Source organism: Haemorhous mexicanus, chromosome 15, assembly GCF_027477595.1.
Source record: "Haemorhous mexicanus isolate bHaeMex1 chromosome 15, bHaeMex1.pri, whole genome shotgun sequence".
NCBI classification, from domain to species: Eukaryota; Metazoa; Chordata; class Aves; order Passeriformes; family Fringillidae; genus Haemorhous; species Haemorhous mexicanus.
Window position 1 is genome coordinate 8,028,719 of NC_082355.1, and position 124,749 is coordinate 8,153,467.

General features: G+C 44.2%; 4 protein-coding genes across 10 annotated transcripts; 1 reads left to right on the forward strand and 3 right to left on the reverse strand.

Annotated features, from left to right (window-relative positions):
• Nucleotides 1-2,171: 2,171 nt before the first annotated feature.
• WNT8A (Wnt family member 8A) lies at nt 2,172-6,495 on the reverse strand. The gene is made up of 6 exons (XM_059860328.1): nt 6,283-6,495; nt 6,162-6,195; nt 5,767-5,905; nt 4,717-4,842; nt 4,473-4,615; nt 2,172-3,530 (listed from the first exon to the last, which is right to left on the reverse strand). Exons 1-6 carry the CDS (start codon nt 6,351-6,353, stop codon nt 2,970-2,972), a joined length of 1,074 nt encoding a protein of 357 aa, XP_059716311.1. The 5' UTR covers nt 6,354-6,495; the 3' UTR covers nt 2,172-2,969.
• An 11,541-nt stretch (nt 6,496-18,036) lies between these two features.
• On the reverse strand, nt 18,037-20,946 carry LOC132334257 (thymosin beta-4-like). Its single transcript, XM_059860183.1, has 3 exons — nt 20,789-20,946; nt 19,792-19,899; nt 18,037-18,371 (listed from the first exon to the last, which is right to left on the reverse strand). Exons 1-3 carry the CDS (start codon nt 20,904-20,906, stop codon nt 18,334-18,336), a joined length of 264 nt encoding a protein of 87 aa, XP_059716166.1. The 5' UTR covers nt 20,907-20,946; the 3' UTR covers nt 18,037-18,333.
• A 10,125-nt stretch (nt 20,947-31,071) lies between these two features.
• Nucleotides 31,072-76,208, forward strand: FAM13B (family with sequence similarity 13 member B). 5 transcript variants are annotated; one of them, XM_059860178.1, is made up of 25 exons: nt 31,073-31,305; nt 41,600-41,766; nt 42,719-42,909; nt 43,349-43,561; nt 45,629-45,806; nt 46,999-47,143; nt 49,200-49,357; nt 55,052-55,093; nt 56,146-56,301; nt 58,204-58,339; nt 58,562-58,585; nt 60,778-60,845; nt 61,397-61,451; nt 61,830-61,977; nt 64,447-64,512; nt 65,558-65,768; nt 67,294-67,423; nt 67,878-67,959; nt 68,209-68,438; nt 68,768-68,851; nt 69,649-69,744; nt 71,952-72,035; nt 72,129-72,301; nt 72,719-72,820; nt 73,870-76,208. In XM_059860178.1, exons 3-25 carry the CDS (start codon nt 42,753-42,755, stop codon nt 73,991-73,993), a joined length of 2,862 nt encoding a protein of 953 aa, XP_059716161.1. In that variant the 5' UTR covers nt 31,073-31,305; nt 41,600-41,766; nt 42,719-42,752; the 3' UTR covers nt 73,994-76,208. The 5 variants fall into 5 exon arrangements, with proteins under 5 accessions (XP_059716164.1, XP_059716165.1, XP_059716161.1 ...); XM_059860179.1 differs by lacking the exon at nt 31,073-31,305 and adding an exon at nt 34,321-34,476; XM_059860181.1 differs by lacking the exon at nt 69,649-69,744 and having other exon boundaries at nt 31,072-31,305.
• An 8,635-nt stretch (nt 76,209-84,843) lies between these two features.
• Nucleotides 84,844-97,310, reverse strand: MYOT (myotilin). 3 transcript variants are annotated; one of them, XM_059860173.1, is made up of 10 exons: nt 97,152-97,310; nt 94,826-95,428; nt 92,993-93,143; nt 91,027-91,128; nt 88,993-89,042; nt 88,281-88,413; nt 87,075-87,282; nt 86,408-86,573; nt 85,808-85,941; nt 84,844-85,438 (listed from the first exon to the last, which is right to left on the reverse strand). In XM_059860173.1, exons 2-10 carry the CDS (start codon nt 95,260-95,262, stop codon nt 85,266-85,268), a joined length of 1,554 nt encoding a protein of 517 aa, XP_059716156.1. In that variant the 5' UTR covers nt 95,263-95,428; nt 97,152-97,310; the 3' UTR covers nt 84,844-85,265. The 3 variants fall into 3 exon arrangements, with proteins under 3 accessions (XP_059716156.1, XP_059716157.1, XP_059716158.1); XM_059860174.1 differs by lacking the exon at nt 94,826-95,428 and having other exon boundaries at nt 97,152-97,293; XM_059860175.1 differs by lacking the exons at nt 94,826-95,428; nt 97,152-97,310 and adding an exon at nt 94,000-94,017.
• Between the last annotated feature and the right edge of the window lie 27,439 nt (nt 97,311-124,749).

A 124,749-nucleotide genomic window follows, 5' to 3' on the forward strand; every position in this document is an offset into this window, starting at 1 on the left:
CTTGTGTTTGCTTTGGAAGCTGCTCTGCAGGGGTCAAAAAGCTGCCCAGGTAAAATCACAGCTGAAAGGATGAGCTCAGTCCTGTGGCATCCTCAGTTTGTCACCCTGTGCCCCATGGCATTTGTGAGGGTTATTACAGAAACCACAGCAGCAGGCAGGGGTGTCAGGGCTTCCTGACAGTGCTGTGATGGATTAAGATGATCCTGAATTTCTATTGTTTTTTAGTGAATGTAGTGAGAATTGATGACTGTTGTATCCAAGCAACAAGGGGGAGGATAAGGAAGCTTCAGCTTCTCCAGGACTGCAGTATCTCTGGCAAGGTGCCACTCTAGGCCATAGAGCTGATTTTTGTATTTGTTCAGCCTTGGTATTTTCTCTGCAAGGTACAAAAAGAGAAAAGAAATCTGTGCCATGGGATGGTGTGTAACTTTCTCTTGAGTTTTCTTCAGTTTGCATTTGGTTTCTGGCTTTTGGGGTGATTTGTTCATTAGAGAGTCTGGGAACCAGAAATGTAGATGGCTTTGATGACAAATTTAGGGAAGGACAGTTCATCTCCAGCATTTAAATACAATGGGGTGGATATGAATGCTGGGTGGTGGGAATGGGAGGGCTCAGTGGGAAAGGATTGGTCTCAGCAGTGGTATCTCTACTTCCCTCTCCAGCCCCATCTGCCTGGGATGGAGCCTTTGTGGGACAGAGGTCTGGTCTGGTGCTGTTGCCACCTACAAACTTGTTCCTTCTTATTTTCTGTGTTAATGTCAGTTTGAAAAGGTGCTGCAGAGAAATGGGTAAGAGGACACACAGCATGTCCTGCTCATTCCTGCTCTCTGGGAGCCCTCATCTCCCAGGATTTACCTGTTTGCTTTATTAACCTGCTGCTGGTATACAGCAGGAAGGTTTTTGTGTGCTTGGGAGTTATCCTGGCAAAACAGTTTCCCTCCTCTGAGAGCACATCAACAGGGGCTGTCCTGTGCTCTGTATATCCTCATTTTGTGGGATTTTGGTGGTACCCTGTGCCTTCAGCTGCTGTGGCTCTAGAGCACAGTCCAAATCAATACAAAAAGAGAACCTGGGGGTAATATTTGTGCAGACAAGTCAACCAGTGCTTGAGATGCAGAAAAGCAGCTTTGCTTGTCTGTTTTTATCACTCCTAGTTCAGCCTAAATTTTTGGGGGTTGCAACTGCTGTTGTGGCAACCAACACTGTGCAAAAAAACCTTGGGGTATTTTGATTTGGTAGGGTAAATTACTAGAAATAGCCACCCTGAAGGCAGCATAGCCCCCCTAACTGATGGTGTCACCCTTCCAGCTTTAATAAAACCCACTTTCTAGAAAATAAATGCATGGAAGTCAGCCGTGCTTCCCAAATGTGTGCTTTGCAAGCTGAGCTCCCTGCTCTGGCTCTCGTGTGTGCCGAGGCTGTGTTTACACAGGGAGCCATAGGGAGACCTGGATAAAATAGCACTGGAGCATTTGCAGCGTGGGTGCAACGTGCTGGCAGAGCTGTAAGGTGATTTTTACACTTGTCTCTCCTCCTCCTCCCCTGGCTGGAGAGCAAACTTGGCCGAGCATCCTTGCCCTGCATGGTAGGTGTGGGTGATGGCACAGCCCTGGCTCCCTCTGGAGCAGCTCTGATCCAAGGAGCAGGAGTTGCCCTGGGACAGCAGCAGCCAGCACTGTCCCCTCCTGCCCTCCCCGGGCTGTTGGCACCCGGAGCAGCAGGGAACCAGCAGACACATTCACAACTGTCCCCAAGGTTTCTCCCCTGCTCCAGTTCAAAGGGCTCCTCTCGTGCCTCCAAGAAATCCCAGTGAGTGCCGCTGGTGACGCTTTCCACATCAAAGCGGGGCAGCCTCGCATTGTCTGGGGGATGTCGGGTCGAGGCAAATTAAAGAGACTTTGGAAGCTTCAGAATCGGCTTTAGCCGGGCTGTGTCTGCATACTCAGCACTTGGAAAGGGCAAGATTACGGCGATAGGTACTAAAGCCAACCCTCCGGGGACTGGAGGCTGGAGCCAGCTTACTGAGATCTAGCTACTGAACTCATTGCCCTCGGTGGATTAATGAGGAGGAAATTCGTGGAAGTGCTGGGTTATACACAGAAAGGGACAATTTTGCGCCTAAAATCATACTGCTAGGAAGCCAGAAAGGAAAAAGCCAATTATTTTCTTTGGGGTTTATTGCAAAATACAGTCCAAAACCTAATTCTTAAAGGATGCCTTCAAAATATATAGTGAAAACAGATTGTGCTAAGCAATAATACAATTTATTGATAAACAACATTAGGCATAAAGAATTCTGAATTCTTATCTGCTAATTTAAAAGAAAAGTACAGGAACTGTAAAATGCTTAATTTTATCCAGTATGAAATACATGAAGCTATTGTCTATTTGGGGCAAGGCTTCTTGTGCCAGAATACAAAATTCAAAAAGGAGGAGAAAAAAAAGCTGGGGAGGGAAATATGTAAACACTGACTGTAAACTTTTCAAAGCCCTCAAAAGGCTGCAGCTACGGTAATACACACCACGACACTGTCAAACCTCCTCTCACATCACAAAGTGCATAAGTTTTCCTCCAGAGATGCTGCAAGCAGCTGCTGTGCACCAACAGCGGGGACCAGAGGCTGCAGGGACGGGATCGCCCGGCTGGACCTGCCAGAGCACCTGTTCCCACCTCTGTGGCTGGGGGCTGGAGCCCCACTGCTGTCATTGGCAGACCCACTGGCAAGGGCACAAGGGGTTGAGCCCACATAAACCATGAAATTCCTCCCTCTGTCCAACACACAGATTAAGTGACTCACGAGAAGAAAGAAGCTACCGGTAAATGTTGAGGGAAAGACATGAAAGCAAGATCGACCGTGGTCCCTCAGCGCCCACGCCTTGTGCTTCCTACATCCACAGGAGACCCCAGCACCTCACAGAGTGCACACCCAACCTTCCATCCCCAGCGTGAGGACACCAAAAAGCCTCCCCTATCTCCTGTGGCCCCTGTTCCTCTGCCTGCTGTGGTTGGGTGCGGCGGAGTCGCGGCGGGTGCAGAAGTGCTTGGCCACCAGCGTCCGGCACTGCTCGCAGCGCACGGTGCAGCACCAGTGGAACTTGCAGTTGCAGCTGGCCACCACCTCGGTCCTGCGCTCCTCCACGCGCAGCCCGCACTCGGTGCACAGCCGCCGGCAGCTCCGCTTCTCCCACTGTGACAGGTTCCTGCCGCTCTGCAGGCACTCACGGCCCTCGGTGCCGTGGTGGCCCAGGCTGGCGTTCCTCGTGCAGTAGTCGGGGGAGTCCTCCAGGAAGACGAGCTCGGTGGCGTGGATGTGGTGGAAGGTCTCCGCCGTGGCCCCGCGGCTGTCGGCGCTGTTGCCGGCTCTCAGGCGCCTCTTGTCCATCTCCAGCTTCTGCGCTTGGTTGTATTTGATCTTCAGGTAGTTGCCGACCTCACGGAACTCGGCAAGCTGCAGCCAGCAGGTCTGGATGCTGCAGCTGCCCGACACCCCGTGGCACTTGCAGGCTCTCTTCATTGTGTCTTTCACAGCCTTGGTGGGATGAGGTGAAGAAATTAGGAAATCTCAAAATCAGGCTCTACAGCGCTTATAATGTGGGGACACCACATCTAAAGTGGTTTGTGCTTGGCTTGACTTCAGGTCCTTCCAAGAGCTAGCGCTCTTAGTTCCAGGAAAACATCTGTTCCAGGGCTAAGTGGGCACAAACTATTGTCCCCAGCCCTTCCAGGAGAATCCAGGTCAGGAAAAAAGTGCCTTTGTCAGATCACGCCCTTCTCAGGCCACTCACCAGCATCAACCCATGTTCCTTTCAGAGGTTTCATTCAAAATGTGTGAAACTGCTTTGGAATAATCATACCCAACCTCTCTGCATCTCCTCCAGGCCAAGCACTTCACAGACATTATCTGCCTATCTCCCTCTGGTATTTATAAGGTCCCAATCGCTGGTATCTACGTGAGATAAAGCCTTGACACACCCTATGAGATAGGTATGTTAAGTGTTGTCATCCTTGTTTTTACAGACAAGGAGGTTTGGCAAGATGCTGAGAGCTTCCATGGCCCAGGCAGGCATGGGGGCGAGTCTGGCTGGCTGGCTTGTGAGCAGGGCCAGCTCTTTGGCTTCCCAGCCAAAGAGCTTGGAAATGCATATTGCAAGAAAGTAAGGAAGGTGGTTCTGGCTTTGTTTTACAGAACAGACAAGCCTAGAGGTGAGCACAAATCCCATGCATTTCTGAATAAGTGGTGTGTGCCAGCAGTTAACTGCATTCCAGCTGCAGAAGCTGGAAGGGGGAACACCTCTTACTGTGATTCCCTGTGTTGAGGTTCAAGGCCAGATTCTGGCTGTGATTTTTCCCCCATGCAACCACTACCAGGCCTGGATTTTCACAGGGGCCTGAAAATGGGCACCTGGACCACCTAGATCTTGTTTTCAATATAGACATTATTACTATTATTATCACTATTTTTATTACTTACAAATCTCCCAACTTCATTGTTGTGCAGGTTAATCAGCGCGCGGGTGTCGTGTCCCGTTTCCAAGGCATCCACAAAGAGCTTGGAAACCTTCTCCCCAAACTTCACGTTGTCACTGCATCCTCCCCAGACCCAACCTCGGCCACCTGCAGGACAGACACGGGCTTAGGCACCGACCTGCCCTGCAGTCTGTGGGGCTGTGTGTGGGACAGAGGGACGGGTCAGTCTGTCCCAGGCGGTCACTCACCGACCCGGCCGTTCCTGGAGTCGTCACAGCCGCAGCTCTCGAAGTCTCCCAGGCTGCAGTTCCTGGTGAGGGTGTACATGACCCCAGCCGAGCTGATGGCGTGCACAAAGGAGGTTTCCCGGGTAGCTGGGGGAGAGGAGGGAAAAAAGCTGTCACATGCAAAAGCTGTCACATGCAAATATAGACATCAATCCCGGATTATCAGGAATGAAGATCTCCTGTGCTGCGAAGGTGCAAGGAGAAAATACCCACACGCTCTGTGCAGAAGGGAAGGTGCTACAGAAATGAAATGCTCACGAGTGGATCTTTTCAGGCTTCAGCATCACAGGGTACTGAAATTTGCTATTGTATTGTTCAGGTGTCCATACAGGGAATGGAACTTCTTGCCAGCTGTAGGATTTAAGGAAATGCCATGGTCCTGTTCTGGCCAAGGTGAGTTAATTCTCCTTTCACCTGGCATTCAGTTCATCTTTGTCCTTCCCTGCCTGGGGGTATGTTGTGCTTTTATCTTGTCTGCTAGAGAAAACAGTCATTGATCTTTTGAACCTGTGCTAACAGCTGTCTGCTCTCACACTCCTAGTGTAGTCCTTTTGGCTTTCTGAAGAGATTCACATAGAGATGCTGTTCTGGGTCAAAGGAGACTTCTGCCCATTGAAATGGATAATATTGAAATATATCCACAGCTTTCTTATGAAGGCAGTTTCTTAGTGCACATCTCTAATTTCTCTCTTTGCCTCTCCTGCACTTCTCCCCGCTGGAAGCTCGGGTGTCTCTATCACTGCACTCCCCGGAATGCTGCACACAAAGGGGTAGGAGCAGACCCATGGAGCAGCACCGCAGGAAATACTGAGCCTGGGATCCCTAGGAAAATGTTAGTGCTGTTAATGACACCAGTTAATACACATAAAGGAAAAAACAGCTGTGATTTTTGGGAGAGGAAGGCCCTTTTCCATCAGTTAATCAGCAACACCGGCTCTCTCTAGAGTAGGTCCCCGCTGGCCCCGGAGCATCCCGGGCAGGGAGCGGGGCCGCAGGTGGCGGCGCACTCACCGCTGCGGAGCCGGTTGTGTGTGGAGAGCTGCAGGGCGCTCTCGGGGCAGTTCCAGCGCTCCCAGCCGAACTGGAACTTGCACTCCTCCATCCCGCTGTGTGCCCCGGCCGCCACGCTGCTGGAGAATGTCAGGTAAGCCTGGCATGGGAAACAGCGGAGTTAAAATCCACCCTGTTTTAGCGTTTATCAGTCAAAAGAGACATAAGAAGGTTGTGAGTCCTTTCCCTCTGTACTTGGGAACTTATACTTATATACTTATTGCTTATACAACTTGTACTTGTACTTCTTCAGAGCCGACATGCTCTGGGAAGTCTGGTTCCTTAGGAAGCAGTATTTCCCATTTGCAATACAAAATCACTCCATTTAAATTCCTGACAGTCCATGTGTTAATTACCTTAGGTCCTGTCATCAGAAAGTTATTCACAGACCTGAAACAGAGAAAACAAAATAAATCACCTTCCCACAGGCTGAAGAGCATCTCTAAAAAATGCCCTTCCCACCGAGCTGGACCTTACCATGCTGCTGTGTGGAGAATGGCACTGTAGACCCCTGTGATGGAGAGGATGAGGAGGGTGCTTCTCTTCATGGCTGTCACAAGGAGTGGGGTTGGATCCCTTTGGCTGCTCTGTAGCTCTCCACACTGCAGGTCTCTGCACAAGCAGGGCCACCTCCCTCCACTCCTTCCCAAGGTGAGCTATGGGGATGGAGCAAAGCTGCAGGAACTTCCAACCCTGATATTTATAAGGTGAAGTTGTGAATAGTCAAAACCCCCCATTCATTTGCTACCCAATGACTTAATGTGATAAAAAAGCTCCCGCTCCAATGGGTGACAAGGATCCGCCTAAGGTTGCACTTCAAAAGGCGGCGGGTGTCCCTGGGAGAGGGATGGTCTGAAGGAGAGCAAACTTCCCTAACAATGGGACACTTTTAACTCTCTTCCTCGCCACCAGCCATCCCTTTCTGCTGGCCCCAAGTCCTCTTGCCTTCTCCTTTTCATCCACTGCTCGCCAGCAGAGGCTCCAACCCCACGTCCCTCTGAAATAACAAGCAGATGCATTTCTTTAGTTCCACTGCTATCTGCCTGCTCCCTCCTATGAGAATTGCCCGAGGAGTTTTAACAACCCTTCTGTAAAGATCTATAGGGATAGACCTCCCAGGCCTCCTTGGTTTGCAGAGATGCGTTTAAGGGCAGGAATTTTCCTTCTCTCCTCTTTATGATGAAAGTTTCTGCATCTCCATCCTGAGACCAGCAAGCGTGGCTCGGTAGCATTTGGAAATCTCTCTCATTTACAGGGCTGCAGCTTGGGAACACTGTGTGAATCATTTATGTGGTTTTCTCCATGATCCAATGCTGTAATTAGGGGAGCAGTTTTCTGGGGCTGGCAATTTCCTTTTGGTGTAGGCTGCTGCAGCCCAGGCACAGCTGCTGCTGCTCCAGGCAGGAGCTGCCCATAGCCTGAGTGGAACGAGGGGTCTCTGCTGCAGCTGAGCCATCATCTGGGCTTGGGAAATTAAAATCCTTATCAGAGGAAACTCAAAAAGCCTTTTGGCAGTTACAGCCAGTATCATTAAGGGTTGTGAGGAGCTGTGATGCAGCTGATGGAGGAATGGGGAGATGGTGGTATTTATGGAAACTCCTCAGTCTGTTTTGCTGTGGGTGAATGGCCCCAGTGGGGGCTGGCTCATCCTGGGCAGGGATCCTGGCTGCTCCAGGGGCAGTGTGGTACTTGGCCCCAAAGCAGTGCTGTGCTGTGCCGTGCCAGCAGTGACAAACAGACCCCTGGCTCTGCCTGTCACTGTCCCATGGCACACAGGCACAGCATCTGCCCATGATGACGCTCTGGCCCCATGGCAGGTGGAGGTGCTGCCTTTTTCCTCCTCCTCTCAGCTCCTTGACTGAGCCTGGGGTACACCCACCTCCCTGAGTTAATCACTGCTGCTGCAAGGACACTGATGAAAGGGCAGCAAAGTGAGGTTCAAGGGAATGGGCCTGCACTGGACATGGCACTTGGGGAGCTGACCCACAAGCAGAAGAGGACAAACAGGGACAAACCCCATCTACCCATGCATGTAAGTGGCCACAGCCAGCAGCACAACAGCCAGGCAGGGGGATGCACCTCCATACCTTTGAGAAGTAGTTTTCTGTCCTGCCATGAAATGCCCAAGAGCAGAGCCAGCAACCTGCCCTGTGGTTTGACACCTCACAGCTGCTGTCTGAAGCAGGTCTGTGGGCTCAGCTTCTGCTGCTGTAGAGCTGTCACTCCTCTCTCTCCTGCCTGGAGACAGACCAGCTCCTCTCTGCTCCTTGCTGTAGAAAGCACAGGAATTCTCCCTGCCCTGCTGCCCCTCAGCGAGAGAGGGGAGAGCCCTCTCCCTCCAGACTCTGCACAAGGGAAACCTGGAGTCAGCTGGGCAAAGCCACAAACAACCCGTTTGTAACCAGAGGATTAAAATTGCAGATTGGTTAAAAGCAGGGATGCAAAATACCTTCCAAGTGAGCACAAAGCTGGTGCAGTCCCACCAGCATGGAAAACCCTCTGTGAGTCAGCATTTTAATCATTACCATCCCAAACAGATCCTACTTGTTAGAGCTGTCAAAGGACAATTACTGGGAATGAAGTGTTTCCCATGTATCAGGGGAGCTCATTGATTAAAGCCCATGCATATTGCTTGGAAATCAGCGTGCATTTTCTGCATGCACACAGGTAATTTTGGGGGGTTGTGCCTGGCTGCCCCTGAGGCCATTTAGATGGGCTTTTTTCTTGTCTGAGACAGCTTGTGCAGCTAAAAAAATGTTGGCATGTCTGCTCTGTCAGTTCACACATGATCTTGCTATCACATGCCAGAGAAATAACAGCGTCCCTGGGCGTGAGCTGTGCCGCGAGCAGCCGCTGGCAGGACCACACAGCTCTTTGCCCAGGCTATTAGAAATGTCCTTTCTAATTAAAATCACAGCCATCTTAAAAGTCACTCATAACGTTGTCACTTGCACTAGTTGTCAGCAAACAAAGCAGCGTGCTGGGACAAGCCTCCCCACGCTGCTCCAGGTTTTTTCCACATTAACTGCTCAGGCCTGGCAGACAGGAGCCAGCACTTCTGCAGGGTACCCAGCAATGAGTGCACTGATCCCAATCCTATTTCTGCTTGACTCTTCCACCTTAGGCGAAAGCAGATTTGGGTCTTGCTGTGTTAATAAATTTGCACTCATGGACCACTTTGTGCAATGTCCCTGCAGTAGAAGAGATTAAATGTACACATCTCTGTTTGCAGTTGGGTAAACTGAGGCACAGGAAAGGGTGGTCTGGAGATCTTGGGGTGGATCAGTGGCAGAGCTGAACTGGGCAGAGCTGTTTAGAGCCTGATTTTGGTGCTTTGCTCTGTAAGTCACTGGGCACATGTGGGCCAAGTCCAGCTGGGCTCTGGAGGCTGCAGGGCTGGGTCATCACCCATGGGAAACAGCCCACTGCTCACCCCATGGTGACCCACCCCCATGGGTCATCTGAGAAATGCTGCTGAAGCTGGTTTCCCTTTGATTTTCCCACTGCCTAGACCTGCTTTTGGTTTGGTTTTGGATGGGGAAAAGAAAGTCTGGAAGGCAAATTCTGTTGAATTTACCTTGTTATGAGGAATGTGCACTGTCAGTGGTTCTGGGCAGCCTGGACCTCATGAGCCATCAGCTGCCCAGCATGGAGGCAGCACCAGAACCTGCACCAAGTGATGCTGAGGGACAGGCTGCTTGCAAAGCAGTGTCCTGAGTGTCAGCTGGACCCCCTCGACTTAACTGACAAAATATTGGTGCTTTGTTTCTTATTTTTGTGCTATGTAACCAAACAGGCAGCGGTTTTCATGGGATGGTCAAAATCCTAAAGCATTTTGGTATCTGCCCTAATTAAAGAGACAACAATAGCATATACAGCCCTACACACCCACAAAACCCTTTTCACACCACACTGTGGGTTTTCAGGGAAGGTAGACATTATGTAAATCAGTTTATCAGGGTGACAGGTCCCACAGGGTGGGGTCTTGGCTTGTGCTTCCCCGAGGCTGTGGACAACAGGAATATAAAGCACAGGCCACTTGCTAAATTGCCCCTGGCAGGTGACACATTCAGAGCCCTGGCGTCAAATCCTGCATTGCTGCCCTCCTCACAATAGAAACCCACCTGGGTAATTAGAAAGCCACCCCCTCACTGGTGAGGTGCAGGATGTTTTATGGTGCTCTCCCACACTGCTCACCCTGGGAAGCCCCCAAGTCCCTTGGTCTGTACACAGGCAAGGGGATGTGTCCCTGTGCTGCACAACCCCAGAGCACTGCAGCTGTGGGGCAGCCCTCCTGCACACTCAGCTCTTCTAGGAATTTTTATTTTTAGTCTTCTCAGACTTCCTGTATTGGGGAAAATATGTGCCCGTTGTTCTGCCTGCTGCACAGTCCCTGTGGGCTGCTGCAGTTCCCAGCAGGAGCAAACAGAGGCAGGACCCAAGCCCTGGACCTGGCAATGCTGGGGGGAGTTTTGCCTGTATAATGAATATGTTTTGCTTAATGAATAGTAATTGGGGATGGAGATGTAACTGGAATCAGGTATTGTGCCACACCTACCCCACAGGCTTGGTCCTCTTCATGCCTGTTTTGGCACACAGAAGCAGCCCATATTTACTGAAAACAAGATTAAACCACCCAATGGAACCAGCTTAGGGTGTGCTTTCCCAGGGAAAAAAAATATCCCCAGGAGCTGCTGTTTCTCAGCAGCACTTTGTGCCCTCAGCTGTACCAATGCACCCAGTTTTTCTGTCTTAATTTTGACCCTGATCCCCAGCACAGCCTCGTGCAGTGTGATGGGGTGAGCAGTGAACTTCATCAAGTCCAAGGTAAGAGCCTCTGCTACTGAAGGAAACATATCCTGGGATAGAAGCCAGCACCACAGGAAGCTCCAGGTTGCACCTTTTGGTTCTAGGAAGGAAAAAAAATTGAGGTTTGGAACCAAATTCTGATCTTTCTAGACACAAACTGGTCAGGGATATAGATCCTTCCCAGCAAGGGCTGTCAAAGTGATTTGGGAATGTCCAGATTTGGGTTGTAGAAAAGGCTTAGAGCATTGCAGAACTCTTGGATCTGTGTGCCTGGGATGATGTATTTAGGCTAGAAACTAGAAAATAGAGAAAACAGGGGTGGGGAAACTGTTATTCCATCAACAAGAGGCAGAGCAAGGGGCTCAAGATGTAGATTTAAGTTGCTGTGGGCTTGCCTTGTGTCAGGAAGGAGGCAGATGAGTATGGCCCCACTGCAGTGGGGAGGAAGGACTGGGAGATGGGTCAGGACCCCTCCAGCCCAGTTGCCTGGGGACAGTGGCTGGAGGGGGATTTCACCCTGCCAGCAGCAGTGCCCAGCTCTCTGGGGAAAGCTCTAGAGAGCACTTGGCTGCCCCATGACCTTATCAGCATCACCTCACCTGCCTCCTTTAGGTGTGTCCCCCAAAACCTACAGGGCTGTTTACACAACAGCCTTATAAAGCAGGCACAAGTGTTTTGTTTTTCTCTCCCTCTTTAAAGGAAGTGTCATGCAAACAGAATCAGCGCAGCTGATAGGTTACTGCCTGGGCATGCATGCAGGGAGCAGATCTCTGTCCTGGCAAGGTGTCACCTCCCAGGTGAAAGCCTGTCCAGGAAGAGATTGGGCACTTGATACAGAGGAAAATTATCACATCCTTCTTAATTATTCCTAGCCAAACTCAAGTTAAATTAACTGATTACAACCTGGCTCATGTGGAGCTCCCCATCCTTTCCCAGCATGGGTCCTTGTATTACCCCTTTGTGGCTGAGGCTCTGTCATCCCTCCTGTCCCCCATCCATTTCATGTCACAGATCAAGCCCAAAGATCTTAAATTCTGAGTTGGATGATATGGATGTTGCTGCTGGCTCTGTCTGGCACACTCAGTGTGGGAGGTTTTGAAACTCACAGAAGAAAATGGTGATTTGAGCCATGAATATTTTCTTTAAACTTGTCTTTGTTTCTTTGGACAGAGGTGATTCCAAGTGCAGAAAGCTATGGCTTCCTCTGGAGGAATCCGGGCTGAGAGCAACTTAAAAAATAGAGTTTTTCTGCTAAAAACAAAGTGAGGAGAAAAGTTGCTTCTGGCACCAGTTTTGCCCACGAAGGCAGTGGGGAGCCTGAGCTGTTGTGGGGTTTGTTCCCCCCGTGGTGCCCACCTGGGCTCTGGCACTTTGCTGTGGTTCCCCTAAGGAAACCCCTCTTGTTTTGCCTGTCTAGGAAATACAGAGCTGGGTTGAGCTCTGTATTTCCATTTCTCAGTGCAGCTGGGCACTGATGCCACATCCATACCCCGCTTCCATCAGTCTGGCAGTGCCATGCACTTCTCCATCTCTGAGGCAGGAGGAGACAGCTCCAGTGTTACCTGAGGTCAGAGAGGGATGTCAGCTCTTTGCAAGGTCTCTGGTTTTACTAAACCAGTTTTAGGCCTTTGCTGTTCAGTTTAAAGTTGATCCAATGGGAATGTGTAAGGTGGAGATCAGGCTCAAGGGATTCAGCCCATCAGCATCCTCCAGGCACAGAGAGCTGTTAGGATGCCCCATGGGGTCATTTTTTCCCAGTGACACCCTTTAGAGACAGATTTCCTTGATCATATTCACTTGGTGAATCCCAGACCGGCTCTGAACACCTGAACCGCGGTGGCTCTGGAGGGATCTCTGCCCGGCGCCGTCAGGATGAACGCGGTTCGCTCTGCATGGTTAACCTGGGGGGTGGAAACGGAGCCCAGCCCCAGCGCCGGGACCAAGCCCAGGGGCCGGCAGCGGAGGGGGCCTGGCGCTGGGGGATGTCCCCGCAATGTCCCGGCAGTGTCCCCGCAGGCTGGTGACAAGGCTCCCCCCTGTGGGACATCCCCGCACCGCACACCGTCCGCAGCCCGTCCCGCACGCACCGTGCCCGCTGGCAGTGCCCCGGGGCACACGGGGTGGCACAGCCTGCAGAGTGTCCCCAGCCGAGCACCCCAAGCTGTGCAGTAATCCCTCTGAAGCCCCTGCGGAGTTTGGAGTTTCCCGTGCTCATTGCTTGGGTTGGCTGGCCAAGCCCTGCGATTTTCAAGATGTATTGAGGAAAAAAAAAAAAAAGTTTGGACAGGACAGAAATAAAATGGTGACTCTGGGGGAGCAGTGAAGAGGCTGGAGCTATTATAAAGCCATTATGGAGCTATTGCAATACTACAAACGACTGTTATTCCTGCTCCCTGGAAAAGTGGGAATGATGCTGCTGCCCCAGGGCATCCCTGCTCCCTCCATCATGGCCCTTGGGCTCAGCCCCAAAGGCATACACCTTCAGCCAAGGCTCCTCATGCATGATTTGTTCATTGCTAAATGAAATGTGTGATTTTGGACCTGCACACGTGTTCCTTTAACACTTTGTGGTGGTGACTCCTCCCAGTGCTAGCAAGGATGGGGGAACCAGCTGTGGTCAGGCGTGACCCGAGGCAGCTCCTGTGATTAGACAGAAAAATAAAACCCCAATTCTTCTCTCTGAGGAGAAGAATTACTTCCAGCATCATAAGAAAACAAAGCAGACCAAGGAGGATTATTTTTCCCAAACAAGATGCTGTTTGAAAACACCCACTTGGAGTCACGCACAATTTTTTTCTTCCCTTGTCATTGCAACTTTGCCAAATCAAAATTTTTGATACTGAGTTGGCTTCTAAATTCAGGAGACCAGCTCAAAATTCCTGATTTTTTTATTTTTAATTCCCATTATTTTTGTTCAGTGCATACTGCTGGAGCCTTAAGAGTCCTCATTTTCACATATCCCTTTGACCAGAGCAGCTAGAACCCCCCTTTTGCTTCCTCTTCCTTCCTTCCCAATTCCCCATGGACTGCATGAATTCTGGCCCCGGGCCTTGAAGCAAACACAAAGCACTGGAAGATTTGCAGTTGATGGTAGGAGTCATCAAGAGCTGTTGTCAGCACAGCTTACAAGATGTGCACCAACCATCCCCAGCAACTGTTCCTTCCCAAGCCAGCTCTCCTGGCAAGGCACCGAGCTCACGGAGCCTCCTCTCCGGGCACAGGAGATGGAAGCAGAGCTTTCCCTGCTGTCAGTTTGAGCAGTGTTGGGCTGGAGCTGGAGAAACACCCCCAGCACACCTGCTCCCACACAGCCTGGCTCAGCCCCAGCCTGCCTCTCACGTTCCAGCCCTGCAGGCTGTACTGCTGGACACACCTCGGTGCCCTGGATGGGCTGGGACAGCCACGGCTCTGGGTGGGAACAGGTGGTGAGGCCAGGGCTGCTGCCCGTGCCAGGGCTCCAGGAGGACACAGAGCCTTTGTTTGCCCCTGCATAGTGTGGGAGGCTCCCCCAGCTTGGCACCAGAAGGTTAGTGCTTTTCAAAGGACTATTGTTTTCACCCTGTGTTTTTGGAAAAACAAGGGGTGAGCCAGGCAGAGGCATCAGAACCACCCTGGCTTCTTCTGCCCGGAGTTTCTGCTGCCATGGGCACCTCCCTGGCTGCACTCCCAGCCCTGACCTCCTTCCCACGTGGTGTGGTTCAGACTCCTGATCCCACAGAGCTTTTGCAGCTCTTCCTTTGTTCACATATCTCTCTGGTTTCTTTCCCTGATCCTCTCTCAGCAGGAGAGGTCTCTGCTGCATCAGGACCAGCTCTTAGGGCAGAACAATCACACAAAGACATTTTCCAAAGACTTCTTCAGCCTTGGCCTTGCACAGGCATTCCAGATTTTGTTGTGGTGGCCAAGCACTGGCCAAAACCCACTGCCCTCATCACTGTAGAGCTGTGGTATGTCTCAGCAGTCACAAGGCTAGTGACCCAAATAAGAGAGAACACCCAAATAATATATTTGAAAAAAACCCCACATGTGCTTTGAGACTCGGCCATGGTACCTGAGCTGGGGCTGGCAGAACCTGCAGGGCCTTCACCAGGTTCCAGCTGTGGTGGAAAACACAAATGCCCTTTGCCTAGGAGAACTAGGCTCAGGGCTTGTTCTGCCTGGCTTTCACTGCTATCAAATGCCTGCCTAATGAGATTTATTAAATCAAATCACTTTGGTATAACAATGACAGGAATGCAGATCTCCTCTGCCCAGCCAGGGCTTGCTGCAACTGTGCACAGCAATTAGAGGTGACTCACAGGGGCAGGTGGACTTGGCCAAGATCCTGAGAGGCCTGGCCCTATCCCTGGGATCCAGGGGGCAAAACTGGCTTCATGGGGATGCCAGGAAGGTGGGTGTTTATCTGCATATAATGATTTTTCTTTTTGCTGTAACTGCATTAGCATGGGAGGCGTTTTTCCTTTGGAGCAGTTGCAAGGTAATACCTTATTCATCTACCTTTACATTACAGCAAGGGGCTGCTGCTCCCACCTGGAGCTGGCTTTGTTTAATGATGAACTTGTCTCCAGCTCAGCTGCCCATCACCATGGAAGCTGGGAAAGGGTCTCAGTTCCAGGACTGGGTGACTGTTGAGGAGCCTTGGAGCTGGAAGATGCTCCTCCAGGGAGTGAAGGTCAGGTTAACACCCAGAAGGTGTTGCCTAGGTGTGGGTAAGGTGTTTGCTTTGGTTTAGCTTAGCTTGGCTCTGCTCATAGCTCCCTCTCAATGGCAGCAACAAATATTTCCTTGTGTAATGCCTGGAAGGATGAAAATTCCCTCTCTCAGCCTGAAGTAATGAGCAGTTTCCTGGTTGGTGTCCCCAGCTTGCCCCACAGATAAGGCCTTTAATGCTCTTAAGATAACAGGGAGCCAAACCTGTCCCTGCTCTTGAAAAATTTTAATCTCCTGATGCAGTTCTGGGGTTGAAATGGTCTCCCCCAGCAGCAGAGAGGGATGTTCCTCAAATCAGAGCACTCAACTATGTTTTTGTAACTTTGAGCCTCTCTGAACTGCTAATTGTGCAAGAAACACCCCCCCCCAAGCCCTGCCATAAAGCCATGCTCCACCTGGGGCAGGTGGGGGGAAGCTGGGAAATTTGGTCTTTAACCTTGAGGAGTTTTTCCAGGTGAGCAGGTGTTTGTAGCCTTTGTAATCAGATCCAGAGGTGGGGAATGTTACTAAAGTTCTTCTCAGCCTATCTAGTGGGTTGAGATGTGTGGATAAAAGCACTGGGATGTTGGTTTTATCGTTTCAGGCTTTAAATTCAAACAGCTAAACTGGGAGCAGGCTTCTTGGGGGGAGACTGAGCCCTGCAGCAGCACCAGGAGCAGCACCGAGCCAAGTGCTTGGGCGAACCTGAGCTGTGCTGCCAATCCTTTGTATCTTGCAAACACAAGAGGAAAATATCTCTGTTGTTTTCTTACTCTGGCAAGACCTCCCTTCTCTTCTGCCCAAGAAGTGCAGGCTGAGGACACAGCCCAGGCCTTTGATTTTTGGGAGAACTTGTGGGCACACAGACCAGCCCATTTCAGTGATTCCAAAGGAGATTTTGGTGATTTACATTGTATTTGCTGAGCGAGTTGGCAGATACTCTGAACTGGCAGAGGTGGGGGGAGATCATCACGTGGGACAAAACCAAGGAGAAAGTCTCATCTGTGGCCTTAGTGCTGAGTGCAATACAGAGCTCAAAATCCTTCCTGGGGAAAGGAACAGGCTGAATGAATCTGCTTGAACAGTAGGAACTCTACAGATTTCCACAGGTGGTGTTGCTCTAAGGGCTATCTCTAAATGCTTCCTCCATGAAGCAACCATCATCAAAACAAATATTTAAATAATGTCAGAGGCTCCTTGACCCTGAAGTGTGCAGGGATGAGGGGAGGCCATGAGTCACAAAGAAAAGAGCACTGTTTTCTTTGTTGCTCAATCTCTAGCATTCCTTACCTTTTATATAAAAATCGGTATTAGTAAATCCAGCTGACCTGGAAATAAATACCCCTTTGAGTCAGGTGCCAAGGAGTCCTCAAATGAGAATGTGAAAAAAACCCTTCATCATGAAAAGAAAACATCATCAGTGTTGAACTGATGAACGTGGATTGAAACAGCAGTCTGATCCCTTTGGACAGCACCACATTAGCAAAGCTCTGACAGAAATCATTGTTCCTCTTGCCCTGTGTTTTCCTTTGGTCTCCTGGTCACCTCTGGTTACCTTCTGTTGCCACCAAAGGTGACAGTCTTGTGGATCCACTGCTACTTTTAATTGCAGCTCTGACTATTCACATTCAGTGTCAAGTGTCAAACAGCCCTTAAGCAAACAAGAGCTTTCTGGACATCACCCCAATCATTCCCCTCTGTTTCCTGCAGCCTGTAGGCTGCTCTCTGCCTCACGTCATGGAGGTACAAGCCCAGACTAACCCTGCTGCTCTTACACAGAGCTGCTCTCACTTCACAGCACAAGTAGGATCAAACTAAAGCTCCAGGGACAGCAGTTTATCTGCCCACAGTAAGCATTTGTTTTTCTAATATGATTGCAAATTAATTCCAGAGATAATGTGATACCATGTAATTGGGAGTCCCCTGAGCTGCTACCAGAGTCTATTTTTGCCTAGTCCTCTGCAGACCAGTGAGGATGTTATTGCTCCACCAGTAATGAAGAGGTAGAGAGTCCTTTCTTGCTTTGAAGATTTGTGTCTCATACCCCTGTGCTGTTAAGATATTTCTCTCATCCCTAAAAATTAATGCAATACTTAATTTTCTTTCTTCCTTCCTTCTTCCCTCATTCTTTTATTGCTTGATATGAGATGGGCCAAAGGCTGTGTTTGTGCTGCAGTCATCACAAGGTTGACTGGATCTTTGCAAGTTAGAGAGATAAAAAAGCTGTGGAGAGGATGCTGCAGCCCTTTTCTTCATCTGGAATGTTAATTTGAGTATGTCCTCAGCCGAACCAATTCGGCATGGAATTTGTAAGTGGGTACTTGACTCTGGAACCTCTAATCTACTGCTGGGCAAGACTGAAGCGGGCCAGTGGCTTCCCCTCATGCTGCTGCCAGCCTGGGGGTTTCAAAACTCCTGGCACCCACAGTTTGTCCCTCAGGGCTCCCATGAAACACCTTGAGTGACACAAGGGATGGGGGTGAAGTCTCCAGGCTGCTGTGAGGGCACTCAGGGGTTCCTGTGGGTTGGTGCCATCAAGGGGCTCTGGGATTCTGCAGGATACAGGGGATGGAGAGGGGCTGTGCTCCAGCCAAGGGACCTGTGAGTGCCTGGGGTGACCCTTCCCAACCTGCCCAAAGCCCCGAGCTGCTGAGGAAATGCAAACAAAGGGGGAAGGATGTTAGTAAGAGTTGCAGTGTAAACTTGATTTCTGCAAGGCTCAAAGACAATTGGTCAGAAGAAACCTGTTTATTGTGAGGTTTAGGAAAACAATTCCTATGCAAATTGCTCTTTTTTTGCGAAGTAATGGGGTTGATACATAACTTGGAACTAAAATTTTAAGAATACAAATACATAGTATCTTCTTCAACAAACACAAAACAAACTTCTCCAGGGAACATTAAATGAAAAAATGTTTCCTAAAATAAATGGGAAACAAATATGGGGTGGGAGGGACCAAATAAAACAACAACCCAACTCAGAAGCCAAAACCCCACTGAAGAAGCAGCAGTCACATCTTCAATTTTGTGCTCAGGCTGTACTTTCACTTTGCTTTTCCTGTTCGATAGCTGGCAGAAAAACAGGAAACAAAACCACCATCAGTAAACTTTACTGTTTATGAGCAATAAACTTTGCCTTCCTATAGAGACAGACTGAGGGAGTTTTGGGGGTGTACAGCCTGAAGAAAAGAAGGCTCTGGGGAGATTTTAGAATCCCTTCTAGCACTTAAAGGAACTGCAAAAGAGCTGGAGGGGGACTTCGGACAAGGGCCTGGAGTGACAGAAAAGCAGGGAATGGCTTCACACTGCCAGAGGGCAGGGTTAGATTAGATGTGAGAAAGAAATTCTTCCCTGTGAGGGTGGTGAGGCCCTGGCACAGGTTACCCAGAGAAGCTGTGGCTGCCCCATCCCTGGAACACCCCTGTTCTAGGCCAGGTTGGAGGGCTTGGAGTAACCTGATCTAGTGGGAGGTGTCCTTGCCCATGGTATGGGGTTGTAACAAGATGATCTTTAAAGTCCTTTTAACCCAAACCATTCTGTGATTCAGAGTTAATGTTTCTGCAGGATACCAATTTCTAGGGTCATACTCAAAGCCAGAGAATTAAATCCATAATTGCTTGTTGTGATCACCCTGAAAATGACAACTCCTTCCCACATCTGCATAGCTAGAAGGGAGCAGGCCATGGTGTGCAAAGTTCCTCTTGTATTTACAGCTTTAGCATTGGCAAGGATAATAAAATGGGGGAAAAAACAGGGATCTAATGTTGAGACTGTGCGTGTGCCTGGCTATCAGCACACACATCCACAGTGATTAGCAATTCTCTTCTGAAGGAAACTGCTCACAAAACCTGCTCCAAATGCTCTTTTCATTTCTGAAGCTGAACACAAATCCCAGCCTCATCTGGCTGCCTGTGCACAGCATGTATGGGAGAAGACCCCACATGAGAACAGCTCAGGGGTGCTTTTCTGAGGGAGACTGCCTGTTAGATGAGGATGATGATGGGTTTGCCTGCTGCCTTATTCCCACAGAAGGTGCCTGCAGGTCTCCTGCCTGGGGCTGACAGCAGGTACCTGTGGGAGGCAGCAGCTCATCTGCCTGATAACACTAAATCCAGAGCCCAGCAGCCTCTGGGGATGCTGCCTGGCCTGCCAGGGATGGGCAAAGGGTCCCCTGTGCCTCCAGGGGGGCTGGTAACAAGGTAATTACAAACAGACTGATCCTGTTACCAGCACCACTGGGAACACTGGTCTTGCTTTTAGCAGAAGGAAGAGCAATACCATCAGAAAGGGTTTTTCAGACAAAATGCACTGCTGGTTATAATTACTGATATCCTTGGAAGCCCAGCATAGAGTCTTAGTATTATCCCCACTTAAAGTCAGGGATGAGTTTGAGCCTGTAATCCTGTGATTAGTATTCATTTTGCATATGAACTGCAATATGGATTATGTCCTTGCTACTCGTACTTCAAATAGCCTCATAAGCACTTACTTTCTTTAGTGGGCAGTGGGTTTTTCTCTCTGGTTTCTGTCTTCTTCAGCTTGGTCTTGTCAAACGTTTCAATTTCTGCAAAATCTGGTTTGTCGGACATGATGGGTCCTGACAAAGAAAGGGAAAACACACCCATGGCTTCATTAGCTGGTGCTGTGATACCAGCCATCTGCAAAGCATTTTCTCCTCAAGAAAAAAAATATTAAAATACCATAAAAATGTTTATTCAAAAACCTCCACAAACTTAACACTCAATCTGGGACCTTTCCCTGAGGCTTGGCTCTTTCAGAGCAAAAGAGGAAACACATAAATTGAATTTTCTGTAGATTTCTCAGATGCAATTTCTAAAAATCATATTTTGCACATGGCAACAAGAATAATCGGTAATAAAAGAGACAATTATTAATTGCCAGTAATCCACAGTGCCCCCTGACATAAACCTGTATTTTAAGAAATGCTGCTAACTGGAAAAATCTACAATAAACCCCAAATCCAACAGGAACAAAGAGCTTCAGTTATGATTTTCTTTTAATTAATAGGATTCGTCTTTCATTCTGAGCCCCCTGTACTGAGTACATCCATCCCCTGAACTGCTGTGGACACTTGAACATAACAATAGAGGACCGGTTCTCCCAGCCCTTTGTTTGCTCTTGCTCCATATCCCAGTCACAGCTCAATGGCTTGGATTATACTCTATTATAATAAAGAGAATTCCACAAAGCACACCAGCATTTCACCTGTCAAAACTTCCCTAATCCAATTCCTCTTTTTATTAAGAAATTCAAGTTAAAAATCCAGCCTGGGCATTATTCCCCTTATTTCAGTGGAGTTTCCCATCAAGGCAAGGCTTGGCCCGGAGATGGCTGATATAATTATATTTTTTCCTTCCTGCAGAAAATCAGATTTCATTGCTATCTGCACTGAGACAACAGAGTAAATATTCACATGGAAAAAAATTTAAAAAAAAAGAAAAGCTACTAAAACCACATGGCATTACCGTCTGGCTGCTCTCTCTTCAGCTGCTTGGTGGCCGTCTGAGGCAGTGTGAGTTGAAAAAGGTCACGGTAATCCCTCCTCTCCTCTCTCCTCCTCCCCCCTCCCAAACCCATCGCCATTAATATTGATTAGTTTAGTGCTGGGATTGCTCAGCGTTTAGGGAAAGGACAGATTGCTCCTGTAGAAAGTGCATGAGGGAGGGAAATGGGAAAACTGACATGGAAAACTGCCAAATTGCATCTTGATTTTTCTTTTTTTCTGTTCTCTTCATTTACCATGACAATCATATTGAAGTTTCCCTTCCCACCATTTCCCAGTGCTGAGGTTTGGAGAGAGGTTGAGGTTTGGAGGTTGCTGCTGCCAGATTGGTTTTTCAGGGGGGGAGGATTGTAGGTGCATTCAGCAACACGCCTGGGGATCATCCCTGCCTGCCCAGGCTGGCAGAAGCACAAGCCTGGGGCTCTGAGGCTTCTCAGCACATCCTTGGTGTGATTGCCATGACCAAGGGCCAAGTCTGATAATAGCACAGCCCAGGCACCACAGTGACATCCAGGAATGTGTTCTAAAGGGATGCACAGTGAATTCCTGCTTGTGCCTGTTTTGGTAGCTGTTAATTCACTTGCTGGTGCCTCCCTCAGCCCACAGCTCTGCAAACAGGGAGACAAGGGCTGTGTGCATCCTCCTGGATACTGGTGTGGGTTTTCTCTTGTGTACCTTTCAGTGTCTCCACCTGAAATTCCTGTCTAGACTCCATGACAGTCACAAGGGAGGCAATGAAGTTGGGATAAAATTGTTTGTGCCCTTGGAGTATCTGGTTTTCTCTACTGACTTTAAGGCAACTTGAGCAGCGAGTTCAGAGGGACAGAGATGTCTCAGCTGGCTGAGAGCCCCTGGAAAGTCTGTGGATCTTTCTGTTGGCACCACAGGCTTAGGCAGAGTGGGTTTGAGTCTGACACATGTGCATGGAGAAAATGGTTTTAATGTGCTTAAATGTGTCTTAAGGACCTCTTCTCACAATGCTTGTTTAAACTAAAACAATGAACAGGTTTGTGGTTGGACTTGATCTTAAAGGTTGTTCCCAGCCTAAGGGATTTGTGCAGGCTGGCTCAGTTATCTCTGCATCTGCACTGACCACACCAAATCACTGTGTGTGCACCATATTTAATGTCAGGACTCGGTTCCTTTGCTTCCATCCCACATATCCAACCAGTTGTCACAAACAGAAAGCTGTGCTCCTGACTGAATCCCCCATGGAGAAAGCAGGAAGGCAGGCACTGGGTGAATATTTGGTGTAAGCCATAGCTGAGATTTGGCACCGAAGAGTTTTTGTGTGTCTGTTTAAAGAAAGAGCATTAACCTCTTGTTTAGCTGGACACAAGATTTAGATCAGAAAAGATTTTAAAACCTAATCTGAGTGATTAATGAGTTTCAGTTTTAAATTAATATTTAATATTTGTCCATTAAAAAAAAAAGAATTATAATTCTGATTATGAAGAGAGACTAAAAGGACAAAACCTCTTAAACTTTTAAACTTCAAGAGTAGTACAAGTTCTCTCCAGCAAAGCAGAAGAACCTCACTTTTGGTTTTCTGTGTCCAGTCACAGGCTCTGCCCTCAGGATCCACAGCAGAGCTCAGGCTCTTCTAAACATGCTAAGACAGAGTGAGCATGCTTGTTTTCACCACCACTACCACTTTAATTGCCCAATTTATTGTCCAACCTAATACTTAAACAGTTCGGGATACATTGTTTGGGTTTTTAGGCTAAAGATGACCAAGTTTTTAATTGATACTGGGTTGGGTTTGTGAGGAAGGTGCAACAGTGTTGAGAGAAATAGCATAATGATGAGAACTTACCTGTTCTCACTCTGCTGAAATCAGGAGATACTCATCTCCACAACAAACATCTTGACCAGTGCATAAAGTGCCTGTCAAGTTTCTGCAGCTTGTAAATTCAGTGCTGGGGTAAAACACAGCTCGTGTGGGATTCAGACCTCATGTTTATATACTCTGCAGCACACACAGCTGGATGCAGTTTACATATGGAAAATTTGGAATTTGGCCTGAGGGCATTGCATGCTTTGAGGTAAAGATGGGTAGGTAATATCATACTCAGATGCCTTTTCCTTTCACTGGTAATGGAAATAATTTTGGTATATGAGCAGCAAAGCTGTTCTTTGTCAGGTTTTTAATTGCAGGATTTCAGAGTCACTGTCTTCAGTAAAGGGAGCATGGCATTTACTTGGCCTTGGGAAGACTGTGGTTGCAATGAGAATCTCAACTTTCTTCGTGTTGCAGAGAGGCAGAAGAATGAAGTGTATAGAAATGTGAAAAACCAGGAAGCCAGTGGAGCATGCAGACTATAGAATCTTTACAGATGTTCTACAAAAAGCATATAAAGCTACACTGGTATGGCTGTGCCTGAAAAGCTGCCTCATACAATGGAAACTCTATTTTATTTCAATTTGTTGCCAAAAGATGAAGGGCTGAGTCAAACCTGCCAGGACTGACACTTCTGATACCAGTGAGTCACCTGCAATTGACAGCATTAAACCATGCCTGGCAGCACAAGGCACCGAGTCTGTCAGACACCCACAGAGAAGCAGGAAAAACAAACACTTGCTCCCAGGATTCGGTAATAGGTGAGAGGAAATGTTTAGAGGGAGCTCAAGTGAAAGGTCTGAAAAGTGAAGCTGGGAGGTTTGGACCCTGCTGCCACTTGCCCTTTTCCCTTGGCTGCTGTCACTTGGAAGCAGCATGCCCAGCCCATGCATATACACACATATATAGATGTATATACACTCACACATATATGGGCTGTAGCCTTTAGTGGGCTGGGGGATGCTGTGCTCATGTTTGGCACAAGAGGTGCTCTGGAAATGCCAAGTTTCATAGAGATGAGGTGGGCAACTGCCAGAAGAAGGGGTTTCTTTCTCTTCAGTGCAGCAGTGGGAACCAAATGGTCTCTATTTCCACGGGGAGCTGAGGGGGGACAAAGCACCCTAAGGCAAGCAGCCGGGTAGAGGAACAGACGCTCCAGCAGATCAGTGTCTGTAGCTGAGCCAATAAGCTGACACAACTGATTTTATAATCACATTAGTGCTGTCTCGAAATAACACACCCACTCAAATATAACAGTGATTTCATTTTCAAAATGCTGTGGTATTTTTGGTGCTAAAGGTAGGGGATCAATTTGTCAAGGCTGAAAGCTGGGCTGGAATCTGCACAGACCCTAACTCCTGTAGGTCCCAGTGAGCACTGAGCACCTTCCAGGCAGATAGCAGGATTGGGTGTATTATGAGCTGTCCTTAGAAGGTTTCCTGTCCTCAGGGGAACAGGAAAAAAAAAGACTACAGCTTCACTGAAAGGGTTTTCTTAGTTCTCTTTGTGCCTTTTGTTCCATCTTGCTGCCAAAAAAAATATCCCTGTTTGGGAACGCAGACAGGTTCCCAGGCTAAGAGACAATGAATCCTGGGGGTGAAGGAAGGCACTGATCCCTTTTTGGCAGGCTCTCTGCTGTAATGCTGCACTGCCAGTCAGTAAATACTCCACACTTGTCTTACACTGGACATTTTAGCATTACCTAAGGTGTTTCATTTTCCTTATCAAGACCATTGAACCTTGAGGGTAGGTGCATGCAGAAGATAAGGGGTGAGGAGAGGCATTTGTAGATAGTCCTTCTCCTTGGGCTATTTTTTCCAACCCCATGTTTTCCAAATAGCTCAGGAGTTCAGACAAGTCTATACCAGAAGCCCTGTTGCAGCACAGAGCAAAAGGAGAAAACATAAGCCAGTGGGAGTAGAAATTTCCTCTCTCTCTCTAGTTTCTTTTTTTTTTTTTAATATATTATAAAACTTGATATGGGGGTGAATTTTTAAAAGTTTAACCAGATGGAGATTCTTGCAACAGAGCTTTCTCAAGAACTGACCCAAAAGTGTGTCTTCCAGCACAAAGTACTTGGCTCTGGCCTGGCCCCGTCTAGAAAAATGTGTTGACCCTTGCATGAATTATTAAAGGAAAAAGTAGAATTAATATAGAATGTCCATGCACAGGCTTCTCTCCCCAAAGCCAGGGTGGGGAACAAAGCATGTGATGTGTTAGTCACATTAGTTAGTGCTACAGAGCACATGACAGTTTGTGATGAATACTGGTCTAGAGACACAAGTTTAGCATGACTTTGAGTCTTTAACAGTCTTATTTTTTTTTTCCCCCCCTCCTTTCTGTCTCTGGACAGAAGCATCTCCTGCAAGCAGCAGTTTAGGGAAGAAGTAAGACAGGGAAATCTTGGATGAGCATTGGGAGTGTGCTCAAACATGGCTTTTCTCAGTGTAGCTGGCTGCTCTGAAATTAAACAATCCACTCTTGAGATTCTCCCTCTCTTTGCTTCAGGGAGGAAAAACTTTACCATTCAAATTGTGGCACCCACTGTACAGCAAACAGATAATCAACATAATCCAGGAGTAGATCAAAGATCATAAAATCCAGAGATCTACTAACTTTATGTTAACTTTAGATTTTCCTTTTGTCCAGAGGAAAAAGGACAATGGGTGGGTCTGTTGTTACAATCGTGCTGTGCTGGGGTAGCTACAGAGGTGAGGAATTCTTCATTCCACTGGGCTGTGGATGTAGTTTTGAGGGGCACCTCACCAGAACTTCCCTTGTGTTGCCAAATCATTCCACTCTCAATAGCCTGGGACCCCTGGTAGTTTGAGTGGTTTTATATTTGGGGAGAAGATAAACCCTGACATTTTTCAGCGGCTTAAGGAAACAAGGCTGCTGAAGCAGAGGAGCAGAAAAGGCAGCCAAGTTATCTTTTCTAGCTGATTACTCTGAGCAATTTACAGAATAAAAACTTGTATTTCTCCATCATCTTTTCCAAAAATAATTTTCCAATTTTATAAGCTCATTATACAGTGTAAGTCAAACACATAGGTATTACATGTTGTGTACAAGGTCAACAATTATGTAAGAAAATGGCAATAAGTGAGTTCCACATCTGTTAACTTCTGCCTTTTCCATGAAAGCTGCAAGTATTTTACATTAAACATGGTTTTCCTTTTTTAAAATGTGAAAAAGAGAATAAAGAAAGATGATACTGTTTACCTCTCCTGGCATCTGAAGTGAATATTTCTTTCTTCAGAAACTGAATGAACTAGAACATTTTTAATGAGTACTTTTATGAATTTTTTTTCTTGCAAATGTATGTAAAGTGCCAAAATCGGTTGGATTAAAGCTCTGTCTTCATCCCAGGGTTAACCTGAGCTCTGTCAAAGTGACTCCTCTGGAGTTAGTGTACCTTGAGTGTGAGTGACCACACCATGAAATAACATGGGAGCAGCAGAGAGTGATTGTGTTGGCAGCTGACAAATTGTGGTAACGGGAACTGTAGCCTTTGCTCAACCCAAGGTAAAAGCAGCACAGCAGCTTGAGCACAGATTCCACGTGAGTGCAAAGAATGGGAATTCAACAGCGATGGGGACACACAAGCTTTAATTTGAGTTAACTTTATCCTTGGGGCATGAGCGTGTATGTCCACAGCCCAAGCTGGTGAATGCAGAGAAAAGCAAATAGGAAGTAAAAAATGCAAGTGTGCAGTACTGCAATTTTCACTTGCCTGCTGCATACATTGAGTGATTTTCCCCTTTGGATGAATACTAGCTTGCACAAAATTCAAATAACTCAGCTGTCTACAGATGGGGGGTGGGGAGAAGTGTGGGAAGGGGAACAGACGGAAGGAAATGGAACTGAGAAGACTGAATTAACCTTTCAATGTCTTGAATTTCAAGGAGGGAAGAGCTATCTCTTCTTAAGTCTGCAACCACGCAATTAAAATATGAAGAAGCCTTAAAAGACACATTTGACCCATATTCCTAGATTTCTACTTTGAAGACAGATCTTCTAAAACCAAGATTCAGATCCAGAAATTGTTCAGAGGCAGGGAAAAAATCTCATGCTGTAAATGTTTATTTTAATCACAGAACTCTAGTATAAAAATGAGTAAAAATGTCTGACATTTACGCAGAACATGTGCCTTTGATACTGAATTCAGTTTTAAAAAAATCCTTACATATGTGTCTAGTAATGGCTGACAGTCTTTGAAATGATGAATGGTTTTCTCTCGGCTGGAGTTTGTGTTTCTATAAAACAGATCCTTTAACCTGTTCGCTTGAGCATTGTGAAGCCTCATTTTTTAATACAGGGCAAAGATTTGAAAATGAACTTTGCTTCTTAGGTGCCCTTTTGGACACCAAGAGTTAGAACAACCATATAGTTGCTGAAATGAGAGTTTCCGTGGAGAGTTATGGACGTTCAGCAAGGCCAAGTGTCATGTGCTGGGCATCCTTAAACAAAATGTTTGTTAGAAAATGCTATGATGCTGGAAAAGAACAAAGTAAAGACTCAGCATGGGGACATGTCTCTGTTTGTGGATGAAGTACACAGGAAAGGAAAGCTCTTTGAAGAGCATCCACCTGAAAAGGGTTTGCTAATTCTTCCTTGGTGTGGAAAGGACTTGTGCTTGTCAATATTTTTTGCAAGATTTCAATAGGGCCACTTAAAGGCAAAAAATTGAGCACTTCCAGGTTCAGAAGAATGTATCAAATAATTTTTAGGTGAACAATTAAAGCCAAAAGCAAACACCTTGTTGACATACAGATAATCTCCAGGAAAAACTGTTTGGCATATAATAAACAGGTATTACAACACAGTGTCTTGTTTTGCTACGTGTCAGATTCCCATTTCCTCCTAGTAAGATAATACCCTAATAGGAAGGTAAGGAATTGCATGGCAGGCTATCAACCTTCCAAGGATTCCATGGCTTTGCAAACCTGATTTCAGTTCTGGAGTATTTTAGCTCAGTTTGTACTAAGCCTTCTACAACAGTGAACACAGTTGGGATAAGGATATTTTTCTTTCAGTTTCTTCAGTTTGTGATGAGGTGTAATGCAGGGCTTTTGTTGGAAGTAGACTTAATTGGAAGCTAAATTCTTCAGAGAATATTTATTTTAAAGCCATATTAGGTTATGATGGGAACTGGGGATACATGAAGGAAACATGGCTCCAGTTCTTCTGTGACACATGCTGGCAAGAGTGATTTGTGCTTATAATTGGCTTTTCCTGAAAACAGGGGAATTACACCAGTAATTATTTCAGATCTACTGAGTTATTTTGTAAGCACTTCGCAGTCAATCTCTGCAAAACTTTTAAGGTGAGCAATTTAGCTGTAAGGACTTGTAGGAAAACACACTGAGCTGCAGAAATGGCTCCCCCTTCATGGTGTGGCTCTGGACATGGATTTACTGATGAGACAAGGATGCCGTGGCACTCTGGCTCTTCAGTCCTAGGAGCCAGATGCTGACCAGTCATATCTCCCAAGCTCCAGGAGCTGTGCAGCAGATGGGGAATGGGTCCTTTGCTCCTCAGCAGCCTCACACTGGGGCTGTGTCACTGTACAGGGCAGTGCAGTGTCACACCTCCTGACATGGGGTGACAGTGCTGTGTCACATGGTGGGACTGCAGCCGTGCCCTGCACACCCCCTGCTCTGAATGTGCCCCTGGGTTTGGAGTGGGAAATGAGGCTGTGGGAGCTCCACAGCCTGCACAGCACCAGAGGGGGAGGAATATGAAATGCTGCCTTCACACTTCAGGTGTGCCTGAGACAGTGGAAAATGCAGTGGGAACAGCTAATGGACATTGCTCTATTGTGATGTTTAGGAGTGATCTGAGAGGCCGATGCTTTCAACAGCTGAATTTTGGGCATGTAACCATGCAGCCACTCATTAAGCTGTTGCCGCTCTTCTCTCTCTGTTTACTATCTTAGAAAATGTGGCTAAAGCATCAGACAGAGACTAAGATGGTGAAAAGTCTCAAGGGAAATTCTTACAAAGAGCAGATTAGCTCACGGCATTTGTTCAGCTCAGAGATGAAGAGACAGAGGGGGGCTCTCATCACACCCTGCAGCTTCCCTTAAAGGCAAGGGGAGATGCTGATCTTCTCTTCGATGACCAGTCACAGAAAATGAGGAAATGGAATGAAGTTGGTCAGGGAAAATTCAGGCAGGACATAAGAAAAAGATTTTCACTGAGAGGGTGGTTGGCCACTAGAAAAGACTCCTCAGGGAATTGGTCACAGTGCCAAGTCTGCCAGAGTTCAAGGAGCATCTGGACACTACTCTTGATCACATGGTTTAGCTTTAGACAGTCCTGTGAGGAGCAAAGAGTTGGACTCTATCCTTATGGGCCCCTTCCAACTTGAGATATTCTATGACCCTCTGACTCCCGGGTTGTCCTCAACCTTTCAAATAGACAGCAAGAACACAAAGTGAGCAGAAAAGCCTAAAATGGCAGCCTGGGACTGCATATGTCTGCCCCCTGCAAGGAGCCTTGGAAGCCTTTGAAAGGAGGTAGGATAAGCTGGCATGAAATGGTGTATTCAGAGCCAGTTCAGAGGAGAGAAACCACTGCCTTGGACTGAAAACCAGCAGACAGGTGCTGTGCAGTGCCTGCCTGCCTACCTGCCTGCCTCTGCTGTCTGTTTCCTCTCACCGCATGTGCTTTCTGTGTCAGGTGTCTTGCAGTTTTATTCCTGTCAGCCGGCCAATGGATCTGCTGAAGAGCCAGCTGGAGTCCGCTGTCCCCCATGTTTCATCAACAAAATTGCCAGCTTGTTCTGATTCAGTATCTTTATTGTTGTTGATGAGACTAAATGAATCAGAAAGAACATGGCTATGTATACAAAATACAAATTCAGAAACCTCATCCTGATGCGAGGAAATTTTATTAGTGCTTCAAGTGGAGAAGTCTGCTGTGGAAACAGACAGAGAGCACACATAGACCATTTCCCCCAATTCTACATGTTTTATTGGGTTTGTGTGGTATCTCCTAATGACACCAAATCTTCCAGCAGGAAAACAGAGTTTTAGATCTGATTAAAGCCAGGTTAATTTACTGTGGGGTTGTGACTCTCCCTTCTTTGGATTCTAAATGCAAAACCCTTTAATGAATCTTCTAAATGTATCTCTAGATAAAATTCAGAATCCATGCTGAAAAACCTGAAAAAAAAAATCCTCCCAGCTATTGAAAATACAGAGGTTTCAATTAATCCCATCCTGCCTGTATAATTTTTCCCCCTTTCATACATTGTCAGTTTTTCACAGGAGGAAAAAAAAAAGCTTTTCCTGGGAGGATTTTTACTAACTAAATCCACGTTTCCTTAAATGCCTTATTAAACCCACCACCTATGGCTGCTGGCACTGCATGACAGAAAAAGCTGTTGTGGTTTCAGCGTGGCATGTGGGAACCACAGACTGCCAGGCATTGGTTTTAACACTTCGGGTGTAAGCTTGCATCTCCTCTCTAACTTATGCTAACTCACTTTAAGGGTGCTAAATTTTGTGTTTCAAAATGCTTAGCTCTTTGTCAAAGGGCACTTCATTACTTCTGGCACACTTGCATTTGGGAAATGTTTGGCAGTGATTGCTCTTGATGCTACAATTCAGAAAATTTACAGGAAATATTTTAATATGGTTATAAAAAAAGCAAAACTGGAATCTCAGAATCAATTTCGCCAAAAAAAGACTTCTGAGATCTCTGAGTCCAACCCATGTCAACTAGGCCATGGCACTGAGTGCCTTGTCCAGGTTTCTCTTAAAGAGCTCCAGGAATGGTGACACCACCATCACTGTACCAATGTCTGATCACCCTTACTGTGAAGAAATTTCTCCTCATGTCCAACCAAAGCCAGCAGGGTACGAGCCTGCATGTTGCCACTGCTGGCCATGGTCACTCTCTAGGCACCCCAGGATGAGAGGACAGCCTTAAACTGCACCAGAAGAGGTTTAGATTGGACAGGAGGAGGAATTTCTTCACGAAAAGGGTGATCAGACATTGAAAGGGGCTGTCCAGAGAGGTGTTTGAGGAAACACCGGACGGGGCACTCAGTATCCGGGTCTGGTGGACACGGTGATGCTCGGTCCAAGGTGGGGGCTCGATAAGCTCAGAGGTCTTCCCCAAGCTGTTTGACTCTGTGACTCAGAGCCCGCACAGGCCGGCGGGCGGGTGGCTGAGGTACCTGGCGGGGGAGAATATGGGGAAAAACGTTAATTTTGCGGTAACCCTCGCTGTCCCCTCGGGCCGGGCCGCCGGCGGCCGACACCACCCCAGAGCTCGGGTCCCGCCCGCCCTCAGCGCCCGCCCCGCGGCACGTGACCCCCGGGGGGAGGCGGGCGGGGGCGCGCGCTCTGCACCTGTCAGTCAGCGCGTCACTTCCGCCCGTCGCCGCCGCTGCCGTCGGGGACCCCCCGCTCGCGGCTCGGAGCTCGGAGCGGCTGTGAGGGCACGGACGGCGTCGGGTCCGGCAGCGCGGCGGCCGCGGCACACGGCGCGGGCAGCGGCCGGCGGAGGAGGGCTGCGAGAAGAGCGGGGCGGCGAGGAGAGGCCCGCGCCGGCCCCCGGGGTAGGAAGAGGCGGAGGAACCTGCTGGTGGTGCTGAGGACGGCGGGGAGGGCGAGTCACCCGGCAACGGTGAGGGGCGCGGGGCGCATGCGCGGGGGGTCCCTGCTCGGGCCGCTCGGTGTCACGTCAGGCTTCAGGAACCTTCTGGCACCGGCCCGAGCGGGGCGCGGGAACTTCCTCCTGCCCGAGCTGTTGCAGCCGCTCGCTGCGAGCTGTCAAGAGGCGGGAGCGTCCCCCAGGCTGCTGTCGCTGGGACCGCGCAGGCAGCGCTGACAGCCCGGCTCCTGCAGGAGTTGTGTGCCCAGGCTGCTCCCTCCTCGCGCGGAGCAGCCGGGTGCCCCCTGGCAGGGCGCCCTGACAGCACCGGCCTCGTTCCCTGACAGCCCAGCTGGTCCCAGAAGTTTGAAGAAGGGCGGTCACTAAATCGCCTGGGTCGCGAAGGCAGCGCTGGCGTGAAGAACGCTGGGTCACGGACTGAACGCGCCAGGCTGTGACCAAACGTATCTTCCGACGGGTTTGCTGCTGTGGGTTTCCATTGTTCATGGAAGCTCCTTAGGGATTTGAATATTTCAGTGGGAATGTTTCTTGCTATCAAAAAGTTGCTTTAATATGAGATGGCCCAGTGTTGGGGTGCTCCTTCAAGGTTTGGAAAAAAACAACAAAACCCGACAACAAAAAACCTCCCATCACATACTGCAACGCCAACTTTTAATGCACAGCTCTCTTATTCTCAAGTTCCTTGGTCTGGCTGCATTTTGAGAAATTTTACAAAATTATTTACTGCTGCCAGGCTCAAGATGGGGAACAGAGGTAACAGATGAAGAAAGTAAATACCACATAATAACTCTTGCTTGTTAAAAAAAAAAAAAAGAAAGTGAATATATCAAAAACTACACAGTTTTTTTTTTTTTTTTTTTTGGCATGTGTTCCTGAATGTCCTCAGGGATGGAATTGTTAGTTTGTGAATTTAGAACAAATTGTTAAACTGGATTAGTGTTTAGGTTTGAAGTTTTCCTGTCTTCCATGCAGTTTAATGTGCAGTATAAAAAGAATAGAAAGCTGATTTTTTGGCCTATATTGTAAGCAGTTTAGCTATTTCGTTTGTTTGCTTTCTTTTTTTTACTGCTCATAACTAGTAAATTGCTTTATGTGCTCTTTGTTGCATAGACTTGAAGATGTATAAGATCTCTTTTAATCTTCTTTGTCTGTATTTTATACATTGTTTGGCTCCATAGGGATTCTTTCCTTGTCTTGACTATGTAACAATAAAGAATTAAATACCTCAATGTTTTGAAAGCATCAAACTGGAAATTTACAGTATTGTTTTAGAAAAATCAGTCAAGCAGAGTGTCCCATGGTTACATTCAAGGAAGCTGACTCTGAGAGGCTCCTGGTAGCTTTTAATGCTTGCAGATTTTGACATGAACAACATGTCAAAACGTCTGAGTTTGACAAATGATAGTTTTTATGTGCTCTGTGTTAGTTTGAGCACTTCATTTTTGTGTTGCTTGGAACACTGGAGGATCTTCTTGCACTCATAAAGACTTAATTTAACATTTGTCGTGTGTGGCTCATACCCTGAGAGCCTGTGCAAGCAGTGAAGCATTGCTTTCTAATGTTTATAATGGCATGTTTGCAAAAGCAGGTGAGGCTGGACAAAGTATTCAGTGTGTTTGGAACAGATATTAGAAAGTTTTGAGTCCTTGTTTGCTGCATGGGAAGGCTTTATGGGATAGAGTTTTTTTTCCTTTTCTAATACTTAGCCTTTTGATTTCTGGTCAAATGCTACAGCTGAGCAGTGATGCCCCTTTCCAGGGCTCATTGGGAAGTGAGAAAAACCCACCAAGCCTGAGGTGTGGTTTTTTATTTTAGTTTGGATTTTTTATATTTTTGTGTGGTGATTCTCTTTTTTTCCCATCCCCCACAAAAGAAGCTGTAGCTGCATGGAAGAGGAAGTGATGTTGGTTCAAGTTGTCCTTTAATTTCGTGCATAGCAGCAGGTTAACCTTACTGCCATATTAGCACACAAAAATCTAGTGGCCATTTAGGTGGGAGTGAATTAACTAGTGCAGGGCAATTCATAATTTCCATCTGTAAAGATGAAAGATGGCAAACTTTTTAAACTTTTCTCCTTGCATTGCAGGCCTAGTTGTATATTTATTGATCATTTCAGATGTGAGGACTGTTATTTAAGAACTGAAAAATAACATTTTATCCAAAACATATGAGGAGGAGATACAGAAGTGAAGGAATATTAAATCTTCTGTGAAGGGCTACAGAAGAGGGAGATTGTTACTTGTCGTGCAGTTTGTAAAGTGATGGCTCTATCAGTTTTTCAGCAGAGGGACTCTATGTCTCTTGTCAAAATTGGATTCAGGCAGAGAATACTAGAATTTTACCTTGCTCCCTGGAAAGTTAGTATAATTGAGCAATTCAGTCTTGATGACTATTATTTTCTGTAAGGTGAGAGATTTTACCTGCAAAAATTTTGTTTGAGAATGACTAGCTCTCTCGAGGCTTGGTAAATTCAGATTTATCTTCACAGTTTATACTGGCTTGATAGCTAGCTGTTGAGATTTGTGTGGGTTCAGTTGGTTTAAGTGAATTCTGTGGATTCTTGCACCCTAAAACATAATATATTTGTTACTGCATCTTCTACCAGGCCTTTTTTTTCCTCTGGAGCTGATTTGTTTTGAAGTCTTAAAAACATAGTTTAGAAGGTCAAAACCTGTTATGTTTGCAACATATGGGTGGAGTCATTTGCTACGAGAAATGGGTAATATTTTACAGACCCATATTCTGATTAGTGAAAATAGTTCTATTGTGATATTAACAGTTCTACTCTTGTGGTCTTCCCCCTGTGAATGTGTGAAATCCTGTATACTTGTCTTAAGAAAAAAAGAAAAATGTGCCATTTGAGCTTAAAATACAGATAGGGCTTTATGTTTGTGTTCAAACAGCTTGTAACAAAAACTCTGGTTGCAGAGGCTTTTTGCTATAGAGAGGTTTAAATGGTTTTTATTTTCTTCACTGTTTGGACATTTCTAAGGACATTTGGGTGGGGCATCTGCTGGATCTGAGCCCTGTATCTGGTGGGAACCCTGCACTGATTGTTCAGGTTCCAGTGCCGCTGGCAGCTCTCCTCATGTGTCTCTTCTGTTCACTGTTCCCTGCAGTGTGTTAGGATTAAAATTTGTGCTCAGCTGTGTAGGTTAATAATACATGGACAGAACTGAAAAGGTGAGAGCTGGAATCTTATCAGTGTGATTCTTTCTTCCTTTATACCCTTTTTTTAAGTGTGTATGTTTGAAAGGTTTTCTCTCCTTTCCATTGAACTTTACATTTAATGAAATAATTTGTTGTCTTGACACTCTAGAAATATAATCAGGTTAGTTAATTTTTGTCTGCAGTGTAACTCTTAACCTTGTGATTTCTTCAAATTTAGTCATAATCAAGTTTTGACGGGAGACCTCAGTACCAGACTTTTTTTTTCTTTTTTTTTTTTTTTTTTTTCCTTTTCCCATCTCTTGAAATTCAGAGAATCATTGCTGCAGCATTGAACTCTTCGTTGAAATGTCTTTCTCCTGCAGTGGGGGTGCTGAGCCTGCCCTTTATTTTGGTGGCACGTGCTCAAGGTTCTGACAGAGGCAGCGTTTGGATAGTGAAGGGGCTGTGAACCATTTTGTGATCTGCTGAGTTCCAGTTTGAATTTCTGCTGACCTGTTTGGGAGGGGAGGAACAAACTGATGATAAATATATGTAATAGGATAACTTATGTATAATGAATTAAGTGCATTATATATTTATAGTTTGCTTTTTTGATGTCTCTGAGATAGCTTGGCTTCTGTTCCTAAGTCTGTTTTACAGCAGTGACAATTGTTAAACTGCTTTGGTTTTATAACGTGAAGCTTGCAAGTTGCATAGTTTTGTTGATAATTTCTTCCTGTCTTTTACTTTACTGTACTTTTATAATGCCATTGCACCAAGGTTCTGCATTATCTGATGCAGGGGCAATGAGATTTGTGTGGTTGTGGAGTAGAGCTTTGCATTGGGGGGTGGTGAGTAGGATGAATATAATTAGCTGTTACACAAGATACAAAAGCCTTTTTATTTATTAACTGCTGTTGTTAAGAGTGTGATGGGATCTGTGTGAGCAGGAAGTTTCTTTAGAATTCTGCACATGTGCATTGGCAGCAGCAGATGAGAGCAAATCTGGCAGTGTGTGGTGGTGGGTGTGAGGCACTGAGCAAACATCTACTTTTTCTGGTATCGCTGATGGTTTTATTTTCTTGCTACAATGTAGTTGGAGGATTATAAGTTGCTGTAATGCTCTTAAAAAGTCTTTGGATTTTATCTAGTAAGTGAATATAAAACATTATTTTTGCTTATCAAAACCAGCTAACATTTTGACGACCTCTCAGCTTGTTCTTTAGAAATGTAGAGTTTTTTTGGAATGTTGCTTAAACCAGTCACTGTAGTTGAGGTTTTTCTAGTAGACATAGGATCTGTCTCTTGTGAAGGTCCGTGAACGATGGGCTTTTTCAGAATGTGATCAGGTTCTGTCAGCTGAAATTGTAGACTAAACTTTAATGACTGGAAAATAAATACTAATCAGTATTATGGTTTCTTGGCTTGTAAATAAATAAAAAAACCCCACAAATTCCAAAATTATATTAGTTTTAGTTATATCTCTTCCAGAGGAGTTTTCATGAGATGTTTTGTTTCTTTCTTGCATGGAAACGACATAAAGGCTTAATTTAAATTGTTCTAATTTGTAAATTAGAAGGCTTGCTGCCACATTCCCAGGGAGCAAAAATTGCATTAGAATTGCATTCCACTAAATCTTCTGTTGTATTTTTTGTGCTTCTACTTCCTGTGTCAGTATAACCAGTATTTTGTCAGTTGAGTGATTTTTGAGACTATCTCAGAAGTGCTGGTGGCAAATGATGGAGAATTTCTGCTTAACAGTATTGAGGTTTAATGTGTATGTGAATGCACATGTGAAGGCATACACAAGCAAACAGTTCATTAATTAAAGAGCTGGTCTTCATGCTGCTGCTGACTCTTTTTTGATTGTGCAAAACTGCAGTGGGCTGGTTTCCTTTTGATTCCTACTTAACGAGAAAGCAAACAGGGCAGTGAAGAGTTGGGAACCATAATGAGAAACAAAGGGGGCAGGAAAGTCACATCTGCTTGAGAAGAAATTTATTCTAACATGGATTCCTTCAAGTTAAATTTTGTAAATATACCTAATTTCAGACAATATGACTTAAGAACACAGTCCCCATCCCCATTAAGAAGACCAGGTTATTAAATTTAAAATAATAACTGAGCCAAATTTGCCAGTCTGGACTTGTGACTAAAATACCTCTTGATAGCTGATTTCACTGAGCCAGAAAGAGGAAATCTTGCTTTAAGAGTCTATTTTAAGTTAATCTTGCTGGTTTTAAAACTTTTATTTTAAATAATTATTGTTTTGACTTTTCAAATGTATTAATGAGTACTTAAATGGGATTATTCTTTTTACATAGAGGATGTTGTGTGTCTGTTCAAGCACTGGCACATCTCTGCATTGCCTTTTACTTATACTCTTGAGACACATTTGTCCTTTTCTGTGTCCTGGGTTTGTGGTAGAGTTCTGTTTGTGGGATTAATTTCAGTTTGTCTCTTGTATAAATTTACTCAAGCCATGTCCCCTCCCCAGCCTGGCCATCTTTTCAGTTTTGACTGGATTATTTCAAACAAGCAGAATACTCTGGTTTTACTTGTTAGCTGAACAACAGCTGAAAATCAGACGAGGAAAAGCTCTTTTGCCCAAAAGCAGTTCATCCATTGGGAATGCTCACAGTAATTTGAGTATACAAATGGCATGAAAATCAGTCAGTGTTAATTGTTACAAAAAGTCAGTTTCCTTTTAACTCAACAAAACCTAAGAGTAAGATGAAGAGTGCTGGTTGCTGTTTTTTGGAGGCAGAAATAAGTGTAGCTCAGCAGTTGCCGACTGGCTCTGTGTGCTCTGCAGTGAGCTGTGACCTAGGAGTTTCCCAGGAAAGGGTTCCTGCTCCTGCCCTCGCCTGGCAGCTGCCTCTGGGTGATGTCATGAGGAGATGATTGCATGAGGAGAGTTCCTGTGATGCCAGCTTGGAATCTGGGTCTTAGGTTTTGGCCATCATTTAGAAATTCTTCTTAGAAAACCTGTTTAAAATTTGATAATTTTGAACTTAGCCAAAAAATCAATTATTTATTTGGATTTAACAGTATGTTTGCTGTAGGCATCCAGGGGGACATCACAGGTTTTGTCTAGCTGTAAGTCATATGAGTAAACATAATACATTCTTTTTCTTCATCAAATATAGAGGAAGAAATCAAAAACTTTGAGACTCTAATGTTTTTGTGGAATTTTGTTTGTAAGTAATTGTTGCAGAAAAGGAGCATTGATCTCTTTGCACTGGAGGGTGTGTATGTGATCTGTTTGGACCCAGTTTGCAGGCATGTGATGGTTCACAGGGTCACAGCACTGCGGGCTGAAAAAGCCAAAAAACTTGAGGTGTGTTTCCTGAGAAGCTGGGACAGGCCATTTTGTTGCTTTTTTTCCTATCTAAAAATCTTAGTTTTTACTTTTATGTATTAAAAAAAATATTCACTGGTGATGCTTGCTAATGCCACGAAATAATATATTAAAAGCAGAGCAAAACAGCAGTCAGTGTTAGCTTTGGGTTTGTTTCAGAGACAATATGAATTTCTTGCTACATAAAACAAGCAAATAAAAGAATTGCTTAAATAGTTGAGACTTGTGGCAGACATTGTACACGCAGAATTAATATTTTCATTCCTATGGCACAGTTTCAGTTTGCAGCCTTTCTTTGTTTATTTTTGCATGTTGCTTCATTCCTTTGTTTTAAAGAAAGGTGGTGGAGCCCTGAGGACTTTCATTTAAAATGATGCCCATATATTATTTGTACTTCAGTCATTAATGTAAAAGCTGAACTAAATGTAAGTCTAAATTTTCATGTGTATTCCTCAAATATTAACAGTTAGCCATGTATTTTGTGGGGTTTTTAGTGGCATTTCATGTGTGGGTGTAAATACTTCTCAAGTTGCCAAGATAAGTGAATGCTATTATGATGGCAAAATGAAGTTCATGGTGCTGTTTTCCCAGCAGACTCTATGAAGAACTTGCCTTAATTAAAAAAAGCAACCCAAATTTTTTTTTAAATAACACCAGAGAGCACTGAAATCCACAATACAAAACAAAACTCTGTTTTACCATCATTTAAGATGTTTGGGCTCAACATGTTGCAAAGGACATAGTAAGTTTTTTTCAGTCTCTTGTAAAATTGTGGTGTAATATGTGGTTATAATAAGGTGTATTTTTACTTTCCTGTGTTTATGTTTTGTAGGGCATGATTGTAGCTTAAGGATGTTTTTAAATGTTTGTAGTAACAAGGAGGGGAAGTAGATTGAAAAAAATGCAACTAGAATGTTTATAGGTATCTCAAGCTAGGTAGTTTTCTTTTGTGTGGGTTTTTTTTTTAGTTGCTATTTTTTTTGTCTTTTTCTTGATAGAACTTGTGAAGCATGTAGGTTATGAAATTGTGAGGGAGAAGTGTGTGCTCAGAAGGATCAGGATAATATGGGCAAAAGAAGAAAGAGTTGACTGAGTGGGTTAGCTCCTGTTTCCTCAGTTGTTTGACTGGGCAAAAAAAAAAAAATTAAAAAACTCCACAGCATTGCTTAGAATTTGTAAAAGACTCTGGAAATAATCCTGAAGGTTACATGTCCTGTCCTAGTTCTCATGTGTGTCTGCAGTGACGTGCTGCACTTCCTGAGTCATGGGAGGGCAAGTGGGAAAGCTTCTGATCCATATAAAAAGTGGAGATAAAATGTTTAATTATTAACAGTTTTTTACAATGTTGAAAACAGCAGGAAGTGAAACTTGCTGAAATAACTTGAATAACTTGAATAACCTTCAGAGTTTCTAGCTCTTTCTAGATTTGGTAAATGTCAGATTAATTGTATCACAGCCTGTGAAGATAGCAAAGCCTGAACTAAAAGGGAAAAAACTGAAATGCTCTGAAAATAGATTGTGATATATTGAAATATCTGTAAAAGTGTGTCTGTGTGTGTGTCTGAGAGAATGAAAATGAGGCTTTCACTAATTTTTCTAGGTGATAATAAGCTTTCTTCAAAATATAAACCTGGGTTGTAAATCCGGTTTTGCTCTAACAATGAGACAGCTGGGCTGTTTCAACTTAATTCTTACCTGGCCAAGCCAGTTAAAATAGAAGTCTGTATTCTTTTTCTTTTTTTCATGCCTCTTGAATGAAATTAATATTCAGGCAGCCTGTTCATTTGCTGCACCTGGCAAAAGTGGCTGAGCTTTCATGTCAGTGAACTGAGCACAAAGTTGCTTCTGCTGAGAAAGTTGGGTTGCAAGATTGTTCATTTGGTGCAGAATTATAAAGAAGTGGTTACTTCTAATTTGGTCTTTTTATTAGGTCATGTTTGTTTTGAAGGTTTTTTTGTTGGTTTTAGTAAGTCAGCCTGAAGCATTGTGGCAGATCCATCAAAGGTTTTTTTGCCAGCTGCCCTTAACCCCACAGCTGGCCAGTGTGAGGTTTTCTGGTTCACTGTGGACAAGCTGACTTTGATAGAGCTTGAGAAAATAGATTGTGTACAACTTCGTATTTTAAAATTTGCTTGATATATTTGGATTGATAGAAATCTACCTACATGCAAAGATTATGTTGACTTTCACTTAAAATACCAGAACAATAAGAAAAATGGCTGTACAAGGTCTCCATAAATTCTAGGGGGGGTCATGAATTGCAGCTGCTTCATTGTTGGAATCTGATAGGATCTTTTTGTAACCAAGAATTTGCAATAACAGATTTGGATATGATAGGGTGGAAAAAAAAAAAAAGTAAAACCTGTTGACTAGAATATAACCCTTCATTTTGTGTTGTCAGCTCACCTGGAGTCCTGATCTCAGACCAGGATTTACTTGGGTGAGACTTAAAAGATTTACACCTGTGTGTAATACAAGGCAATAGACAATTTAAACACTTTTAAGCTTGAAATATTTTTTCCTCTAGGCTTCAATGCAAGAAAATGCTGAGGAGGTGGAAGCAGTCTTACATAGAGCTTATGACCAACTCCCTTAGCACATGGATGCAGTTTGGAGAGGGTTGGGAGCAGGAAAACTGCTCTGTTCAAACTACTGGGAGTACTTTGGGCTTCTGTTATGATAGGCTAATGAATGGTCTGGCATTTTGGTACTGAAAGCAGAGGGCTTGGTTGTCAGGAATTTGCAAGTGAAGGTAAAGTTTATTTGTCCTGATGTGGCACAGAAGCAGGAGCTGGTGTGGGAGAACAAAGGGAGGGAAGGTACTTGTCTCCAGGCTGTCATATCAATCTCCAGTTATGAAACAAAAGGTTTCAGTGAATTTTTTTAAGCTGGGGAAAGCATCTTTATTATCTAGTTTTGGTGATGGGTGTTGTGGTTGTTGTGTGTATATCACAAGCTTGTTTTGCCCAATCGCAGTTGCTTGAGTTTATTTAGAGCAGGTAGTGGGAGAGATCAAAGGGCTGATGTGACTCTTTTGACTGATTCTGGGTACTACATTGGCTCCACTGTGTCATGAAGCTGCTATTTAAATGTTTAATACCACAGAAAGTCGTAAGGTGATTTACTGTGGTTTGTAGCTATTTTGAGAGCTGAGAACATGAAAAATGTCCAGATATTCAGGATTCTAAATAAAATGTGGCAAAAATGTGGGTGGTTCTATGGAATCTGACATGGGGGAAGTTGCTTCCTGTATCCAGACGTGATGATCACTTGGACTTTGAACTGGCAGTATGGACACATAGTCAACTTCCTAGAAAAGATGATCAGTACCATCAATTACTGGTTGACTGTAAAGGTTCCTTAATTAGGATTTTGGTTTTGCTCTTGCTGTTTAAAGATGCTGTATTAGACCAGAGCCTGAGATCCTTCTAAAAATTTCATAGCCATTAAATATTTTAGTATGGTAGGTACTTTAAAACACTCTGTGTAACCTACTTAACTCTCCTTGATTCTTTGGAAGAGGATTGAATGAGTGCAAATTATTTCATAATTGTTAAGACTTAGATGTCCTATGCTAACTTTCACTTCAGATTTGGTTAACTCATAATTGAAAAGAGGCATCTGTTGTTTTAGGAGCTCTCTCATAAGCTGTGCTAATGTGGTCTTTATGCTTTCTTGTTCAGAACAAGAAACTGATGATTTGACAAGAATTCCTCTAAGGTGATGTTTGCATTCCTGACTGCATTTAAAACTGTTGAAAACTTTATGATCTAATAGTATTTTCCTTATTTTCAGATTAACTGCTGAAGTACTGATCGAGTTCTGCTATTCTTCAATGAGGAACTACAGGCTGATCTTTTGCCATAATCTTAAACAACCATAAATGACAAAAGAATGCTTGGTCAGTGAGGGCAGCTGGCGCAGAAAGCGTTTTTCAAACTCGGCTGTTTAAGTACTCTGAGGTGGGTTTCTTAACTTGTTTTGCTGGGGAAAAAAATAAAAGAAAAGCAGGTGTGAATTTCAGAGTGTCTAATCTATTAGAATTTACCCCTTGGTAAACAAAGAATTTTAGTTTGGTTGCAGTGCTTTGACTGACAGCATATACTTCGTGTTCTGTGTGCCAAAGTGACTGCGTGCATTTAAGCAAGTATGTTTTCTTTTCTTTATATTAATTATTTTGAAAGGACAGTTTTTTCTCTGCTAGAAGAAATATTTTGGTTTTTGACAGGATTACAGCCTGATTGACTTACACTGCCCTTTGTTATCTATCCAGATCCTTTATCAAGCAAAGACTTGCAAGTGAAGCTTGAGCTTCTGCATGATAGAATGGTATCACTGAGCATCTAGAAACTAGCTTTGGGGGTTTTCTCTTCACTAAAAATTTTAATTTGATGCAGGTCTTGAAAGCTTTATTAGGTAGACCAGAAAATGCCAAGTATATTTTAAAATTATTACAGCTCAATTGAGTATCACAAAATACTTAGTCATTTCATATAATTGAAACTTAGGGTTTTGGTTTGGTGTGATCCACTGGTTTAATTTCCTGTTAAGAGGCTTTTGTATTGAGTTCTGAGAGCCTGGCTACTAAATACTGTCAGAAAAAGTACTGAGGAATCTACCAATATACCTTAGAACTTAATTAGAAAGGTGGTAACTAGAATTTTCTGCATTTTCATTCCTGCTATAATATGTTCTCAATCCTCTGAGGGTTGGACAGAACACCTCAGTGGTAGTCATTTATTGAGTTAGCTGTGTTTGGAGTCATTACAGAACTGTCCATTAAAGCAGTGCATGGATGGAGACAGACTAGAGAGTGTTTCCATTAGGTAATTAAAACACTTTTTGAAAGCATTAATCTGTAACACAAACATATATTGAACTGGGCCTTTTGGTTTTAATTTCTCCTATTGACAGAAAAGACAGCTTTGATTTTTGGCTGCAAAAAGATATGAGGAAGAGCTCCTCCCCTTCCTTGAGTAACTGCAACTCTGTTCTTGCTAACAAAATATTTGGAATTCCACTTGATGAGCTGCAGCAAGAAGGGCAACCAGACAATGAGGTTCCATTCATAGTCCGCCATGTTGTGGACTATATTGAGGAACATGGTATGTATCACCTTGCTGTATTTAAAATAATGTATTTCACTGTTATTCTTACAGGATGGGTTGTGGGGTTTCAAGAGTACTTGTTTTCTGAAGTTAATTATTCAACCGGATGTGATTTGGTTGTTTTGAGTTACTTCCATTTTTTGCTCCTTCTTTTATGTGTATCACTGTTTTCTAGCCAGCAGTAATGTAGGCAGCTCTGCAGGGCACCTCATAGGAAATGCTGCGGTTTAGGTACTGCTAACATTTTCCGTGTTATTTTATTGTTACTGGGCACAGGAAAGTTTGTGTTGGGAAGAGAACTGTGCAAAACTGTTGTCCAGAAAATGTTTCAGTCAGTATGGGAATTGTGCATAGCTGATTATCAATATTTTTTCCAATATATTTGTCCATACCAGAGCTAAAAGATTATTTCTGCAAATTTTTTTTGCTGTCTCAGGGGGTCTGGAACAAGAAGGACTTTTCCAAGTCAATGGGAATGCTGAGACAGTGGAGTGGCTCCGGCAACGATATGACAATGGAGAAGATGTGGACCTGGTTAAAGAAGCAGATGTACCCTCAGCTATTAGCCTTCTTAGATTTTTTCTTCAAGAACTTCCAGAGCCGGTTATTCCAGGCAGTTTGCACATACATTTGATGCAACTTTCTCAAGGTAACAACTCTTTTTGATTCAGTGTTTTTTTTTTTTGATGATTTTAAGAGTAAAACCCAGTTTTGAATTGAGATTTGTAGCGCCACTAAGGTGTCTTTGCTGCTCTGTGTAACAGTAATCGTGGTAATAGTGCTGTGCATTTTATTTGCAATGTTATCTGTCAGGACTGAAAATGGGACTGAAGTATATTCACTTGGTGTGACAGCAGAATTCCCTTCTATGACTGTAAAATCTAGTGAGAAAATTGGTTTTTTCCTCTCATCTTTGAATAGATCACTGTGGCTAGGTTTACATGTGGATTGTTTCTAGCATACAGTTCCCCATTTAGTTCCCTTTTGTTAAATATATAGAGAAACTTCATTTAACCTTGCAGCTTATTGTCTTTACTGTCTTGTTTAAAGTGTAAAAGTAATTTCAGAAGAATTTAAAATTATCTGTAGCAAGGAAATCAATCACATAAACCCTTAAACAGTGTTTTCAGATGCTAAAATGAGACTTTTGATTTTCTCTAATTGGGTTTTGCCTAATACACATACCTCAGTTAGTTTTCAGAATTACATCATCAGCTGCATTTGAGGCAGAGAAATTGCTTAAAGACTTGGAGAAGGTGGTAGTAATTGTTAAGCCACGTGTTTGTTCTGCAGTCCTTCCCTATCATTAGGTCAGGCTCAGTCCTCTGGATACCTTCATTACGCAGAAGGGTGTGGCCTGTGTGCATCGTTAGGAGCTCATTGCAGGCAGGTGGTTCCTCAAAGACAGGTGATTTGGCTAATTGAGGTGTGAATGTGGCCATCCCAGAGCGCGTGGCCCTGCGTCCCACAAGTGTGTATCCCTGGTTTAGTGCCAGAGGGCTTCAGTTAGGGGTAAGAATGTTCTGCCTTTGGGTCTCTGTTGTTTAGAACTTAAGTTTCAGGGGGGGTTGGTTAGACAAAACATGGAGATGTGTATGTTCTGAGTGGTCTGATTATCACCTTGCTGTGGTCCCTTTCTTATAAAAGTCTACATTGTTAAAGTACTTTTTAAAGCTTTTTTTTTTCTGTTCTGTTTCTAAGTGCAATTTCTAGAGTAAGAACTGTCAATGAAATGTTCATTTTAATGTGTTATGTGTTTAGACAACCATTTTCTGTGCTTGGTTGCGTGTGTTCAGCTGCTGTAGGTGTTGACTGTGACTGAGCAAATGAAACCCTGCAGATCCTGCTTCGTGCTCCTGTACGTGCTCAGCAGGGAATTTACTCGCTCTTTGCTTTGATATCAAGGACTAGGATGTCTCTGCTCTCTCATCTAGAGGGGCAGAGATGGTTCATCATCTTCAAGCAGGCTTTTCCCTCTCTAACTGACCTTAGAAAAGTTTTCAAGTGTTTGAGAAAGAAAGGGAGGCCTCTTTATATCAATTTTTCTCCCATTTTGCTTTCCTGACATTTCTTTTCCTATATATGAAATTTCTCAGGTACAAACAGCTGTAAAACTTTGAACCTTGCTGCCTGTAAGGCTGATGAGGTAACAAATAAGATTTATGGGGACATACTTTGATTAAGAGTATAGTTAAATGGGTGAGAATGAGGAGATTTTATGGTGACCCTTTCTCAAATCTGAATCAGTTAAGCACATGTGAAGATGATTACATTGAGATAGCTTGGATTTATCAGTTAAGTATTATAAAAGCAGGTAGACTGGTGAGAATGGGATGCTTGTAAAGGAGTTAAAGCAGCTTGTCTGTCAGAAGAATTTAAGTAGATGGCAGTTGAGTTGACTCACTATTGGAGCTGTTGCTGTCTCTAGAGCTCTTCTGTGAAGCAGTTGTTACGTAACAACGGTAAAACAAAAACATACCGATTTTGCCCTCTGAAATCAGGAATTTGACTAGGCATTATTTGGGGAAAACCTGCAGAAGAGAATGTGGTGGATAATAATGAACAAATGCAAGTAAGTTTTCACATTTTAGGTTGAGGTTTGATCAAATCATTTGTCTTTTCAGAAGTAAGTAATTGTCAGAGGCAAAAAGCTGATCACTATCAAATAAGAAAAGATACCTTCTTTGTGACTAAAATATTTTTATTACTTTTTCAGATTATAATAATGAAGATGAATTCGGAAGAAAGTTGAGGTTCCTCTTGCAGCAGCTTCCGCCTGTTAATTACAGTTTGTTAAAGTTTCTGTGTAAATTTTTAGCTAACGTAGCATCACATCATGAAGAAATTTGGTCAGCAAGTTCTTTAGCTGCAGTCTTTGGCCCGGATGTTTTTCAGTAAGTTAATTATAAAAGTTAATTCCCTGTTTCTGTGGGAATTTGAGTGTCTCATTGTAATTTAAAGTCATTCCTGGTCCCTGAGCAACAGTAACAAAGTTCACAGTATGTTTCAGGCAGAATCCTTTTCTGTCCCCACCCACTCTCTCACCCCAGTTTGGTTTTACAATTTTTGCTAAGATTTAAACAGCAGCTTGTCTCTGAGCTGTGGCATGAGAAACCACTGTTTTGATTGTTGCATTACTGTATTTATTCTGATATAAAATAAAATGAAGCCACGGGGGCTAGCTTCTTAGCCGGATAGCTGATCCCTCGTAGGGTAAGCGCCCCAGGCAAGCAGTCTTAAGGCCGGATACCTCAGCCCTATGGAGGCTAGGGTGCCCTAGGCCAGACTGCGGCACAGCCGTGACCCCTAGCAAGCTTGGTGATTGTCAGCTCTTAGTGGAAAATCAGCTCTTTTATGATTTCAGCTCTTAGCTTGCTCGTAGGGGCTGTGGCTGGCCGTGGCTTCTGGAAGGCAGACGAAAGAGAGAGGAGAAGGCAGCCAAGGGTTCCACGATGGTTTATTCTGAGGGTCTCGCGAAGGGTCTTGAAGCTGCTCTTCTGAAGAAATGGGCCAAGACAGCCTCTTTTATAGGGTTAGGGAAGATTGAAAACTGACCAATTGTAAGGGTTAGGGAAACTAGCCTATGGGGTCACAGAGAGATAAGCAGGCCTGGAGGACCAGAGTGAGGACTCCTGGTTCAATTCCTATGACTCAGCAAATACCTATCTCTAAACATCCCTCCACGGAGCTGTAGCCGGCCCTGCGTCTGCTACATTCTGAGGTTCAAATATTTTAGTGATAGTATGTAAGGCTACTGTTTGTAGCACAAATACAGTTCTAGGAAAAGGCTGGTAAAGTACCAGCTTTACTGTTGTTTCCTCTCCACAGGAAAATATTTGACTTTTAAATACTCCTCATGAAAATTTAATTGACTGAATAGTTGCTAATTCATGATTTTTAAATATAAAATAGTATAAGGCTTTATAAGGCAGTAGTGTGAAGGCATGCCTAAAGTTCTGTGTGTTCCGAATGGGTAGGGGATAATGGCATGAAGTATAGCCCTTAGTCATAGGAGACATTCAGAGGTGTTCTTCGGGGAAATGTTGCATTTAGATTTTTAAGCTAAAACAGTGTTGAAATCTTTAGCATTTACACAGATGTGGAGGATCTGAAAGAACAGGAAATAGTTAGCAGAATAATGGCGGGGCTTCTGGAGAACTACTATGAGTTTTTTGAAAATGAAGAGGAGGATTTTTCATCTACTAATGATTTAAGCTCAATAACTGAGCAGGTAAGAATATTTTGAATGGCTATATGTTACCCCTTAACTGTTGTACACATTTATGTTTATGAAAGATTTATTGTAGTACAGTTTCTTTAGTATGGCTTAGAAGTTTCTTGCAAACCGACAAAACCTGGCATTTTCTTAATGCTTGTGAAATTCTTGGTTTTGTAGTAAGTGTAGCTGCACTATATTGAAAAATACATAGGAACTAAATCAACAGCGATATCCTGCCCAACAGGCGCTGTTATAAACAGCTTTCTAATTACCAATTTAGGAATAAAGAACTGGTTTTTGATCAAATGAAGAACGACTCTGTTGTTGGTCTTGGTCAAGAGTGTTTCTAGATGTGTCTTACAGGAGAATGCAGGATCTCACACTCCACTTGATGATGTTATCAGTGGTGCTTTCCTGTGCCAGAGTTTTTGAATGGTGTTTCTGATTCTAAGACTTGAAAATGATATATTTTCTGTAAAGAGAAAAAAGGGGATAAATAAGCAGTTGCTAAGGTAGGTAACAAAGAGTACTGATTTTTATAGCTTATTTCACAAACCCCTCCTCTAGCAAGACAGGTGAGGCAAGTACTGGGGCAGTTGCTGCTTCCTCTTCCTGCAGTAGGTGTTGGTCTGGTGTGCCAGGCTGGGCAGCAGGTTCTGGAGTGAGCAGTGTGTGCTGTGAGAGCTCCTGGAGCAAGCACTGCCACTCTGCAAAGCTCCATGCAGGAATCTGGCACTGAGAGCTGCCACAGCCTTGCTGCATGCAGGGAGCTGCTGAACAAAGCTGGGCTGTGACTCCTGCAGCTGCAGGCTGTCACTGGGTTGGGATAACTGCTCTGTAAACCAGAGCTGCTCTGTGCTCTCATGCTTTGAAATTACTGGCTTGGCTGTGCCTTGTTATATGTTTCAGTAAAAGGGTTTCCTAAGTACAAAATGTGTTTGGTGTGTGGTTTTGTTTGTTTTTTCCCATAGTTGGAGGGCTGGTGGGGTGTCCCTTTAATTTCGTCGTGTCTCCACCAGATGTCAACAGTGCACTTCTGTCAGGCCAGAGCGGTGGGACAGAAGGGCCACTGTCCCTGCAGGGCACAGCCCCGCTGGCAGCTGCCCCATTGTGTGGGTGGGCTTGCCTTTGCTTCCCTGGCACATGCTCTTGCAATTACAGAGGAAAATCAGGGATAAATACATTTCTTGCCTGGAATGTGGTGCCATATAACACGTTACACCCCTTTGAAAAACTAACAAATATCTTCTCTCTGTCTTCTGTGTAATTTTAAACTTCTGAAGTTTCAGTTTTTCTTAATTTAGTGGTTTTGTTTTACACTGGTGACAGATACTATAAAGCATATTTTCTTGAGACTGCTGCTTTAATTTTTTGGATTTGCAAGATTGGGAGATCAGTAATCAGTCGCAGAGGCAGCTTGGGAGTCAAGCAGAATCGCTTTTTTCTCTTGACCTTTTCATGTTTTAGACATAGTTGCTTTTTAAAAAATGTAGTTTGCTGTCTTGAGTTACCACTTAGCTACATTGTTTTGCTTTTTAAATTGGCTATTTTTTCTGCTTCAGTAAAAACATCTGTGTTTGGAAACAAAGAAACAAATATAGACAATTGCACAAAAACTTTGTAAGTGTTCATTCCAAGCTTTGAAGTTTGGGTTCATAGACTTCTGTATTGCCTTCCCTAGGAGGATTTGAAAATGCTTCTGATACATGAATGAGGCTACCTGTGGAATAGAGAAGAATTATCAGGTTTAGGCATAGAAGAAGAAAGGTTGTGTAGTTCATTATTGCAGTGTGGTTGGGATTATACTGTTTCTTTATTCTGCTTGTGTTCATTTATAGCATCAGAGGTGCTTTGTGCTTTTCAGTTTTTGTCCAGTGTTCAAGAGCAGTTTTTAATGTTGTAGAATTTACAGTTTTACATAAAAGCAAGTCTAGTGTGCCTGTTTTTCCCTAAAATTGAGAGGTATTTCCTTCTTCATGTTACTTTCATACCTTTCATGCTCTTTTAATAATCTGGACCTCTTGAAAGAAACTTTTCAATCCCTTAACTTTGATCAAATGTTTTTTAGATCAATGATCTCTTGGAAGAAGAGGAAGATGTAAAGCTTGAGCAGTCAGAAGAACTTCCAGAAGACAGCACAGAGAAACCTGTTGAAAGGCCAGCTGTGGTGCATCTAGATATGACAGGGAGTCTCTCAGATTCCAGGAATGTTACAGCATCAACAAGGTAACTTGGTTCTGCCTTGGAGTTTGGATTTGAGGTTTGGGTTGTAATTTATTCTGTCAGAGAGAGAAGCTGCCAGACTTTTGAGATAAGAGTTGGTGTCTACAAAGTGAAGCTTTAGAAGTAGGTGCAGTTCTTATAATAGTAAAATGTGGGTTAAAATAGCTGTTCCCAAATTCAGCAGAGCAATGCCTGTAGGATCGGATGAGATTAAGTATGGGGATTTATGCAGGGAAAGTTAAAAAGAGCATATTCTATTGAAACTATAAAGTGGTATTTCAACAGTAAATTTTACAGCAGAAATAAGAAGAATCTGCATACTGTTAGATCCAAGCCTGTGGTGTACCATCCTTCCAATAGGAAATCCTGGGACTGTTTCTTGTCATGTGGTGCTGGAGAGCTGTGGGCAGGTTTGAAGGTTGCAAAGTGCGATGTAGGCAGGAATGCTGGAGGGTGACCCAACTTTAAGAGCAATTCTTATAAAAGAGTGTGTAAACATAAAATCACACTTTCATTTGAGAGCTTTTTGGTGCTTGCTTAATGCACAGATTTATTTTTTACTTGTTTGTAGTATGCAAGGTTTTATTGTTAAGTCTGCTTTATTTGTACTTAGGGTTTACATTCTACAAATGGCGAATTTTACCTCTTCCCCTCTGCAGCATGTGTTTGGTAGGGGCGTTGCATGTAAGAACTTGTAGGGATGAGTGAGGAGGAATTTATAATAAAAATGTGACTAAAACCAGAAGAAATGCAGGGAAAATCACAAGTAAGTTGCTGCCTAAGAATGGGTAGTTTCAAGAATGTGGATTTTTGGTTGGAATCTGTTCAGCTGCTTGCTGCATGCTTCATTCTGCTTCATGGCAAAAAGCTGTAAAATACCAAATAATGATGGTATCATTCATCTGTTTTGTAATTTTATATTTTAATAGTTAATTATCTTTATCAGTAATAAAGCTTCTTATTTTTATTTTGAATTAAATTTTTAAAAAGTTGCAGTTTAACTGTTCACAGGTATTAGGTTGCTTCTGAAATGTGTAAACACAGTAGTAGTGACAAACTCATCATGTTTGAGAGTTTAAATTGGATAGCCTGAAGAGACAAACATTTTTACTAGATGTTTAAGGTTAATTAAAAATGAATAGGCATTAATTATGGTTGGCATTTTAAATAATTTGTGGGGAAGGATAAGGAGGAATCCTTTAGAAGAAGGAGAAAAGTGAATGAGAAAATGCTCTTTATTGAACTTTTAACCACTATAAATACTGCAAATATTTTGCCAAACCTGATGGCTTTTATGTACACATTTAGTGGCCTTTTTCTGGGCTTAGTTTCTCGATGTAAAAAAAAAATAATAGTTAAGAAAGCAAATGTTATTGCAGGTTTATTTGGATTATTTATCTTTGTCCTGGTGTAGAGCCTGTGGCAGCTTATACAGGAAGGAGGAGGAGAAGTAGATCTTAAACATGATTCTTGTAGTGCTTTAAGCTGGGGTTTTGTTTCCTTTTTGCTGTTGTCAGATTTTGGGAACCAAATATCTCTCTATTTTGGTCTCTCTATGAAGAGTACTGAAAGAGATTGTTTACCTTGATTTGTACAATGGGGCATCTGACCTTCCTCCTTGTTATTTGGACTATAACTTTCTTCTAATTTTGCTCACTGTCTTTTTTCTCCACTTTGTTCTTGCTGAAACCTATGACCCTCCTGCGCTGCATGGTGTTAATTTGACTTTGAGTTAGAGATCTTGTGAGAATGTGGATAGTCATTAATGCACTTTGGTTTAGTGACTGCTTGGAAATGGTATTTCTCATAAACCTGTGGAGTGATCTTTGAGCCCATTACCCAGCAGGGAGCATTTATTGCTCCCAGGTTGGTGTTGAGCACGTAAAGGGAACTTGTTCTCCTTTACCAGAAGCCTTTTTCCCCCGGCTCTTTCCCTTCTGCTGTCCTGACTTTTGGAGTAAAGAATTACCAACTCAGCATTGCAGCTGCATTTTAAGACATGCTGTTGAAATAAGTACTTTAGAATCCTTCTCTGTCATTATTCCAAATTTTTCATCCCTGAGCCTTGCCAAGCAGTATTTGCTTTAATTGGGCAGTTCATCTCAAATATTGTCAGTCAGAAGCCTAATATAAAATATCTTTGGTTTTGTAGTTTTCAAAATTAAATGTGTAAAAATATGAGATGTGACAGGCAGTAAGTTACATAAATAGTTTACTTTGTTTCGACTAAATGCAGTGACAAGGCCAACATCCTCACTGCTTCTGGGATATTTTTATTAACCCTTTTGTTATTTAATTAGATCAGAGAGAAGTGATAATATTAACACCTGCCTAGGGAGACAAAATCCATGGTATAGCTGACTGAATAGAAGAGCTGCCTAAACTGCTAGAGAATACATTATTATTTTAATGTAGTGCTGTTTTTAGCATCCAAATACTTTTTCCTCCTTCCATCCTGGAAAATCTGTAAACAACACGTTAGGAGAGCTTTCAAGTGTTGATTGGGCAGCTTATTGTCAGGAGTGACCTCATGTTGCAGTCGATTTCTATTTAGACTGCAGGGTTTAGTGCAGCATTCCAGAGGTGCCGCTCACAGGCAGCCCCCGGAGCACAGCCAGCAGCATGCACAGCCAGCAGCCCTCAGCACGCTTTGCTGGCTTCCAGATGAAGCATTTTTACCTGAAGTGCTCTTTTGGGATAGCAAAAATAATCAGAATGGCCTGCAAAGTTCTGCTGCACAGGTAAATATATGACAAGAAAATGTAATTTTGATGTGATTGCAAGTAAGGCTTTAACATTTAAAATTATGTGAGATTAAATGTGGTTTAGAGATACTAAATGAAATAATAGCACAACTGATTATTTTAATGAGAAATAAGAATCTGTGTACAGTCAGGAAATTACCAAGGAAAACTTGGACATGATTTATTTCCAGTTAATGTATTTTTCTACTGAAGATATGTTTTTACTGGGACTTTTTCTGGTTAGGGAGCTAATGCTGGAGGGAGTCGCAGGAGGGAGTTAGCATTATGAAACAAAGATGTTTACCTTTCTCTGTCTTGCTGTGTCATGCTGTGTTAAGGCTCTGTCTAGCATTATAAATTACAGCTTTTAAAAAGTATCCTTGAACTGTGGTAGGTGGGCTTAGAAGTTGTAATGGCTTTTCTCTTAAGACAGTCACATTTCTTTCAGAAAGTGCTTAATTGCTGAAGTGATTTGCTGAAGATGTAAGATATTCTTCATGTAGTAAGAGGATTCTTTAGGATTTGTAATACTGCTGATTTATGCACAGCTTTTGCTGAGTACCTCTAATGCTCCCAAAGGTATTGAGTGAAAGCACTGGAGAACCATCCTGTGCTGGGGGCTGAAGGTAACACGCTAGGATGGAAAATTTTGTTCTGAACCATGTCTGGAATCATCTGGATTCTTTGGAGATGAGTTTGATTCTCCCTGTTCTTGACACATTTCCTCATTGTCTCAAGTGGTAGAAGAAAAGGTTTTCAAGTCATCACAGTTTCCTATAAATAGTGTTTGTACTTGTGCCCTTGACTGAGTTTTTCTTGCTCTCTTTTGCAATTAGGGTGTTGCAGTATTCTGTGCGCTAATTGCCTCATTTTTTTTCATACCCATCTGTCCAAGGAGTGACTGTTTTAATAGTAATTAACTTTCAATCTACACAAGTATGTATTTGTACCTTTAGAATACAAGCATACCTTTAATACAACTTTGTAGAACTCACTGCGATAGAGACTTAAAACTACATTTGTGATATTTTGAAATATTACTGGGCTTTTTTTCCAAGATCATGCTTATTTTCTCTTACTTTGTTCACGAAGCTAAACTTGTAGCTTCATATTTTCATTTTTTATTTCAAGTATTGTTAATACAAAGTATGTTTATCAGAAAATCGACTTCGTACAGGTTGTAGGGCTGTGCTGAACTGTGCATGGAAATACAAATGACATGTAAATATCCTATGAAGAGCTGTAAACTGCCTCCTGCCATTTTTTTGTTTGTAAGAGAAATATAAAATGTCAGCGTGTCCCTCTCAGTTATTTGATCTGCAGCTTTGAATCAGTGGCTACAAGATCTGGCTTCTGTGTCAGGTGTTTTAATTTCCTGAAGCTATGTCTGCTTTGAAATAGAAGTTGAGTGTTGCCTGTTCTGTCAGTTTGGAATAGATCAGCTTTGGCTTTTCACCAGGCAAACACACGCACAAATCATAAGATGAACTTGATTTGTCAGCCAGTTTTCATTTTAAAAAAAGGGAGGAAATAAAATGAAAAGCTTCTATGAGCACCTGCTTGTTCACTTTGTGTCATATGGGCTTTAAATGCTATGCACTCTGCTCTTGGCCCAGTACAGGGTGTCTAAGGCAAACTGGTATAGTTATTTTTAAATAAATACTTTAACTTCTTTCTTTATCACCTTATGTTTAATTGAAAACCCTTTATTGCTTGTGTTTCACCTACTTGAAGGAAGGAAAAATAGAAAGTCTGCTTGAGGTGATTTCTCTCTGGTGGTGGAACTACTAATAAACCTTCTAAGTTCTAACCAAGGTATTTGCTGTGTTGAAACTATTCTTGGGTAAACAGAGAGACTGCAATTTGTAGAGCAAGCAAGGCTCATAGTAGTCAAAACTGATAGGACACCTCACAGAGGTAATAACTTGCTCAGTTCTCCAGGGGAGTGGCAAGCTCCCTTGTGTTTCAGGGTTTACTGTATGCATTCATGAAAATAATATTTTTAATCAACTTTGGCAACGGTGTTGTTGCATGGTAAAGAGTAGAATAAAATCTTCCTCAGCTTTTTGAGTTAGTTATCTGTAATATAAAGAAAAAACCTTTTTTACCTCCCTCCCTGCCTCCAACTTGAGCTGAAATCGATATTAAATTTTTTTCTGAGTGAGGGGTGTGTGTTGCAATTCAGGGCTGTTTATAGCAGATTGCTATTTTATTTCATACTGTCACTTTGTCTGAAGTTTAAAGTATTCTGTTTATAATAAAATTTTAATCATATTGATGAAGAATTGTGGAGGGACCACACACACATGAATTAACTGGCTTGTGTTAGTTATGTTGATTTCCACCCTCCCACCCCTCCTCGAGGAGCTTAACATTCTAGGCTGAAGTGGCTTTGCCTGGAGATTTCCAGATGCTGTACAAAAGTCAGGCTCCTGTCCCAAAATCTGCCTTTTATTTGAGATGTTGTAGCTGTGCTCAGAGAGTGTTGTAGATCTGTTGAGCATTCCAGAACAAAATTACGCAACAGTGGGAAGAACCTGTGGAGGAAAGCAGAGTAATTTTTAATTTGCTTTAGGCAGCAAGGTTAAAATCTGCATTCTTAAGCAAGGTGTCAGGAAATGTTTGACTACAGAATGATTAGCATTTCCCATGGGAAAGACCATACATCTGAGAGCTTGGAGCTTCATAACACAACGAATATTGGCTCTTGGGAGGCAGAGATCTGCATTGCTACTTCTACAACTTTCTGCCTTGTGATGGTGCTCCTTAAGATTTTGTCATTTAAATAATAAAGGGCTGCAAATCAGGGTGTTCCTTTCATGTTTATTCTATTTCTGTTAGCTGCATCACATGCAATATTTAAGTATTTTTAAGTTGCTTTCTGTTGACTTCAAGACTTCTATTTAGTGTGATAAGGTTTTGCAATATATTAACTTTTCTTTCTTTATTGCAGTGCTCATATCTCTCCCATAAGTATCTTGCCAGCCTCTGCAGAGTAAGTATAATCAAAATATAAAATGTTTGAGTTGTGCTCTTTCTAGAACATGCATAGAAGTTATGTATCCTTTCAAATGAATGCAGTAGGTTTGATTACAGTAATGAAGGAACATATTTTAGTGTGAAGGATTTCACTGGTGGCATTTAACACTAATGCAGGAAATACCAAATGCTTGTCACTGTTGTTGACTGCAGGAGCATGAGAGTAGAGTGTACTTTCATCCAGAGTCCAAAACTTTGGGTTTACACTTCAATACCTCTGAAATTTTTTACTTAATTTTATAATAGCATTCATATTGTAATTTTAGCACAAGTGATGCTGAGTAAAGTTCAGTGGAATTCTTTGTACATATGTGGAGGAAAAAATAAAAGCACAGCTTCAGTTAAAATGGGATTAAACAGTTTAAGATTTTTTCAGGCAGATTTTTAGAGGCCTCTTTTTTGTTGGGGATGAGCTGCCTGAGAGGTGCTCAGCAGAGCAGTCTGTTTTTAAAGACTCCTGTTCTTTTCTTGATGAAATTTTGGGTGTATCCTGTGTCCTTCATCAGGTACTTGCTGATTGTTTGTTTGTTGGCTTTTGCCTTTTAAGGTGACAGCCCTGTTCAGGAGAGGGTGCAGCCACATGTGATGAAGTGGAGCCTGCTCCAGGGTTGATTCTGTTGTGTTATAGACAGAGGATTTTACTGTCACATTAATCTATAAGGCTTTTATAAGTTTTTATATATAGTTATTAAAAAATAAGTTAGTTATTGTAATGTGTTGTTTACTCTTAAAATACTGTTGATAAATACTTTATGTCATACTTATTAATACTTATGTAATTATGTATTACTTATGTAATACTTTATATTATCAAAATACTTTATGTAAATATTAAGGATTCAAATTAGTAAGTGAAGTAATTTCCACTGTCTTTTTGGGAAAGCTAGTCTTTTGCCTTGAAGTACTGCCATCAAAGATTATTGTCATGTAAGGTTTATCTCTGCCTTTCTGTCTGGATAATCAATGCAAAAGTAGATCTCTTAATAGGACTTTTCCATTTTTTTTTAGCATTTTAGAAAGAACAATCAGAGCAGCTGTGGAACAGCATCTTTTCGACCTGCAGAGCAGCTTAGATAATGATCTGAAACACATACAGCAACAACGACTGGGCTGTAACAATGAAACAAAAAATCCCAGTGGGGATGAGGAAGGATCGAACAACCAGTAAGATTTTGTTTTGTCTGTAATGAATTCTATAGGATTGTCTATTTTAACTCTTCCAAAAAAACTTACCCTAATCCCCCACCTCCACTCAAAAGTTACAACTTTGGCTGTTGACTTCAGTTTTATCTATTTTAAAACAAATCAGCTTCCATCAGGTGCCAGTAATCAATAGCTCTTGAGGCAAATATTTTAAATTGATCTTGTAGCTAAAAATGCTGTCAAGTGTAGTATCTACTTTACTGCTGAATTCTGTGCAAATAGCGCAGGAACTTGAATTTACTCAAGTGCTTTCATTCTTATCTCACCAATGTGACTCACCACAACATTTTAACATATCAAAGCTATTGTAGATTCTGTTTCATAACCCTGTCTTTCCATGTCAACATAGCTACTTTACTGCTCTGGCTGCCAGTGGCACTGAAACAGCCAAAAATGGATTGAATGACCACTGTGGGTCTATTTGCATACAGTTCCAACCTTATTTGATCAGATTTTATTTTTCTTGTAAATCAGGACAGATTCTGAGTGTAGTGATTGCCATGGCAGCATTTGGAAGCTGGTACATTTTGGTGCTTCATTAAAAATAAGTAGTCATGATTAATACCCAGACTTCAAGAAGGTGTTGTTAGGATTTCAGTACCTAAATTTCTTTGTTGCTCAGACCTGGAATACATGAGCGGAACCTGACATACATAAAGTGTTCAGCAACTCAGATGCTCTTTTCTAAATTGTTCAATCTTCAGTGGTTTTAGAAGACAGGAATAAAGTTTGCAGTGGATCATAAAAGTAACAATCATTGCTGGTAATGATCAATTAAATCTGAGTTTTAGTGCTAAAGATTCAATGTCTTTGAAGTAATTTGTATGTGGGTAATTGCCTTACAGCCCTGTAGCAGCTGAATTCCTTCAGTCCCAGTGTAAGTGCTGTAAAGGTTGGCTGATCTCAGAGGGGGAGGCTCCAAGTGTCATCACTGCTGGTTTGAAACCAGTCTCCTCCTCTGGCACAGGCACTGCTGCAAATGCTTCTGATCACCATTCCACTGTGGATTAACTGTGAGAGAGGATACATGATATTGTTCTTTAAGAGGGTGCCTGGGTTCTTTAAAGCAGCAGACTGTGCACAAGGCAAATAGACAATTCAGTTAAAAACTGAAAAAAGCAGTGATCCAGTGCCAATTTCTTAGTACTGATTTAATGGCTGGAATTAAGAAAAAAGAGTTAAAATGTTAATTTTCACCCATCCTGTTTATTTTCTCTATATCTGATAGAGAAGGAGCTTTCTTGATGTGGTCTGGAATTCTTTCTGAGTGAGGACAAGGAAGGCAAAGAAGTCAAAGGCTTGTGATGAATGACAGAGTCATGTGGTGGCACATAAAGAATATATGTGAATGCAAATATGGTGTCAATTAGTTTTAATTTGCCTGTAATGTTACATGCCTTAAGTTGAAGTCTCAGCAGATTAAATGTTAGAAATAATGGGATTTCTCTGTGGAGGGGAACCCAGTGACAGTAGCTATAAACTAACTGGCTTCAGTACTGGGAGGAGTGTAGCCACAGCAGTGTCATGAGTCCCTGTAGTTTCAGGATGTCATTGCTTTTGGCTGTTGTGTTTAAATTCCTTAGGTTAGTATAGTAAATGCGGGGTGGATGCCTGGCCCTTCAGACAAGAAGCAAATAAATGCATTTTAATATGTCTATCATGTCTGGATGTATAAAACATCACGTTAATAATTAATTTTGCCTACAGGTCAGAATAATTCTGTTCGAAAAGAAACCCAAGAAAAAAAGCATCCTGATGTTTGATAATGTTTAAGGGAGTGGGAAAGTGTTTTTTTTTTTTTTTTTTTCTTTCTTTTAAAGATGTAACAACAGGTTTCTAAAATCTATCTGTTTGTATCTTTAGGAATGATGTTATTGAAGATAATGACACTGGTAGCAGTGAAAACACGGGAGACTGCTCTGAAGTATTGGTTTGCACTGATTTAGACAGTGAAGCTATGAAACATGATACTGTAACTGAGGAAGAAGAAAGCATTCAGGTGAGAGGAAGAGTCTCCTGTATATCAAATCATAAGTTGCTGCAACTTTAGTGTTCTAGAGATCCAAGTTTTCCTAAGAGCTCTGATGCAGCATTACATGGTGCTCTTGCTCTGTGCAGTCAGTTGACTTCCTTGTTGTGCCGTGTGCACTGAGAAATCTCTGTGTATTTTGGTGGGACTTGTTTGGACCCTGACTGATACTTTTCCATTCTTCTTTCACAGATACCAGCCCTTCCTTCTGCTGAGGTAAGTTGGAGTATGAGGCAGCATAGCACTGGTTTGAACAACATCTGTGTTAGTAAAGGCTTCCTGAGGAGCAGGAGCTGTAGAGCTGAGGTGGCAGAATAGCCCAGAGTCACCTTGCATGGATCAGGAAAGGGTAGCAGTTGCCTTGAGACTTTGCAGCCTCTTGGGTGTGCTTGTGCTAGAAAGGTGTGGTTTTGTCATTAGCCAATTACAGCGTTTCCTCTCTATTTCCAGTTTCTTCTGTGGTAGGCAGAGATGTCCTGTTCTTTTCAGAACATCTTTATCTCTTCCCTCGTTGATGCAATCAAGGAATTTTGTAAAATATGTGCTGACAAAAATGAAATCAAGAATAACAGTTAAAGTGCAAAAGAAGAGAGTATTCTTCCACTCTGCATCATGCATGTGCAGGTGTCAGATAAGACCTTCCAATGAAAAAAACCAAATCTATAGTTCCTTATTTATTTGCTAACACTTTTGTTGTTACAAATCTAAATGATGAATTCTGTGGGTGGAGAAGTTTGTTACACATGTGTAGAGGAGTTTCTGCAATGGTTTTCAGCTTCTTGCCTGTGAGTCCATAAATCTTCCTGAGGGTTTCCTGAAAGATAACCAGATAAGCAACCCTATTGTTAGTAGACTTAAATTAACTAGAAGAATTTAATGGGTCTTTGAACTTGCAAAGATGAGAATGGATGCCTTAGCACAGTGAAACTGAGTTGTCTGGAATCTATATTTTTATTAAAACAAAATGTTTCTATAGTGCTTTTCACTACTGTGATGTGTTCTGTTCTTGGGCTTTTGTTTGCTTTTGGGGATCCCAAATGACTCTGAACCACCTAGCACGCCAATTTTTCCAGTTGTTCCCACAAACTAGCATACTGTTTTTAGATTATTATCTTAATGCACTAAATGCATAAAACATATTATTGGATATTAAGGGGAATATGATGCTTGTGAGTGCACAATAGAAATACTTTAGTTGTCATACCTGGTGTCATTCTTGGCCTTTTTTTGCTTTTTGATAGACTTCTGTCCATTGCTGGCAGTAGTAAGGTGACATTTTGGTATGGAGTTTTGTTTTTTCAATGTTAGTTTTTACCATCTCTTTAATACACTGTTTCAAGTTGGAGAGTTGTTCCATTTGGGGAGAGGTTAAAGAGAAATGGGGTGATTCTCCTGTGTGGAAGGAGTTTGAGAGGAGTGTGTAGGGTTGTAGGAAAAGAAAGCTCTGCATGTGAGTTCTCCTTTGGGCCCAAAATGGAAATAAAAGCAGCTCTTTCCACAGCTAGAGTGTGACTGTGTAAGACTTACACAGCTCATCTCCAGGGTGGAATTTATCTGCTGGGGTATGACAAATGCACTGTAATTAAAAATTGTTTCCCCAGATTGGAATTTGACTTGAGGACTGAAATAATGCCAACAGAAGAATGATGTTTTTTCTGACAGGGGTGTCAGTTGCTGTCAGCAGCATAAAACTGGCAACTGTCGGTGTGTTTGAAGTCTGCTGGTAACTTGATGTTATATTCAGACACTGTAAAGATAATTTTGTGAGAATTCCTGAAGTCTAAAAGCAAATGACATAGTTTATATTTCAAACTTCTTGTGTTCCCCCAAATAAGACACTTCTCTGAAGAAATCAAGTACTGGGCTTTGGCATAAATACTTTTAGTGAACAGAGTGGTGACGTGGATTCATCTGAACTTGTTTTGTGAGGTGGTGTCATGGAACTGACAGCACTTTTTCATCCCCTTCCAATTCTCGCTGCTTTATTTAGTAACAGGGATTAGTAGCTCCTTTAAAAAGTTTGTCAGACTTGTTTCATTTCATATAACTTGGATACAGCAGAAACTCAGAAGTTTTTGACTCTTAGGATGTACAAACTACCATGATTTTAGTCACCCCAAACTTCATGTCATGAGTGACAATTTTAGGTACACCTTTATTGAAGAAATAATAAAAAATGGTTTTTCTGAAGATGGAAAGTCAATATCTGACTTCTGGTGATTAAAACACCTGGTCACTGGCCTTACTTGAGATGTAAAAATGTCACATGGTTAAAAAGTGTGATTTCCATCTCCACACACAAGAAACTTTTAGTTCCTGGGGCGTTTTGTGGTCAGAGATGATTATGAAAATGTTTTCTGTTGAGAGAGCCATTCCCAAATCTTTCTAAACACACTTTGTCCTAACAGACTGCAGACATATTATTGAAACCATGTGATGAAGATGAAGATGTTGATGGAGAAAATAATAGTGAAAGGTTTGTGTTTTTCTGTAGTCATACAAACCTATATGATTAACCTACAGCTTTTTTTTGTGATCAGCCCTATCTTCTGGGCAAGAGAAACAGAAGAATAAAAATTTATTTCCTCAAAATATTTTGGCACATTTTATTGCTCTTAATGATTGAAGAATTAATGTTAGCAACAGTGACTAGCCAGAAAGCATTGTTAATTTGCAGCTTTAGTACAGCATTGATTGAAATTTCAGTTTTTTTCAGTTGAGTTTTAAAATGTTGACTATTTCAGAATAAAGGTCTGAGCTGGTTTTATTTTCAGCTTTATTCAAGTCTAGTTTTTGTTTACGTGCTATGACTTGAAATTCAATGTGAAGATCAGAAAGTGGTAAAAAAGTAATATAACTTTTATCCCTCAGAGTTTTAATTATTGCCTTAAGTAAATACATTGTTTATCTGCTTAAACTGCATGGGGTTTGTAAAAAAAAAAAATAAGGGGAGTGTATAGTGTTTACTGTCCATTTAAATGATAATGTTCATTTAAAATTATAATGAGGTCTGTGCCTTCTTTTTAGGGAAGATAGTATATTGCTTGATAGCAATGATAGAAAATCTTCAGAGGCATTTCTGGTAAGAAAAATTTCATTTATATACAGATTCCCAGCATCTTATAAGAAATACGAATGTGAAGTAACACAATAAATTTAGTTTTTAACGTCTTATGGTGGTTGGTGCTGCAAGGCTTGCAAGACCTCTGTTTGAATGCTCATCATGTCACTTGACAGAGACTTAGGGCAGCACAGCAAGTTTGTGCTTATGCAGCTCATGGAAGAAATGTTTTGGAATGTAAATAATCGGTTCCTGTTGGGGTGTGTGTCTCTATTCTTAATTCCTTGACTTGGGAAAGATTTCTTTTTTCCTTAAAATTTCTAGAAGTGCTGGAACTGATTAAGTACCTGATTTCTAGCTGCTAGGTAATAATAAAATTGTTCTGTTCTTTAAATACAGGATTCAAGTAGCAAGACTTGTGATCTTAATGCAAACCCTGATTCAGAGGTGCTGGGGGATGGCAGCGTTCATGTTCCCGAGGAAGCTCCGGCTGTCCAAGTGCCACCTCTGGATCTGAAGAATGTGTCTGATGGTGACAAATGGGAAGGTAATTTTCACTCTTTAGCTCACACTATAGTTAGGGAGGAGTGATAAATAAAACTGTTTACAAAGTAAAAGCAGGAGGCAACAACATGTTCCTGTACACATAGTAAGATCAACCAAGTCATGACATAGGTCTCATCTTGTTTCAGGACCATCTGCAACTTAATTAAGGACCTTAAAAAAATATAAGGAAAACTAAAGAAAGAAAGCAAAAATGTCCAAGTTTCATTCTAGGTGGAATGTTTTGTTTTGTTTTTGTTTTTTATTGTTTTAAAAATTCCATGACCCTGAGTCTCTCCTCCAAGTCTTTAAAAACACTTTGTCAAATTATATAATTTAGTTAAAATTATCATTGTGTCTTGTTTGTCTTTGTTTTATTAAGTGTAAACAATTGAATTGGCTGAATTTTACTTAAAATCACTGACCTGCCAAACACAGCAGTTCATATTTCAATTTTTCAGAAAAATCTGTCAGTTGTTTTGGTTTTCATGTCATTGGAGAACTTGAAGCAGCTCTGAATTTTCGAATAAAGGCTGAAGTTGCAGATGGATGTTTTTCTGTGCCCCTTCTCCTTCCACGGTTTGCATTTTAGGAGAAGAAAAATACTTGCAACAGTTTTCTCTCAGACAGGATTCCCTATGTTTGTGACCTTATTCTTCACTGCCTTCCTGGTTTAGCAATCTCCTGAGCTTATGACTTGCCTGAATTCTATTGCTCAAATGTCTAGTTAAACTGTTAAAACTTTTGTTTTACTTAAAACAACCATAAGTTCTTTGTAACCAGAGCAGAACACTCTTGTCAATACCTTCTTTTCAAAATACTTCTCTTTTTATGTCTTCCTTATATCGTGTTTCCTCTGTCTGATGTTGGAGTCATCACACCTTAAAAAATGCAAGTGATCTAAGCTGCTAAACCACTGTGTGCTGTCACTGACAGTGCTGTGGCCACAGGCCACTCATTTCTGGTCTGGAAAACCTGCAATACAACTTGATAGATGTAGTGCAGGTTAACTGTGCAGGGACAGGGTTTTAACTTTCAGCAAGCTCTTCCAGTGACAGCTTTTCCTTGAGATGCCTTTAAGTGTCACAGTGAAACCTTAGCAAGACACTGGTAGCAAGGAATCACTGCACTTAACTTGTGGTTGCAGTGTTGGAAGTATTAAAATGAGGGCAGTAAAGCTGGAATGAGTGTTCTGTAACAGTGCAGCTTCGAGCTGTCAGCACATACAGCTTTGTCCTGAAGCTCAAGTGGTGAGAACTGATTTTTGGTTTGTCACTGCTGTTGACTGTCTTGCAAATTAATTGACTTCATCAGCCCACACTTCCCTTTTTACCCTTTTGCAAATAATGAGGTTTCCAACTTGTGATAGGCTTCATTTGTTTTGTACGATATTTGTTGGTTGGTGCTCTTGAGCCCTAGCAAACTGCACATTCAGGGTATGGCACGGCACAGAGAAGTCAAATTGCAGGTGCCCAAAGACACTGAGTCCAAGTTTCCATTCCAGGTTAAGAACTAAAGCTAAAACATAAAAGTCCTGCTTATGTTTTCAGTGTTTTATTTAGTTTAATTGCTTACTTGCGCATTACATTTTGTTGCATCCCCTATTTGTCTTAAGATGACTTAATATGTATTCTCAGAAGGTTTGTGGCATCCATTTTCATTATTTCCTTAAATCTGAAGTTGCTTTTGTTTTTACTTCCCCAAATAGCTTTATGACCCTTTTTTTGAAAATAAAGCAGCATAGCTGTTTATAAATTTATGTTATAACTTCTTGGTATTAAATCATGTTCTTTGCAAGAGGTCTTAATTTCATTGTGAAGTATTTGACCGTTGACTGTACTTCAGTCCTGTTTAGGATGGTTATTAGGAACTTAGCCTTCCAAGGCACTGCGAGTCCTTGTGGCATTCCATTGAAGTAGAGTGACTTTGTTAAGAGATCTGTACTAGTCCAAATTCAGTTACAAGCTTTGGGTTATTAAAGCCAATCTAATGGAAAACTCAAAGGCTTGTATGCAACAGAGTTCTTGAAAATCAACATCTAATGCTTGCTGGCCCAAGGTGAAACTGCAGAATGGTTGATATATATTTCTGAATATTTTTTCTGCATTTGCCTTGCTTTTTGGAAATCACCACCATCTCTATTATTTACAAGCTCTGAGCAAAAACATTAGAGCTTGCCTTTTGTTCATTCGAGGGTGCCTGAGTCTCTTATTAAACTGCAATAAGTCTTTACTATTCCTCTACCAGTTCTTTGTAAACCTTTCCAGTAAAAAGTTCAAATTGGCTGAGGACTGAGCATCCTTATCTGCCATAGGAATTGCTTGGAAGCTGAGAGTGCTCAGGGCCTTGTCCAAAAAGTTGGGATGTTTTTCCCTGGTACTGTATCTTCCTGCTTTACATGTTATGTATAGTTTGTTCTGACTGTGCTGTGTGTTCACTTTAGTATTTTTGCCATTCTTTTTCATTTTATTAGCGCCATGCCCTATCACTTTCCCCCTCATTGATTTCAAAACAATGCATCTGCAGAGAGAAGGGGAGGGTAAGTATGGTTCGCCATACATTCAGTTATCTGCCTTTTGATAGTTGATGGTTTGCTTTCTAACTAACCCTTCACCTGCTGTCCCTTATATCTTGGGAATATTCTGATCTGCAGCTTTTTTGCTGATTCAAAAAGGTCCCCTTCTTATATCTTGTACTGTGCAAACAGGCAAGATCACTGCTGAAAAACAACAAAAAAATTCCCAATCGTACTTAGTAAATGTACAGTGGAAAGCAGGTACAAGGGTTATTTTTTTTTTTAAGATTACTTTGTGGGTTTTATTGTTGTTCTGCACACTTTGAACCCAGTTTTCAAATTTCTGACTTGAACTAGGAAAAAGAACAGGCAACTCTAAAAGGAAAAGGGGGGTGGGATTTTAAATTGAAGTAATTGGAAGGCTGTGTCAGCTTTATTTTTAGACAAGAAAACCATGTCAATTATAAGGAATGTTAGTAAGGAGCTTTTCATAGGGATATGAAAGAATTTATTGTTTTGGAATCTCCCTCCTAAAAAATCACCTTCCACAAATTAAGAAATCTCTTTTTCTCAGTGGTGTCAAGGTAGATTTTATCATAAAACCCAAAAACACTCCTTGAAAAAGACTTAAGCAAATGGGCATTGTCCCTAAACCTTCTTCAAAACCAAGAGGACCAACGTTCAAAGTACGTTCATACAGTATGAAAATGAGTTTCCACAGCCAAATAATGGAATGGACAATAAGCATATTCTTCCTATTTTATATTTCTGATACATAAATAAGGCTCTATTACACTGTTGAACTGCTCAGAAATGCATACTCCCAAGATACACTTTGAAAAAGGGATCCTGGTGTGCATACTTCATTTCAGTACCTTTTTTCTTTCAGTTATATGACAGAGTTTGTAGCTTTCTGATGCATTTCACTGTTTTTATTCACTTTGTGTATGACATCACATCCTCTAGAGCATACAAGACTAAGCATTGGGTTCGCATTTTTGTTTCGACTCTTGTTGGTAGTTCTGGTAACAGAAAAATATCATTTTGTGTCTTTTTTTTTATCTTCTAGATCCATTTCCTGCTTTCAAGTCTTGGCAGGAGGACAGTGAATCTGGAGAAGCTCAGCTTTCCCCACAGGCTGGGAGGATGACTAATCATCCATTGGAAGAGGACTGTCATCCCATATTGTCACATCGGAGTTTGGATTTTGGGCAAAGTCAGCGTTTCTTACATGATCCAGAAACGTTGGACTCTTCATCCAAAGCACTTTCTTTTGTTAGGTGTGTATTTTAATGCAGTCCAGCAGCAGGATGTGTTATGGCAGGATGAAAATACAGCTGTTTGAGATTGCCATGGGTTTTCATGATCTGAATGAACTGAAGACCAAGGTCAAACGTAGCATTGTGTGGCCATTTGACTGCTCTGCCTGCCCAGGAACTGCTGGAGTGAGTTAGAGCAGAGGTTCAGCTGGGGTGGGATCGTGTCTCTCCAAGTGGCCTTTGACAGATGCTGAGGGAAAGAGGATAAAAATAGGACAAGATTGCAGAGCTTTCCCTGGCATTTGGTCATGGCTTCAGACAAATGGCACTTCCTGGGCTGAAAGTAGTATTTATATCCTTTGTTTACCAAGCTTTGCTAGACTCTGGTCTGATTTTATGTAAGCTCTGGCTTTTTTTTCTTGTATTTTTTTAACCTAGTTTATCAAAGTAGAGTTGTATTTTTTTAACCTAGTTTATTAGAGTAGAGTTGTCACTAAACAAGCTGCAGGTTATTTGTATGAACTGGGCAGTGTCACTCTCCAAAACTGTAAATAACCTGTGACCTATACTGTCTGCTGCTGTTACTGAGAAAGGGAAGCTGAGAACAATTTTCATGCTTGTTAGGGAAGAAATGAAAATGAGAAAGCCTGAAACAGGAGATTGGAACAAATTCAGAGTTTCTAGTTGTCTGTCTGGCAGATTTATTGATTCAGAAAGATCCTTGTGCAAGTTTTCTCCAATTAACCACAGAAGATATTTAACAAGTACTGTTAAAATGATGTAGAAGACTGACCTGCAGAAAAATGCTGATGATAATAGCCATTCTCCTCATTCTAAGACTAAAAAGGATCTGCTCTAGTAGATGATTAGATTAGTATTGCTAATATCCTGAACAACATAGATTTCACTGGCTGTTGAGGGATGTTTCAGGCACTTTGTATAATAACTGTTCTGGAAAACTCTCATGTCAGTCTTGAAATGAAAAACGCTTTGCAAGAGCAGGAAATGTCAAGGAGCTGTGTGAAAGATGATATAAAACCAAAACCACATACTTTAGAAGTCTGTTTGTAAAATCTAAGAAATGTATTAGTAAGACTAACAAATTATGTGGATACTTTTTGGTTTAATTATCTCTTAACTTGCCTGAAACAGCTGAGTGAAGCTGTTTAATTACCAAGGGTCGTTTAGTGGTAGTCCATTTTCTAGCCTGGGCTTTATTCTGTGCCCAGTCCTTGAAGAACAATTGAGTATATAGTAACTTAGGTAAATAGCCCAGGCACCAGAAGGCTGGCAATTAATGGTACATTACACTTGAATTTCAAATACAGTTTTTCTGTTGTGGATATTACTCATGTTAGGGAGACCAAAATAACATCACATTTTGAAGGCAGCAGCTCAAAGCAGTTTGAGTAAATAACTCTGAAAACTTGAAATTAATGGATTATGAACTGGAGAAAAAATGAAATTATTAATCTCTGACTTGAATATACATCTTGTTTGCACTCATTTAATTATCTAAATGACATTTTTAAAATGTTTTTAACAGAACACGAAGAGCATCCTTTAGCTCAAAAGATGACAAAAGGGAAGATAAGACACCTTATCAGCTTGTCAAGAAATTACAGAAAAAAATAAAGCAATTTGAGGAACAGTTTGAAAAAGAGAAAAACAGTAAGGTAGGTTAGCACTTCTGTCTTTACTAAGGATAAAGGACTGCATGGGAGGGCTGAGTGACTCTTGTAGTTCAGTATTGAACAGCAGTCTTCACAAATGAGAATTTTGTTACACACTGCTGTCTGCAAAAAGCAACAGCAATATTAGAAAGTGTGCCAGAATGCCAGAACCAAAGGAGGACAGAGTGACAGTTCTGCTGAGAGACTGAGGCCATTTCAGATGTGTGGAAAAGCAGAAGTGTCTTAACCACTCTCTGGTGCAGCTGCTGAAGTTGCTTTAGTTTTATTTTCAGAAGTGTTGTCCTTATGTTGGCGCTGAGATCTGAACTGATACTGGTGACATTCCTGTAACTGTTCACATTCACCATCACAAATATTACCAAATCTTGAAAGAAGTATTTATGAATAAGATTTACTGTGTTGGTTTTAATATGTAGTTTATTTGTATATTTTTCAGCCCTCCTATAGTGATATTGCAGCCAATCCAAAAGTTTTAAAATGGATGACTGAGCTTACCAAATTGAGAAAGCAAATAAAAGGTAAGAGATTGCTACAGTTTCTTCTTCTCTTGCAACACAAATTATCTAAGTAACTCAGTAAACTTCCACAGCACACAAAAATGTTTCATTTCTACATTCTGCATTATTCAGAAATCAAATTATTCTAATGGCTTTAGTTCTTCAGGAGGAAACTTTCCATATGCAAATTGCCATGTTCCTGTACTTACAGTTAAATAAACTGTGTTATTTCTTTTAAACATTTGGATTGAGCAATTTTTCCCATTTCAGATGCAAAGCAGAGGAGCTCAGAGGGAGAATTCATACCTCAAACACGTCCACGAAGTAACACTCTTCCAAAAAGCTTTGGTTCCTCTCTTGACCAAGAGGATGAAGAAAATGAAGATGAGATGCAGGTTGTGCAGAAAGAGAAGAAGCCCACCAAGGAGGCTACACTTGAACTCATTTTGAAAAGATTAAAGGAAAAACGAGTTGAGAGATGTTTACCAGAAGATATAAAGGTAAGCATAAGGTTATGGATAGGCTCTTTCTTAGAGAATAAGGGGGAAATAGAGCACTTGAGAAACCATTTTATCAATATGATGATGCCTCTGGCTAGCAGCCCTTTGCCAGGCCATCATATTTCAGACTCAGTGGGGAAATTATCAACGTGAACCACATTCCCCTCGCTCTATATTTAAATATTTAGAACTATGTGCTGACAATATTGAACAGCTTTAAATGGAGGAAGATGGGTTGTGTGATGTTAACTAAGCTAAGTTTGGCTTAGGCATCTGGATAGCGAATAAAAGTGACCTGTGTTTGATTAAATGCTAATTATTCTTGATAGAAAATGACAAAGGACCATTTGGTAGAAGAGAAAACATCTCTCCAGAAGAGCCTCCTGTATTATGAAAGCCAACATGGACGGCCGGTAATGCTTGTCTTTATTTCAAACTCTGCCATTGTGTGCATAGACAGCAGTAACTCTTGAGCACTAGTAAGATCAGAACTTAATGCTGGTGTGGGGGGTTCTTCTTTTTCCTTCTCCAAAACACAAAGGTATCTGTTGGCCTCCGTGTTGCTATCTGAGGAACTTGCTGCATTGACTTCTAAAAAAAAGGAAAAAGTATGTATTAATAGGCCCCCTTTTCAGAAATCAGCAGGTTATTGGAGTGTGCAAATAGATAGGTGTCATTTGGTGCCTTATATGTCTGTGAGGCAAAGAGATGTCTTAAAAATAAACAAGATTATTGAAATTCCTCAGAAATGACCGCAAATGTTATTCTGGATTTCACAGAAACAGAAATGAAAGGACAGTTCCCACCCCCCTTCTCTACAGTTTCATCTTTTTCTTTTTTCCCTTTAATTTCTGTAGAACCATCATCATTGCCAGGCACACATCTTTTCCCCCAGTTCTTGGTCCCTTTTTTGCCTCTTTTCCATGGATATTTAAATACAGGGTTTGCCTGTGCTGAGGCTCCCCTAATTTTTAGGAAGCATTTAAATCTTTTCCCTGAAAATTACAGGATATTAGAGTGAGAGAGAATGGAAAAGCACCCTGTTATTCCCTTTTATCTGCAAAAACCCCTTTTATACACACAGTGTAAGGTAGTTTTATATTCCTAGTTGGAATGTTGGTGGCCTGGCAGGAGAAGCACACGGCTTTGTGTTTGCTTGTCTGTGATGGAGTGACCGGTATAATTAATTCTGTGGTTTCTCTGCCTCTAGGTTACTAGAGAAGAAAGACATATTGTGAAGCCTCTTTATGACAGATACAGACTTGTAAAACAAATGTTAACTAGAGCAAGCATTACTCCTATTCTTGTGAGTAAAACAAATGCTATTTCTGTTTATTTTCCCACTTCTGAACTGCGAGGCTGCCTTTAGGAAAGCTAGTAACACTGTTCTGTGAAGCATCTTTCTTGTGGAAGATACAAGATATTGTTTTCATTGCACTTGAGGCATTTGATTGATTTACTGCTGAGAACAGAGCAGCTCCAAGCTGTCTGTGACCTTGATGGCTCTTGGGAATTAAATGGTTCTCTGTGGAAGTAAGTGAGCTGTGCTAACTTGCTGTGGCAGAGATGTTCCCAAGTGCTTGTGCTAGGTATGGATCCCCAGGACATACTGTACTTTCAGTCCTCCCCAGAATAGTAACACCAGTTGCAGTGCAGGTTGTTGTCAGCAGAGGCTTGAGTGACAGGATTGCCCTCAGAACCATTTCATTCCTTCATGCTTCCCCAGAGAGAGACATGTTACCAGCACCTGCAGCATCTGTACAACATCCATGCTTTTTCATTGTGTTTTCACTTCATTTCCTTCTGAATTTTCTATCCTCTCTCTGTGGTCTTCTAAGAGATGAGGAAGAAAAGTTTTCATACTGTGCAAGGAAATTGATGTAACCTTGTTTATAGTACCTGTAAAGCAGCTGGGGAATGACACCCAGCTGGTTTTGTTCTGCATGAGCCATAATCCAAGCCTTGCGTACTGACCCAGACTTGCAAAATACCTGTTTGGATGTTGGCTGCTGACCCTTTTGGAAGGAAGGGACTGCGTAGCTGACATGAGATAATCTCTTTGCATACAGACAGTTCTTCCCAGACACAGGTAGCTGGGCTTACTCAGCAGGAACTTAATCTGCTGTTTACATTGTCACTGACAGTTCTGAGCTCTCCCCTCTAAGCTGGAGTACACTGAGATAAAGGGACCAGGTCAAGATTCTGCCTTTCTTGCACATACATTTTTTTGGTGGCTCCTTTTAAAGAAAAACGTGATGTGCATCACAGTCGGGTTTAAGGGCTTTTCTATCAGAATCCCTTTCTGAACTCCAGAAGCACTGGTTGCTCTTAGGCACCAATGTGTTTCTCTGTGACTGGTGAGTCACAGCTTTTTGGTAGAGCCCTTGACTGATTGAGCTCCATCCCACCTCTCCCCTCAGAAATCTGACAGTTCAGCTGAGACGGGTTTTACATTCTGGGTAGCCTTATGACTGTACCATAGCCATTCTGGTTTTTTGGCTGTGAAATAAAGAGATGGGTGATAGCTCACCAGAAGAATTTTAAATTCAGGAGAGATGTCAGTAACATGATTCCTAATCTGTGCTGTAGGCAGCACCTGTAAAATCTTTTTCACAGGTCTTTGCTTTTGAAACCTATAAGAGATATAAGGAGCTTTCTCTTATTGCCAAGGATTGTTCAGTTGTTACTTCTAAGGAGTCTATATTCAGTGCCAGATATTTCAAGAATTGATTTTTAGGTTTGTATGATAATTGATTCCATGAGATATCTCTTACTGTATCCTGGTACACCAATGACATGCACTGAGGTCTGTATGGAAATGTCCAGAGAAGCAGGAGACTATTTACCTTTCATGAACTGAAGTTTTTGACAGGTCATTGTCTGTGTGGCTTTTGTGTTTCACATTTTCCTGTCCAGAGACCATCTGTTGGAGCTGCTTCTGCTGTCTGGGGATAAGGCACGAGGAGGACATTGTGGCAGGTGTGCAGGAGGCACCTGGACAGCACAGGGACACCTGCTTTAGGCTGGAGTTCAAAGGATTTTGGCTCTGAGGTGGCAACACATAACTCTGATTTCACACTTCCACCTGCAGGGCTTCAGAGTGGTCTGGAAAAGGAACCAGGCAGGATTATTCCCAATGGATGCCTGACAGGAGATAACTAGCTCTGGCCTCTGTAACTGTGCTTTGGGAGGAACAAGTATAAATACAAAATTCAGAGCTATCATTGCACTTGATGAATCTTCTACAAAACATGGAGAGAGCAAATGCGTTGTATTTTAAGTCTGATAATAAATGTTTTAAAATAATTTATAAGCTACAACAATTCTGTGTCAAGGATACCTTGGGTATCTGAGCTTTTTGGGTTGTTTGGTTATTTTATTTGTGCTCTGTAAGTATGTTCGCTGTCTTGTTCATCTCAGAGAGGAAGTATTGGGTAACTTCAATGTAATTCTGACTTCAAACAGCGCTTGATGTCTTGCTGTGCATTTTGAAACAAATTTCCATTTTTTCAGGGATCACCATCAACCAAGAGGCGGGGGCAGATGTTGCAGCCCATTATTGAAGGTGAAACTGCCCATTTTTTTGAAGAAATTAAGGTAGGTGCAATACCTTTAAAAAATATTCCCAGCACTTGTAATAGGGAACTGAAATATATCATATTTGTTTTGGATTTCTGTTCTCACTTTCAGGAGGAAGAGGAGGAAAGTGATGGTTTGTCTACAGATCTAAAAGAAATCTTAAAAACTGCTGCCCAAACACAGCCCGTTCTAAGCCTGGTTGAAAACTCTGAGTCTGATATTGAAGATGGTCAAGAGAAACTCACCCGGGACCTGAGGCTCTCCAGCACCCGAGCTGCTTCTATGTATGGACAATTAAGTGGATAATTTAATTACAGTAGTTGTAATTATTGTAGTTAGTCATGATACTGAATTCTCTGATGTTGGGTGAAAGGAAGTGACATGTTCAGCACTTCACAGGAAATGTTTGGATTGAATACTCATTCTTTGCTCTGACATGTCTGACTAAGATCTTTTTGTACTCAGTGAATTATTTAGTATCTTCTAAGCCTTCTTCAGCCTTACTTGAGCTGTGTAGACAGCAGAAAATTTATACCCCTTTATTAACTTCTAGTTTGTTCTCAATATTTCACTTTCAAACTGACAGCATGTTCCTTATGAGCCAGACAAATAAATTATTAGTGGAACTAGCTCAGTTGTTTCTGAGGAATTTAAATTCTATTGTACAGCCAACATGTTTTTCTTTCACTTGAAATTTTTAGGCCTGAGTTATTGGAGCAACTGTGGAAAGCCAGAGCTGAGAAGAAGAAGCTACGTAAGACATTACGAGAATTTGAAGAGGAGTTTTATCAGCAGAATGGAAGGTTTGTTTAGCACAAAACCGGATGCTGGGCTGCAGCCTCATTATATAGCCAAGTGTATTTTCTAACTTTCAGTGTTGTCAGCTGGAATCTGATCTGTTTTGATCTGCTGTGAATAATCTCCTGAGGGAGATAACTTTTTGTATTTTTAACAGTCCTATTTTAAAAAAATACCATTTAAAAATACCTACTAGAAAGTATGATTTTTTTATTTTAAAAACCTCATATTATCCCTGTTCTTTAACATAGGGCAGGGAAATTTGCCCATTTGCCCCTTGTTCCAGTAGATCAGTTGTGGCAGTGTGTATTTGCTTTACCAGTAAAGGTTTTTATAACTTTTATTCTCCATATAGTTTATAGTTCTTTTACGTTTCTTATTTGAATTTGTTTTGTCATGAATTGGATTGCATTGCTACTCATTGTGGTTTTGAGATGTCTCATGTCATGAACAAAACTACCAACACTCCTAAGAGGTCTCTTCCTTGACTGGCAAATGCTCTCACTTGACTGTGCCTACTCCTGTATTTCTCCTGAACTACAAACTCCTGTAATGTGGCTTCATCATGCACTTCCTGAGTTTGGAACAAAACTCCTTTTGACTTCAATGGCAAATAATGAGGTTAATCATATTAATAGATTATTTATTATAATCCAGTAAGAATAATGCTCTGCTTCCAATTTGTAGGTCAATCTGCTTACAGTAAAAAATGTAGATTGACTTAAATGTGTCTTTTTCTGCAATGTATACACAGGATCTGAAATGAAACTCTTCATATCCTGTTAGTAAAATTCCCAGGAGAGCTTAGGGCAATGGTTATTACCCAATGCTGCAGCAGTTGTGCTGAATAAATTCTGCTGGATTTTTAATTCAGTTTTTTAGGTGATGGCAGCTTTAACTACAATAAACTAAAATATGTCATGCCTGTTACTGGTGAACAAGCTGCCAATAATCTTTTCATCTGCCCTAAAATAACTTCCTGTAGCTGCTTCTATGTTTGGCTTGTTGCAGGATGGAGGATTTAGTTGAAATTTTGATGTTTTTCTTTTTACAGGAATGTACAAAAAGAAGATCGGGTCCCAATGCTGGATGAGTACAGGGAGTACAAGAAAATCAAAGCTAAACTGAGGCTGTTAGAAGTCCTTATCAGCAAACAAGATTCTTCAAAATCAATTTAAATTATATTCCTCCAACCTGTTGAGTAATGTGCTGTTTCCATATACTACCCCTGTACTTATTGGGTGCTTGTGTTCATGTGTCATGCACTGTTGAAAGAATCCAGTTTGTGCACTTTACTGTGGTGCCACTAGGACATGTTTGAAGGGTAAGTAGGTCCTGTCTAGAGAGCAGATAAGGTTTCTGAGTTTGAGACTGCTCTATCCAACTTTAGCAAACACAGTTTCCATCGAAGTTTTGTATTCCAGATGCATCCATCCTGTTCCAAAACAACCATAGCTTTTTTTTATCTTTAGCATTCAAGAACTTTGAGACTTTTGTTATTACTAACCTTTTGCATTGTTGAAGAAATGATTAATATTGTAATGCTACACCGAACTATTCCTCTTGCCTAAAAAAAAAATCAGCAAATTAAGGGTACAGCTCTTAATTCTTGGAACACTTAAACAGACTGTAATTCCTTTCAAAGGACTGCTGTGGAACAACTTTGATTTTTTGGTATTCTAAATTGCACCTGTGCACAGTAATAATTAACATCTATGGATTTTGCTCATTAGCGGTCACGTTTCCTCCTTGATAAAGATGACAGTGGACAAACCAGAAAGTGACCTTTTCTTAGTGGCTTTTAAACCTTGGAAAACTGAAAAGTTCAATCACATGCTGCCTACAGGACTCATGTCATTGTTGTTCATTTGATCCCTTTTTGGGTTGTTATCAGCCAGTGGTGACGTAGTGTTTGGGCTGAATTGGATACGGCATCTCCGCTTTCGGAAGATTTGAGGAGCACAGTGAACACTGTGGTATTTGGGAAATCTGGTGGTGCTCAGACTTGTGTGGCTCCACAAAAAGGAGCTGGCTTAGGACAGTTAAAATCCCACTGTACCTGAAATGAGTATGGTGTCAAGGGCTAAAATCAGTGTAGTTAACACGCACCACAGGGAGAACCGTCGGTTTGGAGTGGAAAGATTACTGCTGTTTATCACGGTTTTGTTTTACAGTTGGAGAATAAAAATACATTATCTAATCCTTATAATGTAAGCAAAACAGTTTATGGGCCTTGCATGATTTAGCTTCAGAGTTGAATCTAAGTAATGTTTTGAGTATCACATCTGCTGTGCTGAATGATGATTTAGGGACTAGCTTTGCTCTGCAGCAGCCATCCGCAGCTGTTTCTGATCTGACAAAATCAAAATGTTAATTTCAGCTGGTGCTTTCTCAGTTGTTTTTTTTAATTTCAGTGTATCAATTTGATTGTGGCCATGTTTTGCATGCACCTACTCTCACTGCGTGTTTTTATGACTGGCTAATGTCAACATAGCAATGATTCACTCTGCTTTATGAAAGACCAAAAATGAACTTTCTCACGATGTAAGAAATGGCTCGCACGTAACCTCAGAGACTTGCTGTTCTGTCATGAAGCATATGAAATAGGTTGCAAGTAGGATTTTTAGTGCTCAGATTTCATTTGTGTACTGTAGAATACTTCTTGGTTTGTTTTACTCTGCTTGTAGGCATGTAATTTTGGAATTCAGGAAAAAAAAAGCACTAAAACTATTGAGCACTAGTGGTATGCCTTTTTTTCTTTTCTTTTCTTTTTTTAACTGCAAAGTGATCTGGGACCTTAGAGAATTATGAGGTTAATGTAGTCTTTGAGACCATTTACCAATTTTATTCAGTTCCATTGTGCAATGTACACTTCAGTTCCTTTTCTATCAATCTGCAGACACGGGTGTATCCAAACATTGAAACTAATGTGTACTGTATAGTGTTGTACATGAATGTTTGTGTTTTATATACCACATGCAAAATGTCAATATGCACTATTTAAATGTTTTAAATAATATATTCCTCCTTTATAATGCTTAAATCTATATGATTCCAATATTTTTATAAGTGAGTGAGTGATCAGACTGGTTCCAATTCAGAATTAACAGCTGCTTTGTGTTTGTTATGCAGTGTTTGGCTGTTTATTCAGTACAGTAGATAAGCATGGCAACAGTTATGCTGAGTGTGTTTTGTGCCATCCTTGTTGAGCAATAAATAAATGGTAGAACTAGGCATTTTGTGATATAACAGTTTTACTTTGGTAAAAGCAAAACCTATATATCTATATGGATATATAGATATGGAATATATATAACTAAACCAGATATAATTGCATTGCTATGTCTGGTGCTCATTGTATAGACTTTTATAATAAAAGTACCTTAACCTTTATTGTCTTGTATTTTTGTTTCTCATCATGCTTTCTCCTCCACTGCCATCTCTTGAAAAGGAGTGCTGAATCCTTTGCCGCTCCTGTTTGTAGCTGCAGGGTGTTGTCAGAGGGTCTGAATTCTACGATATGCCCTGGTGGTGGCTCGGGTGAAACTGCATCCCCTGGAGCCGTGTTCTGCCCGTGCAGGCTGTGCAGGGGAGGGCCCCCAGCTCCTGTACTGATAGCTGGGATCGTGGTGACGGCTGGGCTTCAGCTCCTGCTGGCAGTGACACGGGACCACACTGGGAGATGGCTCCTTCCTGCCCCAGCAGCAGCAGGGTGGGTGCAGGGGCAGGAAGGTCCTAGCAGCAGGGTGGTCCCCACCACTGGGACAGTTCATTCACTGCCCTCAGATGAGCACATGGGTTGTGTCTCTGTATCCATGAGGATCTCTCAGCCCTGGACTCAGTACTGCAGCAGTTACTGCTGTTTGTGGCCAGGAAACACTGCTCTTGCATGTGGTGTTTGTGAGGGTCCCCAGGACAAGGTGAGAGATAAGAATCTGACTCCAAGTTCTTAGAAAGCTGATTTATTATATTACAATATTATATTAAAAGAAATTGTATACTAAAACTATACTAAAGAAAGGATACATCAGAAGGCTAGAGAAGAATGAATTATAAAAACCTGTGACTCCTCAGAGAGTCACAGGTGGCTTTGGTCATTAGCTAAAAACAATTCACATGGAACCAATGAAAGATGCACCTGTTGGTAAACAACCTCCAGACCACATTCCAAAGCAGCAAACACAGGAGAAGAGAATTGGATAATTATTATTTACATTTTTCTCTGAGGCTTCTCAGCTTCCCAGGAGAGGAAATCCTGGTGAAGGGATTTTTCAGAAAATATCGTGGTGATGCTTGCACTCTGCTGTACCCACCAGGGGATGCTTTTCCTCTCAACCAAACAGCCTTTCATAGTATGTTGTGAATTCATAGAAAGTGGGCGAGATCTTTGAAGCTGACTCTTGTGTTGTGTTCTGTGAAAATCCACCTTTCTACAGCCTAAGGCGTGGCAGGGGCTGAACAACTCCTGAAGGTGAAGACTGCCCTGCAGGTAAGTGGGAACAAGAAAGCAGCAAGTTGAGGGAGCAAGTGAGGGAGAGGAGTTGGAAGGCAGCCTAGGGCATGTTCTTTGGGTTGGGACAGAGTAACCTTCCCTCTGATCACATGGCCTTTCTTTGAAAATGGGGGAAAGAAATTCTTAGGACATTGGCCTGAAGAGTGAACAAGGTTCCTGCTGATCTGTTCTGCAATCCCCCATTTTTCCTTAAATCATTAATTATTCAATGAAACTTGCTGTGATGAGGATGCTAATGAGGAAAAAAAATTCCCTCAAAGATGGTTTAGTGGGAACTACTGCAAATCGATGTGTGTTGAACTAGGATATTAATAAGGAAAATAACAGTGTTGAATGCTATTAGTTAAAATGGAGGAGAAGCATGTTTCTGAGGGTGCAAAAAGCTCAGCTATATTAGGAAAATCTGTTACTGGAGAACCAGTTCTGAGACAATGCAAGTGTAGGCTTTTGCCTCTTCAAACAGATTTGCCTGAGCAGTTATGTCACTGCAGGGTACAGAGCTTGCAGGGAAAAGCCAGGCAGGGTGTGGAGAGGGTATCCTGTGCCCCAGGAGAGTGGGGTGAGGTTGAGGAGAGCTTGAAGGCTCTTTTGGGAATTTCTGGGAGAGGAAATGTGTCCAAAGATTTTGAAGATCTGTAGGAGAGGGCTGCCAGGAGGAGGAAAGGTTGGAGAGGTCGCAGGTGCCACACACCTGCTTTTCTGCTGTCAGGCTATTGAGTAATCCAGATAAACAAATCACCAGTGACCTATGTGTTCCGGGACAAGTGTCCAGGCTACTGCCTGGCAACAAGATCCCTTTGGAGGAGAAGGGAATCGGGGTTTAGTTTTTAAAACTGGTTCTCTTAGAAGAGAGTGGATGGCTTGGCTTGGCTTGGCTTGGCCAGGAGACAAAGTACAGAATCAGTGACCCCCGGTAGGCTGCTGTGTGCCCTGTGTTCCCTGACTGTGCTGGAAATCCCCTCCTGGGAGCCTTTGAATGCCTCTGCTCCCTTCTCCGTGACCCTGCTCCTCCGCCCTGCGGTTAGGCGCTGGGAGAGCAGAGCCCATGTAGCAGCGTGATCATGCAGAATATTGGCTTTGAAATACCACTTGTAGGATTTGTCTGAGGTTCGGGGGCTGTGGGGCTGGGCTGTGTGTCCTGCAGGAACAGAGCTGTGCAGAACGTGCCTGGGCAGGGCCTGGGGGTGCGGCGGGGGCCGCGTCCCGCGGCTGGCCCCGGCTCTCCCGTGGCACTGTCCGGGTGGAACCTGGACACGTTTTCCCTCTCCTGCAGCTGCGTCCTAGCGACAAACGGACAGCAGGGACTGCCTGGGGTGCACAGCCTCCGGCCTGCACCGAACCTGTCCCTAGGGCTGCGGGAATAAAGGGATTGAGGAATAAAACGAATGTTCCTGAAATTCCGGCTGGTATGAGGATGGAGCGAAGCGCCCTCTGGTGCCGGCAGCTCTGAGCTCCTGAGCCTAGGAAAGAGATTTGAGGATTTCCCTGAAAGCTTCAATTGATCCTTTTTTCTCTGACGGTAGCAGATAGCTGGGGTAGGAATTGTTGAGAGAATAGCATTAAGTTCGGCAGTTGATGCGTGAAGGGAGCAGGGCTCGGGATGATGTGAGGCAGCAGGTCCGGGATGCTGCCGGGGCTCGGGATCTGCCCCATGGTCACTCTGCTGAGTCTCAGAGCTGCCGAAACAGCGCCCAGAAGCTGGTGTCATCCAGGCATTTGTAGTGCAGCAGGGGTGGGCGGTTCTTCTCAGAACAGCACCTGGAAGGTTCACAGAACAGACCCAGGAGTTTGTTTATACATTTATTGACAGTCCTTCTCCTCTTGTCCAGAAATAGGAAAAAAAGAGGGGGGTAGTTGGTTTTAATTAAACTGTGTGACCAGTCTGTCACCAGTTGAGCTCAGACATTTTTCTGTGCCCTCTTTTCTGAAGCTCTGCTAAATCTTTCCCTCCCAGAGGGCAGCTGTTGTCAGCCAGTATAAAAGCACTTAAAGTATCTTAAAATCATTGGCTTTGTGCAGTTCTTCTGCCTCTCGGGCTGTCGCTCAGTGAGGTTTCAGCAAGGGCTGCAGCTGCCTGGGGATGGGAACAACATCTGCAGGAGCAGGCTGCCACACCCTGCTGGAATGCTGCACTGGGGATGTCCCTCTGAGCTCTGACTGAGTCTCTTCCTTCCATTCCTGTAGCTTTAATAACTCCAAATTCAACAACAGAGGAATTTAAAAATAAAAAGTCGTCTCAAAAAAAGCCAGCCTGGCTGACTGGGACACCAGTACCACAATCAGTCCTGTAGGAAGAGATTCATGAAGCTTTGTGGGGAAAAGTGTTCCACATCTGGCTGAAAGTAGACTTTCCTTCTGGCCCTTCCAAAAACACAGGATATAGAAATACACTTTTTTTTCAGATTGGAGAGAGATGGCAAGGATTGTTGTGCAGTAATATTTATAACCAGCCTGGGGGCTTTTCCTTTTCTTCTTGCAGAAGTGATTTTAAAATAAAAATATGTTGTACAGACACAGACTAACCCCAGCGATGGAATTGGAACAAAGATTGCTGGAAACCTTTTAACAAAGCAAGGGGAAGTTGCAGTGATATTTCTTCTTCCTGTAGATGCAGCTTGTGACCCAATAGATTGCTGTGAAACTTGTTTGTTTTCCATACATCTGTTTCTGGTTAACATTTGGGGAAGTGTCCAGCTCACAACTTTTTACAATCACTAAAACTCCTTGATCTTACCCTGCTGCCAATTCTGCTGCTCAGTGTATGACCTGGCCTGAACAAGCTTTCATTTGACTTTATGGGCATAATTGGTGATTTTTCATTATTTACAGGTTTAGTTCTGCTATTCCTATGATGTTAAAAATAGTCTCCTGTGGAGAAATAACTTTTGTAAGTCACAGTGGGGGCAACTGTGACTCCTTTTGTATTCTTCAATTTCCAAAATGCAACCAGCAGTTTCTAAGATTACAGGAAAGAATAAAGCCTACCTTTTCCCCAGCACTGTCTCCATTGGTTTGGCCCCAGAGCTCCTGGTTAGGAACAAAAGCAGTTCCTAATTTTGGAGAATTATGCACTCTCTGTCCAGAGGTCAGCATATGCCTTTGCAAATAAAAATGCAATTAAATTAGGTGTGAAGGCAGTCCTAAATCAAGGTCAGAACATTTTGCCTCCTTCTGCAGTTAAGAAGTAGCTACTTTTTTTCATAGCTTTTGGCTACAGAGCTGTGACTGCCTTCCTCTCTTACAGCCAGGCTCTCTGTACAGGTCATACCTGACTAACAGGGGTCTAGGAAAAGGCTGAGTTTAGGGAGGCTCTTTGCCTGTGGTGATTTCTCAGCTGCTCCAATGGAGACAGCTGCCCACATGCAAAATTTTTTTTAGATGAGCTTGGAATTTGCATGACCCATGTTCATGAGGGGGAGGTAATTTTAAACCCCTCTGGAATCTTATAAAAAGAGTTCTCCCTTTGAGCTGCACCTTTGCAACTGACTCATGGAAAGGTAAAAGTGAACATTTAAAAGTGAAAGGTAAAAGTGAGCCAATTTAAAAGTGAAAGGTAAAAGTGAGCCAATGCTTTTATCCAGGGAAGGAAGATGTTGACAGCATGTTTACAGCATGTTGTTGTGAAGAACTTGCCAGGATGCAAGGAAACAGCAATGTGGAGAGACATGGGCATCAGCCAGCAACTCTTCCTTTAGCAGGGACCCTCCCCAGGGCAGGAGGTGTTGGAGGCAAGGGTGAGGATGGATCCTGAACGAAAGCAGGAGCCAGGGAGATCCAGCCCAGCTCCCTGCCCTCTCTTCAGGCTGTCTTCCACAGGGAAGACTGGATTGGCTTCAAAAGATGGCTAGATTTGAAGAACCTGAGCTTGCTGGATGTTTTGTCATAAGCTGTATATATGAGGCTTTTCTGGCCAAACCTTTTGTATTTGTGCTGTGGCAGCTCTGGCCTTGTGCTGTGTCACACACCCCACACACCCCAGTTGTACTGTGCCAGCTCTCCCCTGCTCTACCAGGATTCAGGCTAAAACAGGCAGGGTGGATAATGAGTAGGGAGGACACAGAGCCCCAGCAAGGCCAGAAAGGGGCCCTGGACCCTGGGCTGTGCAGCCTCTTCAGGGTAGGACAGGTTAGCCTGAGCCTAACCAGGCACAGGCTGGGGCTCTTCTGCCTCCTTAGCCAGGGCTGGCTGAGACTGGCAAACACAGAGGTGAAAGTCAAGGGGTAACTCACCCCCAGCAGCAAATGCAGCCAGTTCTAGGCACTTCTGAAGCATTTCTTTCTCTGTTTTACTGTCTTTGTAGCTCCCTAGATGATGGGTGCAATGACAAAGAGGCAACATGAGACTTGTCAGGGCCACAGGAGTTCATCACCACGTGTGACTGATCTGATGGACTTCCCGTGGGAGAGGTGTGGGGAGCTGAGAGCAGCCTCAGTGTCAGGGGAAAACTGGGGGCTGGTGATAAATACAGTCCCTTTGAGCCATCTCAGGCCTTAATTGTCTAATACTGCTAATAACAAGGACTAATAATGCAGTCTTTGGCCTTGAAAATGTTGAGAAATCTTTTCCAACAGCCAGCAGCAACCGGTGTACAGACCAGACACCAACTATTGCCAAAAAATGGGAAGGGTGGATCTGGGTCTGCTCCCTGATCTAACTGATTTCTGCGTTTTTAATGAATTACTCTCTTGCCAGCTGCTACCTGAGGAAAAGTGGCTGCCTATGCCCGAGGTGCCCAGCCTCTCCTCGTGTCTTTATGGAAGCACCATGCCTCAGTAAATTGGATTTCACACATAGTAAAGGTAAAAGCTCACCTGATTATCCAGAGGAGGTTCACATTAGCATTACATCTTGAGAAATACACGCACATTTATGTTTATGAAATACAAACACAAGTATGATTAAAGCAGCTCTGGTTCCTCTAGGGAGCCAGCTGTTCTGCCTGAGAAACACCAACTTCTCCCCACTCTCCTGCTTTGATTTAGGTGAAGAAATGTCCTCCACTGCTGTGCCAGCCCACAGAGCCCAGTTCCATGGGGATAGTGAGGGGGTTGAGGTGTATTTCCCCCTCTCAAAAATGGGAAAACAAAGCAGCTCAGCTTATGGAACCTGAACTGATGTAAGCTTGAATTTTTATTTTGTAATCCTTGCTAGTCCTTGTGTTCTTCTGCATGCAAAACTGACCACTTAAGACAGACCTTGAAATAACAGTTTTCTTTACATTAAGTTCTCAGGAGATACACAGCCTTAGCATATTCCCAGTGCCTTTATTTTGTTGCTCAGTACCTTCACAAAACAACAATTGCTTCTTAATCTGGATTTCACCGAAGATGGGCCAGGCAGTTTATTACTTTAAAGCCTGATTTCATTACCTTAAATGAAATAACTCTGGTTTACAGAGTTCATTGTTACTTAGGCATGTTCACGTGGTCTCTCTTATGTGAAATCAGTGCTAAATAAAGTGTGTGAAACAGAGCATTTACAGAGTATTTTTGCCTGATTCCAATTTATGTGATTTAAATTCAGGCCTCCTTTAATTGATTCCTCCAGAGATGATAGAGGAGATAGGAACGCCAACATGTGCTTCTGCTCAGCTGGGCTTGCTCTTTCCAGTTCTTCCTGTCTCTGCTATGGATTTCCCATGCCAAATGCCCATCTTTAATGTTGGCACAAAAACAAATCCATGGTTTATCTCAATGTAAACAAGAGAAAAGCTCAGCTAATTGCACTCATGGCTGTTACTGACTGCAGAATCGTGGCACTTTCAAAACATTGCTGTGCTCAGACAGGATTACTTGCTCAGATTGATTCCTTAGACTGAAGCCAGACCTGTCTTCAGCTCAATAATGACATTTGCTGTAAGTATACTAAAAAAGTGTGGAATTACAGGTAAATGGACCCAGTGTTGTTGCCTCCTTTCAGCTGGTGGATCTGGGCTACTCCTAACAGCAAATAATTCTTGTAGTAAATATGGCTGATGTTTATTTGGGAGAGTTATTGTTGTGTTGTGACAGCATTTGTCCCAGCAGAGTCCATCCAACAGGGATCCCTTTGCAAACTATGAAATTATTTCTTATTGAAGACTTTTTCCTTGTGTTGAGTATATGATGCAGCAATTAGCTGGCCTGTTGTTTTCCTAGGCTGGTTATTCAGAAGAATCAGCATTGTTTGTACCCAGAATTTCTCCAAACACACTTGAAGGAGTTGGTTGCCTTTCCTGAGCTGAAAGCACAACATTTTGCACATGTTTTGGGGAACCCGAGCTGAGGTTGCTCTGAACTAACACTGGGAGTTTCTTGTTACTCTACATGAAAACACTTACAAGGAAAGCTTTGCCCTCCAGAAATCAGCTCCCAGAGCTGCTCCTGCCATCCTGAGAAGAAGAGGGCTCCAGGCAGAGGTGGGGACATGGCTTTGCTCACATCTGTGCTCAGCACCCTGAACGTCACCAGAGAGAAGGGGCAAGGAGGGGATGCTCACAGGCTGAATTTAGAAGGTGACAGCAGCTTCTGCCCTTGCTCTGCCATTTCCACCTGTCACTAAGTTGTGCTGCTGGGAACTGAGAGCCATTTCCACTGCAGGGACATTTTTGGGTGGATGATGTGTGGAGTAAGGGGTGAGTACTGAATGAGGCACAGCTGACACTGGGATGGCTGGTAAGGAGTGTGAGTCTCCTCAGTTATTCCATGACTTGTGTGTAAAGACATCTGCCAGAGAAATGATGCAGACTTTCCAACCTTCCAGTGGAGCCTGTGGGCAAACTGGGTGCTGGCTTGCATGTGATCAGCTCCATCTCCAAATGTGCAAGATGGGAGTTATCTCAGTGTATTTCATCACTTGGGCAGCCCAGAGGAGATGTGTGGTGATAGAGCTGCAGGACTTTTGGGGAATTTAATAGTCAGTGTTGTGCAGTTCAGACTTGGGGGGTTATTTAATGGTACAGCAATGCAGGGTGAAACTGAGGCCTCATTTTTTCTTTTCTGGAAGATGCTTGAGAGTTTGCTGACTGTGCACCTTGATGAGGAGGTCACACTAGATCCACACCCACAAGTTTTCTTGCAGTAAGTACAGTTGAAAGATCTCCAGGTTTGGTTTTATTCCATGGTATTTGGTACTGGTTTTGAATAAGGTGTCTGTGAACAGCAGCACACAATCCTCTTGGGGGACTCAAATCAACAGCTTGTTGAGAGTCAACAGCAGGATAAGTTGCAACCATCACTTGATTAAAGGAGGGAAAACATGATAGCCCTAATGATTCATATTATAGAGGGCAGCTTTTGGGTCAAGTGTGCAAGGAGAAGAAATATTGATGTTGTCTCACTGGCATGGGGTAGTGTTAATAGGGTGTCAGCATTTCGTTTATGCTAAATATTTGGCATATGCCAGTGGGAACAGACAGGGGAGGGGACAAGTGGAAAGCTTAGGAGGGTAAGAATCCATCTTTCCCAGGCTGCAGCTGATGCCAGACATTCAAAAGGTGCTTTTAACAGATCAAGCAAGGAAGAGTCACAGCTGATGTTGGTTATTTAAAATTTTATTTGCCTCTAATTTATTCTCATAAAAACACTCTACTCTATTTGGTTTTAATATTCAGACAGTACAGACTTCTGATATTATCATGAGTGATATTAGAGAAGCAGTACAAATCAAGCTACCTTAGCATGTGACCAAGCACAGGTGGAACTAAGCCCCCCACACTTGTTAAAACTAATTAACCTGCTTTCTTAGGCTTTCTAGTTAAAATGCAATACTCAATAATGGTTACAGTCACCAAACCATATAAATAAAATCTAACATGGTAAAACAGGAACAGCCGAATGTGCAGGGGTCAAAGTAAAAATATGTAAGTAGGTATTTTGCTAATTAGAGCAATCACCAGTTAACTGCACCTATGTTGTAACTGTCTCTTAGGGGTGTGAGGTTTTCCTCTTCATTTCCAGTTAAAGTTCATCACTTTCGTACAGTCCAGACTGCTCAGCCAAACGCTGAAACTCCCCTTCTGGTGAGAAAGCTTGTTTCACATCCAGTCCTCTTCCATTAAGTGCCAAATACTTGCTAAAAGTTGGTCGAACCCGTAACTGCTTTGGGGCTGGAAGTGACTTATTTGTATGTGCTGGAAGAGAAAGAAAAAGCCTCTTTCAGTGCCTTACCAGAGTGTACAAAGACCCATGGCAGAGCATTTGCTTTTTATCTGCAATATAAACTAGCAAGCCCTTGGGAAGAATTTAGCAGACAAACCCATATCTCAGACACCAGAGATTTATATTCACGCTCTTGCTTGGTGTCAGGGAAATTGTAGTCTTTAAAAGAGCAAAAGGACACTCCACAGTGTCCTGTACTAAACAGAAGAGCTTTTCCCAGGATAGTTACTTTTTGTCTGGGAAATAAATCCTCCCAGCAGTCTGAACTTCATGAGACTGACCTTGAGAGCCAGCTCTGAATATAAGATGCACCTTCTGTGGCACTGGGACCTGGAACTTACTTGCAACCTCTAGCCTGGCGTGGCATGTGGCCACCCCTGCCCCGTTGACAGCAGACACGGTGTACCAGCCAGCATCTTTCTTGGTTGCATTATGGATCAGGAGGCAAATCCTTCCAGTGTTGTCATGGAGCAAGCTGAAAAACCAAGGTGTTAATGCCTAAGTGCTTTGAAGAGGAAGGAGAGAAAGCAGAGTCAGTCCACATGCTGAGGAGCTGAGAAAGCCCCAGAACAATCCTTGGAGGGCACTGCACGCTGTTCAGACACGAACATCTGTGTTAGAGCCACCCCTGATTCACATCTTGGCACCATGCAGGTGGCATCAGTGTGTATTCCCACACTGCACATTTAGCCCTAAATCTGTGCTTCTCCAAGGGCCCCCTCCTGCTGCAGGCACTCAGAGGAGCACTGGGCACAGCTCTCTCCCTCTGTGCCCTCAAAGCAAGGCTCTCAGCACATGGCCTGTGCCCCCTGTGTCACACACCAGAGGCAGAGCCTGCTCTCCAGCCTGCTGCTTGCAGAGACCAGCCCATTTACATTTGATTGAGCAAACCCTGGTTGCTGTTTTGTAACACACCAATGGCCAGCTGAGCAGTGGGATACCTTATTCGGTCTGTATTATATTGTACCATTTCGTTGTTTCTTTTCCAGTAAATCCGGGGGGTTGGGATGGCAGAGATCTGGCATTCCAGCCTGGCTGTGTCTCCTTCAAAAACCTTTTTGCTTTGTGGCTTGAAAATGAAAGTTGGAGGTATGTGATGTTCTTTAGCTGAATTAAAGAGGAGAGATAAGGAGGAGTTACTGGAAGTGTGGAATGCTCATGTCGTGCTTGTTTTTGAGGATTTCAGGTTGCTAAATTCAGGAGGATGTGTTCCTCATCTCCTTAGCCTGCAAGCAGTTCCCATGAGCTAGAGGGTGTGGTAAACATAGTCCACTTTAGAAGGAGAGTTAATTAACATATGTTATCAGTCCTGTAAAATTAATAACATCAATTAAATTAAATTCTGGACATCTCAGTGTATCTAAATATCCTGACAGAAGTGGCTTGAAGAGATACTGCATCCTAGATGTAGTTATTAAAATAGTCTTGGAACAGGTAAGTTGATTTTTAATGTTTAAACCTGGATTGATTTTTATTGTTTGAGCCAGGGTATGTGGAGTGCTACCTCTGCTTCTTATTAGTTTAATGTCCCAAACACAGGGAGAAAAGCAGTAGATTGCTGAGACTTTCCCAGTGTATCCAGAGAATTATCAGTGCTCACAGTCTTACCAATTACTTCCACTTTTACTGTGAAAGATGTTTCTCCTGCACGGTTGACAGCCACACATTCGTATGTCCCTGCATCAGCTGATTTGACTGCTTCAAAAATAAAGGAGTGGAACCCCTTTTCTGACACTATCATTTTATGGAACTGATCCTGATGAACCATCCTTCCATTCTGGTACCACATCACATCTGGAGTTGGGAGCCCACTGACCTGTGAGGGAGAGGAGAGCAGGGAAGATTAAAGATAATAAAATCCCTCCTGCGCTACAAGGAGTTTGATGCTGATAGGTGATCAAACCATGTTTCTGCTGCAAAGCTGTAGAGCGTTGCCCAGTTCTGAATATTAATGAAATGTTGCACAGAAAGGCTCAGGGAGTGCTAGGGAAAGATGAGCTTTAGCTATGAGACAGTGGATGCTGTTCCTGCAGCCCCCTGCTGTTCCCTTCTTGTAGGTGGCTTTGATCAAGCCCAAGATGCTGATTTTGGGTTCAGCCTTTTGTTCCCACAGCTGTCACTGCAGCAGGGCTGACACCCATAGCTGATAATGGCTGTAAATGAGCTGTCCTGCAGGCATGCTCCAGCTTCTCCACAGCATTCAGAAGTCTGGGCAACCTGGAGGAAGGTGGCTAAAGGCCATGTGTGAGTCTGGCCAGAGTTTACTGAAACAAAGAGGTTGGCAGTCATTAGGAAAAGCCAAGGCTGTCAGGGAGAGCAGGGTCCTTTCTCACCCCACAGTTGGTACAGCTGCCATGAGGTTTTAGAACATTCTTGAGTTTTGTTTCTATTTAGGGCATTTCCTTGCTTGTCTGCTCCAGCAAGGGTACAGTTACCGCAGGGAAGACTCACTAAAGGGAGGTGTGTCCACTGAAGCAGTGCAAAGCACAGGGTTCCCTGCCAAAAAGCCTTTTTTCAGCAGGGCATTAATATTCATTCTTCCCAAGGAGGTCTAGAGACATTCTGTAGTGGTCTGCATTTACCACTAGTTAGCTTTAATCATAATCTTATGAAGCTAATTCCACTTACATTTCCAAGGGAAAATGCTGACATATTTAGCCATCTCCTGTTTCTTGGTTTCCATAGCCTGGGGAGACCCTGAACCATCTACCTTTAGTGCTCTGGCTTATTAAAATGCAAAGGCACTGCAGAGACCTCTCTCCACACCCCACACCCCAAGAGGGAATGGAATTGGGAGGGAGAGGCTGGCATTACTTTGAAGTCCAGCCTGCAGAACCGTCCCTCCTCAATCACCACATCTTCAGGCACTTGTGTGAAGCGTGGCTGAAAAAACTTCTCCTGGATTGAGTCATGTCCACGATTGTCACCTCTAGAGGATGGTCTGCTCCTGAAAATGGGACAGGAACAGTTAATTTTGTAAAAGCTACTGTAGCACAAGTGGTAGCAAAGCTCTGATTGCAGCTGGAGTCCCTCAACACCTTTAGGAATCGAACAGTTCTGGTTGGTTTTTCAGCTGTAACTCATAACTTTTGATCAGTCACTTCTCTTGCTCAAGTTGTTCAATGCAGCACACAAAAATGACCTTCATTATGGCCTAATATCCAAAAGACTTGACAAGAGAAACTTGGTTGTTTAATTTTCATAATTTATATTCATTTTAATATGTATATTTCTTTGACTAGAAATGAATCTTCTACAATACAAAGAATATTTGTCCAAGATGCATGGGAGTTGCATTTCCCAACTCTCAAGGAGTTTTTAACCTCTAATGCTATGCTTAGAATTCACTGGATTAAGATTATAGGCATCACCCATCCCCACAAATAGTAGCATTTTAGTCAAAAGGGAGTGAATTTAGTAATCACTACTTTAGCAAAAATGATAAGTAGTGAGATTAAACCAACATTGTCTAGAGATGTTTGAAGTAAGATCTCGAAGAATAGCACAGCACAAGTTTTTTCTTTACCTGACGTGTGTTGTGGGAACCTGCAGCCTGATGTTTTCTGCATTCTGGTGCTTGGGAGGAGAAAGAGGAGAGGTGAGTTCACTTAGAAAGATTTATCTGTAGACTGAATGAGAAGCCATTTTAAGTTCATTTCCTGAGTGCTGCTTCAAAACAAAATGGATGTACTTCAGAAGTCCTTGGGACAGGAGGTAAAGGAATTTGCATGAGGACCTGACACACTCTGCACTCACCATGGGCTTTGCCATGGCAGAACTTCTTATTGCTGCCCAGGTGATGGGTGCAGCAGCTTTGTCTGGCACACAAAGTTTTCTGCCAGCCCATAACCTTTGTGAGAGAGGAGCAGGACTCCTGGCAGTGTCTAAACTGGGAGCTGAGTACAGGGTGTCCTTCCCCACAGCAGGAATAGAAGTGGAATCGCTGGCAGGAGCCTCGTATTGTGCCCACTTAAATATGGCACCAGCAGCGATGGACACAAGCTGAGCTGGAAAATACTTTTCTTTCTAGATCACAGCACCAGCTAAGCTCGCTGACAATCTGAAATCACGTGGCTAAATCTGCTAAAGTACCCAGGATTGATTCCTGTTAGGAGCCAGGATGTTTGGAAAACGCGACAGGCTTTGGTGCCAGCGACTCGTTTTAGCAATGGAGTGAGAGTGAGCAAGCACTGCATGGAAATTTCTGGAGTGTTTGCCTGGAGCCATCCCAGTGCTTGGTTTTGTGCTCTGCAGCCCAGTCCTGTGGAACATTTAAGCCTAGGTTTAAACTTCAAGCAAGGAGGCAGTTTTAAGTTCAGGGGAATATGACATGAATGAGGGTTTTGCTGGGCTGAGTTCCATGTGGAGCCCAAAGGCAATGGCCTGTATCTGCTCACTCACTAACACCAGTTCCGTACAGTTATTACTTGTCCTGTGAAATTATGCTGTACTGGTGAAGTTGCTGATTATTCTCATGACCTGTTACATTCCTGAGCTAAGTTCCTGAGGAATCAGGAGGCTGAATGAATCAGTGACTACAATGTTTAAAATTAAGACTGAACAATGGAAGTAAGATGTCCCAAACATAAGCCAATCTCTGCTTCCAATGTTCCAATGTTCTTTTTTTAAAGCAGCATTTCACACATGCTGAAAAGTTGTCAGTCATCCTGTTTTGACTGGATATTTCCTTGCTCTCTGCAAAAGATGAGGCTTCCCTTCCTCTCTGACATTCATGATTTCTCTTTCTTTCCTGATCTTGCCAGGTGATTGTTGGGGAGAAATAGCTCGAACTCTGTGTTCCTCCTTTGCTGTGATCTTAAGTGTCTGTTCCACACAGGAGTTTTGCTGAGGGCTCTCTGGAAGGTGTGTGCCTGCTCCTGGCTCTCTGCTGCTTGCAGCAGGAGGGGTGTTTTCTGTCCTGCACAGGTACCCAGTGCCACACCACGGACATTTCTACTAACTTTGAGCACAGAAGTGCCAAAGAGAGCTTCCAACTGGCCTGCATAACCAACAAATGATGCAAGTCTCCAACTAAAACACTTTGGAAAAAGCCAGTAGAGATAGATTCTTGTCTATTAGCATGTGGGCTGCTGAAATAACTCCTTTGCATTCTCTTAAGGGATGCAGCCCCCTGCAAGGGCTAAAACCCAACCAATCTCAGCCCAAGGCCACGGCCTCTTGAAGCCAATGTCACTTATTCCCAACAGTGGCAGGTGTAAATCCTGTTGTCCTGGCCAAGCCTGCACTCAGGCTGCTGGGAGTGGGTACCTGGCTCCCTCGTGGTGCTGCTACCTGCCTGTCACAGGCACTGGGTGCTGTGCAGCAGCTGTTGGAATTCCTCCCTGGAGAGGTCATTCCTACAAATCAGGCACAGCAAGGGAATGGTGCCTGAATTTTCCCCCTGAAAACACCAAAGCCCTGCCACGGAGAGCTCTGCCTTTGAGAGCAGCCCCTCACCTGCACTGGCACCAAAGAAACCTCATCTCTGCCCTGCCCAGGTACAAGCAGGCCACAGCACAACCCCGGGAAATCCTTGCTCCAGAGGCAGGTGCCCAGTTACCTGTGCATTCTGCAGGCTGTCTTCACCCTGCGTGTCCAGCACTGAGGCAGCATTCACTGGTCCCAGCAGCCTGCGAGCCATCCTCTCTTCATAAGTCAGTCTCTGAGGGCAGAGAGGACAGGAATTCCAGTCAGAAGTCCATTCACTCTTTCAGACCAGCTTGTTAAGAACACATTAATATGCCACAAGTTCAGGATATTGTCAGTGGAAGCAGGGGCTGACCAGAAGCCTCACGTCTGGCCCAGAGGGTTTGCAGTCTGTGATGCCAACTGAAGTCAGCCTCAATATATACAGCACTGAAATGCATAAAAGATTAAACTGCCTGTTCATCAAAGCCTCCCTAATGCCATCTGTGGCCTTCCACTCCTCCTCTTTCTCTGCTGGGATTATTTATGGGTAGCTGATGGCATCATCCACAGAAGCCAGAGTAAGTCCCAGGGTACCTTTCTGTTAGGGCTGGGAAAACTTCCCAATTCATTCAGCTGGGGAGCTGGAGGCATGATGGATGCTCCCAAAAAAGCTAGAGCCACACCAGAGGCAGGCACAGCCAGAGGGGAGCACCATTGCTCCTGAAAGCACTGGGGAGGTTTATGCCAGCACACCTGCAGGGTGAAATGCTGGGGAGGAAGCAAGGACACGTTTCAGACATGGCACAGTCAGTTCCTACAGTCTGGATGTGGCACACAGGGAGAAAAATGAGCAGAGTTAAATTCAAGCTCTGTCATTTGGGTTACTTTAGAAAAGTGTGCTAGCACCAGAACACCTGACACTTTGCTGCCCACCAAGTTTCACTCGGGTTTGGGTTTTGTGGCACGAGGGCGAGCTCTGACTGAATTCCTGCTCTGTACAGATATACATGAGTCTGCTGCTGGCTGGGGAAAGCTTTGGGAGCCTTGTGGGACTTTTCTTTAGAAGAGAGCACCAGACCTTCAGCAAAACCTGTGAGAGCTGAATATCCCTGAGGTCCTTACATGTGTATCAAGTGTGGCTGAGATTGGCCAGTTGGCTCAGACTTGTTGGAGGACAAGGGGAGGAGGACACAGTGGTGATTGCATAAGACTTATTTTTAGCCTGGCTTCTTCCTATGGGAAGAAAAGCTGACTTGCTATGACAAGCTTTCCTACAGCACATAGGACATTGCTGTTTAGGGGCATATTCAGTCAGATTTGACCTATTTGTTTGCCCATTCTATATTTAAAATTACATATATGACACAAAGCTGCTCTCCCTGATGATCATGAAAATACTCCTTTCTACTTCAGGGGAAAGAAGATGGAAACTTTGAACACTGGACTTTTACCAGTCTGCCTCCAGCAGAAAGGCTCCCACATTAAAAACCTGCCTGCTCTAGCTGCTACTGGGAGCAAATTTTTTCCCCCAGATTTTGATTTCTTAGTAAGGGGGATTCTACTGTGACCCCCTGCAGAATAAATAAATAAGTACTGAGACTATGAGGCCTTCTTATAGGAGACAGGCTTTATGATAAAAGCTCATGTAATTTCTTTCATTTATTGTTGTTCATATAAAAGAAAAAAATTACTCCACTTGGTAGTGGTCCATAGAATGAAATTTCAAATATTCCAATTTTTCCTCAGGTTCTAATGGTTTTGAGATGTTTATCAACATCTCAAATAGTGTTGAAAACCAGATTGTAGTCATGTCTAGAGAACTGAGGCATTCTCCTAGGATTTTTAATTTTCTGCAGATGTGATGTTCACCAGGATCCCCAGAAGAGAGTTCAAATTTCTGCCACAGCTCTAAACACGCTCCTTTTTCTTTCACATTGAAAGAATATTTTGGTCATAAATGACTTTTGCTCTCGTGGGATCTGTTGAGGTTCTGAGTAAAGGGCAGTGCTGCTCCTGCATTTCCTTCTGCTTTTAGCTCAGTTTGGAGGCTCCAGCCCTGGGGCAGCAGCAGCATCTCTGCAGCCTGCCTGCCCTGCTGGGAGCTCTTTGGCCCTTACCTGGTTGCCGTTCTGGAGGAGGCTGTCCTTGCATCGCAGTTTCTTTTCCAGGTCCTGGATGAGGGCTTCCTTTGTTCCTTGAATTTCTTGGTCTGATGTCTTCTGCATAGAGTTGATGCTGGCTTGTTTGTTATACATGGGCTGTGAGTAACTGCTCGTACAGGAAGAGAAAACAAAGTTATTCCTGTAGGCCTGCTGGATTATTTGCTTCACAGAATGCACACAAAATGTGAGCCTGCCTCCTGAGAACTGTGGTTCAGAACCCACAAAGTATCTGGGAGGAGGACAGGCCAAGTTGGGTAATTGAGCATCAAAACCTGAAGGGGAAGAAGCATCATAGTGCAGCCAAATCACTGAGTGTCCTCCCACAACACAGCATCTCTACATCCTGCAGTGGCCTCTCCCAGCCTGACCCTACCATCCACAGCCACGGGTAGAGTCAGCTCCTGGAGCTGGGTACCACATCTGATTCTGAAAGATGCCAGGAAAAGAGGAGCAGCCATCAGAAAGGGCTGCAAAGGTCTGCTGGAGGTCACAGCACTCTGTGCTGACAGGTCCAACCTGGTTTGTGACCTGCAGTGGGGACTCCTGTGCTGCTCTTGAGTTCAGAAATTATTTCTATTCCAAATCCTCTTCCTCCTGTGGCTTGGGAATTGGTTCTGCTGACTAGACTAGAGTAGAAGGGTTATAATTCCAGAATACTCCCAGCACTGCTTGGACTTAATAACTTAATGTGAGTTATAAAACTTGAATGATTTGCCCCACAGATGAACACACCTCATGTCTCTGTTTGCCCATTAGCAGAGTGATTGGAAAAATAATTCCTCAACTCACTGCGTGTTGTATTTCAGAGCAGCTTATACAAAAAGCATAATGAGGCACCCAAGCCCTTTGCTATGGAAACAGAAAACCCCAGACTACAAACACAAGCCCCAGCAGGGTCCCAAACCCCCCAAACTCCTGCAGGACTTCAGGAAACTCTCCCCATTTAACCCACCCCATCTTACCTTTCCCCTTCCCTCAGTGCTGTGGTTCAGAAAACAGACAGAAATATTCTGATTTCCTGAATGCAAACTGACACTTAAACCTGGGTTTATATCCAAGTCAGCAGGACCCCCTGCCCCTATCAACTTTCCAATATCTCACTTTGTGTGTATTCTACCCTGACTTTCCCCAGGACCTCCAGCTGATATTGGCAGGAATACAAGTTGGTGAGAAGGCAAGGCCCAGCTCCCTTTGAGAGCTCACTGACCTTGGAAGATATTTGGATTGCAGCCCAAAGGCAAAATGATATAATACATATTTAGGAAAGAATTTATTCTTTGGTCTAAAGGGCTGAAAATTTCAAGGGGCTTTCTTTTGCATGTATGATTAATAAAAGGGGTATTGTAGGTGAGTTTAGATCCACATCATGATGTGGAACCTGAAAATATTGCTGAGACTTACTAGGACACTCTAAGTTTTGTTGGGAATACTATTGCCTTCCCCCTGCCTCCCTGTTCATAAGACATGTTTTGGAAAGAAATTAATTTGAGATAGATGCCTGTTTTCTGTTCTAAATAACCCTAAGAAATTTCTGTCAAATCCAACGAAACAATTCAAACCAGCTCCAGCAAACTCACCCAGCAGCCTGTGACATGCCCACAGTGCAGCTGAACTCCCACACCAGGGCAAGCCCTCAGCCTCCCACCCCGAGCCGTGCAGGCTCTGCCTCGCACAGCAGCAGTCAGTGGGAGCTGTGCGTGGGCACAGCTTTGCCAGGGGTTGGTTTGGGGTGCTCAGTGCTGGGACAGGCCGGGGGAAGCAGGCGGGTTAGAAGCTGTGTGTACTTACTGAGGTTCCACGGGAGAAGGAGCTGGGCTGTTATAGTCGGGCTGCGAGGGGAGCACGGAGCACAGGAAGGCTGCGGGGGATTGGTTAGGCATGGGCAGGAGCCTCTGCCCAGATGATGAGCTAGCAGGAGACTGTGCAGATGCGGGAGTGATGGGATAGGTGGATTCCTTAGGGGCATTACAGGAAGGCGAGGAGAGCGTGATTGAAGAGCTCAGCGATGACGAGGAGGAGAATTTCTGCCCACTGGGGTTACGAGGCTGGATGAGGATGGAGGACTGTTTGATTTCTCTGCTTGGCTCTGTGGAGGCTGCAGGTCCTGGAGGCTGCTGTTGCCCTTGGCACACATTCTTAGACTGGATAAAGTGTTTTGGACGTTCGTAGTTAAACATGGTTGGTTGGCACATAGAGGAAACGGATGGGAGATTAGGGACACTCATAGGAGAGGTTTCACGGCTGTCCCGGGTTTTTGTTGGTGATAACTGGCTTTGGATAGGTGGCTGGTAAAAGCTAGGTGACAGGCCACAAAAGTTTTCCTGGCTGGGCTCCTGGATAGAATGGAACCCTTGCTTTGCAGAATAGACGTTTTCTTGGAGTGGATTTTCCCTTAAGGAAGACAATACAGATAAAATAAATGGTAGGTCACAAGCTGAATCACCAAAATACTGAGTTCTGAGCAGCCACTAGCAAACCAAACACTATGAAGTTAAAGTTCAACTAAATTAAAGCTTGACCTTAAAGTTACTTAGGATTTGTTAGAACTGTCCCACATCTGTATGAGCATTCTGGGTTACAGTAATGAACCACACAGTCTGTCTGGTTCAGGTGCAATGATCACCGGGCTTGTCTTATATGCCAGAGCCCAGTAAATGCTAAAGGAAATAGCAATTGGTTAACACTGCCTAAATCTACAGATAAACACAGATACTACTGCTAAGCCAGGTAATTTCCCAGATGTCATCTTAACTAAAGACCCCTGGATCCTGCTGTTTTGTGCCTGTTAAAATGCTAAATGTACTATTCCCCAGAACCAGCTATCTGTGCCAAGAAGTTCCTTGTACCATAGGGAAGCACAAAAGTTTCACTTTCAAGTCTAAAACTAAACTTTTGAAACCGAATCTCCTGATTTCTTCTCTAATGGGTTTTGAATTCACAGCTTCTAATATCCAACTGAGATTTGGGATTAGAATGCCAAGGACTGTGTGTCTCTGTGTGAGGTGATTTCCCGATATTTGCTATGAAGGCTGCTAATTGCCAGGACGTGAGCTGCAAGATAAGGTAGGGCAAGCTGAGCTGCTCAGAGTCCTGATGTATTTTGCAGGTAGGTGTTTGATATCTAAAGACCTGGCCTTTCCATCAACTCAAAACCTGGGAGAGTTACATTTAGCAAGCTTTTAAAATGGACAAATTACTTCAGCTCCAGGTTAAAAAAATAATCCCCCCAAAACAGGCATAAAGCCACTAATTAAAAAAAAAAAAAAAAAAGAAGAAGAAGAAAAGGAATAAAGGAATATAAATCCCCACAGTTACATGTGCTGGAAAAAATTGTAATCTTGCCCCACTGAGATCAGCTGTTTCACTGCTATATATACACCCAGTATATTGTATTCCTCTTGTTGGAGAGCCCAGAGAAGGGCTCCAGGAGGTCATAAATTCCCATGGGAGGAGATAAGTGGAGACATTGCTCTGATATTAAGGACTCAAAACTTTCATTTCCTAAAGGTAATCATCAATATTAGTTGTGAATTAGTTGTAAGTAAACAGAGGCCTTATAGTAAAAATTCCCTAACTTTTCCGTTGTCATACTCTTGAAATTTGAAGCTGACTCAAACTTTTGGAACATATCCACACTATGTCCTCATTCACTAGTGCAGAAAACTCATTCAGTCTTGTCTTTATCCCGTTTTTATATCACTACCTGTGCACAGATTTGCACATTCACTGTACCACAGGCTGTGGACAGCAACCAGCGTTTACTCTTTTTTAGAGCACTGCCCTTAACCGAGCTCTGGTGCACAGCGTCACTTCTCACAGCAAGGGATAAGCCATGTTTTCCTCAAATCGTCCCACCTTGATTTGGGAGGGAAAAAAATAAACCCAAAGAGACATTTGACCTTACAAGATAAAAACAGTAGGTAATAACAGGGGCAGTTTGCCTGTTGAAAAACAAACCAGTGTTTTGGCTCTGTGGCTGCCCATGTTCCCTCTGACCCCGCCGCACCCTCCAGGTACGGCTCCACCTCGGCATTCCCAGCAGTCCCTCACGCCACCTCCCTGACCAGCCTCCAAGTGGAAAGTGACGTGGAGACAACCCCAACAAGCACCTTACCTACAGCCTAGGAGCTGTCACCTGGGCCGTGGCCGGTATTTTGGGAAGGACGGTCATTCACTGTCATAGCCGCCCTCTGCGCGGCAGGACGAGCCCGGAGGCTTTAATGTGCTGCCAGCGGTGACACCGCGGGCCCTGCCTGTCCCCGGCCCCCGCCGCTGTCACAATAAGAGTCTCCTTATACAGCCGGACGCTGTGCGAGGGCCGGGGCCGGCACTTGGGCAGGTGCCCGCGGGCAGCGGATCCGCGGCGACGGCGCTGGGACCGCCGGGCGCTCCGAGCCCCTGCGGCTGCGGCGGCTGCTTCGGACCGGCCGGCCCGGCTCTGCCCGGGCTCTGTCCCGGCTCTGTCCCTGTTGTGTTCCGGCTCTGTCCCCGTTCTGCCCCTACTCTTTCCCAGCTCTATCCCGGCTCTGTCCCCGCCAGCCCAGCTCTGTCCCGGCTCTATCCGGGCTCTGTCCTGGCCCCGAGGGGCAGCGGCCGACGCTCAGCGCTGCCGAGAGCGTACCTGGCTCAGCAGAAGGGGCAGGACTGCAGAAATTGCCAGCTCTTGAACAGAAAAGTAGGTGTTCTGCCCATAGCACCGCCAGGGAGCAGCGAGCAAGGACCGCTGCGATATGCTTGACCATCCCGGAATCCCACTTAGCTATCCCAAGGAAATTCTTGCCCAGAGAAGCTGCGACTGACCCATCCCCGGAGTTCAAGGCCAGGTTGGATGGGGCCCTGAACAGATTGGTTTATAAAATGTGTTCCTGCCTATGGCAGAAAAAAGGTCATCTCTAAGGTCCTTTCCAGCCCAAATCATTCAGTGGGTCCAAATTCCTTGTTTAATTCATTTACTGATTTGTAGCTAGTTGCCTCTGTAGTGATAAAGCCCTGGTACCGATTTGAAGGCTGTGCACTTAACATACACTCGAGAGCCACGTTTAAACGTGGTTTAAATCCCCCCAGCCGCAGACCCGAGCCAGCCCTCCCTCCGTGCCCAGGGCGGCTCCCCCAGCCCCGGGGCGACCCAAACCCCGCTCGGGTTCGGAGCTCGGCCAGGAGCAGCGGCACCGCTCATGGATGCGTCTGAGCAGCCATAAACCGAGTAAAAAAACTAGCCTTGTGGAAAGAATATGATAAAAATACGGGAAATATTAATATTTTGCTGTTTGTGTTGTTACAGCTATTTGCATGGATGAAAAAATGCAGCTGTGGTGTATTCACCAGAACAGCAGCAGTTCCTGCTGGCAGGTTAGGTGATTCGTATCCCTTTCATCACCAGCTTCAATGCCTAATTACATCTTCAATTAACATTATGGTGTTTTAAATATCTTAATTATACCTTGGCAACCATCGCCTATTGTTTAACTACACCCCAAGCCCGAAGGTCCCGCAGCCGGGCTGCGTGTGGGCTCTCAGCTCCTCCCATCTCCTTCCCTTGCCCAGAGTCTGTCAGCACAGAGATCTTCACGAGGTTAACCCACATCTAGTGTTGGTGTTTTACACCGTTTGTGAACGAAAACTACAGAGCAGGTGTTAATTGAGTGCTAATTTATATAAATTCCTCGCATGAAAGTGATTAAGGGAGGGAATTCGTCCCTACTTGTCTGAGAGGTTGTTTGCTTTTTACGTCCAAAAAAAAAAAAAAAAAAAACCACCAAAAGAAATGGAAAATAATTAAAAAGAGGTGGTTTGCACAGAGAGAGGCGAGTAATTGACAAAAGGTGACTGGGTCATGATCACTGCCCTGCAGGGAGCTGTGGGCACGGGAAAGGGCAGGTTCTGTGCTCAGGCTCCCTGGCTTCCCACCAACCTCAACTTAGCACTAAAGTCGGCTGCGAGGCATCAGTTTAAGGAGAGTTTTACACACTTAAAAGAGTGGACACAACCGGGACAGCTTGTGTGAAAGAGAAGGAACAGGAAAACGTGACATCCAGAAGGTAGGAAAAAAGGTGAGAGAACTGGAAGCTGAACTGATGAAGGCAGAGGAATAAATCTCATCTCCTGTGCCAAGTAATTTAATAGCACCGTGACCAGCCCTGCGAGGTGACAGAAATTAGATTTTCTGTCCTGCTTCAGTTTACTCTCTAAGAACGGTGCCCTGTTGCTTCTGATTGGGTTCTTTCTCTTCATTGCTTGAGTCATACAGCAAAAAATGTCTGGAGAAAGAGTTAAGGATCTGTTGCTTATTAATTAAGATACTTAAAAGCTAAATACTAAAATACCTGGCAGTATATTGGTGCCCGAAGCCTCTTCTTTTACTTGGATTGAGTTTCTTTAATGAAGTTAGTAACCAGCAATGGTTTTATTCTGCTTCAAGGCTGTTGTGGACACTGCAAGCTGCAGGTGTAAAGGGCTCAGAAAGGAGTAGCTGGTAGTGACAGTCTTGAATTGCATTTTCTGCCTTTTGTGGAGTGCCTGTTGCTAGGCAATAATTGGTAGAATATGGGTACAAGGATTTCATTCATTTTACAGCTATTGGCTTGGTTCTGTCATCACTGCCTTTGTTGGTATTTACCTTAGTAATACAGTTGCAACCACATTCACTACATGTGGGAATTATATGCTAAATCTGACTAACAAAACAGCTATTTTACAGCCAGCCATTAGCCATGATTGCTGAGTTTGAGGTAACAGCAACATTTACAATGCTGAGTCACATTCCTAATGATGTTTCAAAGCACCTGGTAGCATGTCTGTGGGATTTAAAGGTATTTAAATTCTCATAGACTGGTATATCTAGAAATTTTAATAGTTTCTCTCTGAATTTTGAGATGTGTCCAAAGTCTGGACTAGTTAATGGTTTTTGTTTACATATATATATATATATATATATATATATATATATATATACACACTCACACATATGTAACCTATATTTTAAAAAGCTATTATGTAGCTGTTTTTGATGGCATGATAAATCCCTTTATGCATTAGGGTTTGCTTAGGGTCCCAGCTGATTTTCCTGGAGCAAGCCTGGATTTCATAGAAGGGCTTGAAGCCAAACTGAGAGCTTCCTCTTAATGATCTGCATGCTGGTTATTGAAGCAAAACCATTTTTACTCAGTGATTTAGCAAAAAAGTAGCTCTCCTGTATGGAGACATCTATACTGAAATATGATCTCTCCTGTGTTAAAATTTGAAGGAGGCTGTTCAGAATTGTTAAAATAACTGGTTTAGTTAAAATGGCTGAGTACATCCAAAAATAATCTCTAAGGCTGGGAATGGTCTCTGTCAGGGGCAGCCTTTCCACAGTCTGTAACAGGATCCCTGCAGCTGCAGGTTGGCACTCAGCTAGGAGAGCAGGCACACCTCTGCCCCCACAGAGTTCTCCCTGTCCCTAACAGGACTGAGGGAATCCTCTGCTGGGCTTGGATGGCTGAACTGTCACCATCTGAGGTCATCATTATGTCTATAAGCCCTGAGAAGCCCTCCAGAAATGGGGATGATGTCACCAATCTATGCATTCCAACCTGATTTGTTTCTCTGGAGCAATCAAACAGGATAACTGATAATGCAATAAGTGTACAGGGACTGGAGAGCTGCATTTAGGATGGAAATTGGACCAAGTCTTGTTATAAAATGGAATACTTAATTACTGGGGGAGGATCTCCCTCTCCTGAGTGGGGAGTGTCCCTGCCATGGCATGGGACAGTTTTCCTTCCATGCATTGAGTCACTGGTTCAGTGCTTTTCCTCCACAGAGCGCTTTGTGCTTTGCAAGTCCTGTCTGCACCATGCTTACAGGATCTCAAGTTTTATTGCTGTCTTTCAGAATAGGAAACAGAAACATGAGGTGATGCCACTTGGCCAAGGCCACCAAGGAAGGTGGTGGCAACAGAATTGCACCTTGAGATTTCCCAGGTACTGTGATCTCTGCCTCATGCTCTGCTGTGGAGCCAAAGGTCTCCTAGAGGACAACTATTTGGAGTGATGCTTTTAGGTTAGTCACAGCCAGGCACTCCTGCAAATGACCCTTCCCTGGTGCTTTAGGGGGTCACTCCCTTGGTCAGATGGAGCCAGTGCTGTGACCTGCCAGGCTGGTGCTGCACATTGTCATTGTCACGCAGGCAAACAGCTCAGGCAGCTGCCTGTGCCTGGTCCCTGTCAGGGTAAGGGGCACTGGAGTGTGCAGCTGGGATCCCTGGGCAGTTTGTGCCCTAAGTGCTGTACAAAGCTGGCCCAGGGGTGGGAATCTCTCTCTGTCTTACCGCAGAGGCGAAGCCTGAGGTGAGTTCTCATAGGCTCCATGGAACTCCTCAGCTTGGCTCTTGGAGCCCTTCTGGCCAAAGCTGGAGGCTGCAGTGCCCAGCCCGGGGCTCTTTGGGCTGTAGGATGGCAGAGCAGCTGCCCCACGCTCCTTGGCTCCTGCTTGGCTGCTCCTGGGAAAGCTGGGCTTCTTCGTGGTGACCTGCACAGCTGGCCTGGGGGTAGCACCTCCAAAGCTTTCCAGCTCTTTAGCTCCTGGAAGTAGAATTGTCCCCAGGTCAGGTAGGGAGTAGTGGTGGCTCACCAGGGCAGCACTGCAATAATGGGATGGGAAACTGCAATGTCTGAGCAGGAGGATGAGACTCATTGTGCTCTGCACAGACTAAACCTGCATGAGCCAAACCTGGCTCTGGCAGGGCTGCTGAGCTCTGGGCACATGCCAGGGGCTGTTCTGGTCGCAGATAGCTTCCAGCACGAGCCAGACAGGTCAGGTGGTACCATAAACAAGGTATAGACACAACCAAGCTGGAATCCCTGGAGGGATGACGCTCAGGGATGAGACTCCTCTGAGAAAGAGAACAGCATCTCTACCTTGTCATCCTTGAGCCAGGGAGGAGAGGGACCAAAAGCACAAACACAGAACAACCTGCATCCAGCTCTGAGAGGCACCCAAGCAGAATGCATTTTTTGGGCATTTCTCTTCTCTTGAGCCTACAAAACTGTTTGGGTCCGGCTTCTGCTTGGGAAATATCTGTGATTCTGCCTGATGTTGGGCAGCAGCAAATTCTTTTGTGTTTAGTTGCTCAACACAGAAATCCATGTGCTTACCTGGGGAAACAGACAGATGTGCACTGGATGCTGCAGACCCAAATTCATTTTCAGCAACACATTTAAATATTCCAGAGTCTTCTGGAAAAGCTTCTGTAATAACCAGGGTGCAGACTTCCTCTGAAATAAGAGATTCAGGCATGATGTTGTAGCACAAGAGGCAAATGTTAACCTGTAGGAGCTGCTATTTACAGGACTCTTAGTGGTGGGGATTGGCACTAATGCAGTGCAAAAAGGTGATGTAGAGGGCATGGGAAGTCAAGGGGTTTGGAAGGAGAAAGATTAAAAAAGACTCTTCCTGTGACGTTAATGAAACAAAGCACTTTTTTTGTTTGTTTAGTTGTTTTTGTTTGTTTCTTGGTGGTTTTGTTTTGGTCTTGGGTTTTTTTTGTCCAAATTCTGTAACTTATTGCACAAGTTTAAAATATTATATGTCAGAATTGTACTTCTGCTTTCTCTTAGCACAGGGTACTCTTTATTGGCTGAATGTAAAAGGATAGATACCTTTTTCCAAGTGTTGTGGAAAAAATCAGGGTGCTTGCAGCAAAATCAAGAACTTGAAAGCTCTTGGCCTGGCTGACTATTGTCTTCTGGCTACCATTGGACATTGTTTTGTTTTTGATGAGGTGGGAAATACTGAGTGTGGTGAGGAGTCTAACAAAAAATGCACAGTGTACTTACCAGGAACTGCTGATGAACAAGCCTCTGCTCAAGATAAGAGAGAAAAAACTTAAATTATTATAATGTCAGAATGGAAGAAAACCCAAACCCTTCATCCCTCACTCCCTTCTCCACCTCAGCTGTCACTCTGGTTACCAGGGAACCATCTCCTTTCTGTCCATCACAAGGAATGGCATGTGGATAGGGAAGGTTCAGGTGTGACTGGGGAACCTGGTGGCACAAACACCTCTCCACTGAGGTGATGCACAAAGAGCTCCACTGACTTTGGAGTTGGCTGCTGTGGGTTTGGCCCTCTGGAGCCCTGACCTCACTCCTGGGAGTATAAAAAATTGTTTGAAATGAGGTTATCCTTTTTTCTCCCCGAGTTCATCAGCAGTTCTAGTACATAGCAGCAATGTCTCCATGGATCAGCAGGGCTGTCATTAATAACCAACAGCCTGGAATCTGCCCCTGCTGTGCCTGACCCACTCAGGCACTGCCAGAGAAGTGCAGACTGTGCAGCATCCTGTGACTTGGGGTCATCAGACACTGTAAACTCTGCTTCTACGAATGATCTCCTGGGTTTTATAGCAGTTCTCACTCCTGTCTTGCCCCTGTCCCAGTTCAATATCTGTGTACCAAGAGCTGCAGCAGCACCTACTTTTCCTCAGGGTTCGGAAATCGGCAGAATCCAGGATCTGGTCATATTCCCTGTACCAGTGAACCTGCAGGGGGGGACTGGAGTGAACACGGCACTCAAACACCACCAACTGACCCCTGGTGGCTCTTATGTTTTGTAGACCCTGGAGGAGAAAATATTTGTGTTAAATGCCTGATATAAGTGTTTCCCCACTGAGGCATTTAGTAGGAGATGATACGCCCTTCAGGGAGGAAGATGGTCTCACCTATATTTTCATTTTGCTTACAATAGTTGTCTGAATTCTAAATGTATTTAGAATTTAATCAGTGGGTTGTGAGTGCAAATTTTTTTTCCAACACTCATTAAAGCCTAGCTTGTACATTTAAATAAAGACACAAATGCAGGAAGAACTTCTATTCCACTGGATGCAACAAAATAAGGGTGGTTACAATGTGAGGTTTCCACTTCAGCCTCCTTTGCAGGAAGTAAATGAAATTAATTCCTGTGAGTGGCTCTGTCTGGATCGTTTACCGATTAAGATGTTAGTTTGATAGCATCACTAACAAAGTATGCTAGCTTTTTTGAATTGTAAATGAACCAATATTACAGCCTAGAAATACCTTCTGATGGAACAAGAAAATGCAAAATCTAGTGCTGGTAGCTGCAGGATGGGCTGTGTTTTCTTGTGCTCTTTACCTTTGTAAACACAGGTGTGGTTCCATAGGCAGACCCAGACAGACTCAGCGAGGGACTCTGCATCTAGATGGCAAAGAAAAGAGATTTTTATAGATTGAATTTTTCACATGAAGAAACCTGGCTGTGTTGCTGGCATTTCCTTTGAAGGAGAAGAAAATTCAGAGTGTTTTACGTTCATGTTCTGGGCTAGGAAATACCCCATGGAGTAGTAAACACCTCCACTCAGGGGCTTCAAGAGGAAACAACTCCTGGCCTGCAAACACCAAGTGGGAAGAGGAGGAGCTGATAACCAGCAAATGTTGCTCAGAGCTTTAACTCAATTAATTGCCCACATCTTGCAGCCTCTGTGTAAGAATCAGTGCTGCTGCCAGAGCTGTTCCCTTCTACAGAGACCCTGACCTGGTTTAGCTGGTCTCAGGTCTGGCACTCCCTGACTGGTGTTGTGTCCGTGGTTGCTACAGGGAGGCTGAACACAGGGAAATAAGCAGGATTTTTCTGCTCTGTCCTGACATCCTCTGTTAAAACTCAGCTGACACAGAAGTTCCACTAAGGCCTCTGATTAGCAAGAAAGGCAGTTTTGAGATGATCAAATATTTGCAGTGCCAGATATGTCCTTGTTCCATGGTGGAGCGTTGATGTGCACTCATCTCTGTCTCCTTTAGCTTTGGAACCATGTGTCTTGCATATACGGTTGGGTTTGTTTTGCTGTGATACTGGCCTTTTTTATAACCTTTTTATAATCTTTGAAATAAACCATGTTTTCATCTCTTTCCCTCCCAGCCTGGGTTTAGATGTGAATCTGTCTCTAGGTGTCCTGACTTTCCCAGCTCTTGGCCACATTTGTGCTCTAAGCCAGCTCTCTGCTCTGAATCTCTAAAGTATAACTGTGGCAGACCCTTGGGCATTTCCAGCCCTGTCACCTGCTCCATCAGTTCCTGGCAATTCTGACTAGGAAATGTTCCAGGCCAGAGAGCCCTTTTCTAGAGCTTAGGGTCCAGACCTTGATATTCATGCTGACCCTTGCCTCTTAGACTCTTGCTGAAGATGAGCCTGAGCTGATCCTTGCAAAATATTTCTAGGATGCTGTAAATAATAAATTAAAACATGTGCAAGCTGCTCTTTGAGTGTCAGCAAATAAGGCTGAGTTAAAGTGGTGTAACTCTGGTCAACTGAATAGTTGTGAGAGACTGCACTGGCTGAGGAACCAGTGGACAGAAAACACTGGTAGCTCTCTGTTTTTACCTAGTGTGTGGGAAAAAAAAACAGGGCAGGATGGAGACAGAAGCTTTAGGAGGCTGAGTATACTTGATCCAATATTTGGATCACTTACTGTGACATTCCTCTGGCCCCAACAGGATGCTGAGACTGGCAAGGAGGTTTAGCCTTCGGATTTACCCTGAGGACCTGCAGAGACAAACATAAAGCAGTGTGTGTTTAGAGCTATCTCCTTTTCCTTACAACACAGCAATGACTGTTTTGTGAACCGGACACAGGCTGGTTGGGGTCACACAGAGGAAATAGAAGCATCCTGAGTATTTGAGAGTAGGCTCAGGTCACCTCCAGAACATGGAGACACTTCAACAAGGTTATTGTTACAGACCTCTATAAAAGACCCAAGTTACATGTGAAACCTGGCTTCATGCTGGAATAGGGTTCTCCTGTATTTGATGGGAAAATCTAAAAAAGCCCTTGTTACCTTAGTGAAAATGGAACCTCCTAAACCAGCTGCCAGGTTCCTCTGCACAAAGACTGCAGCAAATGGGATTGACACAGAAAAAGCAGAGATCTTAATAGCTCACCGTGGTAATTAAAGGTTTACAGGTTTCATCTTTGCTATAGCAAGAGGGATTGTTCTTGCTGGTATGCCACAGGATGCCAACCCTATTTCCCTGGGGCCAGCCTTGACAAGCGCCCTGCAGGAGCAGCAGCAGTGCTGCTGTCACACACTCTGCTCCTGCAGTGAGCTGTGGGCTGGTGAGAGACAGCAGCCCGTGTAACATGGTGACAGCGCTCCTGTACCTGTGTGCCTGCAGCTGGGGGAAGGAATGGAGCCTGGTTTGCCAGCCAGGAGGAGACACGGACATGCTGAGTGCTGAGCTGACCTTCTGCTGGCTGCAGGAGCCGTGGAGGTCCCCTGCTGCTCTCTGCTGTGATGCAATCCTTGAGCAGGAGCAGGGCCTGGGATTTGCATTCCCCATCCATCAGGGCAGCTTCCACCCTCTCTTGGCCCCTGTGGCACCAGATTTACTGTTGTCTGGAAGCTGCTGTCACGTAGAGCCAAGGCCTGTGTGTGCTTGTGGCCATGCAGACAGCACCTGAAGGTGCTGGCAGATGTTTGCAGAGCTGCTGTTTCTGTGGAATGCCCAGTTGCTAAAGCCACTGTAGTGCTCCCCTGTGAGCTCCTTGCATGAGCCCCTGCCTGTGGGGCAGTTTTGCTTTGTGTTTGCCTCGGTGAAGAGCCAGATGTGAGAGGTCATGGTTTGGCACCTGAGGTCTCTCTAAGGCTGCAGTTGTTTTCTGGCACACTGACAGTGCTCTAAGTCAGAGAGCATGGGTGTTTCCTCAGGGTTTGGATCTTACCCTTGTCAATTTCACATGGTAGAGTTTGGCACTTACAGTGTTTGTTAGACATCAATAGGATAATGCAAATTTGAGATTTTTAGCTGACTGTCACCCTGTCTGAGAGTCATATTGGTGGAGTTACAGGTGGGTACCTGTTGTTGAGAGACAGAGATACCTCAGCAGAGTGGGATTAGTTATCTTGGAGAGGTCAGTAGGCTAGAAATAACCCATCTTATCAAATAAAATCAATGAACATGTCTGAATTCCTCAGAGGCTTTGCACAGCTCTTTGGTGCAAATAATTTACTTGAGATCTGTTCTCTTTCTCTTCTGCTCTCCAGCACTCTCCACAACAGTGACACCCAGTTACCATTGTGGAGATTTTGCAGTCGAGTGGTATTTCCTTGGTTAAAATAAGAACATATCCCTGTTCTCATTCACACCTGCAGAGTGTCACTGAGCCCTGAGGGCCCAGGCACAGTTACCCAGGGACTTGAACCACCCATGGCTTTCATATTTCTAGCTGTTGCTCTTGATATATAAATGTCACTCAAGCAGTTCGAGGATGGCTCCTGTCCAAGGTTATAGCACGAGGCCATCAACAGGGCTGAGCTGTGATGCAAGAGCTGCTGGATAATCCCAAACCCTTGGATGTGGGAGCAGGGCCTGGGAATGTTTTTGAGTTGCCCTGGGTTCCCACTGCAAACCAAACCTGGCTGGACTCCACCGCAGATTCCCGTGGCGCTGCCTTCCAGTCTATCAGGTAACAGTTGGTACAGTCAGTTTTCAGGACATGGAATATTGGATGATTTGGGTTTGTTCTATTTTGCCTCCAAAGAAAAGGGTGATGAAAAATCAGACATGTTCAGATTGTGAAAGGACTTCCTGGGCTGACCTATCTGCTTTAAAGAGTGCCACATGCACCTGAGACACCATTGACAAAACTTCACTGGAGGATCATTGCCCCTTCTTTTCCTGCACAACAAAATACTTCATTGTCCTCAGAACTGCCATCACTCTTCATGTTTCACTCTGTTTCCAAGTCCGTGATCAGTCTGGACTCACACAAAACGTGCACAGAGGCTCTCCTGTCAGAGGGGACTGTGGCCATCTGTGGTGTGGGACCACAGCACAGGGAGTGCTGCAGGAGGCATTGCACACACTGTGCCTGGGGTGAGCAGCAAAGTCTTGGAGAGAGGTTGCTCTACCGAACTGAATAAGAGCAGCTCCCGACAAGTTTCCAGTATGATGAAAGCGGCACTGAACTTTAGCACTAAGCAGGAATAGCAGCAGCTCATGAGTATGTGCTCAAGACAGTGACTCGGTTGCATTAGTTCCTCGAAGTGATGACTGCTGCTAAAACCTCCTGATGTGGCACAGACCATGGCCAAGGGTTGGTGGCTGTCAGGGCTGCAAGTGTGCCTGGCCTGATGCCCTGTGACACACCAGGCAGCCAGTGCTCCCACAGTAAATACAGGCAGCTCTACGTGGGCTGCTGAAGCTGCCAGAGCTTGAGAAAGGCTGGGTTAAACTCTCATCAGGGCAGATCCTGTCAGTTCAGCTGAGTGAAGACCCCATCACTGGGAATTCTACTTGTTCTTGGCTGCTGTAGGTGTGTACTAAAAAGCAGAAGGCATCCTTGAAATCCATGTAGCTGGCAGCACCTCTCTTTGTAGACAAGCTCATCCTTCACACACAGGGCTCACGTTAGATGCTCTGTTCTCACCTCCTCTTGTGTGGTCCCTCTGTTTCAGTTTGCTTCCCATGAGTGTGTTGGATGCTCTCACTGTTAATATTAGATTTAGGTAAAGGAGAGTTCATGGGAACAGATAAAAGGCTTATGAGCTTCAGTGCTGGGACAGTCACTGCTTTAGTCTGAATTCCCTGTTTTGACTGAGACCTAATGACCTGAGGGCTGAGGATATTTAGTAATCAGGAGACTCTCAAGCCTGATGAACATGATGGCTGGGGCAGCTTTAAAGGGCAGAGTGTATTTGGGAGAGTAAATGTCCTGAGAGCTTTTGGGCACTGGCTGCAATGCTGACAAGCTCTGCCACTACTAATTGGTTTGACGTGGACTTCTGTAGGAGGCCAAAGCTGTCCTGTGTGTGTGGCTCTTCAACTCAGCAGTAAAAATTAGAGGAGGTCATTCAGCTTCCAAGAAAACACTGGAAGGTCACTCTGAGGTATCTGTTTTCTCTCTGGCACAACTCCTTTTCCTTATGAGTGATGCTCCATGCCTCTGTAGCTGTCAGTTCTCAGACTTCTGAGACCCTGATCCCATACCCTGAGGAGCTCTGTGTGTGACCTGCCCCTCTGCCTGTGTTTGCCTTGCTAAGCACAGAGGTTTTCTACAGCAGGTTAGCAGACTTTGCTCCCTTTGAGGATGGTGAGTCCCTGGCACAGGCTGCCCAGAGAAGCTTTGGCTGCTCCATCCCTGGAAAAGTCCAAGGCCAGGCTGGATGAAGCTTGGAGCAATCTGGGATAGTGGAAGGTGTCCCTGCACATGGCAAGGGAGTTGGAGATAGTCTTTAAAACCCTTTCCAACCCAAACCATTCTGTGATGTTAAAAGTCTGTGAAGAGTCATCACCCTACAATTTACGCCCTTGAAATAATATCTAGCCCAGGTTTTACCTTGGTGAGTCATTCCAGCAGTCCTGGTGTCTCATGTAAATGTCAGCCTTTACTTAGCGTAACTCTAGATCTTTGTGAAGTGGACAGAATTAGACTCAGCCAAATGAAGAGTCCAAGGACCTTTGCAACCCAACACCAGGATGATTACAAGGTACATCCAGATCATGCTGTTGACACAAACGGTGACGACGACATTCTGGCATTACCTGAATAGCTGACATGGCTGCAGAATTATGCTATAGGCAACACTGGGACAAATTTACCATGGGGCTAGGAAAGTATTAAATCTGCACAGAGCCCTCTTGCCAGGTGTTTAGATCATGGAAAACACATTAAATCTGTTTTAGGAACAAGACGAGCATCTGCTGGATCTGAAATACACTGCATTGCAAAGAGTGTGTGTAGAGGAGAGGGGTACATTTGAAAATCTACACTTAGAACTGAGGCAGAGCTAGACTGCAGCATCACATTGATGTACCAGCTTGTCTCTTATTTCTTATCTCTTAAGCAGCCTTGAATAGATACACAGGATAACAACTTCCAATCACTTTGGAAATGATGCATTTTGCAAGCCATCTGCATGTACCTGATGGTGCTACTCATTTTTACAGAGGTGTTCAAGCTTTGGGAGGGTGTGCCAGACACTTGGGTATCCTGCGGCACTGCTCTGTGGGGCTTAACAGAGATATGAATAGGTCTGCAGAGAATGAGGCTCTCCCAGTGGCAGTGGGCTGCAGAAAGCTCTGTCTGGAGCTGTATTTCTTCTGTGCCATATGGCTAAACAGGGAAATTGTCACCACTTAGTGGTGAGCTCTCTAGTTGTGAGTTCCTCAGTGGTGTGAATGTGTGATTATAAAGTGGTTTCTCTGTTGCTCCTGGGGTGTGAATAATGAGATTTCTGTCGGAAGTGAGAAAAGAGTGATTTTATATGCTTCTCTTTCTATGCTCCAAGAATCCTGAGAAGATCAGTTGGACTGCATAGACTGTTTTGATTTGTGGAACAATTTCTTAAAATCACTGCTCTTCAGGTGGGGAGGGGGGCAGGTTTGTGTCAGCTGGGATATTCTGAAAAAAATCAAATAGCTGAAAGAGGTTATTGTAGCCATTGATAAGGTATTCACAGAAACTGCAGAATCCTGGTTGGATGTGAAGCTTGCTGAGAGTCTTTCCAAACTGTAGAAATGCAGCTGAGTATGTCTCAAAGACCTCTTTTATTTTTGGCATATTTTCAGAACAGTTTGCACCCAAGAGCACGATTTCAGAAGCTCATTTTCTGTGAATTCAGCTTTTAATGCCTCCTATGAAGCAGATTGGAGATTTGCATCTCAAAAGTTGTGTCTGGCATTCCTGTGGACATTTCCATACACGTTTGGGAAGGGCTGAAAGGTGTTCTGGCTTTCAAGGACTGGCTCCCTCTGGAATTAGCAAGGACTGTCAAGCATGGAGACCAGCATGGCAGCAGGAATGAGTGTCCTGTGTTTCATGCTTCAAAGCCACTGCTACGTTTAAGCTGGGTTGGTCCATTTTACAGAGCAAGTGATGCAAACAAAAGAGCATCAGCTCTCAGAATGTAATGGCATTTGGACAACAGTAGCCTTAATATCGGAAAGAGCACAGTGGAAAACTCAGTTTTGGAACTAGTTAAGGCACATCCCCGATGAGATGGTGAACAAACACACCCAGTGTGTGGCTCACGTGGCTGTGGGTGCAGGTGTGCACATGCTCAGGGTGCTTGTGCTCACAGGCACATGTCCCACTCCAAGAGCAGCGAGAAGAGATGGGGCTTCAATATCTGCCCATTCAAATCTCCTTTTGGTTGCCTGGAGGTGCCTGGGGTAGAGCAGGGTCCCTGGCAGGGCTCGGGGGCCGCCTAGCGAGAGGGACAGGCTGGGAGGGCTCACACACCAGGGCCTCATCCAGCGGCTGGGACAGGCTCACACACCAGGGCTGAGGGGGAATTAATTTTATCCCTCGTGTTGCATGCCTCTTCTGAGCACAGCTGTTTCTCAGGGCTGGAAAATCCTGGCTTTCCCTGCCCTTATTTGGGTAACAGCTGAACTGCTGACAGATATTGGACACTTGAGTCAAACTGGAGTTCCTAGAACCAAGGGACTAAATCCCCTTTTAAGCACCGACATTAAAAGACGCCTCGAGCTTATTTTAAGAGATGCTAAGCTTCCACTTGAAGTCATGAGGCTCCATACTTGTTAAAGTATATTCGTGTCAAACAGAAATCCTGCTAATTTCCTTTCTTTCTTCCTTGTAAAAGAAACCCAGCCCTGCCCCACTTCATTGCATGCCAGAGCATTATGGAGATGTAGAAGGATTTTGAGCCCAGACTGCCTGACGTGTGAAGGAGCAGGCCCGGGGATGAAGGCTCTGTGCCCAAGGCTGTGACCTGCAGAGGCTGTGCAGGTGTGAATACAGGCAGCAGCATTTGGGCAGTCTCTGGGCATCTGTGCCTGCTGCTCTGTGCTGGATCTTTGGCATTCCCACGGCACAGGCACATCCCAGAGGTGGTGTTTGTGGAAGATGAGGGTCCCTTATGTGAATCCTATGGAGTGTTCAGTGGTATGGAAAGAATATTGTTTCAAGAACCTGTGAATGCTGTCTCTGCAGTTAGGATGCTGTAACAAAGCTAGACAGAATTCTTTCCTGAAAGCTGTGAGGGAACACCCACAGTCTCTCTCAGTCTCCAGGATTCCTGCTCCCTAAGAACTCGGAGTTAGTGCTGGGCTGGTGCCCTGGGGCAGGGCAGGGCTGGGCACAGCTCTGAGCCATCCAGCCCCGTGCCGGGGGCATCCATAGGCTCCTGCTGCCCAGCCCACCTGTGCTGGGGAGGGCAGGAATCCCATCCCTGCTCTGCCTCTCTCTGCACACCGCTGCAGGATGTTGTTCCCATTCCCACAGGATGCTGATGCAGCAGAGCCTTGTGGCTGCATTTCTCTTCACAGAGAAAAGCAAGGCACAACTTCCCAAGGATATTTTCTGGGAATCACAGCGAGGAACCTCAGAAAAAGAAAAAAACTATTCTTATCTCATTTACTGTGCCCGTGTTTGTGCACAAATGGAATGTGTTATAGATTGTTTATCTGAAGGGAATTGGTGATTGGGTTCTGGTGTGAGTGCTTTGATTGACTGACCAGCTGAATCCAGGTCTGTGTGTTTTGGGACTGTGGGCTGACAGTCATGAGATTCTGAGCAGTTGAGTGGAGTTGAGTGCTTGGAAGATTGGTTTTAGATGTAGTGTAATATAGTATAGAATATTATAGTATAATAAAGTAATTAATTAGCCTTTTGATATCAATGGAGTCCATCTCATCTTTCTCCCCCTCTCAGGGCTGCCCTGCATTTACTATAGAGCCTCAGCCATAATACAAAAACTCACAGTGGTGTTTTTTTTTAAAGTAGAAATTGTGCCGTGCACTGTTCAGGCAGGGAGTGGGTGACCTCCCCACATGGCCCAGTGACAGCTCTGCTGCAGTCAGAGGGAGGATCAGGTTAACAGGGCCAGAGAGGAGGGCAAGGATCGTCTCCTGCCCCATGATCCCTGTGGGGCACACCTTCCAAGGAGGTGGCTCTCATTCCAGCAGGCTTGGGAGATGGGAACTGTGTGACCAGTGCAGTAACTGTGACTCATGGCTTTGCTATCCAGAGCCCCAGGGATGACTCTGCTGCCGTGGCTGAACCCTTACGTTTGCATTTTCTGCAGTGAGTTCTGATCTCCACTGGCCCCAGACCACACCTGTTACATGTGTCCCACCTTCAGGAAGAAGGAATTTTTGTGAATAGCACTGCAGGAATTGCAACTGGTACGGCATGGCATCATGTAGCACAGGATGTCTTTGCTATAATAGTAATTACCAAAATAGAGAAAAAGCCTTTTCTGTCCCCAAACATCATGATTTTACTTAGCTGATTTCATTTGCATGGGAATAAAAGGAAAGTATGTCCTCAGATGGGAACGAATTCAAATGGGATGTCTCCAGAGTGACAGCAGCAGCTCCTTTGCACTCAGATGCAAATAGGAATGTGGGGTAGCTTTTTCAGGGCCTGCATAGCATTTTTCTCCAAAGTGCTATGCAAAGCAGCACCTGCCTGCTGTAGCTTCTCTCATCTCCTGTCACACAGGTGTCCCTCAAGTGGTTACTGGCTGGTACTCTGATGCTGCTGCCAGGTAGACCTGAAATCATCAAAGCTGGCAGATCCAGAGATGAAGCAAAGCTCCTGAGCCTGCTGAAATGTCAGCTCTGCTGTCCCAGGGCATGTCAGGCTCCGGAGATGCTCCTGCTGCTGCTGCAGGAGGCTGCAGTAAGGGCAGGGGGTGACAGTGCTCCATGGGAGCTGCTCCCAGACAATGCCCCAGGCAGGGGAGCTGTGCACAGAACCCTTCATCCCCTCTCAGCTGTGCCCTCAGTGAATTCTGGCCCAAAGGTCCTGTCCTAGCTCAGCTCCATCAGCACTGCTCACCCTGGGACAGGCAGCACCAGCCCTTCCAAAGCAGAGCAGGGCCAGGGGGTGAGATCTGAACCAGCACAGTTAACCATGGGCCCAGAACCCCCTGGAGCCTGTGTGCTGTGAGGAGTGCTATTTAAAGCTCTCTGGTTTCTGGTTTCCCTGACACTCTGGAGATGTTTTTAGCCCACTGCTCAGAGAATTGTCTGTCTGGGCTGCTGAGAGGTGGTGCCGTGTCCCCATGGTGGTGGTGGTGCAAGGTTCTGGCCAGAGGTGCCTTTCAGAGGCACTGACCAGTGTTGGGGCTCCCCCAGGATCTGGGGGGTTTGTGCTGAGCCTGTGAGCCACAGGAGCAGCTGCTGGGCAGAGGGATGTGTAACCTGCTCCCTCCCTGCCACGTGTGCAGTGCTGTGGGCTGGGCACTGGGAGGAGAGCACGGGGATGGGGTCTCTGGCCAGCTCCTGCCCAAACTCTTCCCTCTGCTGCCATTTGAGCAGCAGATTAATCTCGAGCGCCTCTCAAATGGTGCTGGAGCAGGCTGTGAGTGCTGTGGAGTGAAGGGAGCGGGGGTGCAGCTGGTGCAGAGATGCCAATACAAGGAGGGCATTTTCCATAATTTTTTCCTGTGCATGGGCCTTGCAGAGGCTGGAGGGCTGCTGTGCAGTGGGGGGCAGAGCTGGGGTCTCTTAAATACTTGTTCTCAGGTCCTACCCCTGATTTCTTCACCAGAGGAGCTGGGGCAGCTTCAGCATCTAAAAGAGAATTTGAGTCTACACCAAGAGCTCTGATTCAGCAGCAGGGCCCGTGGTAATTATCCAAAACTGCTGGGAGCCAGAATGCACCATAGAACCAAGTCAGGAAGGACAGCCTGTTGCATGTGCTGCAGCACCACCACAAAACTCAGAGCTGGGTCCTACCTCTTGCACTGTAAAATGTGGTAAAGAAAACTATCCCTGTCTGGAAGCTTTTACACAGAGCATAATTTGTGCATTTAAAAAGGGTAAGTAACCAGGATATTGCTAAGCACTGTTGTTTGGAAGCCTGTGTGTAGAGCTAAGGTGTAGATATGAAGCAGTTAAAGGTGTCAACTCCCCAAACCATCATTGTTCAAATTGCCTGAATTAACCTGTCACTGTACAGTCAAAGGCAGCCTTTTATAGGGAAATAACTTTACAAACCCCAAGCCATTTCACAGGAAATTGAGCTGGCAGAAAGAATTGTATAAAATTCAATAACTTGCACAGATGTTTCTTGAATGAAAAATGAGTTCTAATGGTTATTATCTGTGCCCAGCAGGCATCAAGACTGTGCCATCCCAAGCTCTCCCAAACACCTCCTGTGACAGTGCCATGTGCCCAGGGGGGAGGAAAGGTTGGTTTCAATGGATTCTGTGGGATTTGGGCTTCCACAGACCCCCAGAGCCCAGCTGGTGCCAGGCAGTGACTGCTCACAGCCAGCAGCCCATGAGCAGTGGCTGCACAGCCAAACCCCCCCAGAAATAGGATCAGGCTAATTTTAACTCCAGGGGCAGCATTTGATATGGAAGCAGCTGGTGTCACACAAAACTGTGGGGCTGTGAGCAACCCCAGTGCTTTGCTAGAACAAATCTGTTCATTTCCACCCAAAGGCCACCAGCAGCCAGGCCTGGTTTTAGCCTGCACTTGGCTCATTATAAATCAGAGCTGTAAATTTGTAACCATAGACATGCTGTGCCTAAACTCAGATTTTAATGCCATTTCTTTGGAAAAGTGAGGCATGCCTTACCTGTTTCTCTCACCCTGTAATTATTGCATCGCTGCTATGCTTCACCTGTTTGTGTTTGCAACTGCTGAAAAGGTTTCCTGGTCATACTCCCTGTGTTCCCCTCTTGTGAAAAGGTGTTCTACAGTGAAAAGTTGATTTGCTAGACATCATGCCAAGAGCACATCTAGGCAGTGATCTCAGTGTGTGCTTGGATTACCTTCCTTTTGGCAGCTAACAAACTTTCTGGGGACAAAACCCGTAAAAATACAGAAAGGCTTTAATCTCCTGTCTTCTGGAGAGTGGCAGAGGTAGCATATGTGCCAAAATTCAGCTCAAACATCCCACAATTGATGCTGCTTAACTATTGGAAAGTGTCTCAAAACCAAAAAATGCCTAATTTAATGTGTACCCAGCTGCACTGGAAAGTTGTCCCAAGTACTGCCATGTCAGGGTGGCTTTGAGCTCCAGCTTGTCCTGCAGCCTGGCACACATCAAGGGGCTGTCCCCTGCCCTGGGTAACCTTTGGAAATTAGGAATTGCCAATAAAAAGCATGTGTGCACTGTGAGGCACAGGAGAGCTTTGTGTCTGCCTGCCCACCCTGCTAAAAAGGAGACCTTTGCTTCTGCTTGGAGAGCTGGTCAGGAAATTAGTTTAAAATGTTATAGGTTAAATTAGCAGCAGAGGTAGAGGAGAGTTACAGTTCTTGTTAATAGTTTTTAGTGCCTCTGTCAGGCACTGAAGACCCACCACTCAATTTTCTTGCTGCCTTCTGCAACAACAGTGATGGATTTCTCCAGGAGATACCAGTGTTAGGGACAAAGTTCTGGGATAGCCCAAACCTACTAATTAATGCAACCAAAAAGAAAAACATGAAAAGGAAGAAAACAAAGGGAATTGAATTCCTTGCAAGGGGCGGGTCCTGCCCTCAAGTTTGCCTCACACCCCGATCTGCTGAGGAAATCCTTGATCCTCCAGTGTTTTGTCCTTTGGAGCTGGGAGGCTCCATGCTCCCATCCACACCTGGCCACTCTCACAACCCTCTGGATTAAGCCTGCAGATGTGGGCCAGGTGTTAATTGTGCCTCGGGGCTGGGCTGGCTGGGCCAGGAGAGGAGGGACTGCCCAGCCCTGCCCATGGCCTGAGGGCAGCCTCTGCTGCTGCCCTGCTGCAGAGGCACAGACAGGCTGTCCCTCCTCCTTGGCTGTGGCACAGGAACGGCCAGTGATGTGTTCTGGTGGCACAGGGCTGGACAGAGAACTTCTGTGGCTGTAAATGATGCACTGGCAGAGAATCAGAGCAGTCTGAGCTGCTGCAGGGTGGAGCTCAGGGTGAAAGAATAAATCCAAACCCCACTGCTGTGGTACCTGCATTACCTACAGCTCTCAGTGCTCTGAAAAGACACCTGTCACCCTGGCTTTTTAAGATTTTCTGAGCCTTCTGATGTTGACATTTTTGTAACAAACTTTCTCACACACATTCTGTAAATAATTCATTGTTTTACATTCTTTTCTAGAAGAAGAGAAATTTGATAGACTGTTGGTTTGTCCAGTGTCATTGGAGAGGTGGCGCTGTCACCCTCCAATCCACTGTCACTTTCTGAAAACTATAAATGTTGGAGTCAGAAAATAAACTTCCCTTTTTCTCTTCACCTTGAGAACAGCGCTGTGTTCTTCGGTGTCCTGTAGTGACAGACACCCAGGGAGAGGTTTTATTATAATTTCTGGCCACTTTCTTCCCTATAGCCCCTCTACCTGTTTTCCCGTTCCCCTGCCACATTCAGGAGCAGGCCTTGGAGCCCTGTGGGTGCTCTGCTGCACAGCCCAGCCCACGTCACAGCTGAGGCTCCTGGGCACCATTTCACCTGCTCTCAGACCAGGACACTAAATGGAGCACTGCTGGATTGGCTGCTTGCAGAGCAGCTCAGAAGTGAAGTGAGACATTCAGGGGGGCAGAGCTCATTGTGGCTTCACCCCTTGTGCCCTGCTGAGGAGCTGGGGTGGCCTGGCTGGCAGTGGAGTTCTCTCTTGCTCTGAAAGCACAATCTTCCTGGGTGCCAGGGTGAGAGAGGCTGATGCAGGCAGCAGGACTGAGCCAAGGATGCTGAGGGTTTGGAGCTCCTGGGTTGCCAGGATGCTCAAATGACCACCCTTGATGAGGCTAAAGGTAAAAGCAGAGCTTGGTGTGCCAGCAAAGGCAATGCTGCTCTCTGAAAAGGAAAATCATACCCCTGCCTCTATTTCCCACCTCTGAAAAGCATCAAACATCCCGAGAACATGGTCAATATGCTAGAAATGAAAGTGTTACTTACCACTGTAAGCCATCAGTTTGGTTTTGGGGCTCTTGCTGCCAGCAGTTTGTGTCAGTGCTGAGTCTTGAACTGGAAAGTCTCTTCTCCAGCAGCTCCCTCTGAGGTCTGGAGGCTGTCTGGGGTGGTGGGTTACATTTCTAATGTTCAGATCCCTGCTTGTGAGTGATGGCATGGCGGGAATGTCAGCTGTATGGGAATAAACTGCAGCAATTTATTCCCTCCAGCCTGTTTGAAAGTCAGCAGAGTGGCACCATTAGCTGGAACAAAACAGGTCCAGTGTTGTGAGATACAAAGGTGGACAGATCCATAATTGCTTATAATTTGAAATGCAAATAGCCCTGAGTGCTGGAAAGATGCCAGCTCAGGTCTATTGGGGCTCTCCACATTGAAAGATAAGTACAGAAAAACTTCATTAGAAGCAGGACTCTCTTAACCAGATCTGGAATGTAAAGGATTTCCTATTCACTTGGGATAGAAAGAAAACCTGAGCTTCTTCCCAGATGCTGAGGAATGCAGGGAGGTGTCTTGGTGGAGCCAGCAAGTGTCTGGCTGGCTTGAGCAGCCTGGTGTGACAGCCTGCAGGGCTGGTGCTGTGAAGCTGGTAGGAGCTGAGATGGTGATGATGGCAGAGCTGCAGGGCCACTGTACACCTGCATTTCACACGAGTTGCAGTGAGGAGTCCTGGGGAGGGAGGGCACCTCTGAAGGGGAGGGTTGTGTCCCTCAGTGTCACTGCAGCAGGTGTAGGGGAGTTCCTGTGCCCCCAGCCCTTGAGGAATTGCTTTGTATGATGCACCAAGGGCAGGATCCCCAAACAAAGGTGCCATTGCTCTGCAAGTGTCTATGAACAAATTGGCTCTTGCCTGCCCCCACTGCAGTGCCCTTCCATGGCTAGGCTGGGCTTATCCTGCTCAGGCTTGGTTTGGCCAGCCTTCATCAGCTTTGTGGTCATGGAGATAACCCAGCTGCTTTGCAGAACCCTGCCCAGCAGGTGAGGTACTGAATAACTCTTTACCTTTTGTGAGAATCCCCAGATTCCCAGTTTGAAACATCACTTGTAGTTTGCTTTCCCGCAAGCACAAACTCTCAGACTTTCCTGTTGCCTTCCTGCTTTATTCACACTGAGTCCCAGAAGCTGTGTGAAAAGGTATCAATTACTTTTGGCTAAAGCCTCTCTCCTGGCACTGTTACTAATGGCTGTTGCTACATTTTTTGTGTATCAAGACCATTTGGGCTCAAGGATGGGATGGGTCCTGCCCATAACTTGGGCTATGGTGTAGGGATGCTCTCCCCTTCTTCTGGAAATTCTGCCACAAGTCAATGGGATTTACTTGGATCCCCTCACCAGACAATCCAGCTTGAGGAATTTAAGCTATTATTCACCTCTTGGGGGAGTGATTCCCAGATGAACTTTTGAAGCTTTTTGAATGCAGAGGTGGTGGGAAGAGACTGGCTATTCCAGCCATCTTAAACCCTTCCCAAAATGGAAAAGCAGCAGGTGCAAGGCTACAAATGCTGGGGCCCTCCTTCCTGAATTGCTTTGTCAAGGGCCTCTGAAGTGACATTTCAATTTATACATCAAATTCTGAGGCAGAATAATAGGGACATCTTTTTAATTTTAATTTTTTTTCAGAGAGATTTCTGAATGAGGAGTGCAGGTAACAAAAATCTTCTTGTGGAGATGAAGAGATGTGCCCTGTGGAGAGACTGGGTATCTTCAGTGGCAAGCTGGTGTCTGGGGTAGTTTTGACAGTAAAAATTAAATTAATTCTGACTGTTGTATTCAGAGTTCAGGCAGAAACTCCTCACTTCCTGAGGAAACCCAGCTCACCTTTCCACTCCTGTGTGAAGAAGCTGGGCACAAGCTGGTGTTTGTGTCACAAAGGAGCTGGGGATAGGGAGGGAGCCTGGCAGTGCTAGGAATTTTGAGAGAGAAGAGCTCCAGGTAGGCTGGCAGGTCCCAGCAGGTGATTCCCAAAGAGTTCCAGGTTACCTGTGGCAGTGACAGGCTGGCTGGGGCTGGGTGTGCCAGGGAGGCTGTGCCAGGACAGCTTCTGCACCTACCTGCTGGGCTGGGGAGGGTGGGGACATTGCTGGGGACAGCCAGGGCTCTTCCTCCAGGAGAGCCTCAGACTGGGCAGAGAACGTGATTGCGAGTGAACATCACCATTTGTGAGAGAGGAGAGCCTCTGGGAGGTCTCAGTCACATGGAGGTGTCATTGTCACAGCCTGGCTGGTGGCCCAAGGCAGCAGAGGGGCTGTGAGTGGGTCCTGGCAATCTCCCCAAGCCTCCCCTTCTGTCTTCCCACACTGGGGACTCCACGTGGGTGGCAAACTCTGGTAGACTCTGCCAGGTTTGGCTGGTTACACTTCATCCAACCTGTCTGAAACTGGACTCACCAGTAGACTCAGCCAAGTCTGGTTAAACTGAACCAAGCCTGAGACTAGCACTGGCTGGGCTGCCTTCACCTCCACCAGCACACTGCTCCAACCCCAAATTTGGGCTGGTCCTGTTCCTCTGGCTTCAGAGGAGCAGTGCAAGTTTCTGTGAGGGCTCTGTTTGGATAGCAGGGACACATTTGACCTTTCTGCTGACATTGTTGTTCCATTTAAGATCTGATATTCTCAGTGAGCCAAACAGATCAGTAGTTTTAGCCTAGGTGCTTATCATGGGTATCTTGTAAATTCAGATTATCTCTGACCACATTAGCCAAATACTCTTCTAAATTATGCTGGTGCATATTGAGCAAGTGTGGTGGAAAAGGAGTGCAGATGAGCATGAGCAATTTGGAACTTTGCTGCTACATAACAGAGGTGGCATTGCTGGCAGATATCCTCAGTCATCTGTCAGTATTAACTTCTGAAAGCAGCTTAGCAGAGGTGCCTGCTTGCTCTCCACATGCTGAATCCCAGGAACAATGTTTTAGTGGGGACACTGGCTAGGCTGAGGTTAGAGTTCTCCCAGAGTGTTGCAATGAAGACATTACTGGATGCTGCCTTGAGGCACTGCTTTATTGGGTGCTCTAAGAGCTCTCTTAGTGCTGCTTTCTGGCAGCATTCCCTGGGGTTTCATTTCAGGTATTTTGATGTATCTAATGTATCTTCCACTGTAATTTAAGCCTGTGCCAGTTTGGGCTATGCAGACTTGTCTATGGGCAGTTTGAGGAGGGGTGAACATTGTTGGGTGCTTGCCAGCCCTGGGTGGGACACTTGCCCTGATATCTATAGTCTGTACTGATGTGTCCCCCAGTGGGGTCCTCTGCAGGATGCAAAACATGTCAGGGTTTTATGTGAGCTTTCTCTCTAGATGTGGGTCTAGGCTTTGCAGCTGAGATGTTTCCAGAGAGGAATCTTTCATCCTGGCCTTTCCCTGAGCAACCCACTCGCTAAAGCAGACAGGGCTGCACTCACCACCATCTCCACTTCCATTTCCCATCATGACAGTGGTTCCTACAGCTGGGTTTGCCCCTTGGTGCTTAGGAGATGGAGTTAAATTATTGAGGCAGAGAAAGCAGAGCCTTTTCCCTGGGCTGCCTGAGCAGGGATGGTCAGGACACGTGCAGAGTGTGGATGGCGGCGCGCCGCCCGCGCTCGCCGCTTTTAGCTCTGGCAGGAGCTCCCCAGCGTGCTCAGGATGCCAAACCAACAGCTGCAGCTCTCTTGATGGACACACATGCACCTCTGGCCCTCAAGTTTGCAGGTCTTTGTGACCATAAACAAGGACATTTAAAAGTTAAATTGCCTTTGCTTTGTGCAAAAATATTCCTCCTGACTCCTGTGCATGGCACAGCACCTTTTATCAGCATTTGGGGCCAGCAGGTGCAGGAAGAGGCATGGAAGCTGGTGGGAAGCTATACAGCAGGCTTAAGTGCTTAAGGCAGAGTCCAATTGCCAGTATAAATAGCTCTCTGTAAGAACAGTGAAAATGATTCTCACACGAAGCAGCAGCTGAATTGGGACCAGCAAAATAATATCCCTGGTGAAACCCACACTGAGTCTTGAGACCTGCTGTCTCTGTCAGGTCTGGGTGCAAACTGGGTATTTTGGAAAGGCAGTTTTCCAGGTGGGGATCGTGAGCCTCTCCAGTGGAGGAGCTGGATCAGAGGCTGGGATTCTCTCTGGTTTTATATATGGAGATGGTTTTGTTTGTCCTAAACAGGAGATAATTTTTAGGAAACCAACTTTGTGCTCTTCTCCTTGGGACTGCTGGATTTTTGAGCTGCAGGAGTTAAACTCCAGGCTGAGGAGCTAAAAGTCACTAACTAAGCTAAAGCTAAAAGTAAGTTCACCCTAAAAGTAAATGTCTCTCTCTGTTCCTATCCCATTCTTTGCTTCTAGAAGGGCATTGTATCTAATTTCATGCAGCATCAAGGACTGTGTCAGCAAGGATTTGCTTGTGATATTTCCCACATAAGTGAATTTTGCCTAAAACCTCGTCTATCCCTAAATTGCCACAGGAGACCCTCAGGCATCGGAAGGATTTTCATTTATGCCAGACACGAATTAGTCAGATCTCAATCTTTGGTGTTGCTGTTCCTGACGTGCCTGTGGCTGCCGGGACGGCAGATGGCACCAGCAGCCTGTGCTGCTCACAAAGCTCGGGTTCCTCAGCACCGCCTGGGCTGTGAGCAAGCCGCTGGAATAGGACAGGGATTTTACCTCCAAAATCCAGCTCATAGCAGAGGTGGGGGGGTTGTTTGTTTGGGGTTTTTTTCCTTGTTGCTGTGTTTTTGGGTTTTTTGTTTGGTTGATTGGGGTTTTTCGGTTTTGTTTAATTTTGTTAGTTTTTTTTTTTTAATCTAAGCATCTTCATGGACAGCTGGAGACTTGTAGTTTTACCTGTAATTCCCCTTCCCCTTGTGGGTGCCTCACTGCAGTGGTTTGAGTGGTTTGCAGCCAGACAAAGAAAGAAAGAAAAGGTTTGATTGCTGCTGGGTGGGACAGAACTCCTCGTTGCCCAGGTGGGCACAGGGCGGCCACCCTCAGGGCTGGGGTAGAGGGCAGCCTGGTGGAGTTGCAGGCTGGGATGAGCTGCTGTGCCAGCTCCCCTGGCCAGGGCCATGGAGGTCTGGGTGCATGATATCCCTGACCAGGAGCTGCAGCCCCTGTTTGCAGCTGCCCCTGCAGGCTGACAAGCCCTCAGTTCTGTGCCTAAGAAGTTTCAGCACTGGCAGCTCTCCACAGCAGAGCCTGGACATGAAATTCAGCATTCAGCAGGTACAGCAAGGGAAAGGAGTGCAGAGCAAAGCCAGGAGGAAAAGACAGAAGAGATTGCATCCATTAATTGTGGTGATGTTGAATCTCTCTTCCCTACTTGCCAGGAGAGTGGCAGAGCTCTGAGCACAGCTCTGGTCTGTTGTCTAACAAATATTTCTGTGCATGTGCTTTACCTGGGGCGAGTTTGTGGCACCATTAGTGAAAGCTTTTAAGTTGTCAGGTCAAATCTGCCCAAGCAGAGTTGTTGGGGCCATGTGGCCTGGTTTTGTAGCTGGTCCTTGCCTCTCCCTGAGTGTTTTTCCAAAGCCATGGACACTGTCTTGAGCTTCTCCTTGGTGTCTTTCCGTGCATGTCTCACCTGTGACCTTCCCCATGGCCTTGCTCCTGAGCTGGGTAAATATCTGAGATTCAGATGCCGTGGTGAGGATGCAGATGATGGAGAGGATGAGATGCTGTGCCTGGTGAGGATGCAGGGCTTGGTCCCCATGGGCTGTGGGCACCATCCTGGGTCCAAGAGGAGCAGCTCTACCCTGAGCACATGGGGGAAGGAGAGTGTTTGCAGCAGCACATGGGAGAGGAGATTGATCTTCTGAGGGATTTGAATACCCAAGTCCATTAGAGCTCCCTGGGAAATAACTCAGATTCATGCTGGCATACCTTGGAAATAATTTTAAATTAAGTACCAAAACCCACTGCACTGCAAGACTCCCAGCATGTAATTCTGAACCCATTAGGAGATTTGTGCTAATTTTGAAAATAATCTTCCTACTTTAAATATTGCTTTGAATGTATTTTGAACTTGAATATTTGGCAGAAGGGGAGCAATTAAATCAAAGGAAAGATTATATTGTGTTACTTTAATTGTGATGGATTGAGTCATTTGCTGATGGAAAATATCTACAAAGCATGTCTAAGTGCAAAGCAAAACTGAAAACTTGTCTTGGCTGTTCTCTTCCCTGTGATGAATATATATTTATGTAATGCATTCCTTCTCATACCTTGATAACACCAGGGGCCCACAGTGCATGACTTAACTCCACTGAGAACTGCAGGGAGATTGTCTCTGAGCCTGTGTGAGCATGAGGCATCAAGATCCAGGTCCTGTTTGCATTCATTTGTTCTTTATGGCTTTAAAGCTGCATTAGGGGGAGGAGGAACATCCCTGATTGGATGCATTGCACCAATGCCTGTGTCTTTTGGGGTCCAGAGGACTGTCCCATGGCTGTTGCCCCTGCTTGCCTCTCCTGCCCATGCCATAGGCTGGGAAGGGAAGTTTGGGGCTTGTGGGATTCCGTGAGAGACCTGCATTAGACAATGGGTTCCTCTTCAAGAGCAACTGGTGAACCCTGCCTGATTTCCACCTTCAGAAAATTAGACAACAAGTGGTAGACAAGTGATGATTTTATTAAAACTCATTTTTGGGGGTTTAAATTAAAACTGGTTATTAATCTATACAGCAGACTGTGGTTTTTGTGCCTTGTATTTGGTGAGTGCTCCCAGTCCCAGCAACAGCCACCTGTGAGTGCTGGACAGCTGGGGGACCAGCACAGATGGGAAGGAGCACAGGAAGGAGCAGGGCCAGCTCAGAGGCTGTGTGACCTGTCTGATGCCACCATGCTCACTGTGAGCTCCCCTCAGGGTTTATCATCAGTCTGAGCCTTTC

Excerpts from the sequence above, each read along its gene's own strand:
- WNT8A (XM_059860328.1), bottom strand. The coding sequence starts at position 6,353 with ATGAAGAGAAGCACCCTCCTCATCCTCTCCATCACAGGGGTCTACAGT. Across the intron at positions 5,906-6,161 it reads TTCTGATGACAGGACCTAAG|GCTTACCTGACATTCTCCAG; the intron begins GTAATTAACACA and ends TTCCCATGCCAG. Across the intron at positions 4,843-5,766 it reads ACACAACCGGCTCCGCAGCG|CTACCCGGGAAACCTCCTTT; the intron begins GTGAGTGCGCCG and ends CCTCTCCCCCAG.
- LOC132334257 (XM_059860183.1), bottom strand. The coding sequence starts at position 20,906 with ATGGCGATGGGTTTGGGAGGGGGGAGGAGGAGAGAGGAGAGGAGGGAT. Across the intron at positions 19,900-20,788 it reads GAAGAGAGAGCAGCCAGACG|GACCCATCATGTCCGACAAA; the intron begins GTAATGCCATGT and ends TTTCTTTGTCAG. Across the intron at positions 18,372-19,791 it reads CCCACTGCCCACTAAAGAAA|CTATCGAACAGGAAAAGCAA; the intron begins GTAAGTGCTTAT and ends TTTTTCTGCCAG.
- FAM13B (XM_059860178.1), top strand. The coding sequence starts at position 42,753 with ATGAGGAAGAGCTCCTCCCCTTCCTTGAGTAACTGCAACTCTGTTCTT. Across the intron at positions 64,513-65,557 it reads TCTGCAGAGAGAAGGGGAGG|ATCCATTTCCTGCTTTCAAG; the intron begins GTAAGTATGGTT and ends TTTATCTTCTAG. Across the intron at positions 72,036-72,128 it reads ATTTTTTTGAAGAAATTAAG|GAGGAAGAGGAGGAAAGTGA; the intron begins GTAGGTGCAATA and ends TCTCACTTTCAG.
- MYOT (XM_059860173.1), bottom strand. The coding sequence starts at position 95,262 with ATGAGTGTCCCTAATCTCCCATCCGTTTCCTCTATGTGCCAACCAACC. Across the intron at positions 93,144-94,825 it reads CCTTCTCCCGTGGAACCTCA|TTACTCACAGCCCATGTATA; the intron begins GTAAGTACACAC and ends CTGTACGAGCAG. Across the intron at positions 87,283-88,280 it reads TCTGCAGGCTGGACTTCAAA|GTCAGTGGGCTCCCAACTCC; the intron begins GTAATGCCAGCC and ends TCTCCCTCACAG.